Genomic DNA, 132,351 nt, shown 5'->3' on the forward strand with positions numbered 1-132,351 from the left:
GTCAAAACTACCTAAAAAAATGTGTTGAAATATTTGCAGGTTACATATTTTAACGAAGTTAATATATGCTTAATTTGTTTCAAATAATACAGTTCAGAATCAACTTCTTTTTTTTATTGAAGAAAAAACTAATTAAAACATTTCCGCATGATAAACATTGTTAAAAAAAATAGTGTATTCGTTTGTTCAAAAATTTCACTAATGTATTATGTTTATGACCTGTGAAAAATGTCATGTTTCAACTATGATTTATGTTGTCGTCGTTTCGAAGCTTGTCTATTTGGACTTTTTTTAATACATAATTTGTGGTTTTTTTCGATTTCTTTCAATAGTTTGATTACTGCACAATTTACCCCCATAAGAAACTGTTCTGATGGCGCGGGAACATTTTTATATGAATTTTTCAAAAAAGTCATGTTTCTAAAAACCAAATGTATAGTATAATTTTTAGTTATTCAATTAAGCATTATCGTTTATAATTATTACCTACCTGATATGTGTACAACTGGTATCTTCTGGACTGGGAGGTCGTTCATATTGAACAGTAGAAGTAGACGCCGTACTGTAGTCATAATTAGCCACAAATGAAGAAGTTGGTTGCTGTTTTTTTGAGTTATTACATTTCATTTTTTTTTTATTTTGACATAGAGAACATTTGATATCATCGGACGATGACATGGTCAATACTAAATAGAAAATATACTCTAAATGATCGATGATTTTTATTTCGTTAATTCTTAATAATGCTCATAAGAATAAAAATTTGTAATAATCTGTAGCGACTATTACTAGTTACCTATTACAAATATTAATTGTATGATGTATAACATTCATATAATGTAACTATAGTGACTTGATTTTTGTTTTCATTATTTATCCATTTAAATTGTTAGTATGAACCTCCAGTATCAAACAATAATTAAATAAACACAGATTACAAATACTTTAATATAAAAAAATCATTATTAACTTCCAAGATCTCATAGATCCATTTCTTTCCCTTTTTATTACAGTTCTAGCCAAATTTGAAACATTAAATGACAAAAGATACGCCAACCTCTAAATCACTATAACTTATAAACTTACGTTGAAATGTCATAACTGGATGATTCATCATCCACGTCTCAACAAACCATTGTATATAAATAAAATATATCCTTTTGCTTATTGTACTATGTGTAGTTTATATTAAAATTATCTAAAAAAAAATTTAATATTTATTATTTATAAATAGTGTTTGCAATTTATACGATAGTTGACAAAAATAGAATATCAAGGATTTGCTACAGAAGTACAGAAGAGCTTCAAATGTATACATCTGAAGTTGAAAATAGGAAAGAAAATTGGGCAATTGTAATCATTAAATTAATGATGGTTTGTAATGATGAACAGTCTAATAATAATTTAATTGTATCATGAATATCGTTTAATTATAATATTAACAATAAATATTGGTTATATGTCACTGAGTAGTGAGTATATAATATTCAAATGTTTCGTGATTTTATAATAAACAACATTGGTTGTAAATAGACACTAAATTGGAAATGTTATACATTGTACATAATACATATACGTAATGTACGTAAATATAATATTTGAAAATCCACTTATGGTTCAAATAGAGAGTTTAAAGGAAAACACTTTTTTTTCTCAATTTTTTTTATTAAAGAGACAAACAAATTATTGCAAAATATGAAATGTACATTATTAAAAAATATCCGTAGGTAGGCAATATTATCCGACAATTTTCGTACCGCCAAAGAGGGAAGGACATGCCGGTGCGAAAAACGTCGCATACATATTTTGTTTACATTATTCAGCGTTGTCCTTGTCTCAGATACAGCAGATAACAATATAATTAAATTAATTTGGTTATTAATTTGTTTAGTATAAATTTACCCCGAAACAATAATAATAACGTCTCTTAAAAAGTATGCGTAAAAACAATAATTTTGTTAACCCTTTAAGCAAAAATTATAGGTAAGAGGGTGTTTACACAATACTTATCATCCATCAATTAACAATTTTTTACAATATTTTCTAAATCTTAAAACTTTCAACAATATTCAAAAGTGTAACAAAACGATTTTTCAATATTTTTTCAGTAGTACAAATTTTGAATCTAAAAATAACAGTGCGTTTAGGACGAGTTTAATTGGTTGTTTTCCAATAAAAATGCATCGTTACAAAATTTGTGCGTTTTTCGAGTGATTGAGTCAAGCGTTTTTTTTTTTGTTCTTTTGTTCTTTAAGAAAAAAAGGTCATATTATTAAGTATTTACGCTTCATTTTTTTTAAATATTATTTTCTCTCCAAAAACTGATATTTATTTAATGCTTTTAAAGCGAAAGCGACGTCATTTTGGTAACTCTAATCTACCTAACACATTTAATCTTGAACTAAAAACTTAACAGATTATAACAAATTTAACTAAAAACTATGTTAAAATCTATTCATTATTTATAAATTAAATTTATCTAAAGCGCTTGATGTTATTTCTTTCTTTTCATTTTGGTGTTATCGCTTGTTCAATGTTAAATCCCATATTTTAAACACGTATGTATATATAAATAAATAAATTAAATATATATATATATATATATATATTTATATATATAGGACCAAATAAAGCAATACAAGGTCAAGCCAAAACGAAAATGAATAGTCTCTACATAGTAGATTATTTTATTATAAATCATTAATACAAGTTTAATTATTTTTATTATTATTATCAATAAACATTTTTACAAATAAATTCGTTTGTTATGTACATTATTTTACTTTCTCTTGAAAAAGTGTTCGTCCGTAGACAAAAAAACAAAATACAAACAAAACAAAAACGGGCGAAAATAAAATAAAAATTCAATCACAGATACGACGTATATAGAAATATCACAGATCATTTTATTTTAAACTGCGTATTTATTTATTATTATTATTCATATTATATATATATATATATATATATATTTATATGTATATGTAGATAATATTTTTTTTTTTGTTAAAGGTCTGTCAAATAAAGCCTGGTTTGCTGAATTGTTTTTATGTGTTTAGATAATTGTTTTTGATTGTATTATACTTTACAATCTATTAGCCAAAACTGTTTTACCGGTAAAACTGTATAGTGTTACAATATTGAAAAGCGTGTCGAGCTTAAATACTAATAAGTTGTTTTTATCGTTTAGGTTACCAAAATGACGTTCAGTATAATGTATACAATAAGTTAAGTGTGAATATACTTTAGCGAGTATAACTTAAGCTCTTCAGTGTCATTTTCACAGACCTACCTAAAACAACACCACAGGCTTTTGTAAGTGCATGTGCAATGGAAATATTCAAACATGCGTAAAAAAATCACATCTGGCACGGTAGGGATCGAAACGTTAGATTATCGAATCATTTTTTTTGATTGTGTTTTCAATTTATTAAACGCTTACAGACATATAAATTATTCACGTTAAATGCAAAGAAAAAAATAACCACTGAAATTCACACGAAAAAAATGTAATAATTCGATCCCTAGTAGTCATGGTGAAAAACATCGTTATTTTTCATCCAATAACAGTGCACGTGTAATTCATTTATGGCATTTCTTACAGAACAAATGTAGTAATTTAAATTCTCAGTGCTTTGTTTCGGTTCTCTTTTATCTGTTCATTATTTTCATAAGAAATAAAGAGAGAAAGTGAGCTGTTTCCCTAAACAGCGTGGTGTGTAGCCGGCTGAAGCGGTTCTAACAGCCGAGTTAATTATATGCTAGCATCTGAAATGTAAAAAATAAGCAATAAATATTATTTATTTCTCAGTTAAGTGTTTTAATTTTCAGAACTGTTTTAGAAATAAAACTCATAGTTATTATTATTTTTTTTTTTTTTAGATTTTGAGTGGAGTGATGAATGTATTAATTTTACAATAATTTGTATGTGCTTTATTTATGTCATCGCTTTTTGAGCAGTAAAAACGCTTCGATTTTCAAATTTGAGAATGATTTCTGATAGAAAATTGAATCTTATTGCTATAGTAGTTTATAAGATTAACACATCTTTTAAAGTTATCTACTCGATTTCACTCAATACCTATACAGCAGAGCGAGTTCCCGATTTTTAATTGCACTGTATTGAACAAATTAATATATGTTCTCTTGTAATTGTATTAATAACTAATAATTTAAATAAAAATTTCATTTTTAAAACAGCAGAACTATTAAATTTTATAAATGCACGATTTATTATTACTTTAAACTATCCAGGTCGAAACTTTCCTTTTTGTAATCGTTTCCAACTTTGTTCCCTTGATGATTACCAATCGAATTCCCAACTTGATTCTTTTTTATTTTTTGTTTTACATCACCTAAATACACATAATAAAAATATTTAAATAATATAGGCTTACTGATTATTATATTAATATATATTTTAATGAAACATCTTCTAACTAAATGATAATAAATCAAGGAATATAGGTACTATATTTTAAATTATATGAAATTACCAGGAATCGTGAATTCCATCCCGTCACCAATTGTCATCTCCACTGGCTCCTTGGTGTCTTTAAATGGCGCAATAACGTCTACAATTGTTTCATCAACAGGCAAGTCTATATCTCTGTCACGACCTATAAGCGATCAATTCACACGTAACAAATAAGTAATCACTTTTATTTTTATTGATAACACTACTATACTGACATTACAGTGCTACATTACGTGTTATGTGTAGGTAATAGAATCCTGTATACGGTATAAACATTATGCTATAGGTTACAAGAAACCACGTTTAAATCTATTTTGTTAGTACCTATTACTTATGCGTTTATTCGTTAATTTGTTATTAAATAGTAGATACACATGTTATTATAATTATTATTTTGTTGACTTTAGAACTGTCGTTCCGTATTTTCATAATTATTAATTTAACAAAAAATATTAAGTACTATTTTCAGAGTAAAAATAAGATGTATGTGGTTCTGCTGTTTCGATAAGAAAATTAAAATAATTATGATTTTGCGACTCAATTGCAATTGAAAGTTGACCTTAGGCTAGGATTTAGTTTAAGCACTTCTCACCTGACGCTTGAACCGATATCTGATTGGTGATTTTCGCCCGGAGTGCTTTGAGGAAGTTCATTATATGCGTTTTCATCCATTTATTGAATCGGCCAATACGTTCAAATGCTTCTGTGATCTTGTTTGTGTCACTGTCAGCCGTAGGCACCGATAAATTAGACGAACCAAAATTACTCAACAACAACGCCAAGAAGAGATTGAGTACCTGAAATTAATCATTTATTTAAACAATGGACATTTATATTTTGAAATATTCTACCAAATATTTCAGATACAGATATTTGTTTTCTTTATGATACTGTAGTAGGTATTTTAGTTAATGTTATAGTCATAGTATTACTAATATTAGAAATATAATTTGAGTTTTTGCACCCTAATTAAAATCCCTATAATCTCCATTTAAAAAAAAAATTGTTACTGACAATTATTTGGATACCAAAATTTTTTAAGAAATTATAAATTCTCAAAATAATTGTTTCATTTAAGAATATTATAAATGTTATAACAATAAGTGCATTTTTCAATCTTTTATAGCTAATTTTTTTAAATCTGCACCACATATAGTTTTTTTATTTTACTAATCATTTTAATATACTGATGTTTTCAAAAAATTATCAAGCTTAAGTCTAAAAGTGACCAAAATAATGAATATAAAAATTAATAGCTATATTTATAAAGTATATGATTGAAATTTAAAATAACTAAGTAATAGCTATAGTATAGAATATTAGATTAATTACAATTAATTATGCTTTTTTTTTTAAATTTTTAAACGGTAATATTAACCATATTAAATATTCTTCATATATATATATATATATATATATATATATATATAACAATTTTATAGTATCGGTATATTAGCTATCTATACTAGTAATATATTAATATACCTATAATATCTATAATATTTTGCAAAGCATAATGGCAAAAATTAAATTATGAATATTTTATAAATTGTCTTACAAATATAATTTATTACATTTTTATAACGATCAAAAATGATTTTCAATTTTACATATGATTGAGAGGTGATGAAAATGTGCACATAAGAGACATTAACACTATTGACTATTGAGAATGGATGATGGTTGAGACTCTAGAGAGTACCCTTAAAATCCTAAAAAAATTACTACCCACCTCGCTATTTGTATCTTGATGTCTCTTTAAATACTTCCCCTTACTAATAAATATTTATATATTTTAAGTAATTATACATACCACAAGGTTACCGATGACAACGGTAGCCAAGAAGAATGGTATACAAGTTGGTTCTCCGACGTGTAAGCAGTCCCACATAGATTCGATCCATTCACCACATAACACGCGAAATACTATCATAAACGAGTGCAAAAAGTCGGTGAAGTTCCACCGGGGAAGCTCGTGGTCTTTGAATAGATACATTTTTTCTGTAAAAAAATATAATTTTATTCGTATTTTTTTTTTATTTGTGTGTTTGATAACACTATAGATTACCTGTGTAGTTTTTTCCAAATAACTGCATACCCATAACGGCAAATATAAATATGATTATGCACAACACAAACGTAAGGTTACCCAAAGCACCAATGGTTCGACCCATAATTGATATTAAAAGATTCAGTGTGGGCCAAGATTTCGCCAACTTAAATACTCGAAGCTATAGTTAAATATTTCAAATAATTAGTTAAATGCGACTTTATTTTATCACATATAGTGAATATTAGGAATTAACAAATAATCACCAAACGAAATGAACGTAATACGGATAATCCTTGGTAACCCGCGGAGAGCAGTTCTACTACGGAAAGAATTACGATGATGAAGTCGAAAATGTTCCAGCCCATTTGGAAGTAATATTTAGGACTCATGGCCATCAGTTTCAGTGCTGCTTCGACTCCGAATGTCGCGCTAAAAAACTGTAAGCGCATTCGATTAAAGTAAGAAATTCAATATAAAATTAGGTAAATACAACATATTTTTCGGCCGTTTGATGTTAATTTTCAACCGTAGGTAGATATTGTATTATTAATGTCATGTTGTCATACTTACAACGTTAGCCTTGTTGAGGATGAAATCCAATTTTGGATCCATTTCATGATGATCGAGCGCCATGAATAACGTGTTCACTACAATACACAGGGTGATGTAGAGTTCGACGAATGGATCGAACACTATGAACGCGAGTCCTTGTTGAAACTTGAGCCACGGCCATCCACAGTCCCACACACAGAATGTGTCGATGAATTTCAATAACCATACTTGGAACTTTTCACGAAAAGTGGGTTCCTCGTCTTCTTCCTCTTCATCTTCTCCATCTACCGCATCTTCATCTGTTGGAAACACGTACACCGTGGACACTGTACCCCATGCACCCACGAGAGTACCCCCCGTATTACTATTAATATAACATACATTTACTATCTCAGCACTTTTTTGTTTTAAATGTTTATAAAATATTAATCCATCATAATTCAAAGTATAATAATTTATTTTACCATTTTCATATTTACATATTTTATTCAAGAGTCTGTAAAAAAAAAAATGTATTAAATCCACACTATCTTTTAAAATTATAAAAGTTACCAAATTCAAATTTTATTTGAAAACCTCCGAAAACAACTATGATTGTGTATTATTTGAACTCTAATCTAAAGGCTTTATAACATGATAATTTATACATAATTTTTCATTTAAGAATATAAAATAATAAGTAATCAGAAAAAGTGATATAAATTCAAAAAAATTCTATTATAATTTTTATAATATTATAATTATAATAAAAATGCATCTATGTTACGTTCATAGACAATATGACTAGGCTTCTTTCGCAGAGGCAGCATTTAATGTCCACTGCCATTAAAATGTTCACTGTCTTAATTTTTAAAATCAGTAGGTGCAGAAGATGTGAGAGAGAATCATTTATCCTCAAGCTAAGTAACAAGAATTTTTTTATAAATATGTATTTTTTTTTTGCATAAGGCTTGGTGTAATAATTGTTAGTGAAAAAAATTTCGAGTGTATTACTTAATCAGTAGTACCACCCAATTTATATTAAAATTTTTAATACCAAAACAGATAGTGAAAATGTAGAACATATTATATTACCTAATAGTTATTGAAAAATATGCAAATATTTTCGTGACTGTCGATCACGTGGCAACGCTTTTAGAAAACGGCAGAGGAGGCACATGCAGCCTCTGCTTCACCGTAGTCACGCCTATGGTTACGCTTATAAAATACTTTAAATTTAGAAGACCCATTGTCAGAATAAGATATTGTGAAATCAATGTAGCAGTTTTTTTGTATATCAAAACTTTTCTTATTCTTAAAAGGTATTCTAAAAATGTGAGACAAATTTTATTTTTAAAATCGTTTATATACAAGCGAATTATTATAATAACATTAAATACAATTTGAAAGATTAATTTTCCATCTAGTGATAAATATTGGTCAAACATACGTGTAAAGTATAAAAAAAAAGTATTTAATTAATATTGAATTAAGTCCGCTTGATAAACATATTTAATCTACAAGATTATTATTGTAATTTAAAAAATATAAGCTAATAAAATGTTAATAAATTGACATTAGTGCAATATAAAAAATATATAATATTATAACCTCCAAGCGAATTTATATTTACTTAGGAAGTAAACATGTTTGGTTGCATAACCGTGTGTATTAAAATATAATTATATATTTAATAATAAAATTATTTAGTATTTTATTATGGAATTATGAAATAAAAGTTACATTTTGTCGTAGGATTGTCGGTTCGTATTTCTATTAGTAAAATTACATAAACTCATGTAGTATTTTGTATTTATAAATAGTATTTTTAATAAAATTATCTTTAGAGGAACCATAATATATATTTTACAAAAGTTTTAAAATGTAGTATTAGTATATAAAAAAAAAGAAAAAACTATTGATTCTTTCAATTTGTTTAAGTGCAAAGTATTTTATTAAACATTTAGGTTACAACTATAGGAAATTAAAATTAAGGTATTCATAATGTAATTATCTGTAAATATGTTTGTGCTCTGGTTTAAATTTTGAGTGTATGATAAACAAATTAATATGAATTCATTTATTCATTTTAAAACACTAACCTTTTATAAAAAGTTGTCAGTTTATAATGAGAATGTGTTCGTCAATCACTCAGTTGAATTTATTCAAAATATCAATAAAACTTAAATTACCTATAATAAATTACGATATATGTGTATGAACAATTATATTATGAAAATTAATTCATAATATTCATCATGCTTAATATATATTGAAGATTTTATGACCTATATTCAAATTCACGAATACATATATGGGTATTGCATATAATTATTTTGTATACGTTTTATTACGTCATAAAATAAAAAGGTAAATGTGGATTTAATTATTAAACATTTGAAAATGTTCAGTGATTTACTGCTTCGTATTGATATTAAATATATTAAAAGTAAAAGTTTTGGATAGCTGAACTTGGCTTTTAAAATCATTTGTAAAAATATAATAATTTATACGTTGCTTATGTTATTTATCCTAATTGTATATATAATTATTTCTAACTACAATACAAATATCTAAGTATACGTTTAACAACAATTCAATTTTTCTAGTGATAACTATTGTTATTTGCAATCTACATATAAAATGTGATTAATAATATATTATAATACATAAAATAAGTAAAATAAAATATATTACGAAGCTTGATAAGTAGCTAAATTAGTAAGCTAGATGTACCCAAATAAAATTAAAATGTACAAACTATAAGTACTACCAAAATGATATTTATATTTAAAAAAAAAATATCAATCCACGCCATATAATACTCCTTGATAATTAAAACAAATCGAACGTAATAATACGTTAAATATTAAAAATATGGCGGTTATTATATTTATCGTTTACGATATAAACTAACAATAACAATTTCACGTTCACATAAATATTATTATGGTCGCAGACTCTTGGATCTTTATGTTTCATTTCAAGAAGGAGAAGAATTAAACGCCATATTATACTGTCATGCATAGACAAAAGTACTGATTAGCAATTATAGTTATATTAAGAGTAATAAATAGTAGAAACACATTTTGTCTAATAATAATAATAATAACGATTATAATATTGTACTGCACACATGTTCGTGTTTTTTTCCTATTGTGGGCACGAAAATGATACATAAATGTTCAGGGGCGGTTAGGCGCTGTATCATCTTAGGTATCTAATTGTATCCATGATACGTATCTTGGATATTATGTTTTTTTCCTGTAACTTGTATTTTAGATATTTTTTAACGGTATTAGGTATCTTAAACTAGATATTTTTATCGTGCCAAATTACTTGATTTAAATGAAACTAGTTTTTTTTGTTGAATTAAGCAAAAATATGAATGTTTAATAAAAAATAAGTTTTTCATTTGTTGCATGTTATTTCATTGCAGATTATAAAACAAGTTTATAAACATTGGAACTTTGAAGTGTAAAATACTTATTATGTAGAAAAAAAAATTAATATTATTGAACGTAGATATATTGTTTATCTGTAGGCCATTTACGTATTGGTAATTGGTTTCACTATCTAGATTTTTTACAAAGATATTAAAATATTTAAAATATTATACATAATCACTTGTAATATTAATATAAGTAAGTATAAATAACTAAAAACTAAACTAAGAGAAATTCTATTGAAACATTTTAGATTTTAGAAATTTTACTTACTAAAAAAAAAAAATTTAAAAAAAATGTATTTTGTATCTTAGATGCAGTATATAATATTACCTATCTATCTTATTATAGTAAATATTGTTGTAAGTATTTAATATATTGTATATTTTATTAAAGTAACATGTCCATTTCTAAGACAAGAAGAACCAATACAGAATGAAGTGTACTACGTCTAGTGAAAGACAATTAATCGTGTCAACAGAGATATTATGGTGTATGAGACTATATGAGCACATTTAACATGCAAATCTATACAGGGTGATAGCAATGTATTGTTTATACAGCGTTTTTTTTTTTTTTTTTTTTTTTATTGTCTTGAGAGATGTATTACGTTATCACAAATATGACGCGTAGGACATAAACATAAGACATAAGTAATTACATTATTATTATTATTACACACATTCAACAACGACAACAAAAACAACAAGAAGTATGTATAGATACGAATTTATTAGTTAAGCACATACCTGCTTTTTCACTACCCCTACTTTGACGTCCGGCTGCCTGTTCGATGATATCGTTCAACACCATCACGTCTGAAACAATATTGCATATAATATAATAGCATATTATTTTAATTATTGCACCGCTATCATCTCCGTGCAGCGGTGGGTCTTGGAATGAATGAAAAGAGAGCTAAACTTTAAATATTATTTTAATTTATACGTCGTAGAAGTATTAATCAAATATAGTTTAAAAAAAAGATAAACATTTAAAATATAATATTTACGGTTTGATAATAAACTATAACACAACAGGTTATGACACACATTATCTAACGATTTAAGGGCTTTGTGTTCAAATTGATCGTCATTAGATGAATAATTTAATATCCACGTAATACTAATAAACAGCATACAGATATTTGGACGCAATCGGTTTACCTCTCATGTCGACAACTGTGTGTTTTTGCGAATCGTTGTAACCGCACTCGTCCACTTTTTGTTTCGATTTGGACATGGAACTCGAGTCGTAATCATCCTGAAACCCCAGTTCGATCAGTTAGTATTTAAGTAATAGTGGGTGTGGGACATGGATACGTATGTCTGCGTATCACTATTACTACTGTCTGGATGCCTTACGTCTCGGTGGTATCTCTGATCAGATGGATTGAAATAGTTTCTGGCTGACCTCGACCTCAGCTGTCTCTCTTTGGTCATGGGTGGTTTGAACAGATCCGCATGCGACGTATACGTAATTCGGGACGTGTGTGACGTGTAACTGCTGTGCCTCGAACCGAAGTTCGCGTATGACACGGGTACGATGATGGCTCCGTTCTCCTCGCTCATGGGCGTCACTGCGTTTGAGTCGTCAGCATACGGTAAATGTTCCTGAAAGTTTCAAGCACGTAATCAGAATTTTTGTTCGGGGTAGCGAAGGGGGGGGGGGAAGCTTACAAATTTCCTTATTGTTCCTTACACACTAATACGCAATTACCACTAATTCAACTTTCACGACATCGATAGTTGACAATTATATAGATATTACCGATCAAAGGAGACGGTTTACGACCATCCGACCTAATTACCTAACCGCTAGTTTATAAATCTAAAAATAATGTTTAACGAAATAATCGATCGGCGATTGCCACAATCATTTACAATTTATAATCCGTATAAAATCGAGTAACACGATTAGGAGAATAAAAACATTATTCTTGTAATATATTTGTGACAATAAGTTTAAGGGGACTTTATCCGTCCAGGTGTATCATGGGGCTTAATTCGTTTTTTATGTGTGTGTTCAGACAACGCAGGTTCGAGACGACGTGCTAGAGTTTGAGACTATCTTTTGCACTTACCTCCGCGTCGAGTAACGTGTTTAAGACCAACGGCTTGGTATCCGCTCCGGTGAACCTTGGTCTACCGTTCCGGTGTGACAGTTGGTGACTGCCACGCGACGCCCGTCGGATGTTGAACGGCGATCCCGGCAGGCTGAGACTTGCCTGGAATCAAAACGAAACGTGACAGATGTTCCGGAAAAAAATTGCGACCTTATATAACTGTAGTGTTGGGAAAAAACTCTATTGTTAAAAGATGAACAAAGTTTATGAAGATTAGATGTACATATTATTTAAAATTAATGGATTTCAACAAATAATATGTCGGTTGTATATATTATTAATATTAAACATTTATTTCTTGTGTCGTTACTTAAGGATTATAACTTATAATTTATAAGACTATACCTACCTGTACTTATATTATTTTTGTTAAATTAAATAATATTGGACATTTAGACATTCAAGAAAAAATACTTGTAAGTAATAGTGATTCAAAATTCGTAATCGAGTTTTTTCCCAACACGACCCCGAGTCGTGCAGGGGGCGTACTTTTCTTGTTTTGCCACTCTGCCTGTCCACACTCCCGGTGTCCGAATTTTTGTCGTGGCTCGTGATCGACACCGACCGCAGACTCATTTTCTCTCTATGATGATCGTTGCCAATCCCTCGGTCTTGGCCATCGGCAAACATATTGTCGTAGCTTTGGCACGAAAAGTCCGAAGGCGATTTCGGATGTTGGGTGACGTGCCGCGCTCTCTCCGCACGTTCCGCCACTCTTTCCTCGTGAGCTTGCCTCCGGACCTCCCTGTCTTTAGCCGCTTGTTCCGCTTCCTGCACGTTATACAAAACTCGTTAATTATTACACGTTAGGGCGTTCAGTTCGATCGTGGACAACTCACCCTGATCGCTTCTTCTTCGGCTGCCTCTTCTTCTTCAGCTTTTTTCTGCAACTCGTCGTATGACATTGCTACGATGGCTAATATCAAATTGACAAGATAAAACGAGCCGAGAAATATAATCACAATGAAGAAGAACATATGCCATGGCCCGGCTGCTCTTAACACCTAGATATGAACATTATACAACTTTTTAGACATAAAAAACCAAGTATGATATAATAATAATAAAAATATAAAAAAATATTAATTTTAATTTTTAAATTATTATACGAGTCATATATGAACAAATATATAGTCTGCCAACATCAAGTACCTGTTGGTATAATGCTTCCCAGTTGTCTTGAGTCATTAATCTAAAAGCCGATAGTAAAGCCCATGCAAATGTATCAAAACTTGTGTATCCATAATTAGGATTTATTCCAAAGCCTTGGATACACATATAACCTTCCTTGCATTGTCTAAAACAGAAATACAAATAAATAATAATTGTAATCAAAACATATATATCTATTATAACGTATCATACTCACCCAGCGCCTGTACCGTTCCCGCATAATGGATACTCATCTGGTTCTTCTTCACCAGGTTGCCAATTTGCTGTATCACACGAATACAATTATAGTTATTACATTATATTTATATAAATAACGAAAATATGTTTACATACATGAATTCGACATGAACGCAAACCAATTTTCATTGGTTAAATTTCCGGCTGAGCCGTCAGTAGGAAAATATTTTATACATTTTTGTGTTAACACGCCCATATAAATTTGTAATCCCAGTAATGCGAACACAGATAGTGAAAATATTGTTAATATTATGACATCCCTGAGGTTTTTCACGGATTCTATCACAGCTCCAACGATAGTCTTTAATCCTAAATAGATAAATCATTCAAATTTTAAATCTTTATCTCTTAATAAAAATCAATGTTCACAATATCAATATAAGGCCAAAAAAACATATTAGTATATCGTTTTATATTTACCAGGCACAATGGCTACAGTTTTGAGCGCTCGCAGTACTCGAAATGTTCGAAGAACCGCTAAATTTCCAAGTTCTATACCCATAGTAACGTAACTGAAAATTATAATATTTAACTACACATGCTATAATTAAGTTATTATATTGTACTAGTTAATATTTGGATACCGATAGTCCACAAAATATTTAAACCTACCTTCTAAAACAAAGGGCTATACACTAAGTATACTAGTTAAATAATAATATATACTATATGTATTTAAATATAATATATATATAAACATATATATTTTAATATGGCTATGTTTAATTTAAAACCCGATTCTAAATAGTATCAGCTATAGGACTAAATTCCGAGTAAAAACGATTACACTAAACTATAAACAAAATATATATATATATTTTGAAATTCGATACAAAAACAATAATAATGTACCGATAAATACGTCTATTAACATCAATAACATAGGTAGGTACGTAAAATAAAACAAAAAAGTAATTTCCCATTTGCGATAATTGTATTGTTATTTTTTTTTTGAAAGTGAATAAACCCAAATTTGATTTTATAGCACCCTGCTAACCTTAACCCTTTCCCTCTTCCACCATCAAAACAAAATACATTATGTCTTCAATTGTGGTTATATCGCCCTAGTAACGGTAGGTATCTACAAATCTACTTCTACTACTCACGCTAATGCAATAACAATGAAGTCTAGCCAATTCCATGCATCTCTAAGATAGGTGAAGTGTTCTAATATGAAACCTCGGGCCATTACTTTCACAGCCGATTCGAATGTGTAGATGCCGGTAAATATTACTCTGGAAACGATTAGATTACAATATAAAACATAAATTATAAAAATCAATAATCATCCTAACTCTACATACACATAATAACACTATCCTCAACAATTTACCAAGTTCGCTAGCGATCTAGTATGTATAAGCTAAGACTCACTAACGTATAATAATAATAATAATAATAATAATAATAATAATAATCATTAGTTATATAAATTTTGGTAAGTTCTAATAAAATATAATATAAACCTAAGGTTGAATAAGAATATAAATTGGAACATAATATAATGTGTGAACGTTATAGATATTATTATAGGATATAATAACAATAACAATAATAGTAATAATAACAATAATAATAATAATAATAATAATAATAATAATAATGACAATAACAATAACAGTAATAATACAAATAAAATAAAAACAAAAACAAAATTTTAACAAATAGACAGTAAAATTTACAAAAAAAAAAAAAGTTTTATTATTATTGATCGACTTACTCAGACGCTTCAATAGTCGGAGTTGGGGGCATTATCATGAACACACAGTTTGTAAGTATAGTAGTGATGATTGTTACAGAAAATATCGGGTGGACTAATATGTAAATAGCCACCCGGCGGATAGGGTTGAAGGGGTCGAGAGCCCAGAGGCCATCGGTGGCGCTGAACCTGAAGATATCTTTTCCTTTGCTAATTACTACAAAAGTCTGCGAAAACAAAAACAACAAAATGATGGACGGTTGTTTTTGCCATGTCACGGGCAACACCATAATAGTATTATTAAATGTTCATGACATTATTTATAATATGTTTATTATGTAAGGATGAGCGTCCGCTCTGCCACTGTCGTCACCACCGCTGCCCGAGACCCACGAATGGACTTCCGCAGCGGTGAAGACCATGATGGTGGCGTAAACCCGGGCCGTGCTTACTTTTTGATTGTGATAGTAAGGGTCGATATCCTCGAGCGGTACGGACGCTAATTCCGGTGGGAACGTGCCGACCAAACGGACCGGCAGTGGAGCTCCTTGTTCCAGAGTCGCGTCCGGCTGGGGACCTTCATCTTCGTCCTCGTCCTCATACCGAACCTGTTAAAAATAGAGTTGTACCGACTAACCGAGTTTACGCGAAATCATCGGCGAGTTTCGTCAGTGAAACTCGATCAAACGGTGTTCGCATACACGACTATATCGATATTATAATAGTATGATACTATTTATGATGAAAACAAAATCATACTATAAGATTACAAATTATACGATGATGCAGCAGCTATTATATACTAATTGTTATTTTAGCGTGTAATATTATAATATTTAATGATATGTATTGTGGACACTTATGTTACAGATCAAAGGCTGAAAAACTGGGGATGGGGTTTCCAGGGTTCGTCTGGGTGGTCCCATGCCACTGAATTTAATTTTTGTAACCACCCAAAAATAGTTATAATTATGTATACTATATACACTTGACGATGTCAAAATTCTAGACACCACCTACTCTCCTGCCTTAATACACGTAATATTATAATGTCTGTTATCTACAACAACCATTGATATCGACTATGATGCGTTTTAACGTATAATGTTTCTTAGACGATGTATTATCCAACTAATTAACTGTAAATTTTTTTTAAATATAATTTTGCACGAGTATTATAATCGATAATTACTCTATAGTATATAATATTATGTCAACAATTTGTTAATAGTATTATCTACGCAAACGTCTCTACCAAACGACAAATGCTTGTGTATGGCATAGTTCATAGGTACACGGGGTTTTTTTTTATAGAATATTTTGTAACGTTCAACATTTAAAAATGATATAAATAACTTGGTAGGTATGGTATTAATTATATTTTCTAAGCACGCGCGTATATGTGAATATGGACAGTCCAACAATCGCAATTCACAATGCATTTTGACGTTATAATTACGTGCATCGTGTTGGTGGCATATATTTCAAATGATTTTACCGATTCGATACGACAAAGTTTTGTCATGTTAAGTTGCACTACATTGTGTTCGACCACAATGTGAACGCAAATTGTTCACGTCATCACCTGGTACACCATAGTACACCGGATCGGCATACAATACAATGCGTTTCTATTATTACGGCACAGACCACAATCGTAGCCCGCGCATTTAAGTTATTAAAGGTCGTGAACATTTTTTCCATCGTAGACTAGTCAATCGATTTAATGTAACTATTAATTAAACGTGTTTTTATATTCGCTGTATTTAATTAAAATTTTCCAGAAAGGTTAGCATTATTTTGTAATACAGAAAATTAAAAAAAAAACCAACATTTTTCCTAGAACGAATGATAAGTAACAAAATGTTTTGTTTTCATACAAAAAACAAACATCAAGAAGTTTGTTTAACCGTCAAATTATTTGCATAAATCTTTACATTAAGTTGTATTATGAAAGTTAATGAAAGTAATTTAAACAAAAGTCATATTATTCATGTACATTGTACAGTAAACTTATGTTGTTATTATAGTTTTTCTTATGTATTAGTTAGCTATAAAAACTCTTTAAATGTATCTTAGGATGAATTTAATTGCAACAGTAACACGAGTATGGAGATAGAATCAATCATGCATTCATTTCATGTGAGTTATATTTATTATCAAAGTATGTAACTCTGTTCAATGTTTATTAATTGGAATTTATTTCACAGAGAAAATAAATTAAATACCTATAATTTTATGGTTATCGTTAAAATATGTTAGTCGATATTATTTAGCAAACGAAAATAAAACCTATTGATATGTGTGCGAATAAAACATAATGTTATATGTTTTATGCAATTCAATTGATTATGACTGTAATATGGTTTTGAAATGGCAGGGAATTTTGACATTTGTTCAAAGACCTTAAAAAGTAAATTAAATTAGTAGGTATCTAATATAAAGTTTATAGGTAGTTACTATTTGCTTTTAAATGTTTTGATACTTTTCATAGTCAGATGATTAGGTATTCCGATAATAAACATTTAATATGGTCCAACCAAAACGCATTTATGGTTATTCCTTGATCATTTTATTAATCAAGTTTAATTAATCAGCTGAATTAATGATAATTATTACGGCGTTTTAGTGTAATGTTACTATATAATAATACAGCTCATTCCTTTTATTTCGAAAGTGCTAACTTGCGTTTAGTCTAGCGAAAACTATTCTAGAAACTACTATAACTATATATATATATATATATGCGCACCTTAATAAATTACAATAACTACTTTAATATTATAATACAGACCTAACTAAATGTACATTACAGTATAATATAGGCATGTATCAATATATTTAAATGTATAAAACTTTTATAAAAAAACTTTTTGTTTGTTAAGCTCATGGTCATGACTCATGATACTATGTATAATTATGTATATAATATTACTTTGACATTATACGGTATGTGATACTAAGAATTCGTGTGATAACATGCTTTTGTACATTTGCTAAAAATATTAAGTAGGTAGCGAGTAAATTTGTACGTATTATGTACATGGTAATAATATAATAATAATATGTATAATGTATATAATATGTACATATTATATATCATAAGATATGAATAATGTATGAATTCTAGCCTAGTTTGTGGCCTAATTATAAATATATTTCCTCTATTTTTTTTTCTACTTGCTTACGTCTTTATTTTTATTTCTCTTCCATGGCAAGGGCTGTTGTCAAATAATAAAACAAACAACATTAATATTAGATCGTTTCCAGAACTTGGCACAGATAAACACTAGTTCCGTCTTAAATTCCACATTTAAATCACATTTAAAGCTAATTGTAGTTTTATTTTGGACGTCAAAAAGTGTTCGGCTATAAATTACGCTTCCAAAAATATGGTAGTAGGGTTAAAATTTAACGACGAGAACGTGGGACGGACTCCGGCCGATTTGGCCAGAGTTCAACCAAACTCACCTCCCCTTCAGCTCTTTTTTCCTCAAGTTCTTTCTGTTTAGCATGATCTTCAGCTATGCGCTGTTCGATGGCCCTCAGTGATTCGCGGGTGAACGGACGGAATAGGCTTTTTTCTTCACTGGAGAATGAAGAATCGGTGTCAGCAATGGACATGGTCGAGTGCACCTCTTATACCCTCGTCGGCCTGCCCCCTCCGGACTGCTGGAGAGGGCTCAAGCACGTTAACCCTCTAAAATTATAATACAAAGTGATTAAATCAATACTTAACTGACAATGTTTTAATTGTATAGTAAAATATTATATACTTTACGACCCAAATACAAACTAGTTTTCTGTCATTAACTATGAAAATAGTTTTTAATCGATACATAAGTTATATTATTTTTAATTTTCCATTTTTCATTGTTATTATAGGATATTATAATATTTACCTCTCGTCCATCCGGAAAATGGCACCTGTGGCGCTCTATTTTGGATACATCCCTTAAACAAGACAGTTTGAGCAGGGTTTGTACACTTAATAATCTGAAAATACCAACAAATTTAAATTAAATCATAATATAATATATTATATGTTTTACAAGGATTTAACTGAAATTATTATTTAAAAGTTAAGTATAATATTGGGGGTTTAATGTTTTACTATAAATTATATAATGTACTAGTACTATATATATTATTGATATGTTATTTGTAACTAATCATAGTAACATTTAAACTTTGTAAAAGTATACCATAGATTTTGGTTTAATAATGGTTATTAAACACAAACATTTAAATTAAATCCGTTAAAATGCTTTTACTTAATGTTATATATTTCAAAAATAACAAAGTATAGTATGACAAATATAGGAGTGGGTTGTGTTCAATTGCATAAATTCTGGCAAAACGTAGCAAATAACATCGATTTCTATTCGGCTGAACCCTGCAGTATCGTAACAGTAACAGGAGGAATGTAAAACGACGATAGTATACCGAGTAAAAAAAAGGAAACCGTGAAAGAAAAAGTAGAGAGAATTTTAAGGGAAGCCATAGAGGAAGAGAGAAGTGTTGGTGGCGGAAAAGGAGAGATATACAGTCAAATTTAAAAAGAAAGAGAGAGAAAGAGGCTGTTGACCTGAAACTCTCCAAGGTCTCGCCTAAACCAAGTACTTTATCCGCATACGTAATTATTGTGTTATGTACAAAAAACGTCACTACACCCAATTTTAAATTTTATGACATGATGTCGTTCGAAAGTCTTGAGAATAATGTCTTGTCTGTTGAAGTGAACGAGTAAAAAATGATCACTAGCTGTTTAGCATATCTTTGAAATATCTATAGGTTAAAGTTAATATATACGTATATACTTTATAACTAATATATATATATATAGGTAATTATATTGAGTATGAGTAATTATTTGCAATAACAATAATTTTTTTTGCAAAATCTAATACAATAGAAACAAAAAAATAAAATATAATTTCACAAACGGAGAATTTTCTCAAATTATTATTATTACTGAGTAGGTTTTAAAATGATCTAGTATTATTGTAATAATATAGTAGAGAAATGTATATTATTATCGTAGTTTTTATAGACGCACATTACCGTATATGCTTTTAGTACGAATATTATATAACAAAAGACAAAATCAATTATCATACTAATAATAATCATAATTATTATATTATATTCCATTGGTCTCGTAGCAAACTTATAGCTCCATAATATTTGTCGGTCTAAATGTACCCATAGGAATCGTTGTCACTTTCATGAAAACAACTCTGTATACCCTATAGGTACAATAAACGAACCAATAACAATAAAGTACTTCTCCTAGCTCAAGAATTGTACGAATAAAATATACTCTCGTATGTACATCATAACAATACATTTAGAGGTACGTTATTTATAAATGTATATAGAAAACAACACGGGAAGTACTATCGTGTATATATATATATGTATGTATTATAATACATGTATGCATCTACTCTGGAGCGAATTTAATATTATGTATTTTCTAAAATGTTTATTGATTATTTCTTACAGTTTTATTACATTTCTAAGGTTAGTTGAAGAGGGCGTGAGTACTTGCGGGTATAAACAATTGGCTTTGTCCCTGCGCACTCGAATTATGCGTTACAAAAGTGTTATGCTAAGTGAATATTTCATTGCGAGCTTTATCATTTGTTTTGAGAGGATATATAACACATGGATACGGGACGACTACACATGTGTTTTTTTTTATTTTTACCTTTTTTGTACAATCCATTCAATATCGAATGTGTTCATGCTAAATACACAACATATGCGATGCCCTTAATAAATCCAAACCATTATAATTTGATAGTATATTGATATAATATTTCTGTAAGAAGTACGGTTGGAGATATGTTTAAAACTTATAAATTATATTATTGATTGAACACAAAAATAATGTAAAAACTATTGCATAAATGCATTAGTATAAATATCAACTATGGGATATAATATAAACATAAAACTAAAAAAAACTAAAAAAAAAAAAATAGCAATAATAATAGTTTTAGGGCAAATATACAATATAACGAAGTGTGTTCTTATTATTTTTCTATTGTAAAGTTGTTCACGAGCAAAAGAAAAATCGTTAATACAACAGATGAATTATTACATAAACTACAGAGGAAAATGAGTACAATATATATGTATATTATATATCGTATTTCCACAGGCTACTAAATTCAAAACTAAAAGCACATTATGGCAATATATTTTCAATAAAATTTATGATCTAATGACGAGTTTTATTTCATACAGTACAACAAGATGATTTTTATAAGAAAATATTAATTTTTTTTTATATTCATTGTTAAATTATTCCAGAACATTTTAGAGTAGAGCGAAGAATGTATTCATTTTACGATGATTTGTGTTTTTTCTATGTCTGTCATCACCTTATGTAACGGTGAAAATAACTCAATCTTCAACTCGATATATTTTCTAATAAGAAAGGGAATACGTATAATTGGTACTTGTGAGGAGATGTTAAAATTACTAAGTTTTCCAATACTTTTTATAACAATTGGAAAAACATTATTCTACACACAGTATTATATTAAAAACGTTGAATTTTTTGGAGCTATTTATAATATGTTGCTAAAAATATATAAACTTATTAAAATAACTTGAAAAGATACTAAAAAATCTTAAATAAGTTGTTTTTTTATTGCTATATTTAAATATACATAATATGAATGACTTTTTTTACAACTGTATGTAATTCAAATGCTGACAAAATTCATCAAAATCACAATTATTATGTACCTAGTTAAAAAATAACATTTTCAATATTCATATAGTTAAGTCTAAAAAATGAATAGTTACGTAGTTATTATTGAAACCAAAAATAATTTTTTATAGATATTAAATATAAATTTTGTTAAAATTGGATATTTAAATAAAGAATAATTATACAGATTTAATTTTATTTTTTCGTTCAAAAAAATTATTTGTCGCATTCAAATATTTATTGTACGCAAAAGCATTTTTAAATATTTAGTTTAATTTGTATTTCCTGTTTATACCGAATAACGCTTGCCATATTATTAATAGTAAAATAAATTTAAGTTATAATAGCAATATCTTCTTTCTCTTCGTCGTTCTTGACTTTAAGGGGTCGGTTACACTGGTCCTACACCTCTATAGGGCTTTGTCCTCACTTCTACTTTACTCACACTAGTTATTTTCGTGTCATTTTCTATTCTGTCTATCCATCTTTTCTTTGGTCCTCCTCTCAATCTCTATAATAGCAATATGAATATATTATAATAAAATATACATAGTAATATTGGCTGACAGACCATCTCCGCTCAAAATCGATTTTCATATGCAATGATTTATCATTGGATTCAAATTTAACACATCCATTACAGTAACCTATTTAATGATGAGCTACACTTGACACTTTTTGCTCAAAAAAGCATATATTATCTACTAGTCCATTTTTTTTATTATTATTTTTATTAATAAATAATAATTTAAATATTAGTGTATTATAATATAAAATTATAGGTGATGTTTAGAACAAGATATTTTTAATTTTGTTGGAATTTAATGTAACATCATTTACAAGCATTATAAAAATTGTATTAGGTATTGTTCGTGCTGTTGAAATACAATTGTTTTAAAAATTAAATTAACTTCAAGATAAACTCATATAGTGAGAACAAAACATGTTTCTACCATATTATTGACCCTGTAACGGCGTTTGTATTTTAATTATTTTAATTTCGAGGAAATCATACCCACATAAAATGTTGTCTTCACTTTACTAAATTGCAAGATTGTATAACATAAATATTTAATTTATTATTTTTATATTAAATTAATTAATATATTATCAAATTTTAAGATAAGAATATAATTTAGGGTCTCACGTATGGTGTTTTTGATATTTAAATTTTTAGGTAAGTTTTGAGTGTTTTAAAAAGTTTAAATAATTATTACTATTTTAATGAACATTTCTGACTCGGTATTATATCTTAACCACACCCGGATTAGAGTAAAAAAAAACAACGTTCAATCGACATTATAATAGTATACTATTGATCGTGGGTGGTGAAAAAAAAAGTTCCGTGTCAAATATGAATTCAGCTACACATTATCGAAAGCGTCTATTCTAATGTACGTTTTACATACGGTCAAGGTAGACAGAGAACCTTAAAACTTTTTGAACTCATGTATTTTGACGATTTTCAGAAATTATTTCAATTTTTTACATTTTATTATTGCTTGTCCTTTTCCCTCACTAATTGCTATCTAAGTGATATAAATGCTTACGTATCTATGTAATATATAGTATATAAATTATTGTGTACACGTAAATTAAACTATTCAAAATAATAGTGCTTATGAATGACAAGTTTTCAGGATGTTTGAGAAATTTGGATATACGTGAATCACCTTCGAATCATAATCTATTGTCAAAATTCCAGTGTATGATTAAAATAATGTATGGTATGGTGAACGATATTTCAGCAAAAAATATTTCAATTACCTATTCCCGAAGTTACTTATACACTTTACACTAAATCGATTGTCCAATTTTCCTGCGTATAAAAATTAATGAAAAACATGACTTTTCAAACTAAAATTACAATGGTATATAACTGGATTTATAAAATGCGACTTTTGTCGGTATTATAATGTATCAATAGCACGCACCCTGTAGGTACGGTATACATCGACAGCCTACGACGGAATTAAATTAAAAATCTATTATTATTTTTTACGTCGCAGTCATAGTAATATTTACGAAAAATGTTTACAGTAGAAATCTGATTCTCATTGTTTAATTAAAATATATAAACCGAACAGGGTTGCCATTCGTCTTGGAATCGTTCCTTTCACCACAGCGAAGACTTATTAGTTTTGATATTATATAGTTATCCCGGACGCACCTTGGTGGTGTATCCATTGTATCCAAAATAATATAGTGTCATATAATATGTCGAGTTTTCTGATAAAATATTATGTCGTTGTAAAAATTCTACGACACGTCGATGGAGTCGTTTGAAAATATAAAGAATTAATAGCGGTGAAGTTACTGCGTATACCTAGCAGCTTTATTACACACAAGGCAACGTGGTTCTAACGAAAACCTCATGAACCCCAATTGTATTGTAGTAACATTATATGGTACAGGTCACGCAAACCACTATGGTCGTCGCATTGCAGCTTCTCCCAACTTTCCAAATGAGGCATGCACGATTTGACGATTTTTTCTTTGTTTTTAACGAAAATAAAAACGCACCAAGAAAGTTATTTTTACCATGCGATTAAATTATATAGATGGGGTGTAACATTTAAATACACTATTTCTCTTCCCCTCTGGATATATATATATATATATATATATATATGTTATAAAGGTATGTGTATGTACATAATATACACATATATATTTAGCATATAATATACTATTCTATGTACTATGGCACCACGAATTATTTTTATACCATCGTCGTATTTAACTTCAATAACGCGCCGAATATATTTCATTACACGTGCATCGCGTGCTCGTGTATCTAAACTGGCGAAATTGCATAAAAGTTCATCACTACGACGACAATAATAATGGGGTACCATTCAGCTGACGTATGTGTATTTTGTGTGTAGAGCAAAAAGGTAAGAAAAAAAATATCACAATAATGACGTAAAAAATACATAATACATTTTACGTATGTATGTATGTATGTATGGTGTTAATAACAAAGTTCTTGTATATGAGCATGGGTTCTGAACAAATGTAAAGCTTTTAGTGAATTTGATATGTAGGTAGGTATTTTGTGCCGCTAAATGTAGGAATAGCGTAGAAGTTTGTCCGTGTATGTAAATTTAATTTTATCAACTCTTATGAAAAATAAAACCAAAAATAAAAAAGACTACCAAAATCTATGTATACCGTGTACAGTAGTACACATTTTGTTTTTACATTGTTTCATTCGATGACCTCATTTTGTTTTTTGAAAAATGGATAGGTATAAAATAGTCTGTTGCTGGATCATTACATTCTGTCAACGTTATTTATGAAATGTATTCACCTCACCCTACACGGAAAAAAACTTATTTACCTCAACTACGTATTGCTGTTGCGCGCACGTACGAAAAAAATATATTATAATAAAATAAAAAGAACAACTCACCCAATGGAAAATTAGTTTACTGTAATTAAGTTTTATGTTTTATATTTTATTATTATTATTTTTCGTTAATATTTGCAAAATAAATTGAAAATTCTTAGTAATTTTGTTTTTTATAATATGATACAATTTCTATAAGAGCAATAAAAGTAGCATTAATACAGTCTTAAATAAGTCAAAAAAAGCTGCGTTTTAAGAAGTAGCTTTTGTTATTATTATAATTTTTTTTTTTGAAGTTATGCGTATAAGAATTATAATGATACAAAAAAAAAATCAGAATATGTTAAAAAAGATCAAAGTTCAAAAGATTTTTTATGTTTTTTTCCTTGGTATTATTTAAATATTCCACGATTTTAACTTCTATGAATAAACTTAAAAAGTATATAAATAGCACGAGTAAAATTAATCATCAAGAATTAAATTTTGATGTTGATACTTCTTTAGTCAATTTAATAAACAGAAAAAAATATTTTTGCAAATTTGTAAGCTAAGAACAACATTTATTTTTATAGAAAAATAAGAAGTTCATAATTATTTTAGTAGGTATACTTATCTATTGATATGTAATAAATTATTTTTAAATAAAAATGTACTATTTATAACTAAACCATATTATTAAAATTGTTTAATTTAATATATAAATTATAAACATAAGCTACATTTACATAAATATACTAATTTAATATTAAAAAAAAAAATTGATATGGTTACAAATGCAATTCAAACAAATTTTAAATATATATATATATTTATGTTTATCAACTATTGTTAATACTTTGACTTTGAATTTGTTACACATTATGGTTTCTAAAAACGAATACAATATTATATATTGTACAGTCAAAAACTGTAAGTAATTATATATTTTTAAATTTTGCATTTTTATTTTAATTTATATAATACACGTTGTTCTCTGGTCATAAATATTCATAATACTTATACGTAACTGAACTAGCTAACACGATATCTACACAAAAGCAGTCACAAAATAAGTAAAATCGACAAAATAAAAAAGTAATATACACGAAAATATATTATACATTATTATTATACTCAGTAAAATTTAACATATTTATGTAATTTAAAAGTTTTGTTATGTATTATAGTTAAATTTTAACTAACTAAAATAAATTATTTACAAAGTATATTACTTATATTTTATGATTCCAATGCGTATTGATGATTTTACAATACGTCATATTGGTTCAGGATTTTAATAATTTTAGTCCATTTATGTATTATACAGTTTATATTTACTATGTTTTATATCCCACAACCTTTAAATATTTTATTCGCATAAGTTTACTAATTTGTTTATGGTGTATTTTTTTAAAAAACTATTGGTTTATTAATGAAATATACTACCCACTTTTTATTCCTTGTCGACAACGTGATCGATAACCATAATATATATTGTATATTGCTTTAAAGGACTATATTAATGTGAAAAATCTATATACTTATCTTAGCAATAAAATATAATAAACACATATCTACAGTGCTATCTTTTTTTCATCGTTTATTTTTAGATTTTTACTTCTTAAAATGGGTTATTGTATTTTTAACTTAGTATTCTAGCTGAATATTTTTCTGAAAATACGAATGTGCAGTTTATAGATTCTAAGCAGAATGAATAAGTATTTATTTTACAATGTGTATGTAATTTTATTTTTATTATTTTTTGTCTCTTTTCACGTTTTAAAACAAAAAATGTTAATTTAAGATCAATACATCTGTTACAGTTATTTGTTCGTGAGATACATTTAAAATCTACTATGCAGTAGAAATTAATTACCGGCTTGTTTTTCTTATAAACTATTCATTTATCAGTTCAATATAAAGGTGTGTAAAATTAAGTTTGATCTCTAATTGAAATATCAATCAAATAACCAAATCTTAGGAAATGAACTTAATATTTTATAGATTATAGGGTAACTATTTGCTTCTTCAATAATGTATTTATTCAGAATAACTCAATATTTTAAGCTTTTTGACTAAGTCTAAATTTTTTTATCAATCCTTTTTAGAAAAAAAATTACTATAAAAAGTTATACAATTTAAAATGAGAAAAAAATTAAATTAATTTGGCTTAAATTTAATTTGAATATTTTAAAAATGTTGTTGACAGCGGAATGTCTTAAGATTTTACGATTAATGCTTATTGAATTATATAAAAAAAAAACTTTCGTTTTTTACACCAAATATCTAAGTTTATTGAAAATCTTAAGTTTTACATAAAAAATATTTATGGAGTTACACTCAATTTTTTTTTTAACTCTTGTAAACAAGACTTATATAAAAACTTACATTATATTGTCAATCTTAGGTATGAATATTTTAAAAATTGTATGCATATTCAACTATAATGAAAATTAGTAAATTTTTGTGATTATGAACTGAAATTCTAATTGTATGATCTCATAAAAAAATACTATAGGTTTACGATATCCAATTTTATATTTTAATAATTTTAGTTTTTTTTTTCATTAGTTTAATTGTTTCAACAATTTATTTTTTGTTTTTACGGTGATTTTAACAAATACAAGTTATAAGTTACAGGTGTAGTTTACATTGGAAATATAAGGTATATTAATATGAAATAACTGAAATAACCGCTCGAATAACTTTATATAGTTTATTCAGTAATTAATGAGTGTTTACTAAAGTTCATATTCAAATGATGATCTAGATGTTGGATGTGAAAATAGAAAGACATGCCATGGAAGACGTGGTTTCAATCTGCAGATTTTTATTCTTTTAGCGATTTAATAGTTAAAGATAATTCTAGTTTAATTAAGTTTAAGGAATTGCGTATTATCTTATTGATTGTTATACAAAAAAAAAACCCAAAAATATAATATTTTAAGTGTATAGAAATAGTTCAACAACCGGGTTTTCCTTATTTACTTTTTTTCCCAAATTATTAAGAAAAGTTATTGGGTACCTACTAAAAAAGTAAATTGATATTAAAAATGTTAACCACTTCAAAAGGTAGTGACGGGTTCAACAACCAAAAAATAAAAAAAAATAATGTAAAACCAATACATTTAATCGCTTCACTATTATATTATGTATGTTAATAATTTAGTTATTCATCGAATTCATTATTTTAAACTCTACTTTTTTATAAGTAGTTAATATACATTGCTATAAGATTATAAATTGTATACCTAAATATTTAAATCTATTTTCTGGTGAATTAAATAAATAACAGTTTTTAAATTAATTAATAACTTACCAATATTTTAAATTAATTGAAACGTATCTTTTCATTAAATAACATTAAAAAAAATACATATTATATTTATTTTATAAAATAAATTGGAAACAATAGAGCGTTGGGTTTTTGACTATTTGCATAAGGTTTAAAGTTACTTTCATCGTGGAAAAATATAAAACTAAAGTTCTACAGACTATGAATAATGGACCTTAAAATAATTATTATTGTGAGCAGTGGGCTATTCTTATCCTATCGTTCAATCTCTTCTTAATTCAACGAGTAATTTAAAAGTACCGTACTTTTAGTGTCAACACTGTAATGGCTCCTAAAGCACTTTGACTTAAATAAATTGACACATCCGCCACTTTTGCTCTCTTAACTCAGATGAGTGGTACGTGAGTACCAATGATTTTAAAGCTCATTATATATTTTTACGTTGTTGTGAATTATGATAAAAAAAAACCCTTTACTTTGTAAAGTGTAACATATTGTGTGTATATGCATATATACAATACTTTCCTTCTCAAATAATGCATATCATACGATTATATTAATGCGAGGACATTTTATTTTATCGTTTGTATCGAAATAATGTATTGATTCGGTATACAATTAAACAGTCAGATAATGCGTAGACGGAGTTGGTCGCGGTGATTAATTACTATTACAAGTATACAATTTAATAAACCATAGACTAGTTCACTGCCTGATATATATATATATCAAGTATATAACTAAGGTTAGCTTAATGGATTCGAATAAGGTTTGTGTGTGTGTGTGTGTTGTAGGGTGTTGGCGCTCGTTGGCCATGTCGTCGGAAAAGGGTGAAAAAAAGAGCACACAGTCAAGGTCCACCGTGAAAATCTTTAATCATTGTTGTTTGCCGGTGATGGGGTTGGCAGTCAGGGTGGGACCGCGTAAGTCGCGACAGCGGTGGCGAAGTAAAGAAACCTGAAGAAAGCGCATTTGTCAAAGTTTAATTAAAACGAAATAAAAGTAAGTGTACACAGTGTCGGCCACCACCGTTCGGAAAACAATAAATTTTAATGGATATCCGACAGATGGGTGTATAATGATATAGAGGTATTGTTTGTGGTAGTGAGGTGGTTAGGGGAGGGGGGATGGACAGGCGTATAAAATGAATGTCTAACGTCATGGTAGTATTATTAAAGTAGTTGTAACGGAAGTCGATCGTTATGAAGTCATCGTTTTCGTCATCGAAAATAACGAATAATATTATAATATTCTGTATATTATACATAAATAAGGGATGTAGTGGCTGCTTAATTTTATTCGGCAATCATTTATTTGTGGTCAAATATTCTGTTGACCAAATTGACAATAAATTGACTTGGGCCCCATTCTTTATCCGTCTCAGCACATTAGTCAACTTTTCAACTGAAGCCACACATTACAGCGCTTATTAGTTATTACGTGTATTACTTATGTGTCAGTACCTACCTAAACCTCCTAACTTTCAGAAGTTTTAACAGGATTCCAATACGTATTATTATAATTCTACCATAGCATACAAAAAATGGTATTGGAAAATAGAGTCTGAAGCAAATGTGTTCCAAAAACGTTATTCAATGTTTATTTAAAAAAGAATATAATTTTTTTTTTAAACTGAACAGATTGTATTGTACTTAAGAACAAAATAACCAAATCGAAATTTTAGAAAAAGCAGTACAATTTGTATATTACGTAATTTATTTGAGCTAATTATATTTATATATTATTGATTCATTGAATACAAAAATTAAAAATACAATTTACTGACAATTGAAAACTGTATACGACAATATTGCTTCTATATAGTTTATTCAATAGGAGTTTTAATTATTTTATTTTATTTAAAACATTAAAATGCGTAACCTGGGATAGTATATAATTGTATTTTTTAGACTGATCCAATAAACTACAATTTCCAATTCCTTTAAAACAATAATAATTGGCTCAATTATTAAGTGTTATTTATAATAATTAATGCAAGCTTTACGAGTACAAAAACAGATTATTTAAATTTTTTAATTACCTATAAGTTTAAAATAAAAATACAGTACTTGAAAAATCAATTTTTTTTAATTATGTACGTATAATTAATTTATAAACCCTAGAAGTATTAGGTCACAATATGAAAAAATCTACTAGGTACTGTACTTGTTATAGATTTATAAAACGTTGTTCATTATTGGTATAACACTTAATTAAATGCAAACGATGATAAAATTTAATTTTACTAGGGTGAATATTATGATATTATTCTATATTTAGTAGTAAATTGTAAATAAATGGGGAAATTTATTCTGCTTAAAATAATGATGACATTTATTATAAATAAACAAATAAGAAAAGGTGAGAAATTATAATTTACTTTTTAACTGAAATATACTGTGCCAAATAATTATAAGATATACTTTTATATACTGTTCATATATCTGTAGATCACTTATCGGCCAAATCAAGTTATTCCTTTATACAAAATTGTGTTTGAAATTATTTATAGTATTTTAATCGTATATTGACTATCGACTAATTAGTGTTTACATTAATAGACTATACAATTCAATAACTAGTGACTTATGTGATGTTGTTTTAAGTAAAAGAATATTTCTTTAAAAGGTTAACAGTCTAAATTCTAATATTTTATGCAAAACAAACCAAATCCCATTCATATGGACTAAAACTGTTACGAATTCGTTTTGAATAGTTATATTGTCAAAGTTCAAATTTGTTTATTTTATTTGTGAGTACATTAATTTTATAAAAAAACACGTCTGTACAACGCCTTTAATAAATTTGGTTTATGATAATAGAGTATCTATATTCAATACCTACCGTAATTCGTTTTAGTAGATTTGGTATAAAATCATTAGTATTGACAATTACAATTTAAAATAAGCTATTATGGAGACATATTTTTCGATGAAATAAAATTCAACAAATCAAAATCATTCAGTAAATGTGCTAACGACTATATTTGGTGTAATACAATTTTAGTATTTTACACTGCATTCGTCCATACAGAAATCTTCTACGATGATAAATGTTATAAAGAGTTATGTAGTGTCAATATAAACTATGACACATTGCATAATAATATGTATAATACAGATGCATGTTTCAAAAGTTTACATTAAAAAAGTTTGCTAGGTAAAATGTTTTGATTGCAAGTGTGTAATGTAACACGTGTGAACTTCAAGAAGTTGAAACGACTCAGAAAACGCGGTTTGGCCCTTTAAACGACCCCAAGACAGACAGATAGTAATAATGTATAATATAATGTATAGTTAGATTTATTGATTTATTACTATTTCAAAAATCGTAAGGTCATTTAAAAATCATTTTCCCGAGTACTTGGGACTCTACGTGTGGTACCTATACAAAAATGGCATTTCAGGGTATATAGATACACACAAAACACTCACTCTCGTTTTGTATTTTCTTTGTAGTGGTCCATTGGCATGTGCACATGACACATGTTTCTTAAGAATATGAGATGAGCGAAACGTATAAACCCAATTTTCTCGTTTTACAGAGCGATTCACCAAGCATGCTTACTCTCGTTTTTTTTCTTTCATAATGAATCTATTAAAATCATTATTTTTTGAATTACTTTACTTATTATTTTACAATTTTTAAAAATCGTAAAATATTCAAATAGATCCTAGCCCGTGTATCTTCCTAATCCATTAATATGTGAGTATATTATTCTTAAATAACTCAAAAACTACCTGTCTAACTAGCAATTTAGGTACATAAAGATTAAAAAATCATCTGATTAATAATTTATAAAAAAAATTAATGATTTTTGATTGCGAAAAAAGCAGTAAAGTGGGTACAGTAGGTGTTTAACCGGCCGCTGTTATTAGTCGTCTTGAGTTTAAATTAAATTATATATTATTTTATACAAATATATTATTATATTACATTACTATTATTAACTTTTAAGTCAATACAACTTTGTATCTTACCGTAAGACAGTGTATATAGGTTAATGGTATAAAATAATAGATAATATCTTAAAATTAATCTTCATATTTTAAAAATGTTATTGTGTATTATAAATGTCATGATATACGTAAAAGTTAAAAGTACCCATAATAGTTTTGAATCTCAGTAGAATAATTAAAATCGTTATTCATTGTTAAGATATGTATATAATTTCGTTCAAATTTAAACATTAAATGTCTATAAAAAATAATTGTTATTTTGAAAAGTACTAAGAATTTTTTACTTTTAACTCCTAAAGTACTAAATAAATTTACTTTTCTACCAGGTACTACCTCTAGAGCTTAAAATCGAAACATTTTTAATGCCCCATATATTATAAGATGACGAGAGACAGAAAAAAATAAACATTATTTTAAAATGAATACATTCATTGATCAGATCAGAATCTAAAAGAAGTTGGTATCGCCAATACACGTTTCTCAAATGCTATACAAAATCTAAATATTTAAAGTACTTTTAAGCATATTTAAAAATTACAAACATCAGAATTGTAATAAATTCATTATTGGAGGTAAGATTAGGCGTGAGAATCGCAACGTATACATATTCATATACAATACCTGTCGAACCTACGTTGGCAGCGGTGTTGATAAAATATTGACGTGAGGGTTTCTGCCACCACCGTATCATGAAAGTTTTATAAAGCTGAATTTATGTCCGCGCGATACACCGAAACGTGATTGCCGTTGAACATACAGTGTATACATGTATGTGTGTATATGGAAAGTATAAAAGCGTTTTTATAACGTTTTCGACCTTTTTTGGCTTTTTATGGCTGACGTATATTTCATATCACTTTTCCCCTACATTCTCCCTGTAATTACATTACATTATATAGGGGCTGTATACAGTACGACGACATTCTATCCTTTTACTTAATTTTTTCAGTTATTCTCACGAATACATTTTGACATGCCGCTGTCACCACCATCGTATAGTGTAAGTACACATATAATAAACGCATACGCCTGTCTAGTTTTCTTATAAACGCACGTGGTCATTGAGTTTAACATAAGTTTAACTGTTTACGGGTTATAATAGAATTCACTTATGGTAGTTTGCACGATAAGAAACCATTATTGCACATTATATATTAACAGCATGAACGTATGATTCGTATGTACGATTTATAATGTGGCTGATAATTATTTCGAATATTAGTGTACACTGTAGACCAAACTGAATTTAGTCCCGAAACTGTTTTCATTTTTGTCCGTCTTTTAAAAAATAAAAATTAATCTAACTAATGGAGCATGGAGCTCAACTAAACCGAGGAAAATAAATATAAATCGACAATGTCGAAACTCGCCGCGTAAAATATAATAGAAATATCCACTACAGACGTTGAGATCAGTGCTGCGCATTTGCGTATTCCGAAAAGAAAAATAATCGTCTATTGAATCGTAATAATTTTATCGAAAAACTCGTTACTTATAATGCGTTTCAATGTTTCATTAATATATACATGCGTTCAGTACCATCGAATTTATAACCATCACTTTCTTTCATCAATTTAGCCTTATTTTCATGGTGCATATTATCAATCCTAAGTAACTCGTACAACTATAACGATAAGCAATAAACATATTTGGAAAAAGTTAATCAATAAATGACAACCGTTTGAGTGTTAAAATGTTTCAAATACATTTTTTCAATTGCTTTCAATTATTAATATTAAATTAACAATAAAAATATAATATTTAAAATGTTGTAGGTTGATTTGGATATTATAATTATCGTATAATAAACCTCTAAATAACCTAATTTTAAATAAAATATGCAACAAAATAGTAAAATTAAATAGGTATATTATTTTGTGCACGATTATAATAATAAAAAAAAAACTGAAAGACAAGATAGGTTAATCAATACTCCAGTGCCACTACTTTAACTTGATTAGGGCTATAATTTATTTTATATATGTATTTTTAATTATTTAAGATAACACGTGGCCAATTAATAAAAAAAGTATTAGGTATAAGGTGATTTGGATGATCTATAGTGTTAAAGTGGACTTTTGTATTGTGAACGATAATTAATAGAAGGGAGAAACGTTGAGGAATGTCACTGTGAAGAGTATGTTGCTAAAGTAATCTAAAACTATAGTTAATAAACGTTGACCAATTTATTAGAAAGATAATGTAAAATAAGAAATGACTTTTTTGGATAACAGGGAAATAGGTTTATATTTTTTAAGTTAGTCAATGACATATCTGATGAGACAAATTGTATATTTTTAGTTTAAATTTTTTTCACTAGCTTTTCAGAGTGGTTTGTCTGAATTTTTAAATTATTTTATATTATATTATATTATTATTATTATATTAGTAATTTTTATATTATATTTATGAAGAAAATTTTTCAAAGAACAACCAATTATGTAGTATTATGTTTTATTAGTTGTATTGTACTGTTCGTCAATGAAAAGATTATTTCGCACACCAAAAATGTTATCTGATATTAATATTATTCTGTCACGATAACAATAATGATAAAAGAGATACGTACGAGGAAAATTTTGTAACGTTCTACATATTATTAAACCAAAATAGTAAGAATGCCGCAATTAAAACTTCTTGATTTAATACGAATTTATGAATTCAATGATACCGCTGGTATCATAATATTATGATGCCAACTATGACACTATTGACACTATGTATTTGATGACAAAAAACCTTTTATAACAGAGATATTTTTTGTTTATTTATTGACGTGAATCTCTTCGCTTTTGATTTTTGTGTTGTGAAAAAAAAAATGATTAAAATCCTATCTAATTATGTTGTTAAGGGCAAGCTATCAATAAACAAAAACTTTCAACTTTGATTGTTAATCGGAGAACATTTGTTATATTTTTGGAGATGTGACTATTTAAGAGCTATTCATTCGATTTCTCTATCGGGGCAGTGTGTTAAGAATTCAAAGTACCACACGATATGATCTGTCATTTTTATTGATAAGTGTGAAAGGCAGCTTTCCTAAATTGAATGCAATGTATAAGTAATAATTAAGCATTAAAACTTTGCTGAACTTTGCTGAACTGGTAAAGATTTTAACCAAACGATAAATGTTCACTTTTAGTTATGTTTGATCTGAAGTCATTTTTGATAGAATTAAAGATATAAATGATATAATTTAAGTCAATGACTACGTGAATGAAGATTGGAGAAGTGATTTTTATGCGAAAATATTTCCACTTCGTTTGGACTCTATTCTATGTTGTCAGTTCAGTAAACAGGATTTTCTGGAGCGTTGAGATAATTTAAAAACAATGATACGTGATTTTTTGAGACATAAGTATTTTCTTTGTTGTTATGAACAGCTGTGTTTCAGTGTTGGGTGATTGGATGCGCAAAATGAAACGTTCAAAACTCATAATATATAAAATGGAAGTGTGCTTTGACAAACTCTGTAGACGAGACTTTTGTATTATTAACGTGGGGACGGTTTTAGAATGTTTATCCGCCATACTGTGTCATGGTTTGACTTTATAGTTTATTGCCAAATAACGGAGATAAGTGAGCCGTGCAATGAAGTATAACGAGTGACATTAATTATTAAGTACCTTTCGATATTATACAATTTAGTTGCGGTGATATATTTTTTTTCTGATCAATAAATTATAACTAGTTGAATGACTTATTATATATTGATTCAGTTAGGTTTTTTCAAGAAAACGGACAAAACTTTAAAAAAATAATTAATGTAAAGAAACAATAAAAATTACGTAATATACGTTTTATTATCAATAGTCACAACACTCACAATCTAACTGGAGTCTAATTAAAATGAAATACATTGTACTAATGTGTAAGTTTTTTATATTCAATAATACTGTAAACATTGTATTATCAATATTATTTTTGACATTAGTAAAACATGTTTACATTAAAATTATAATAGTTACGATGTCATATTTATGATAATTAATGATGAAAACACTTACGACAGTTATATTTTACCAATTCAATATTCTTATTACCTTTTTGATTATTATTTCGACGAATTCGTTAATAAAACGATCGTTATAATATTCTTATGTTTTCTAAAGTATTCGATACGTTTAAAAGTTTCATCATTTTATATAAGAAAACAGTAATTTTAAGTTTACGTGGAGATGACATTTTTTTGGAAAAAAATTACAATATTCAATGATGAGCGGGACCAAGGATCGTACAGAACAATTACACCACACAAAAAGCGTAAATAAATCTCAGTCGTAAAGTATTGTTGATTCAACGATATCGTTGGTATCACAAGAAGATATTTATAATATTATCATTCTTGGAACAATTATAATTTCAGTAGTTCACCAAATCTATGCATATAATATAACGCTTTATATCAATATAATGAGCATGAGATGAAGTAAAAACTCATCATATTGTGTTTTTTTTAAATTTTAGATATTCATCCGATTGACGACAATCATAAAAACATTAATCACGGTTTTCGTTATGTGCAACGAAAGTCTAATTTCGTGATTGAAATACTTCTTACGTCGACAATTACAATTTCCTTAGACTATTTAGTATTTAGGTAGTATATCAGTTGTGACTCGTTTCGAGTAGTATTTTTTTTTCAATGAGGTAAAATATTTATCCTTGTCTTTCTGAACATAAGCATATACATAGAAATAAATAATTTAAAATGAATTAAATAAGCCTTTACTTGGTTTTCACTGTTTGAATAAAATAATAAAATAGGAATTGAAATACTTATAAAAATACATATATTTTGGTATTTGCTGCACTGTTTTACAAGTATTTAATAACCCTCAGTATTAAAAAAAGAAATTACTTCATGTATGCTTGATTTCTAAAGTTCTCACTATTAACTGGAAAAGATTAAAAAAATAACTATTGATTTTTAAGCTTTACACAATAGTTCACTCTGATGCATAGATCTGAACTATTGAAAATTCTTCCTATTTTTTTCTTTTTTATTGAAGTGGTGATACAAAATACGTATTATTTACATCATAATATATTCATTAAAACTATTGACCGCAAATTCTAGACAAGGTGCTACATGCGCTCCACTTGCCTTATCCCTAATGTCACCACTGATATATATTCCTAAATCATTATATTTCTTAATGCTGAACGAAATGAAGTCGATGGGTTAAGAAATATTAGTCAAAAATAACAATAAAAAATAAACTTTTATCTTGGGAAATTTTTTCTCTAATTATCCCTATTAATTTTATTATAACGGCTCGGGAGAATGGTGGTTTTTTTTAATTTGTCTTCATATATTTTTTTTATTTATATATTTATATATTTATATAATTTTCTTTCTATGTACTCATTTGGTATGTATAGTATATACATTAATACATAAATACACGTACATATTGTTCAATAACAGTGACCTGGAGGATCAATACCTGTGGTTATATTTGTGTTTATGTGTACCTAGCTAATTCTAGTTGCTCACGAACTCGGAAAGCGAACGTCACGCCAGTAGAATAGTCAGTCAAAAAATATTAATTTACACTAAGCATTGTGTGACCTGCAGGGTTCCCTTACATTATAAAATAAATATGTAATATACAACAATATGTAAAATATATGCACATAATTATGCGGTTTTATTTGTTAATTACTATAATGTACGAGCTATTATATATTCGTTATACATATATTCATAAATAATAAATATAAATTTATATTTATAATTTATATTTAGTGGATTAGAAGTGGATTGGTTAAGCACATTGGACTAAAAAAATAAGGTTACAAAAGGCCATACAAATCCATTAGTTACTGATATTACTTTTGCTTAATGCTATGTAGGCCATAGGTTTTACATTATTATCGCTATATATTAATATTTATATAATTATATGTTAATGCAGTAAGTAAAATGATTGATTTTATTCGTTTGAATATTTTATACTGTATCTCATATAATTTTTTATTCACATTCATCTGGAAAAGAAACGGATTTATCATGTATATTTAATTGTGTGTAACTTAAATATCAGCACAATATATTGTCCTGTTCTAATATAACGTGAGATTATTTTAGTGAAGTAAAAAAACCATCAATGTATCGACTGTATCTAGTGTTTTCCCAATATTACCCACATATTATAATATGTAGATTTAAGTATTATCTGTACTAACTGCATCTGATCTAGTGGAATATAAAGTGATAAAAAAACAAATAGTTTTTAAATAAACATTTGTATTATTATTATTATTTTTTAATGAAATGAAAAGATTTAAGTAGAAGTTGAAAGTAAATTATTATATAATTTTAAAATATCTAACAATCTAGAACCTAGAAGCTCAGTTTTTAAATAAATCCAGTGCCTAATTCTATATTTATTTTTATTTTCTTACAATAATAATCTAAATATTATTTTAATTGTACTGGATACCAAACTATTTAAAATACCGATAATTTGAAGTCAATATTTTTAGTTTTTCTGTTGTTTTTTACCATAGTTATAATTATTTAGTTAATAATTTTAATTTTAAAAATGCTTATCGCTTATGGTTACTTTAAACTTAAAGGTAAAAAAGTATGTTTCACTTGGAGCTTATAATATTCACTTTAAAACTTAGTTAAAACAATAAAAAAATAATAATTTTTGGTAATATAAATAATTTGAATTACCTAATTTAATAACTTTAAAATATTTTTTAATGAAACATTCAATACAAATAAGTTTTATGTTTAGAATATTTTAAATGGAGAACTTTAGTAGCTTCACAGTATATTTCATATTGGAACTTTTTAATATAACTGAATAAAATTATCATTTCATAAAATAAAACTTTGTATTAAAGATTTTATTGGATAAAATTCTAAGTTACAAATATTACGTTTTTATACAATGTTTTCATTAGTGAACCATTGTTTTAATTACACAAATATAAAACAAAATACTTGACCTTTGCTTTAACTGACATTTATACGTTTAAACCTCGACATAATAATAATATTGTCATTACGTTACGATCCATGACATTTTGTCAGTGAATTTGATGTAATATTTTGCCTTAATAACGATATATTAGACAAATTATTATTTTATTGTGAATTGTTATGTTCATAAATAAACTTGCTAAACTTGGTTTACAATACATTTATTCATGGATGATTTTTTAAGTGTTTAAAAGTAAAATGTATAGGTACAACTTCAGAATAGATTAAATCAGAATAAAAACTGATAACGGAATGCACAGCTATTACAGCCACCAAAATTATAGTCAGCCATATTAAAAATGCTTATCAGTTCGTTGGTATTGACCAGTATTTTTATAAGAAATATTTAAATAACCATAAAAACCACAAATTTGCCAAAAACGTATTTTGTGGTCGAATGATGGGAACAATAAACACACATTAGAGATGGTTAGTTCGAGAGGGGGTTGATTCTAAGAGCTGAAACTGTTTAATTTTTTTAATTCTTTTACAGAACGGGTTAGAATACGTTCAGTTATAGGCAATTTCAATCTGGTGGACTAAAATGTCGGTGGCCAGAGATTTCATTCTGACTTAATCTATTATGTAGTACAACTCTATAAATCTTTAGTTTTTGTTATATATTACAAAAATACATAATGATAATATTATAATAATTGTATGTTATTACATATTCTTATACATACATAATGGAATATTTTCCCCAATGCCCGGGTGTAGTATAAATAACCAACCTCTGTATGATGTAATTGGTTATAAACATTGAAACTATATAAATAACATATAAAACTTGATTTTTGATTCAATTTAAATTTTACTTAAGACAAAACATTTTAATAGATTTTAAAGCACGTAATAATATTTTACGCAACATTTATTAAAGTCTAAGGTTTATTGTGAGAATAATTTTTATTTTTGAGGCTGATTATAGAAAATTGAATGTTTTAAAATATAACTAATATATAAATGGAAAAAAACTATTTGTCCTACGAGTCACGTATTATGGAGTCTTTAGCCCCGCAGGCCTTAACACGTTTTGTATTTGGCACAGAATAAGGTGAACATTTTAGGCCTAACAAAAAAAATAAATTATCTATTTTTACTTGGTTTCTTTTTTCTATGTTTAATCATACATTCTAGCGTGTAATAAATTTTATTTTAGGAGGATTATGGATAATAACGCATAATTTAATTAAATAACAAGATTACCATAAGTGCAATTATGTCATGGTGTTAATCAAATTAACCAGTATTAAAGTAGTTGACGGTCTCTCTACATTGAAACTATATAATAGTAGAATGAATAATATAATCCTAACTATTTATGATAGTTAAATGTTTATGCTTTAGAAGTGCGGTAAAGCATTCAAGCACTTATTTATAAATCGATTAATCTTAAGACGTCAATATATTCATATAAGCGTTAATCAGTCATATACAAGATGATTGAACTTTAAAGTTAATTTATTTGAGTTCAAATATGGTGGAAAATTAAAATAATTCTTGTTTAAGAAAATATTAAGTAAATTATAAAACAACACGTAGAACTTCGTGAACTTTGCTGTTTCGTATTTATATCGATGACAACAGATACATGGTTTTCGTTGCATGACGTATTTGGAAACGGTGAATACACTTATTTTTCCTTGATTTATCGTCTACGTGCAATAAAATAATATAATGCAATATTGTCGTTTAAAAAGGATTTGGCGTAATATCAATTAACCTTGTACGAATATAACACATACAGACTGAAGCGAAATGTCTACTCGCATTTCTCATTTTGTGTTATAGGCACCTATACAATTACAACATCTACTGAAGAGTTAATAATTTATAACTATTGCGATTTTCAGTATTACATTTTTTTTTCAATAACATTATTTTTTAATTATAAAAACAATCAATTAAAGTTACTGAAAAAAATTGAATTAATATTGCTACTTTCATTAACAATTTAAGTACCTATTAATATCTCATACATAACTAAACTAGTGAATTATTAAAACGTTAAAAGTAAGTTTTGTAATTTTATAATATAATTACGCTTAATTACGTAATTAAAGTCATTTGTCTATTAATTGAGAAAAATTAATATTTGTTTTGCTATAGTGATGATCCCGTAACAGATTATATAGCGACAATAAAATATGTTACGTCAATGTCATATTATAAATTACAACGAACTGCTTGTGTGTAATATGTTTAGCTAACTCGTGACGGTGGAAAAAAGAAAACAGTGGTATTATTATTTGATAGAAATAGCGTATGTGGAATTTAATAATAATTTCTACTATTTACTATACATTCTTTGGTGGAAAAATTCTTTGGAGAAATGGTTCAACAAACTTATTTTTCATCGGTTTAAAAGGAAAACACCAGATAATTCGCATCTGATGTATATAGTTGGTTTCAAGTATAAATTTAAATTCAATGATTAGTCATTGTATATGAAAATACTATCTTGAACAAATAAAACTGATAGAAAATGTTTTTTTCAATTGTTTTATTCATTTAATTTTTTTCAAAAACATTGCTTATTATACTCGTATTGTACATTAATTTAATGCCAAAATACTATAATAAATCTTACGGTGTGAATAGGTAGGCAAATACTATCTATAAAAAGTTGAACATTTGAACTATCTGTATAAATATAAAATAGCTCGAAAAGACACAGTTTATATTTTAAATGTTTCTTTCTGAATATTACAATATAATATAAAAAAAATATACACAATATTGTCATTCCTCCAGTGTTTTTCCAATTTATTAAGAGCATTTCTTAGAAATTAATATTTTCACCTAGTATCTAGCCTTATTTCTAAAGTATCAATTAAATCAAATTTTCCATAATAAACCATTCTTAAAATTTAAGATTAATCCAATTCTAAATTGTGAAAGTAGACACAAAATTAATTGGCTCAAAATTAAAAATACTATTAGTCCACATTACGAGTAAATAACTCCGCATTAATATAGTAATAATATAGAATATACCTTATATACGGTGATGGAAACATCATAACATTATTATTATTTTATTAATAAAAATAACGAATACTGATTTTATTGACTACTCTTGTTTTTCACGTTTTTGTCACGTCCGGTATTATATTTCTGTAGTTATAAATTATAGTATCGTTGACAGACGTCGTCCAATAAGAGAGTGTTTTATTAATAATAGATATTTACAGAACTAACGAACAGAATACTATATCAGGCACTTACATGCGAGCGATTTATTTGTATTTGACCAGTCGGTTTTTGCCAATAATAACCCCGCTCGCTGACGACGTACCTCGTTATTAAATAATATCGTATCTCATATAATACTCGGTGAAGATATTACGTTATTTTCGAGGCATATATATTCTCCCGAGTTGATCTAACTTACCAACTATTCTTGGTAAAATTCGTGCAAGAAGAGTAATAGGTGTTCAAAACACCCTACCGTACATTTACTCTCGAAAATTTCAAAAAGAAAATATTGGTTCGTTAGAAGCTATCGAGATATTTTAAGCTGTGAAATCGATTTTGAAGATTGTTTTAATGGCGCGATGATCAATACGTCGTGTTCTAAACAAATCTCAATTTTGCTCTCTGTACGTGCATATAGAACCCTATCTGTCGAAAAATCGATCTTTACGTGCCGGGGGGGGGGGAATGGGGGTGGCTGAAAAACGACGATGTGGTTGTAGAAACGATTTATGCGCTTCACACATAGATTCTGCGGACGTTGGGGAAAAATAAAAATCAGACGCCTCTTTCCAGCGACATGCTAGTTTATGCGTGGTGATGGTATAAACGGCCAGCCGACGGTAGATTTGTATTCTGATACCGTGTAGCCATATATATATATATATATACACACAACGTGTTTGCACGCACAAAAACACACATTTTCATAGGTACGTTTTATAGTCTCAGGTAGGTAGGTTATACGACGCGATGTGCGTGTGCGTTCTATTCCCAAATGGTGGTAGTGTAGACGGTACCCGAAAATACGAAAAAAATATATAATAAAATAAATAAATAAAAAAGAAATAAGAAGACGACAAAAGGTACAAAAGGACAAACCGTATTCATGAAAGAAGTGAAGAAGACGAGGTATAGTCGAAGTGGCGGCGGCGGCGGTGGAGGTTATAGTAGTAGTACGCGAATACTAGTACACCAGTAGTAGTATTAGTAGTAGTTTTAGTAGTAGTGATAGTACAGTTGTAGTAGTAGTGGTGTAGTAGTGGTAGAGGTGGTGATGTCGGCAGCTGGAAGTCTGAGGGGAGGGTACACGGTTACGAACGGTGTGCAACGGTCGGGGGTCGGCGGGAGGGGGGGATGCAAGGGTGGCACGCGGGGAAACAAGCCCGGACGACGCCCTTGCCACGCGAATGTATGAGCGCGTGCGCGAGTGTGTGTGTGTGTATATATATGTATGTATGAGTTGGTCTGCGAATGTGTGTGTGCATTCGTTTGTGTACGTGTGTGTGTGTGTGTGTATATTCGTTTGTGTATATGTGTGTAGTCGTGATCGATACGGCGGCGTCGAGGCGCCTGGCCCATACCACTACTACCATAAAACGTCAGGTCAATATAAGAGTTTTAAATGGGATGTATATGTATGTATGTGTGTGTATATGTGTATATGTGTGTGTGTGTGTATGTGTATATGTGTGTGTGTGTGTATGTATGTGTATATGCGTGTGTGTATGTGTGCGTGTAGGTGTGTTTGTGTGCGTGTGTGTGTGTATGTGTTCGTGTAGGTGTGTTTGTGTGAAAGAGAGTGATTTTTGATAATTTTACGTTGAATTAGGTTTTCACGGCGACACTGTGTTCTATAAGGCGGCGCACTTGCGGTGTATAATATAGTAATAATAATAATAATAATAATATATAAATTTATTCGCGACGTGGGTGCCACATAGTATATAATATGCCGTGTGTGACATTGTGCGCGCCGAAGCTGTGTGAGGGACACTTTTATCGCGAATATATTATACGACACTCTGGAAATAGGGCATAACATCGAAAGTATAATATCCACGTGTATTTATGCTATCAAAACAATAGACTGACCCGCGGTGCGCGGACACGGGAAATAAAAATATTGTTTAAACCCGCTGCGGGAGTGTACATAATATAATAGGACCTATCGCCACCGCCAAACAATGGTGTGCAGCTTCAATAGATACGATATATTATAATGTATACGATCAGCGTAACAATATATTATACAATATTATATTATAAAGTATTAATAATAAAATTGTATATATTTTTGTCTCCTCCCCCTACGCGCGTTTTTTTTTTTGTCACACGTGCAAATAGACGACACGAATTTAGCTCAACCACCCGACCACCGGGTATACCGCCACCACCAACGATTAGATGACATTTTCACATTCGCGAGTCACAATGATAACGTGGATTTTTACAAACGGGCCTTTTTACGACCATAATATCGTCCACTCACCCTTTATTAAAATCACATCATCATTCGTTTTTCAATCACCGCGGTTTTATATAAACGAACCCTTTTTACGTCTATATAGGTATTTTGTTTGTTTTTCGACAAAACTCTGTATTATACTTATCTTTGTGAAATTCCATCGAACCGGTAAAGTCAAAACTATATTTCAGAATATTATTTCTTACCCGCCTGACAACTATAACAATTAGCTACAGGAGAAAAACTCGATAAGGGAAATTGTTTTTATTTTTATCTTTAATTCTTCTTCGAATACGCATTGTGGCAACTAGCACAATAATATTGTAATGATTAAAATATGTAAAATACTAAATAGGAAAACTTATCGGGTTTACATTACGTGTCAGTGACTATAAATCATTAATAACTTTTTCACGTCCAGTGTTTACCAAACAGTGTTTGAAATAAAACGTTCGATAATAGGTGTTAATTTAATTCCGTAATAATTTAACAATACGAATCAATATTCATTCTAACATCGTTCATTTTTATTTTGAAAAAGATCTTTCAAAAAGATCCGTAAAATTATTCGTAAATATACGAGTGTATATTATATTGTGTAAAGAAAATTAACTATAATAATTTTCATTTTATTTCATTTAATTTGAAATCGTCTAAGATTTTTTAAATGTTATGCTTAATTTTCAATACGGGTCTAAACTCTAAATGTATTGAAAATTAAGTGTACAATCAAGTATTAACTAAATAATTATTGTAATAGTAACTGAATAATTGTATGATAATTATAATATGAATCCCAAATAATTAAAAATAATAATAATAAGACATATGATTTTTTTACGATTATATGTATATAATAATTTATTATAGCTTAGATTTCTTGTTTTAATTATATTATATATTATATGGCTATCATATCTGTATAACTTAAGTATAAACCAGAGGACGGAGTAGACTTAAAAATTAATTATAGTATGAATCTCATATTATGGCAAACAATATGCTGTGACTAATTGTAAAAATATATTATACTACTTATACTCAACCAATAGAAATTTCAATTTACAAGCAGTTTGGATTTTTTAAGCTTCAGGGTATGCATATGGATAAATCTATGACATGAGCTACTCGGCGGCCAAATTCGCAGGGGCCAACCGGAGCAGATCAATATTTTTGAGAGTCATAAACTTCAACGGGCGAGTCCATGTACTACTACGTTGAAAATAGAGTACGGAATTCCAAATGTTCACTATAGTTCTTGAATAGTTAAAAGCAGCAACAAAAAAATTATTTATTTTTATTTTCTATGTTTATAGCTGACGAGGAACATTTAATATTTATCTTCAATATCAACAAAGTGAATATTTTTTATTAAAAAATTAAAGTATTCTTCGTCGAATTAAAACTATTTATCTTATCATAGATAATAATATGGTGTAACAGAAAATTCTCGGTATGGAAATTTTTATTGTAATATTTTGTTGATATTCCTCAATATTTTTTTATAAATCTATAATTAGTAGATAGTTATCTCATACTTATTAACTACAACCCAACTTCTTGCATTGAAATTTCTCATGATAATAATATTAGTTTTATAATTAAAAATGTCAAACTTACATAATACAAATTTGCAATTAAATTATTTATATTGATAACTATTTAAATTAATATAACCTTGATTAACTATGTCTTCGATAACGATGACTTTAAACCGTTAAATGAAACTTATGACTGAAATCCCCGAACAAAAATACTGTCCAAAAAACAAAAAAAATACTTGAATAAAAATTAATTTAATTTGTTTTACAAGATTTGTTGGTAAATAGATTCTATCATTACTACATTATAATTAAGATACTAAATTAAAGGCAAATACCGCAGGATGGTAGTACCGTAAAAAATAAATCGTTATTTATTTAAATAAAAAAATCTATTGCCTCTATATCATTTATATTAGGATTTTCATATAATTTAATATTATGTACCTACTTATATAAAATATACTAATATGATAATCGTGAATATATGTATTTAAGGGAATTTGTATGATACATTGAAAATATAGTTATGATGGAATAAAACAGAATAAAACATTTACACTCCAAAGATAGTAGGTAACCCATGTTTGGTGCGATAAACAATCAAAATTGATCGTTTCCTGTATACGTGCACGTTTCCGGACATGCAAAACACTAAATTTATTTTAGTAGTTTTTAATCAGACGAACGGGGTTTTTTTAAATTAAAATAATAAATATAGTATATGAACATGATATTATAATCAAAAAAATGTTTAACTTGTAAGAGATATGTACAAAAAAAACTCTATATTGCACGTTGATAAAACAATGCTGTAAAAAAAAAATAAAAATAATAAGGATTATGTAAATTCAGTTGTATACATTTATGTTGGCTAGTGCAGGTAATGTTCAGTAAAATGTTCAGAAGTTTCTATTTATATCTTATGGATACTCAAAATAATGATAATTTATTTGGAAATGTTTTAAAAAGTGTAACAATTCGAGTTCATATCGATATTGTATCTTTATGTGAGTACTGTAAATGGTTTTTTTATGGGATTGTTTTATTATTTGTTTAAATTCATCGTTTTGTTTTAATAATAATTTAAGCATTACAATATAAACAATATTAATAATGATAGTTTCTTATTTATAATACAACAATACAAAATAAAATATTATAGTTGTAGATTACTCACGGAAATTCCATTATTTAAATTTATATTTCAATATTTTTATGAAACAACTATTATACATAGATAATATTCATAATATATTATTCTTATATCATAGATAGTACATTGTATTACTTTAATAATATTAAGTGATTAATAAATGCTTATCACTTGGTATGAATTATTGTTAATTTTAAATTAACTGAATTATAATTAGGATATGTATTTCACTGTAATCCGTATACAAGAAGTTGAAAAAAATGTATTCATTCTTAGAGTTCTAGTTAAAAATATTTTTTTATTCGTGCAATATATCCAACATCAAAATTATATGTTACAAATATAATATAGCGATGATTATACATACGAATCATATGTGTACTCAGTAATTTTTACGTTTGAAATATATAATTTACTATTGGTATATATTTATACTATACAGTCTTACAAAAATATTTTCCTAAATTATTTACTTAGTCAAATTTTAAACAGCATTACAACAGGTTAGTGCATATTGTAATAATAGATAGATAATATTTTATTAAAATAAAAAAATTGTAGATGAACATTTTTTTTTTGTACTTAACATGGCACTAATTCTGAACAATGATTGTTAAGATTTACTATTATACTATAAATATTAAATACATTATGTTTGACATAGAAATATGCACACTACAAAATAGTGAATAAAAATAAATATAATTTTAAATAATTTCTAATTTAAAATTAATTACACACAATAAATTTTATATTAGAAATTTATTTTGTTGCATTTTCAATAATACTCTTCAGTACAGAAGATAGTACGTACAAATTACAATTAACAAAAAGCGTATACGCCAGTCATACTGTTTTTTATTTGGGCGTTTCCTTGTAATCAAACTTGCGTGCCATATAAATATGTGTGATAGTATGTATGTATATACTAATGCCTTAATTATTATTATTTTTTTAATGAATCGAGATACTCCATTAAATTAATGTCAAAGGTTAGCTACCTTTAGTTATTGAAGTTCTGTTTGTCAAAATTCAAAACTAGTAAAATAATTTAAGGTAATTAAATATGCCATAATTTAGTTAAGGAAAATATATTATATTAACTCCTACCATAAAAAGTTTTAGTTAATTAAGTAAAATCAATAATTAGATAAAAAAATAATAATAAATTGTAACTACAGAGAATTAGTATACCACAATGATCAATTTAACGCCGTTTACTAATTTCAATTTTACATTTATAATATTAAAAATAAATAAATAACAATAATAGAAAAACTATATAAATAAGAATAATTTTCTCTTTTGAATTGATCCATGATCGTGTTAAATTTACAATAATGTGTGTGTCCTTTTTTTCTGTATAAAAAATTATAATTTAAATAAGTCGGGGTATTGCCAGTGAGCAGCTTTTCCACCCAAGTTGTCTATCTTATAAATCGAATACTGTATCATAACTTAGGTATTCTCATTATACTAAAATTGTATATATTGTATAAATCCAATGAAAAAAAAAAATTTAATTAAATTTTAATCTTCAATTTTTGGAGTAGGATTCAGTGCTTTTTGATAGAAAATGATGTATATTTCGGATTTTTTGAGGTCAAAACTGAAAAATGCACTGTATTTTTTTTTAATAATCGAGCAAAACTAAAAATAAAATTAAAAAAAAACTATTGAGTATTTATGATATACTATAACTTTTGATAATGTCAATTTCGTTATTATGTTGTAATTCAAAAACAAATAACTGTAAATATGTACTTACTATTTTCACAAAATATTATCAATTGAAAAGTTCTAAAATTGAACGGTTTTAAAAATATTTTGGTATTTTTTTGGGTAGACATTTGAAAATTTAAATTAAATTTTTATATTTTTTATTTTTACATAAAAATTACATAGAAAAGTAAAAATTATTAAAAATATATATTATTATGTACATATTCTTGTTTATCAACATTTTAAGTTATTTTTTTACGATATTTAAATATATTTTAGTTGTTTTGTTGCTTGTCAAAACAAAAAAATAAAAATAATATCTTTCTCAGGGATTTAAAACTTTTTAATATTTTGTTTATTATTATTTACTGTACACAACGAAAATATTTCAAAGTATTTAGATTAATTTTACGTCACGAACCTTTTCACACTGCTGACCTAGCTGTACATCACTATTGACTTATACATTATAATAACAACCGGTATTATTATATTAAATAATATATTTGTTATTATTATATAAAATTTCATGCGATTTATATTTGCAAAAATAGCAAGTTAAGCAACCATATTATTGATTTAAAAAAAACTATCAATAAATATACAATAAAGTATTATTGTAATAAATATAGGCTGACAGACTCTCCTTAAAATTGTTTGTCATTTATTGAATTAAGATTTAACATAATTGTCATCCATTACATCCTATAGGTACTCAATGACGAGGAATACTCGACAACTACCTATTATATACAAAAAAGCGATTACACAGTTTTTTCCAAACTATAAGCTATCAAGTTTATATGATTAATTAATTATTTTGTAGTTAACTATTTAGTAGGTGTATTTACTTTAAACACACTATATTATCCCTTTAAATTGCATTAATAAATTATTTAATTCCAACCAATAACCTAACGAAAATATATTTAAATATATTACGAAACATTTGACTTGATAATAGTATACAATATTATATGCAACAATTTACTTTAGTATAACCATCAGAAAGATTAATAAGTAATCAAATACATAATAATACATAAATATTATAATATTTTAATCTTTTATACATTAATGATCGAAGTAAGATTGATTCACTAAAATAAGCTCAAGAATGAGTTATGGTAATTATTTAACGTTGTCGCATTATATCTTTAAATTACACTTTTTACGTTTTAATAGTAGTCTTAAATAGTAGGTGATATTTTATACTTACTACTTAAAAGGTGTGTTAACATTACCTTACAATAAAAGTATTATAACAAAAACAATTCCAATCGTTCAAAGTCATAATAATACATCGAATAACTACAAGTACTTTGTAATAATATTCATGATAATAATTTATTTGAGACGTACAGCTATATAGTTTTGATCATTGTATGTTTGCAGCCGTTTCTTCAGACTATTATACAATGTGGATTACATTAGTATTATTTAGTCTATGTTTACCTGACCTAAATGTTGTATAATGTCATTTGTTTTTATATTTAAAACAATCGAATACAGTTTTTCTGTAGAAAAATATCATCCATTGTAAGACTAATGTAACGTTGACGATTGAAGAAAATTATTAATTAGTTTTTATTTAATTGTTACCTATAGCTGAAGTTGATTATTTTTTTTATATACAACAAAGTAATTTATTGCGTTATCGTATTTCGAATTATTGAATTTTTTAGAATTTCGAGTATGTGAAGTGTTTTTAATTATGTCGGTACCAATCAAAAGCTTTCACCGCCATCTGTTGTGAAAAAAAAGATAATCGGTCAGACAACACAATACATGCAGACGATACGTTATATTCGTATCAGTGTCGATTACGCGTTGACAGCACTCTCTTCTTACCCTTCTTATAGCAGTTACCAAAGTCTGTTTGTGCCGCACAAACACATAACCAATAATATTTTTCAAACACTTAAATATAGAATTACATCGATTTTAACACCTCCCATTTCACGGAATCATATCTTGTCGGAAAACACTATCAAATTGCAAACACTTGTATAAATAATTGTATTGTCATTTCGTATTTAATACTCAAATTATAAAATAATATTGATCAACAATATTATTTAGTCATTGTTATGAAATGTAAATGTATTCACAAAATAAATAATATGTAACAATGCGATATTAGAATTTCATATTGTAATTATTATTATTTTTATTGTAATATGAAAGTATAATTGAATAATTTCGTAAGAAAATGTATCTTTATTATTATCACCATGCAATCAACTTATTGAGATTGAACGATACTCTAAGTTATATAATTTCATCTCTTGAATTTAATTAACAGCAGGTATGATATAATATGTATTAAAATTAATTTCAACTTTACTATACATTGTACTTAATTTATTATAGAACCGTTCATGGAAAATATTTGTTCACGTACATGGTAAATTTTGAAAAGTGAAAAGTGTTCGATTTATTATATAATATACATAATATAATAATGTTTCGAAAGTTCTAAAATAGTGTAAAATATAAAAATATAATATAAATTTTAGTGTGGAAATATATTTTATTAGTATTGGATATAAAAATAGTTCATGCAAAATAAATGTTACGTTCTAATTAAAATCAAAGAAATCTATTATGTTATCAAATTAAAAATCAACGAAAAAATGAAGTCTCAAACTAGCCTACTGGAAGTCACAGTATGGTTAAATAACTAATTGCAATAAATAAAAAAGTTTATTAATATTAATAATTTAAACAAATTTGTACTACTATTAAACGTTTTGAAAATTTAAAAAAATATATAACCTTGTATCAAATTAAGATAAAATAAAATAAAAACAATAAGATATTGATTTTTGTGACCAAGTAGGAACCATTTAGATTAAGATAAACTTTTATTAGTTTGTATTATATGTGCTTTTTTTATCTGAGTTTATCTCAGATTTTCCTAACTTTGATATTTTAAAATATCGATACAATATATTTTAAATTCTAAATAACGGGCGTAGAGGTGTATGAGAATGTCTATACTTATAAGGAATCTATAAATAATATAGGTGGATTTGTGCGTCCTACATCGAACCATTTCCTTGTATATAATCAACAAGAAATTGTTGCAATGGTTCCTTTGGGCTAAACCTGATTAAAAGTTGTTTTACCAATGCGCAAAACTATGCAGAATGATTCATTAACCACGTTCACCACTATTTGATTAAATATTGATTTTTTTAATTTAAAGTAATATACCTATTAATTATTTTTAAAATACTTTTTAATTATACGATTTGAGGAGTCCTATCGCAACACAATCTTCATTTTTTTCAAATGAGAATCATTATTTTATCCAGTTAATTGTTGTTACTTAGATGAATATTTTAGATTCTATAAGTGGAGCGATAAATTCACTGATTTTACAATGATGTACCTATGATTCGTTTTTGCGTGTCTCTAAACATTTTTGGGGTAAAAATACTTGGATTTTCGAAAGTGGGGATGGTATCTAGATCTATAACTATATAACTCTTTTTGAGATATTTATAGACATGACAAATATTCAACATTTTGAAGTTTTTTCCATAATTAATGATAAAAAATTATTTACTGTGTCAAAATTCTTGGAAATGAAATACAAGATCACACATAATTTTTTCTTAAATTTTTAAATAAATATTATAAATACATGGGCCAATTTTTTGTATGCATTTAAAGTTAGAATTTTGATGAAATTGCGAAAAATCACAAAACATTGCTAAGAACTTACCTAGTATAGTTCATATTGAAAAAATGTATTAAGTTAATTGTATTTATTAACATTTTAAGTTCAAATTTTATTGAGATTACTAATTTATAGATAAAAAACGATCGTAATTATTTTATTATAATTCAAAAACATTCGTAGGAACTTAAAACTTTTACGTTTACTATAGTATTATAAAATGTACTTTACACAATGACATTTTTGATTTCTTTTAAGATGTTATTATTTATTTACACTATGATCTATTTTTACTTTTTTATGGTATTACCACAAAAAGACGTTATTAAATTTTGAGCTATATAATATGGCGTATAATATTGCTTATATATTATAATAGTTGAATACTAATAATATAATACATAATTGCAATATTTTAACAACAAATTGTATCAACCTTACTAATAGTAAAATAAATTACTTTAATAACTTTATCTAAAAACTATGACGAAATAAACTTAGTGATATGGGCTGGCAGTTCCATCTCCACTAAGAATTGTTTTTCGTATACAATATTTTATCATTGAATTCAATTTTAACACACCCATAACAGTGAGTAACTTGATACCGAATGTATAGCAGAGCCGTACTACTGTCTACTATTTTTAAAAATGTTTTTATACTTATCTAAATCGAAATTTAAACTAGTCATTTTTTATTTATTTAAATTCATATACAAATGATAATAGGTTTGAAAGATATCTAAGCTATAATAGTTATAACATTTTATTAATTATATTACATTTTATAATGTGTAAATAATGTACAAGTACAATAAAAACTAAGCATCTAGACCTAATTTAACATACATTTAATGTTTGTTTCAAAACCATTTTAAGGACTTTTATTCTGGTTTTGATACTTTTTTAATAACATAGAAAAATACTCAATCAAATTTTGTTTTAGATGCATCATAAGTATTTAAAAAAAACATGTACCGACAGTTTACAATAAAAAATGAGGTTCTTATTTAAAAAATAGAAGTTTGCATCATATATGTTTGACTTTATTTATATAATACAAAAATCTATACAACTTAAAAGATGTTCTAAGTTTGCATACAAATTTTAAAATTCAAAATTTGAATACATTTATCATATGGAAAAATAGGAGGGAGCATGCTTAATGAATTTCCTTGTATAATATTATGCACCCACTTTCTACATATTAAAACGACACAAAAACTGTTTGGTCCATATTAAGATTTTTATAATTTCGTCGCTTTGCATAGCAGAATAAAATGTCGTCGATACGGTGTGATCAAAAATTGAACGGCCGAGATGGTCGAGAAAAAAACGGCTGCAACCATCCTTACTTAAAACCGACCAGTGGAAAATATCACGGATACTTGTTTGCCACGAGTGCCGTAAACAACATGATCAGCGGTCGCCTCGATCATGTTTATCGCAGTCGGAACGTTCACGTTTAGATCCTCACCGGGTTTCAGTGGTTTCAACAATAAATGTTTTGGTAACAACTTTTAGAACTCATTCGCCCACAGATTCCATAGTGAGATTTTATCAGCTCGAGTCTTCCAAACGTCAGAAAGTTAACCGCTTCGACGAAAACTAACCAAATCTACGGTATATTTATGACGAGCAGGTAACAGAATTTTTATTCGAGGATTATCTTTCGTAGCCATCAGTTTTCTCCGTGTCAGTCTCAACATCAATCGGTTTACGATGATTTTCGATCAAACCGTTTTAGCAACACCATTTACGAACGTATATAGATAGTACCTATCATGTGACGGAATTCCGGAGAGTCTCCATATCACCTCCGGCACGATGAAACGCCACCACCCGTTTTCTGAGCATATCGTAAAGTATAATCATTTACCTATATTAAGTTATATTATGTCGTATACTAGCTGATCCTGCATGACGTTGCCCATGAAAAATTAAATAACACCAGCGGATTACTATGTCTAAAAATGCGTTAAATGTAAACACATAGTTTTTTAATATAGTAATTTAGGTGTTTTTGACCAAATATAAAATACAAGTCTAAAATTATATACGGTTATAATAACTATTTTATTTTATGTAACCAATGGCAACCCTATACAAACAAAAAAATATTCGTTTTTCGTGAGTCAACAAACCCCTCTATGAGCCGCTCTTCGTGGGTAACCGCTCTGCTGTACACTAAGTGTCGAATGTACCTAGTCATTTAGAACGACAAGTCACTATAATATATGTGTTAAATTTGAATTCAATGAATCATTATGTACGAAAATCGAATTTGAGCGAAAGTCGTCTGTCAGCCTATATTACTATTTATTTTTATGATATTATATTAATATTTCTATTAAAGTAAATTATTTTACTAACAGTAATACAGCCATATAGACAGGTTGAATAAATGTTTCTGAAAGCACTGCATCGAAAAATATCATTGTGTGTATAAAATATAAGTTACAATTCGTGAAAAATATAAATAATTGTACTGTTTTGGTTGGTAGATGTTTGACGTTTAACGCAACTGTGCAAGCCTTTGCAAAATCAACCGAAAAACCGATAACTAACGGCAAAACGATATTTAAAATATAATATACGAACTTATTAATGTAGTTATACTACTGTGATATTATAAACGACTGAATCAAAATGAGTATTAAAAAAAAATCAAAATCACCAATATCTATTAAGTCTCGCCGAGTCGACTTATACACGCGCCACAAGTAAACAAGCGCGAGTGCAAACCATAGGTAACTAGGTACATGTGCGTATCGCAAATTCGCAAAAATCAGTGTTGATAATATGGAATATAGTGAAAGGGAAAAGGAAATAGTTTGTTTAAGATGGATGTTGGGAATCGGTAGGATTATATTTTTTCCAGTATACTCTCTTTCTTTTTTAAATGTAAAGTGATTGGTTGTCGACCAAACCTATTATAGGCTATAATCGGTATTAGTGAACAATATTAGAATTGAAATATATATATTTGTGTGATGGTCCGTGCGTGCTTTAAAATTCATATGACACTGAGTTTAATTCCTTTTGGGACCACCACAAAAGGCCACAAACAAACACGAATATAATATATACTCGGTCACACGCACGGTATGTCCGACGGGAATTCCACATGCTTAGTGGACACATTTCCACTGTGTAAGTGTATGACTACAAAGTTGCATTGTAGGTGTAACAATTTCAAAGGATACTACCGTGCACGCTTTCACGTTTATTATCATCTAACACTGTCATAAAAATAACAGTGCCAATATTGATCTGTCCGCGTCAGTTGCGTTCGCGCTTTCCTATTGCATAAAAAATAAAACCAACTATTATTGCCAGCCCGCAGCTATTATAACGACGCCACGCATCCCAGATTCGACTATATAATGTTAATATTATATTACTATTTTGTGAACAAACGGAAATATATAAAAATAAAAAAATAACGCGTGATGAAAATTTGCTTAATCTGATATTAGATAACATTTTATATTGAAGCATACTCGTCTAAGCATGTTACTATTATACTCTTCGGTCAAGTCTTATAAGTTGTGAGCCCATTTCAACAACGTTCGCTGCGCTTTTATATTTATTATTGTATACCTATACATGATAGTTGTGTGTGTATATATTATAATTGTCAAGTGAAAATTGCCTTCCGAGCATTTTGTGTTCAATAATAACGTGTTTATATGTTTTAAATAAAACAATTTTATTATTATGTAGGTATTGATCGACTATATATTATACTTTACTATTTCTAAATCTTTTTATTATGTACATTGTACATATATATTTGATGTTTATAAACCATATAAACATTTAAATTAAATTTATATTAATACGCAAACATAATAATTTAATTTTATACAAATGTTTTCAAATTAGTATTATTGAATAACAAGTACATTTTTGCAAATTAATTATCCTGAAATTTGCCACAATTTATTATTTTTTTTTTTAATATGTTAAAAATGTCTATTAGTAATTAAAATGTTATTATAATAGTAGCTTAATATAGCTGTAATGGATTTTAAATGATGAAGATCAAGTTAATGGTTCTGGACATTAACACTTTTATTTAATAATAATGCAAAGTAAATTAGAAAAGTATTATTGTTTAATTTTGTCGTATTCACAAATAATAAAAACAATACTTATTAACTGTTAATTACCAATAACACTGCTGATACAATGCCTCGAGATTACTTAAGTAACATATTATAATAAACAACTTTAAGTTCAAGTAATTATAAATATAAACTATATAATTATTATTGATACGAGACGGCTATTTTAAATTTTAATTTATTTTACGAAATTATTTAAAGATAACGTTTTTAAAAATAGATGTTTTGTTTGAAACGCATTGCAATCTAAAGCATAATAGTAAAATAAGTTCACAATATATACAAATATATCCTGAAATAGATTTTTACCGCTATGATTTTCCACAACAGTGTAGTTTTCGTAATAATTATTACTGCTCGATTCACTCATTTAATTTTAGAAGCTTCATGTAATTCCTGGCCACCTGCTTTAATATAGACCGTTGATGGTTTTTTTAATCTCTTGAATAGATATATCTTTGAATTAAAATAGTATCTCTTACAATCTTTTTAAACCTTTTTCCTTTGCGTTTTTTTTATTAATTTTACTTGGCAGCACAGTGGTTGCCGGTTGGTGCCTGTGTGAGAGGATGAGGTGGTGAAACGATTTCTTATATTACACAACTTCTACCGAAAAATAAATATACAAATAAAATAACGTTCAAGTACATTATTTTCAATTATTCTATAATATATTACATCTCGTGTTCTCTTGTGAAATATAAATCCAGCAGATCGAGTCAAAAAATACTACGTAAGAGTACTACCTAACATCAAACACCGTTGTGCTATGCCGTCTCATATTTACACACGGAATAAATGCTATCTCATTTTACGAAATAACAGGGTTTGGCAAATTATTTACCGGAAAACAGACTAATAACAGAGTTACCTGCAAGGAGATGGAAAAAAATACTTATTCATTTACACATATAATTTGCTATCGTCGTCATTGTTCGAACATGTCAATCAATTAACCTATAAATCTTAGATTTTGAATATTACAAACTAATTGTCCAGGAACGAGTAAATTTCCTGCGGTAATTTGAAGGTATATGTTTTAAATTATAAGAATCTCATTAAGAGAAAATAAATTTTCAATTTTATAAATTATTTCATGGTTTATTTATTTATCAATTTTGTTTAAAAATATATTACACTTTTTCTTTAACATAAATATTATATTTTAATATTTAATCAATAAATAAATATATTATTATAAAATTAAAGTATATTCTAATAAATTATTAATAATTTAAATAAATGAAAAAATATCTATTTGAAAAGTTTATTGCTAAATATTTTTTTTTAACGCTAATTGACTGTTATTTTTATTATATATTATATTATTGAATTTATATTTTATACCAAATATAAATCGTAGTATAAATTAAAAATAATAATAATAATATTTTTTTTTGATGTCCGCCATTTGTGTTTTAATAATTTTTAGTTTATTATATAAAATACAATAATTCAATTTCGCATTATTTTATTATTTTGAATAAGTTATTACGCAATTCAATTTATTTTATTACTATTGCTAAAATATTAAATTTTATTATGTTAATTAAATAAAAAGGTATCTTTCATTTCAAATAATTTACCACACGAAAATTTATTTTAAATAAATAATAATTGATTGGTTTACTACAACTTAAAATAATACTGTATCAATTTCAATATTTTAATATTAATATAATTATGCCATATGTATAATTAAAAAAAATAATAATAATTAAAAATTAAGCCAAAATTACAAATTAGATAATCATAATAGTAAAAACAACTAAACCTACCTATTTACATTATTTTATTAGATACATAAATATTACAAATAAAGAAATTATTTTTTATAGACATTATCTATAATACAAACTTAAAATGTTAAAACATGCAATATTGAAAAATGTATGCAAAGACACGGATAATATCTTTTATATTTGCATTACTATTATTATAATCAGTAATTAATACATAATGTCTAAACCTTTCATCATCTCATTACATTACATATTTACATTATATAAATTGTTAATCATAGATTAACAACTATAAGATAGTGAAAGATGGCAACTAATAAAATTCAGATAAAATATAATTGGGGATTTAGGATCAATAATTGTATGATATTATATTGATTATTGCTGTCAATTGTCTTTTGGTAAAATGTTGACGATTGATTTTTGTGCGGTGAATTATTTACGATTTATTGAACTATGTCTAAATAAATATTAGAATTCAATAAAATCCGAGCCCAAACAATGGAATTAAATTTATATGATTCGTAGGACTATAAAATAATAGATAATAAATCATAAATAGGTAGGTTTTTATATTCAATAATCGTTGAATACAATAATATTATATAACTATACGTATACTGAAACAGTGAAACCAGACCAGTGTAAAGCTTTCCACGTCGAATATCTAATTACCCACTGTTACCATCATGCAGACATTAAAAAAAACCACGGACACAAAATATTTTTTAAATTATCTAATTTAATCTAATTATTCTTCGTATAATATATGTTACCTCTAGTAATGTAGCTATACGCCAAAAAACTATTAATAACTTCAATAATAATAAAAATAAATAATAAAATTATAATTTTTTTTTTTTTAAATTTTTATAATGATTGATTGTTTTTGTAAATTAAATAACATGATATAATTTTGTAATAATTTACCTACGTTTATAAAAACATCTGGTTGAGACATCGCTACCAAGTAATTCATTATCCCAGCATCTTATATTAATGGATGCACCTATTATAATTCGTATCATGTTGTGATGTACATTTTTCAATTTATTATATTATTATGATCACACGGCGTTTTAGATAGGCGATTTAACTACAAAACAGGTATGTCGTGTCTATCACAACTTACAAGTAACATCTCATAACTCATAAGACATATGATATTATATGGATCCATTCCATTACATTGGTTTGTTTAAATACATACAATTACAGCATTGATGAAAAATACAGAGTGAAGTGGAATAATTATAATATTAAATATTATATTATATCTTTAACAATAATAATTAAGCTCAATATTATACAACTGAAAATTAAATATTTTGTCATAAATTATTATTATTTATAAAACTATTTTATTTAAATGTATGTAGGTAGTTCCCAATAATTTATTATATAGAAAATAATTCACATATCTTTTACTTTACCTAAAATTATAATGTTGATTATAATTAGCCGATAATTATATATATCGTATATATATTGTATCGAAATAATAAAGTATATCTAAAATAAAAATATATGCTATAATTAATATCAAAATAAATATTTATTATACATTACTTTTCGATTAAAATAGGTTTGATAAAATAGATATAGGTACATATTATAATTTAATCATTAATTTTTACAAATAAATGAAAAATATTCATAAAGTAGACATGATTTTACGTTAAAATTCATGGAAAACGCGAGGATGCTTATGTAGTAAGATTGAGAAATATTATATAATAATATCATACACCTTAAAATACCTACCTACCTCAAAACGCTGAACCGCATACGTCAGTAAACGAATAAATTATTATATCTGTTAAACTTAGTAGATACAACTTTGTTTGTAATATTTTTATTTAATGTTAAATTATAGTGTACGTTTTCGTTAAAGAAACATGCAATGAATTTTTTTTTTTAAACAGTTCGTGAAATGTAGTAATATCTGTTCTCATAAGGAACACGATACACAATTTGTAATATGTATATACGAATATATAACAATAGGACACGTCATGATGGTTAGTTGGTTTGAAGAGGCCATTACTTAAGATAGATAGCGTCACAAACTTAATAATTGCCAAAACGTGGTGAACAATAATATATTGTTAGTAGTTACATCATAAACTCCATATCCTCCAAAGAGAATATATGGGTGTATATCATTCTATTCGTATGCGTTTTAACTACAACACTAAGAAGTAAAAAAAAAAATAATGCTTTATGGACATAATTCCATGACCAGGTTATTGTTCGTATTATATGAATTAGTCCAATGTGGTTGTAACTTGATTATTATTATTTTTCTTTTTAGAAAAAGGCGGTTGTCAGAGAAATGGTACAAAGGTAAACGAACGTTGGTCGACTAAAAAACGCAATGTTTGCGAATACCTAAAGTATAAGGTTGAAAAATATTTTGTACTACCTGCCGTTCGTGTTTACTCACATTTAGAACATTAAATTTGAAATTATTTATGTATATAAATACATAAACAAAAAAAATTAGTATTAAGACTTTCATAATAGGTCAAGAAGGTATGACTTGCTAAATGTAAATAATTACGCTTCCATGACGTACAGCTTATTATATAATATAAATTCATGCCTTCGTTCAAAAAAATACAATGACGTCATTAATGAGGTGAAAATATAGTAACATGGTATTTTTTTTACCTAGTTGTATGGTAATATAATTATTTAAATTGCCCAATATTATAGTCTCTGACCACTGTTGTGCGTGCTAAAATATTTTGCGTCGTCGTTGAATTATATTTTGTTCAACGACACACGTGTTATTTCAGTATTAGTTAAAAACAGCAAAAACGATACACTCAGATATTCAATTCTTACTTTGACTAGTTAAATTACATTAGATCACATAAATTCTACAAATATAATGGTTAAAAAATAGTTCAATTTTTATCCAAAGGGTGCTTGGAAAATATATTATTAAAATATTATACATATAATATACCATGTCAAACACTTGAACAACATCTTAGTATATTACTATGGTTACAAAAATATTCAAAGTAATATAATACATGTACCTATACATAATATCATTTATCAAATACTTAAACAATTATAATTTCAAATATTTTTATATTCTTAGTGATTAGTTGCATAAAACGAACATGTGCGTACGTACACTGATAATGTAAATTATAATATATACCAGTGCTATAAACAGAAAGAACCTTTTTCCAATTGCAAGATGGATTTATATGGATTATAGTTTATAATTTAAATTAGATAATAGAGGAATAATTATACTTATAAGACAATTCTGTGGTAATCAGTTACACAATATATTTACGAATATTATGACAATTGCTTTGGAAAAAATACATAAATTAAGATAATCAATCTTAACCCAATAAATTAATATAGTAGCTTAATATAAATGTTATTCCATTTGTATGCGCCAACACAAGCTACAACATAATAATTAAATTCGTAGTTTTTAATATGTTTAACTATAATTTCACATGGCGTTGAAATAATAACCGAAATTCAATCAATTATCTATACAAAAATAGGTACTTAGGTCCCAAATAACATTTTTAATGTTTTTAGTACATGCATTGGTGCATAACATTGAACGTGTACAAAACCGATCGGATAATAATAGCATCAAAAAACCTATACGCAGGTACTACAATGCTATTATTTTATAACACAATAAATTATACGTGTAAAACGAAAAATTAATCACGTTTCAATAATATATCAAACTGCGATCAGCTATAAAAAAATATCCAAATTAATAAGGCATGCTCACCACCAATTCTATAAAAGTAATGATGACTAAAATCTACCCAATAAAAAGGTGTTGAACTAATAATACCTACTTATAATAAAACATGACAAAACTCCCAGATAACTATTTAAAACACCTTATTGTTATTGTTTTTAGATATAATTATATTAATATAATATAACATATTAACTACCTACGTTTTATTATTATGACATTATTATGATACTTTAATATCGTCATTCTGACAAATTAATTAAATCGTAAATTTAATTATTTAAAAGAAAAAAAGCAAAAATAGGTATTCCTATTGTAATTATTTTCGTGTAGGGTCCACTTTAAGGGTACAATTTTACACACACACGCGCACGGGCGCCATAAAATTTTAAATATTTAATAGAGTACGGCGTATCATAACACAAGATATAACGGTATCCGAGTGTATATACAATATACATTATTATATTATTGTTGAATACCTTTAATTGCGTCCAAATAGACCACGACACGCTGTACAGTGTTCACTAAAATTACAACAGCGTAGTCAACGAACTCTAAGTGCACCCAGTAGTGCATTATTTATGATAAATTATATCGTTCAGAGGTTAATAAAGTGACCACTGACCCGGGTACATTGTCACGAGCGTCGGATTTGTACCGCGGGTGTCCCCAAGGCCGGTAGTGTGTGAACCCCGTGACCTCAAATCCACAAACTTAAATCTCTCGCCGGTCGCGAGACAACAAATTCGCGAGCGCCGGACACTGTCGGAGTATCATTCGGTCCCACCGTCCATCGCTCATAGCACGACTTCCACACCGCTTCCGAGCATCCCATTCCCTCGTCCAGCAACCGTTAACGATATCGCTCGACCGAAGACTCGCATCGCGACCTGTCCCGCGTGATTACGGTATACGCACTGGATAAATATCCCGGGGACACGGAAATGTCACTCCCCCCCTAACGTTTTATAATTTGTAATAGGTACATAGGTACGACACCGTAATGACTGCAGTAACGTTACAAGATCGTATACGCGTTGACCACACAAGCAAATCGTATTTCATGCAATCAATTATATCGTCACATGTGCTGTTTTTAGTTACCTGCGATGCGCGTGTCAGTGGTGACGAGAAGCCGCCACTGTCGAGCCGGATCGTCGTCGATCAGGTTCGGTGCTTTCCATTTGCGGTCGGTCCGATTGTGTGATATGGTGTCCGAGGAGTGTTGCAAAAATGATGTTTGAGGGAAAAAATCAAAAGAAAAAAAAGGCGAAAAGAATTTTTGAAAAAAAAAATCAGTTGGCGACTCGCATTCGGACAGAGAACTCGATAATCGATTCGTGTGATATTATACACGGATTCGTAAGTGAGTGACACCGACACCACACGATACAGACGAACTAGAAGACAGAGTAGGAGACACGCGAAGTAACAAACAGCGACGGCAGCGGATGGGTATATAATACAAATGTGTAGGTGTGTGTAGGTGTGTGTGTGTTTGTTTGTGTGTGTGTGTGAGTGTGTGTTTATGTGTGTTTGTGTAGGTGTGTGCGTGTGTGTGTAGGTGTGTGTTTAGGTGAGTGTGTGTGTGTGTGTGTGATAGAAAAAAAAACAGTTTTTACAAATATTATTGCAAAACCCTCCAAAATTAGCCGCGTATCGGTCGTCCGGCTCGCCTAGTAAACGTCATCCCACTGCGGAGCGGGGTTTTCGTCGTCGTCGTAGCCACCGTAATCGTAGTCACCGCCGTAGTCGTCGTCGTCGTCGTAGTCGTAGTCGTCGTCGGCGTCGGCGTCGGTGGCGGCGGCCGTCGGTCGGCGTCGTCGGTGGCTCGTGTGGCGGTGCGTTCCAGCGCCGAGCCGAGCGTCGCCGTCGAGTTGCTCCGGAACTACACTCACACACGCACGCCAACACACTACCGCACACACTGACACACAGTCGCTGCGCGCCCCCGTCCCGAGCAATCGATAGCCGATAGCCGCCGCCGCCGCCGCCGCCGCCAAAACCCTGGGACCGCGCCCTCTCTGACCCTTCCTCGCCGCGAACGCGAAAGGGGACGACGACGGCGACGAAGACGACCTATGGACGGCGGCGATTCGCGGAGGGTACTGTGCGTAATAAGGGGAGGGGGGGATGCGTGGGGGGGAGCGATGGGCCCATGGTTTACGATATAGTGGCGTGCGGGGGAGGTGTTACAGTGTATAATATATTACATAGGTACGTACCGCGCGGCGGTGTGCGGGTGACACAGGTGCCTTTTAGGTTCACTCAACCCTTCCCCGCCGCCGGCTCTAACGAGCTACTTTTCGGCCGGGCGGCATGTATAACATTATTATAGGTATGTATAGAGGTATAGGTGGCCCTGGGGAATACATCATCGGCGGCGGCGGCGAGGTTTAGAGAGTTTTATACTTACGTATACATATATATATATATATATATGCGAACGCGCGTGGTCTCCCCCCCCGAAGATTTTTTTCGCGGCGAGGAAAAACCAAAATAATCGCGAACATGATTTTTTTTATTGCGCCACGCCGTGCATTATGTTACACCGCCGTTGACGAAATTCTCCGATAATTTATCGGATTTGAACCGACTCGAATAACCGTCGTCCATCAATTTTTGGAACATCGCTGTATAATGTTATCACAACAATATTGCCACCGTCACGCGCGGTGTAATACGTCTCGTGTGTATATTATTATATTATGCGGGTAAAACGATCATTTAGAAGGTATATTATAAAATATTAGTATTATTATTGTTATTGTTTTTTATGAAAGATTTATTGGATAAAGCGGTCGTCGTATACAGCAGTGTACATAGATAGTTCGAAACTTCTACGAAAACTTTTCACGAAACATTTTTTTCCGTCATATATATAATATACAGGGTGAATCTCTCCGTCTCTCCATCTCCTTTCATCCTCTAATAAAGCATTTATTAAACTTTTGATTTTTAAAATGTTTTAAGTGAACTTATTACTTATAGAGACCATATTCTAAAATTATTGAAATGTATCACTGTATTGTAGAGATAAAAAACTTCTTATTTTCAAATAACAATCACTATTAAGGTAAATTATTAAGAAGTTTAAATTTATTATTCTTTTTGGAAATTTGGGTGTATCATTACAAATCTGAACGAATAGTTTCTGAGTTAGGTATTAAAATGAATGTACAAAGCATACATGTTCTTATAATGGTTTTAAACCTATTATATAAAATGAGAAATCCTGAATGACTAACTCATAGTCAAAATAAAGCCAAAACTATTTCTAGTCTCTAGATATCGACTTGACATTTTCATATTACCATCATCGTGTCACTATATAGAAGTGAACCGAGAAAGGATTTTTTGAATTTTTTTTTTAAGTACAGAGATTTATTGGATCACGAAAAACAAATATATTTTTTTATATAAATATATAGGATCAACAGAGGGTATATACAAAAAATAAAACAGTGATTATGATTGAATATAATTCTAGACCTATATTTTATATTTGGTCAAAACCATCCAAATGATCATATTCAAAAACCCGCGTCATTTACATTTAACGTAATTTAAGACAGGGTAAATCCGTGAGCATTAAATTTGTCACAGGCAACACAATGCAGAATAAGCTAATAAAATATAAAATGTATGCAATGATAACTCTACTCGTATAGTACCTTTTATATTCAAACCATTTTTTCAAATTATAAAAGATCTATAGATTAATATAAATTACCACAATATGCAAACTATTAGCATGGCCCCAATCAGAATTTGAATAAATTTATCATTTGAAAAAAAAAGGTGAGCATACTGTATATATTTTATTATTTCCAAAAAAGTTTTTCTTGTCTATTAAAATGTTTTATTTTTTTATTCCATCAATTTTATTTGTCAATTACAATAATTGTATTACATTTGAATTATTTCGAAAACTAACCTACAAATTATACGCTAATAATTCGATCAATACACCTAATTAATGCACAATATAAATCGTAACCATGTTAAAATGTTAACTCAATAATGATATTGACCTCTACTGTAGCTCTTGTATACACAAACACTATATTATATTTACCATTGATATTTTATCTATTTATCCGAAAAGTTGATGATCATACAATATATTTACTCCTTCTTTGAAGTTTCACAAACACGCTTGATATAGTTCTCCAATTACATTAAAGGTCTCTTTTCACTTTATTATCTTATCGGCCTTTCATGTTGTCATTCTAAAACAATCATTTGAACAATAAAATAGATAAAGTTATAGTATCAAGAGATTTAATTTGAACTTTCAAAAATATGCTTTTTACCTACTAATTTTGTTCTGCTATATTTATTTTAACTAAAAAAATGCTGGTCAATTAGTGATATGCAAAGTTAAATTATAAATCAATAAATATATTGAAACTATGTATATTGTAGCGTATATTTTAAACGTTATTCCCAACAGTAACTAACCTAAGTTATAAAATAATTTTGAAAATTGTGGGAAATTAGTGATAAAAACCATTTGTTTGATAACTCTATTATGTATTTTTTAAAACATAATAAATTAATCAAATAATATATTTTATTATGGTTTTCACTTTTATCTATATCTAGACCTATAGTAATAGAAATAAAATATAATATAATAATATTTTATTAAAGGTTGAATATTCTCTTGAATTTTGTCTTAGAAGTTTTCTTATGTATTGTTTGTATCAGAATGAAATTATTACTTAACAAAGTGCCAATATAGCACCGGTGCAGAAATCTGAAAATGGGACATCAAACAACTGACATAAAGGAACGGAAAAACTTTGCACTTGACACGTGTTTTTTTAGATATTTACAATTTGTTTCTTTATAAAACGATAAAACGTTTAAGGTATAAAATTACAATCCATTGGTACGACAATGAATTTTTCTTTCGGTACCTCTTTTCCATAAAATTTCAAATAAAAAGTAATTGATATTTGAATAAAAAATGTTGAAACCTTAAAATTATTAGACATATATGGATAGGAAAAAAATGTAATAACAAAAACGATAGTCCTTTAATACATATTGTAACTATGGCACTATGCTTTTAGTTTTTAGTAATTAAGTAATATTATATTCTATCTAAATATTGTAAATATGATTAAAAGTGAATTAAAAATTAATTATAATTTATCAGAATATTTACATCTATGATTTTTTAATATCAATGGTAATATAGTATATAGGTACACATATAATAATATTATGGTTTGTACTTATTTTTAAAAACCCGCAGCGTTAGTGCGTTACTGACTGATTTAAATTATGGGTATTTTAATTGACCGTCTAGTAAACTTTTACACTTTGTTCATTGGACTTTTGTCCCGGTAACCTTTTGGACTGTGATAAATAGAACAAGCAATAACGACTGGTTAAAATAAAAAGCAAGACGAGATTTTAAAGTGATTGTGGCGATGACTACAGTGTTATAAAGGTGTTTTTAAAGAGCAAGTGTTGTTAAGTTGGTAATATTATATTAACTTACATAAACCTAGGAATAGTGTTTTGGTGCTTTCGTAAATTTCCGTAGACGGATGGCGTTCACGCGGCCGGACGGATGAATATAATATTATCAACGCCGTTATAACGTCTACACGATCTACGGAAGAGAAAAAAATGGCAGTATAATCTCCCTATAGACGCGCCCGGAAGAGGGTAGAGTAGACGAGGGGTTAAAGCCCGAATTCTGCAATAACAACGCCAGAAAATAGTCAGTTCTTCGCACGGCTACGACTATACATATATGTATAAGCAGCCAACAGTACATATAAGAATTCGCGAGACCTTTATGTGAAAGAGGACGAGAACAAAAAAAAAACAACAACAAATGTATGTAAAAAAATTATTTTTTCCGCTGCCGTTTTCGCTGCCCGTTGGACTGCCAGAGTTATAACCAAAAAAATACACAGTATTGTCAGCACTATATATAATATAATATATATATATTATGTTATATATTTATAATAACATAGACTACTATAATACTGCTCTGTAATAACATAGTTGTAAGTCGGTTTGTCAATTTGTTCGTCTGTGTCGTCCGAGACTTCGTTTTTTAACTGTGTACACTGTACATAATATATATTATTTATATATATATAAATATCATTGCCTGCAGCATTACCACCACCACCACCACCGCCGCCGCCGTTGCTGTTGTGATGGTCTTGAGCGAGGAATTTCATTACTGGTGGCGACACACGAAGTCGTCTTTTTTCCGGAATATTACTCTACACCTGTCCCTACCAAAGATTTCATGGTGACCAATTTTGCCGTTTTGCTAAACTATTTTTTCCTTTTTATTTATATTATAAATTAATACGATGTACACACTTTCTCTCTATCTCTCTCTCTCTCATATAGACGCGCGTGCGCACGTTAGCAAAAATTAACAGGATTCATTGTCATTTGTCTCATCATGGTTTGCGGAAGAATAAATAACAGTTGGATTATAACAATATTTTGAAGAGATACAACATGATAAAATAAAAAATCTTAAACCGTAGTTTTACCTATAATAGTATGATACAAAATTTCGATGTAAAAATTTATCAGTAAAAATATAATCTATAAAAAAAAATGATTTAGTGGTAAAATCCATATCTATACGTATTTTAAATACACACACACACAAAAAAGAAAACAATTTAATACTTAGTAACTTTTTGATATATTTCAGATTACATATTAATATTGAACAACATTCCTCCTTTTCATGATAAACTCACATTATATTATATAATGTACTTACGCTTTGAGAAAAGAAAAAAAAATATTAACGATACTCCATCAAACCCTTACGGCAACCGATAACCTTTTCTTGTAGTTTAATAATCAGTATATAACTAGGATACCTATATGATCCAATAATGTGCATAGGAAATTACCAATACATTGTATATGAAAACCGTATTCAATTTTTCAGACGTTAAGTAAATTATTTAGCCATCCAATAAAAATGATTTATGTTTGGTTCATAAGAAAACTGTAACAAAACCCAATGTGCAAATAATCTATATTTATAATTAAATTAACCCATGACCCTGTATAATAATATTTTAAATTGTAATATATAAAATATATTAATATATACAGATAATTACATAAGGTAAAAAATAAAAACCCGTACATTCCGTGTATGATATTATAAATTCATAACATACTATATAGTATATAGTAGGTACTTTGAATATCTTATTACTTATTATTATTATTATTATTATTATTATTATTATTCATACAAATGGGTGAATAGAAATAAATTAATCTCATCGTGTATATGATACAAAACTCGTTAAAAGTTGCAAAATTATATAACGCGAAAAAGGCTGTATTAAAATAAGCAGTGGTATTGTATAATTTAATGGACATATTATGCGGTAAAACGTACACTACACGCGCAATAGTACATTTTATTGTTATGTTGGTTTATTGAAAAAAATAAATTATCGTTTGTTACGATACGCTTGCGAGTTACGTATGCGATAAGTAGAATATCGATTTACGGCGTTTGTTTTTATCACGATATATCCCAATGTGCTATTTACTAATATTTTGCGCACATCAACCATAAAAAAAAAGATATAAAAAATAAAAACCTTTCTATGGATAATCAATAAAAACATCGGTTCTAACAGCGATACGATAGAGTATTTCTAGTCTCCAGAAATTGAAAAAAAAATGCATAATACTGTATACATGGGTGGTGAAATTTTTCTTTATTTTTATCTTTACCTACTCCAACAATTACGAAATACAAGATAGTACGTTTGATCCACCAATCAGTGTACAACAATGGCGTAAGTTTATTATAGTGTATATACCTATAATTATAATATCAACTATCAACTTCCACGGGTTTATTGAATAAAACATTTAAGTTTCAGCTGGATTCAACGAAACCGAGTATGCGCCATGGATTTGTGGTGCGATTAAAATGTTACCTTATTGCATGCGACGAAATCGATATTATTTCTAAATAATAAGAGGGGTAGGCACTTTCCTATTTATATTAACCGAAACATTCATTCGAAAACAATTAATTTAAAAATCGACATTTTTTTGTCTATACTCATGTACATTGTGCATATTATAGTGAATAATATTCAGTAGGAGTTATTAAGTAGGAAAAAATACACGAACACAATATTGGATCATAACTTGATAAATATTAATTAAAAATTATAATATATTATGTATTTTGGTGTTTAGTACATTAACAATTGTCAAAAAAAATGAAAAAAACACTAATTATTAGTGACTAATACAGTAATACAACATTTAAAATATGATATGACATAAGTAATTTTATATAAATAAATGTTACAGAATATTATGAAATGTTGCTGAAACATTTGTTAACTAAAATTCATAATAAATATCATAGAATTCTTATTTTTAATAAAATTGATTTTAATTATAAATAAAATAACTTAAAATAAATCATAACTTATTATTATTTATTTATTTTTATAAAATATAATTTAATGTTTTTAAAATAACTATTTTATTTTAGATTTTGAGTGAAGCCATGAATTTATTAATTTTATATAATGTACATCATACGGGTTTTTTAAATTTTTTTTTTTCATTTTTATGTCCACATATATTTTTTCTACTAGAAAAAATACTCTGATCACCAACTTCGATGGAGGGCGAAGGTTTCTAACAGAAAATAGATAATTGTCAGTATTTTTAAAATAAACAGAGAAAAAAATTTAAATATCTTTAAAAATGTTAATACATTTAATATTATTATTATTTCATCTATATCGTCTTTGATTTGTAGTGTTTGCTATAGTATGAGCTATAAACTAAAGAAAAGTAGCGTATTTCGAAGAAAATAAAAGTACGCGATTCACTGGTTAGGTTAGATCAGATATTATTAACTCAATTAAAATACCAGGCATAAAACATTTTTACAAACTATTATTTACGATTATTGTGTAAAATAATTTTAAGTAGGGTTTTCTTATCATAATCAATAATTGATTTTAAATAAACGTTATTATTAGCTGATTAATTAATTATAATCTACAATAACTCCACTAAAAAATTAAAGGAAACGTAGAATAAATATATTTGTTTTCGTATAAAATGGATTTTTATAATGTACATAAAAAAATAATTAGTTGAAAATAAATAAATGTGTGTTCAATTAATTTGATATATTTTAGAAAGATTTTTTTCTCACAAATAATCGACAATTATAAAAGTTATCAATTATCATAATAAAATTATACTCGTATAGTGATGAGTGATGTTGATACTATGACAGTTTTCACGACTCATTGATACCTCTCCTCCCTTTTAACCATATTATAAGCTCCTATAAAATAAACATGAACAGACACATTTGATGGTTTATTATACTCTTTAGGAACCTTATGAAAACATCTCTGCAATTATATTAAATTTATCTGGATACTGATTGTTTAGGTGTACACAGTGCTTGACTAGTAGCGATGCGGACATTTTCAGTTATTTTGTCGTACCCCTATTTTTTTCGAATTATAACGCATAATATAACGATACCTTGTTTGTTTTGTAAAAAACAGTATTATTTAAAAAAAAAAATTGCTTACAAAATATTTTAAATTATTAATATCTCATACATCGGTGTATGATAATAATTTATTATGAATGTCGTGTATTTGGATATAATAAGTTGATAAGTTATCACGAGACAGTTACAGAAAAGAAAACGAGAAGACAATAATTAAAATTGATAAATATTCTCATGTTTGTAGCTTATCAAATTAAACTTAAAGGACGAAGTGGGAACAAAGCACCTTATGGTTAAATTAAATATATTAATTAATTAAGGATATTTTTTTTAAACAATTAATTTTTCATGTGAAAACTAATATTATTATATGGTAAAATGTATATTATAACTAATATGTAATGTGTTAATAATCAACATAAATGCATAATAAAACATAGGTAGGTATGATGTTATATCTCATTTCTGAGCAGCTATAGGTATAGCTTTAATATAAGACGAATTACGCATATGACTTGAAATCCAATAAAATATTTAATATTTATAAAATACTAAGTTTATAATCAAGTTATAATTAATAATTCTTAATGCATACAAGTTTCTATTAAGATCTTTGCGTTACATAGTTTTTGAAGTTATACACGGTCAATTTTCTTTTATACTTGCAAGTAATAAATTATCATTAGAGTTTGCCATAATTCACATCTATAAAATAAATTGCTGTATAATAAGAAGATTACAAGAAGGTTGACAAATTTTCATTCCATGGGCAAGATGCCTAGATCGATCCTGATTTGTTAACATAATATGTTATACGGATATGTCATAAAATATTCTAAATGCGTATAGATATAATATGTTATTTTTTAAAGCCAAAATGCAATATCAATTTATTTATGAGCAAAAAGCAGTTACACAGGCCTGACAACAATTTAAAAAATAATAAATATTATAGTTATTCAGTTTTATGTGCATAAAATAAATTTAATTTACTCAAAAAGTTTATCTAAAATTAATTCAAATCATTTTTCATTCTTATTTTGATTTCAAACTATTTTTTTTCTCCGTGAAACAAAAAACTGATTCCATCAGTACAACGTAAAATTTAGCATATTATAATTATTGATTATATAGAATAGACTATTCTATAATCAATGATGTAACTAAATGAAATATTACAGTTTCCTAAGCTTCTAGGCTTCCCCTTGAACCTTCAGATATTTCTACGTTGTATAATGTTATACTTATACACACGGTTTTTTATTACATTATAATTATTGAAATAATTAAAGCACGTATTTAATTATTAAAATAATGTTAAATAGTAAAACAATCCATATTCAAATACAAAATTAAATTCTTTAAGTCTGAATATAAAATGTATATCAAAATGAAGGGCCTTATGCATTTTTAATTGTGAATAGAGTGAGGAATAAATTAGATTTACATTAAATTATATGTTTTTTTTTACCGTTGAAACTTTTTCGAATCAAAAATCAATCTTTAATATTCCTGGCATCAAATTTAGTATAGAGTATACCAACTATACTAAATTTCCTAAGGGTTAAAAAATAAGTGATTAGGTATAGTAAATTGGCAGGTATTTTTTTAATAATTAAAAAAAATATTGGATAAACAGAATTATGTTTTTTTATGTAATACCAGTTTTTAACAAAATTTTTCTTGTTTTTTATTGTAATACTGTAGAAATTTTCACCAAATATATTATAATTTTATGAATATAATATAATTTAAAAAATTGTTTGAATCCTTTATTTTTTTTTTTTATATCTTTCAACTTTTTAAGTTTAAATTTTGACGAAATATTTGATTGAAAATAACGATTTTTATTTCATTATTGTAACTTAAATTTTGGAAATTATCAGTACAACCTACCATTTAACTAATAAAAAAAAAATAATATACGGTAATTATCAACATCATTTTAAAATATTCCCAGAAACAGCGACTGACTTTCTCCACTCTGGATCGCATGAAAATAAATATAGAAACAAACTGGAAAATTATGGTTATAAATATCTCGAACATTATATTTGTAGATTGTGTAATACGATATTAATATTATAGTTCATGTACAATATACATAGGTAAGGTACGTAGCTCACGGCACCGGTGCACCACAGTCCACAGTTATCACAGTAATAATCGATACATTATACTATTAAAGCAATGTACCTATGCGTAGTATTTATATAAATAAATATAAGTATTTGGTTTCAAAATATTATGTACTATAATAGTGTTATTATAGGTTTCTGCATCTGAATATAAAAATTTGTACAGGTACACATGATAATAAAAATATGAACAGATTGAAAATTTAAAAAAAAATATTTGAGACTACTTTTTAAACGGAATCCACTCAAATCAAGTTACTTTAAAAATAGCCGTTTTTACGTTGACTCTCTTCCTTAGAAACGATTATTAAATGATTATAAAATATTCGAGCATAGTACCTAAATATTCTAAACAATAATTAGTATCAAATATTTTTTAATGACTAGACATTGAACAAACGAGTACATAAGGACAAATTGTATACATTTGCATGGACGAATTAAAGTTATATTGAATCATCGTAAAAGACAATTTTTATAAAACTTTTATTAAATATTTTAATTCAACATAAAATTTAAAATGTACATATTTTGACCTAGTAAGTAGTAACCTTCTTTTTCACCCTTTTTATCTGACACATACACACGTAAATATGGTTCTTGACTTAAGTACTAAAAAGAGTTTACATAAGTAATTATTTTGATTTTTGAAGAGGAATTTTCTATATTTTACAAACAAATGACAAGTCCTTCAATCTGTAATTCTACAGAAAATATGTTTTGTCACGATTTTTTTTTTTAAGTTTCTACAATTTTTTTGACACATTCTATAATATATACCTATTATATATATACATATTTTAAATGGAAATATATTAATCGATTGATGTATTATTTATTTATTTAAATAAATACGTCTAACCAAAAAGTATTATACCTTTTTTAAACATGCACAAACCTTACTAATAGACAACAGTAGTTCCATTGATTATAAATACTTGTATTCAGAATATAATATTAAGTTATTTTAGTTATATTAATATATTGAGGAGGCCAACAAAAGAATGGCACTTATATAGTAATTTATTTTTATAACATTAAGTATGAAAAATAATCTTGTTCGAGAAAAGTTTGTAGATAACTGGTGTAACAATAATTAATATCATAACATCTTCAATGTTTTGAAGAAATTTGGTTTTTCTTCAAAAATAGTTATTTTGTCAATTAAAAAAAAAAAAAAAAAAATTGTTTTGATAATTATTTATTTATTGTAATATTATTATTACTTATTTCATTTTACACAGCATGTATAAACATCTATTACCTAAATATTGTTTTAGTTTCAATTTATTTAACGTATTTTGAAAAAATTCTGTAACACCTACCTGCGTTTGTTTATCATCTGCTTCTTCGGTGGTTAAGGCCATAGGAGGTGTCATATACCTGTTTTCATTGCATTTGTTTATACATTAAATATGATTGATCCTTATTCATTATAGTCACAGAATATAGGTGAATTTAATTTTAAATAAAATCATCTAAAGGGGTTTATTAAAAAAATACATTAAATATTATAATGTAATCATATTGTATTACTTAGCTGTTGGTTATTTGTTTTTATATTACAATTATATAATTCTAAATAGGACTCTTGTATCAACACATTTTCGATGCATAGTTCTTTAGAACGGATCTATTGCTTGAACACAACGACAACAGATGGCGTTAGTTATTCATTTCAATATAAACCGTACGTCCTTTTTTTTTTTTTTTTTTTGGGTAGACATTTTCGATTTAATTTTAGTTAATAAATATTAAATTATATTATGTTTTTTAAACGTATTTTGTATGGCTTTTTTATTTTCCATTAGGGCTTATGTTATTTGTATTACATACATTTTAGTCATCGGTTACATAGTTATATTAAATTAAACATAAGTATTAAATTAGTACGGAGATAACAATTTTAATAAAGATAATATTATTTATTACTTTATTATTGATTCTTCTTCTTCTGGCCTACAATACTTTACAAGAGTTTCTGCCACTTTCCCGGCATTGAATTATAATATAGATTCTAGTTGAAAAATAAAACCAAAAAAAGAAAAAAAAATTATGATTAAATATTAGACAATATAATATGTTACTGTATTAGTGTAATATATTATATTACAATATTACAGTGTTTAAAAAGAAAATGTTATCTTTAATAATACATTTATACTAATGCACTTTCATCGTGGTCTATAACATACACTATGTATGAATTGTGTAATCGAACACAGATAGTTTTTTTTTAAAAGTCCAATTTGTGATAAAAAATGAAATATTAAAAATAACTGTTAGTTTGAGACTATTTTAATACAACCACGATTTATATAATTAATTAATTTAAGTTCTTTACAATAAAATATTACAAAATCTGATTTTTCTTTATAATAAACACAACACTGTTCATCGCCGATCATATTCATCCAAATGCGATTTTAAAGAAAGCCGAAAGGTACAATGTTTTTTTTTTTATTTGTAACCTAACACATGATTTATATTATATAATTATCGTTATTATGTTGTTAGTTTAATAATTTTGTTTTACAAGCTAAAACCGATCAAAAGGGTTAAGGGTTTTTAGTGGTATTACGGAACAATAGGTAAAATATAAGTGTTGAAGATGCCGCAACCGTCGTCAACAGGTGTGGCCCTTGGAATACCTTTTAATCGATAATTGAGATCGATGGGTTTCGGTGAAAAGGAGATATTGAGTATTAATGGAAGTGTATTGTAAAAAAAAAAAAATAAATAAAAAAAAAAGTGAGAAAACTGGTCTTAGACTAGGTACTCGATATCAAAAGTTGCATTCTATTGTCCAAAACAACGGGACAATACTCAATGTTAACTTCAGTCGAGTATTTTTCGAGTGCTCGCGTAACAATCCCCAAGAGTGTTTTTAATCATATTATTTTTTTCTTTTTTGAAAGGGACGACGGGCTAGTACAATATCATATTGTGTACTGCCGTTGAAGCAGTATTTTATATTCAAATATTATATATACGTTGAGGATTTATGGACTCGCCGTGGATTGTCAACCCCCAAGTTACGTATTACGTGTTCAAAGTTTTCGGGCTTCTGCCATTCGCCGGAAGCAGGAGAGTTATCATAGCATCGTTGTACTCTTTCCTATTGTGGACATGTCTGGCCATGTCAGGGATTTACGTGAACATGTACCATTACAAAAAAAACCAAAACGTATTGCCACGGTTCAATATGCTAACGAAGGTATGTTGATCGTTGTTCTAAATAGTAAATAACAAAGTGAGTAGTGAGTAGTGACTCTCTACTACGACTTTAAACGTGAATGAGCTGATTTCTCTGGAAATATGAATATTTATTACTTATTAGTAATATTTTGTTTTGTATTTTTTGAATACTTATTAAAACTGAAAATAAACAATATTTTTGCTTTATTTAAAAACACTTTCATAGCCACAATTTTCGCAAATCACAAAAATCGATCTATATTCTCTACAGTCAATCCCTTTTAATCCTTATCATATTACTTATAATAGTTATACTATTATATGACAGCGACACCATAACCTAGCTCTATATACTGACTAAGAACTATTTTTTATCTGGTGAAATTCACTAATAAAACCACTAAAGACATAAATTATAAATATTATTAATTTTAATACTTGTACACTTGTACAGTTGTATCTTCATTATAACATGTTTACTTTTTTATTTAGTATTAAATTCTAGTGATATTCATATATTACAACACTATAGACAAGAAATGTTTTTTAATTTAGTTTCATTTTATAAAATATACGCCTACCTAATATAGTACAAAACATATTATAATTATAATTTTCTATTTTCGTTTCATCAGGTATATTAATGTATATTATAAACTTGCAACAACTTGCAAATATTTGTTAACTTATAAAGTTATAACTTGAAATTTGAATTTTCAAAGAATACTATTTTTAAATAACTTTAATATTTAAAACAGAGCCATTTATAAATTAATATAGCCATTTATATATTCTAATATATATATTAGAATAGATTAAGTATCAATACATTTCAAAAGTCTTTTATTTTTTTTTTATAATGATCTACAGCTAAAACGCAGTTATCAGAATATTTGCGAGTTGTTCTTTGAGTAATATTTTCGGAATTATATCTATAATAAATATTTCACTTAAAACAATTATATTTCGTTTGAATCATTAAAATTGTCTTTAACATGTGTATTTCATTGGTTAAGTTAAGTAACATTGTTAAGGTTTGAAACATTTTGTTGACAAGATAACTGCAAACACGGTTTCAGGTGATTTTTATTGAGGTGATTACCAAGCTCATCGTGACCATTTTCAGCATCTCGATTTCAGTACATAGGAGCCAACGCTATTTCCGGCTGCTAGAAAAATTCTACAAATTCGACAATTCGGTATCGAGGATTCCATGCCCGCCGGATGTGCATATTCAAACATTTTACTTGTTGTACGCTTTATTCATCGGTGTCCACAATTTCGTTTGTAGTCTTAATTACACGAGCATGCCTATGTACGTACTGTTGGCGTGGAATCTGTTTTGTTCATCGACAACACTGGTAATCGTTCAGTTCATGATATATATCCGGATGTTAAGGGAGAGGTACAAGTTGGCCAACAGAATTTTCAAAAAAAGTAAAGTCATATTTAATTGTTTGAAAACAACTATAATATAATAATATACAAATTAATAGTTTATACATCCATTGTCCTCGAGTTCTGGTTAGCTCAATATAGGCATAGTTGGTATGTACATGCTAAATCAGAATTTGATATCGCTTAATTTTATAGTATATACTGTAAGATGACTTCAAAACACCCACAGATAATAATATATAATTATTTGGTGGCTATATAGTTACTATATACTAATTTCCTGCTAAAATTATAAAAACGTTCATCAATCTATTTAAAAATTATTTATTGAAAATTCAATTTAAAAAATATTTTTATCAATATTTCTATTTATTATACTGAGTGATTCGCCAAAGATGCTCACCCTTGTTATTTATTTATTTAACAAAATCTTTTTGGAATTTCTAAATATTACTATAGATTATCATACTATTTTAATTTGTTGTTTTACTTAAGAAATGTTCTGTGATTATTTATTCTTCAAAACCAACCTACACATTTTTCAATAAAAAGTTTTTTCCTCAATGTCAACTCAAAGCGTTATAGAAAAATCAACTGATCTTCTTAGATATTATTATAGTCCAACGTCCAAAATAATAGATAATAGTATAATAGAATAATATGTGTATAGTCAATAAATTATAAAGCTTTTTTTTATGATTATAATATAAATATATTTATAATGTATTTACAAGTGTACACTAATTGATATTAATTGTACAGGTATGTTAAATAATTCTTTTTCTGATACAAAATACATTTACCCCAAAGAAATGAACAATATGTTTACTGAACTTCGTGAACTGACGGAGGAAGTAAAAACCTATTACGCTTATCACGCAATAATTATCATCATCGAAACGGTTATAATACTTGTATCGAGTGTAACGTCATTGACAGTCAACTACCTTAACGAGTTGGATACCGAGTTCATCCATAACGGATATTTCATTGGGCACTGTTCCTTGAGATTTTTGCTTTTGTTTTATTTAGTTCGAGAAACCCATTATACTATCCTCGAAGTAAGTACATTACATTTTGTACCTAGTTTATATAAAATAAATTACAGTTTTACACTATATTAGTATACTAAAATAATAATTTACATTTATCGATAGATTATTTTAAATTAAACAATACTATCTATGATTCAGTGGATTTATGGGCTTTTTTTATATTATAATTAATTCAGTACTTTTACAGATTTTATCATATTTTAATATCATTAGCTGGATATCTTAAATAATTATTATTAATATTTCTATAAAAAAACAAATATTTATTGAATTAAAAAACGTATAAAACAATTGCAATTCCAACTATACAGTATACAATTTACATAATACATATAGTGTGTGTGCAATGTGTATGCTAAAAAAAATTATTTCACACAGACAAAAAATACTGTTTTAATTGGTCACGAAGCATTGAATATCACATCAGACATCACAATTGTGAAACATGTAAATTATTAATTCAAATACTTACATACTAAAATATTTAACTGTTTTAAAATTTAAAATATTTATATTTTTTTTAGTTTGAAATAATTATACTAAACTGTTGGAATCATCCGGTTATATTTGATGTACTCGATTTTTTCGATTTGGATTACAAACTTCTTCAATCGGTATGTATTCATTTTTAAAAATACATCTGTTACTTTAACTATTGCTGTTAAATAAATAAGTATAAGTTAAAATATTTAAAAAAAAAAAATTTTAACTCTTTAATTAAAGATTTAATAATTAAATATAGCATACAACGATTAAATTGGCCAGTGCTATATTATAATAATTAATAATCAAATACATAAGAGGGAGCGTCGGAGCTAGTTATGATTGAAAAATAATTCAATGGAACTAAAAATATGAGCTGTTATTACTAGGTGTATTAGTATTACGTTATAGTTTTGTGCCCTACGACATATCTATTTTTTATAAACTATTTTATATTTTATTTATAGTAAAAATAAGTAAAAGACAATAATAATAATTATACAACACTTTACATCACCACTATCATAATTCACAATATCACGCCTATCCTCATAAGAGTTAATTTTACTTATTCATACAGATATGCATTGCCTAATTGATAATTAATTTTGTATTATTCATAACGTACTAGATTATGCCTTGTGGACTCGGATGGTAGTATTTAACCTCTTACAAGAAGTTTTAAATAAATATTTTTTCCAAATAAGTATACGATGTGATTACGCACATGTGGCTTTTGTTAGACCTAACGCGACGTATCATATTAAGTCTGTGCGATTGGTAAGCTTATAACTATTGAGGGTTGCGAATTATACACCATACTAATATAGTTACATGATATGATTATTTTTGTGCAGAATTATAATAATAATTATCAACTATCGTGTTTTCAGATAATAGCATCCGTAGTGACATACGTAGTCGTTTTGGTTCAAATACAGTTGGTGATCATGGACATAACGCCTTAAGAGTTTTTATTCTTACACAGAATATACTGTCGTAAATATACGTATTAGGTATAATAAAATATTAGAATAATAATTATATTAATGCATTATACGATAATGTTACCATTTATTAATATTGCGGGTGATAAAAAATTTAATTTAATTCGCATTTAAAATAAAAAAAAGTTAGGAATACCGCACTATTATCTGGTATTTTCGTAAAATGAATTTATAATCATCACGAACATCTAAACAAATAAAATATTTATAAATATTAATGATAAATATAATAATGATTTAGTATTACAGTATTAAATATTTTAATTGAACCTGACATTTCAGGGTGGGTCGTTGTCCAGATGGTCACCCTACCCATTACGCCACTGATGCATGTATAGGTACACTATAAATTACGTATTGTACATACATATATTGTATCATTATATATTATTGGCGCTTAAGTTAAAATAAGTTTATAGCTTGAATAATTTATTTTTCATCAAAATTATTCAAAACGAAATAACAGGATTGTTAAAATAAGTATTCAGAGTTTATATTTGTTGGCTTTTTATAATTGTATGTATTTGTTTTGCATTACAAAATACATTTTAGTGTTTTAATTTTTATAATATTTTTATTGTGTAAATGTTATTTGAAGATTATATTTATGTGTTGATAGTTTTACTGTACTAACTAGTATTATACTGTTATAATATCGTAGATTTTGCGGTATGCCATTTAACTTAATTATTTTAAAAAATATGATTTTTATAAATTTTATTTCAATTTTAAATTATGCTTTAATAAGGGACCGCCACGCCAAAATTTGTTTTTTTTTGTATATCTCACACATAATATACGAACAAATATATTCCGTAATTCCACGATTACAACTGTTTGGTTCAATTTAGAACAAAGGTGCCTATTAAATATTTTATATTTTATAAAGAAGAATATTTCCTGTGCATTGACCGGGTAGATTTTTAATATTTTCATCTTTGAATAAGTTATTAATAGTTAAAAATAATCAAAAAGTATTAATTTAAATTAAAACTTGCTTATATTTATAAAAAAATTAAAATATCAAAAATTATCTAGTCATTGCACAAGAAAATATATTCTTCATTATAAAATAAGTGCCTTTGCCCTAACCAGAGAGTCGTAATCGTGGAAATATATTTTGTTCCAATAATATATGCACATGATAGAAAGAGAAAATAAATGTTGATGTGACGGCCCTTAATGCTAATAAAATAATAATCTAAAAGCTATTGAATTTGAAATATTTGAGTTTGTTTAATATTATTATATAAGATGTTTTTAAATTTGTTTATTTAACAATACACATTGTCGGTGTATGTAGACAATACTATTTATTAATTATTTTTCATAATTTTAATTTATAAATAGTAAAATTATATTTATTATAATGATTAATGTTAGAATTTAAAATATAAAATAATTTTAGCAAAATTGTATACAACTATAAGAGTTTTTAAATAATTTTCCTTTCAAATTAGATTAAAAATTTTTGTGTACATTTTAAAACTAACATAAATTTAATGAAAAACTTACAATACTTTTAAATGTATCACTGTATGTTTATTTTGTCTACAATAACCTATAGTTATTATTATAACAAAAATATTTATAAATTTAAAATTAATGAATACTATAAAGTATGATAAGTAATAACATAATAATAATATCATCATCAAACACAGTAAAGAAGAGAAAAAATAGTAAGTACTTAGGTACTAAGATTTATTAACATGAAAAACAAAATTATCACTAACTCTTGCTGTTACTATACCATTTTTTTTTTTTTTTTGAAATTTATTTACAATATTCAGTAATTGATTTGAAGGGAAATGCAAGAGGAGAAGTTTCTTTTCATTTAAAAAAAATATTTATCTGTACTCCTTTTAGACATATCTTAATCAATAAGATATTTAAATATTCAGATACGCACATTTTTTTTAAGACTCTTGCATCTCTTTTCTAATTTTATCCCAATTTAAACACTGATAATACTCCGCGAACCATTAACCTGGCAATTCCTCAGAGTGTGGAAATATCTTTGCCCTATTTATCACGGAATGGCTACGCAGGATTTACTTAAGCGTATTAAATAATTAATCTTAATATTTTTATCAAACTGCAGTTATTATAATCGTATGATAATCAAATTTCACGGCCGTTATGGACGTAATTTCCGCGGCTGCAGCTGTTTGAAAAGTGATCCTCTCGGTCCGATAATAGTGCAATATTATAGCCACGTAAAGGCTATAATATGGTCCCGAAGTAAAAGTTGTTACGGACGAGATTAATTGTTTTTTATACACTCGTCTTCTTTTTGATCTGTTCGACGGCGACGATTTAATAACGCGGGTATGTATAAATATATTTAATACGGCGTCTAATACGCTTGGGATGCTGCGCACACCTGCCACTACCGCGCGCGTGTAGTAAAACGCCATTTTCTTTAGAAGATTTTTTTTTCTTTAATCAGCCGACAATCTGTTTTTTTTTTTTCGTTATCATCGTTGTCTATTATGTATCAATGACACTCCAATCGTGAGCCGTGGATTTTATTTTCCGGTCCATCGGTCAGCGTCGTCGTCATCGTCGTGTACGCGCGCGCCGCGCGCCAAGCCCATCACGGTCCAGCGGGAGGAAAACAGTGCGGCGGACGAATTCGATTAACTGGCGTTTCACGTGTCCGTCTATATTATACACACCCTACTCAGCGCCAGACTAGCATCCCTCTATGGTCGGACACTTATTACTACTTACATAATATTATGTTACACAGACGAAATCACGGGCGGTTTGAGCGCTATTACCTGCCGCATTGACTTATCGGTATCGTAGTCCTTTGCGTACTATAGCGTGGACGAGTGTTATATGGTGCCCGCAGATAATAATATTGTACGTAAGTACTCTGCGTACATCGGGTCCGTCTGCCGGGACGCGCACTGTAATATTCACCTGTCGGCGCCTCTTGTACGCATGCCTGATGACCGCGACGGTATAGAACGAGAATAATAAGAATACCTAATAAGAATTCATATTATACATAAGGTAATAATAAAAACCAGCCAGAACGTGCTCGGCGACGGGCTAATATTTGTAAACCGCACGCGCACACGCATGGAACGCCCACATGTGTGCCGTACGATATGATATAATTTTATTCTCATTAACCCTTTACGATATAGTATATATATATATATATATATATTGGTTACCCTTTCGCTCCTGATAATAATAATAATAATAATAATATGCAGGTGTCGACGGCAGCGAATTGGAAACGGATTTAATCGGCCGTTTAGTTCACATGACCGTGTCCGAACGCGGGGGTTGTCTCTTCTATTATAACATATCGAACATTATCAATATTACGGCAGTCGTCGACAGGTACCTATTATTACGCAGATGATATATGTATTGTAACCAAGTTATATCGAAATATGGGAGGTAAAGCAGGTAGCTAGAGATGCGCATAGTTGCGCGGTAGCTGCTCGTTTACTCGTCGCAAGATATTATGTGACGTAAAAAAATGTTTAAAGATAAATATAAAGCATAACGACAGAACACCTATTATTGTGTGTGTCCTCACGAGGAACATCGAACAATTATGTATGGTACACAGGGTGATTCGCTATTTATGATCATTGATAATTTACCATTTGCCATTACCTTTTTATGCTTTAACTGTCTAATAGTGCAGTTACTCGAGTTCTAATTTTATCGGAATTCTTTGGTATATTTTTTGTTATTTAAAGCTCATATTTTCAAATAATATTAGATATTTTATATCATTTTAAAGAGTGTTCTGTAACGTCGCATGTTTGTTTTATCAAAACTATATAACCGCCCTCTTTTATTGTAAATATTGTTTGCATGCGGTTTGTTAAGTTTTTATACATTTAAATCAAAAATATAAAAGTATAGTTGTAACTTATTAAAGACTGTGTATCAACGAAAATATCCCTTAATTATATGGCTTAATATAAAATTTAAAAATAGGGTAATATTTAGTCTAGTAATTACTACAATTATGTCGAGTTGCAAAAAAATAAAATTGTACTATTTTATGGTTCACTAAAATTTAATGAACCAATGACTTATCATGGGCCACTAAATCCTGTTTAATTGACCATTAGCTCACTATATCAATATTTATCAAATGTTTAGTGATTGTCTATGCATTTCAGCATTAGGCGCATTATATAAAATGTATAATGTTAATAGATTAATATCAATTAATAATTACTATAATATTTTCAAATTATCAAAGTCTCCATAATATTTTAAATCTAATATTATGGATTATCATTTATCTATATTATCTATAAAACAAAGTTTTTTTATTTTTTTTTTATTGATCATATAAAACACGGAAACTATGGCCATTAGCTACAATTTAAATTAGTTTAAAGATATTTACATTTTTTATAAGTTTAAAAAAAAATAAAAACCAAAGTTTAATAATTTAGAATCTATAATCTTTCGAATTTTGATTTATATATATAAACATTTGTAAAAATTCATTACCTTAACCAAATATAATTTTAAAAATATCTTTATAATTTTAAGTATAAAATAAGCAATAATAGTAGAAACTATATTGTGTTTTAACTATTCCTTAAATACCAACAATTAGTATTTTAATGTATGAATAATTTGATTAAAAAACAAAGGAACTCGGAATACCGTGATCTCAATTTTAAATGAACCACGTTATTTAGTAGGCCACTTTATTTAAAGTAAATAAATACATTTATTATTATTATAATTAAAGTTATTTGGAAGTCAATACGTATACATTTAAAAAATTGAAAACATCAAGTATCTAGGCACACTTATAATTCAGAACAATGAATTACAATAGGAAACAAAAATTAGGATGATTAGGATGATTAAATATAGGAGGATTGAATAAGATATTTAAATCAAAATTGCTGTCCAAGAGCTTAAATGTACAATTTATATATTTATATAGATCCCTTTATTCGATCAGTGGTGATGTATAGATGCAAAATATGGACGCTCCATAAGGTACCTACAATAGAACCATTTTTTAATATTTGAAAGAAAAATTCTTAGATCAATCTTTGTATTATACGTCGACACAAATACAAGAGAGTAAAAGATCAGAAATAATGTGGAGTTTAAGGAGCTTCATCAAAAACCTAATATTGTGGAGGAAATGAGGAAGAGGCGGTTCCTCTGAGCTAGACATTCATAGCGAAAAGATGACTTATTAGTCATTCATTTATACACATGGTACAAAGTGGTTTTCCAAAAGGTAGAAGACCAATAGGGTTACCTAGCTTAAGTTGGGGAGATTAAGTTATAAAAGATATGAAGCAAACAGTGCTGAATACAAAATATTGAGTCTTAAAAATGGATATAGGAAGATGGCAGAACCTATATTATGTTTGTCATTATGATCTTAAAGGCCGAAGAAACGAATAACAAATAAATATTTAATGAACATTTCTAACCTTTAGGATATTTTTTTTTCAATAATTACATCAAAATAACAAAAACTTTTTTCAATTATTTTAAAAAGTACTGAAAAATACCTATTCCTAATCCTTCAAATTTCCAATAAGATCAAATTGTTTAGGTACCAGAAAACACCTTATGTTGAAGATTGAAGCATGTAAAGTTGCCATATTATACATTTAATGAAATCTAAAATGAAATGATTCCAATCAATTTGAAATATATTATGGGCGTGCCGGGTCCTCTATCTTCGTGACACATCTCATTATTGACTGTTTTATAATGACACATTTCGTTTATACCAATATAGGTCATCATTATTGGATCGATAAATATTTTTATAATAACTATAATAAATATTTTGTGAAATAATAATATTAACTATTTTTATACTCATATTATTATCAGTCATCAAACTATAAATTTAATACTCTAAATATATTGGATTAAAACTATCATAGGTATATTTTTAAATATTTTAGGAGACAACAAAAGCAACGAACCTTAAAAACAACTACATTTTATAACAATTTTTAACACTTAAATTTATAAGTTAGTTATAAATAGACACTGAGACAGTTTGTAGCCATTATATATTTTTTATAATATTATAATTGAAACGTCCATGGTTGTCGTTGCTTACTGTTAATACTCCTTAATAGTTGTTATTAATAATTGACCACCATTATTTGTACTAAAAATATTTGGATGTTTAGTATTTTTTGTATATACCTACATACTTTAAATGTATATACATTTTAATCTAAATTGATTACGCTGTATAATAATAATACATAGAAGAAAGAGAGAGATTAAATTTAAAATAAACTTTAAAGGCTCTAATTTTCACATTTTTTCTCTATTTTGTATAACATAAACACATTCTAAAAAATTTGTGAATTTATTACCAGCCCGGCAACATTTTTTGCGACATTAACGAGAAAATTCATCACTGCCATCGCATATAAATACATAATATATTTATCAAAAAAGTTTATGGAATACACTATTCAATTCACTCAGTGAGATGGTTTGTAGTTATAATAATTATTTTCCATATGAACTATATACCACATACTATTATGATTATCAAATTATAATGTATATTTATGCAAATTATTTAATATTATAATATATTAATAATACGAAATTATATGATTTTTATTACACATAATTTTATAATAAGCCTTCGCAAATAATATTTTAATATGCACAATTGATTATTGATATATAATCAATGATTAATGTTAAAATGTAAAATAAATAATAATTATTAATTATATATTATATTTATACTAGGCATATAGCTTATGATACAACTATACTGTTTTAATCATATTTATTAAAGTTAATTAATTTTATTATTAGTAATACGGTAGGTTGAATTAATTTTTGCTGTTGACATTCTATTTATTATAATATTCTTAATATATAATTATTATACAATATATTTATAACATTTATTATTGTTACTAACTTTTGTTTAATACTAACATACAGTATTTTATTTTTATTTTATAAATGTTGTACTAAAAATGTACGAATGTTTCTGTTTCTGACAAATTTTACCAACAGCTAACTTTGAATACTCTTAATAAAATTGTGCCTTATTTTGTTTTCTATTTTTTTTAAAGAAAAACTTATAATATGGTATCTTATATTAAATTTATTTTGAAATTCTTTTAATTTATTTTTTTTCCGGATAATTTAAAAAAAACGAATAGGTTTTTTTTAGTACTTTAACTATAAGATAATTTTATTATTATTAATATTCTCTAATTAAATACTCTAATTTCTGTTTTTAAGATTTTTACCTTAGTTATTTTATTTGAATTATTTTAATACAAAAATATTTTATCTTATTACTGTCGTCTGGGTTTTGCTGAGAGATTAAGAGATTTGAATGATTTACAAGTCAGGTGCGAAAACGTTGGTATGAAATTAGAGGTAGCTCAAAGGGGGGGTCTTTAAATGTAAGTACACGTATAAAGTGTTGTAAAAATGTTGGATTCATAAATTTCGTAATCAAACGAAGAGTTGTGGTCTTGTAGATTATGGAACGTATGTGTTTTTAAATATTGTATTGTTTAGCTGCATCAGTTGGGTTTATTTACTATACATAAAAAATGTAAAAAGAATTTTATGCATAATATTATTTACGAGTTTTCTAATTAATACGTTTTATACATACTTACACTATTTACTCAAACTCAATATTTGTATACACATTATTTATTTATAACTATTATAAACAATGGATTTAAATATTTTAAATAATATATCATAATATAAATAAATACTATTTTAAAAATGTTATAAAAGCTAGTACTTATTAGTTTTCATAAAAGTAATCTATCAATCTAAGTAAAACACGTATATATGCAACAATGCTGATAGAAGTATAACAACGTAATACATTATATTCGTGTGACAAATGTGTCATTATATATATTAAATATATTTATGTTTCACGTTCTAAGGACACAGCTATTTACCGAGGGTTTTAATATTCTGTCTAAGTTTTTTTTTTTCAGAAAAAATCAGTGCGTACTAGTGTTTTAATGTACAATCAACTGCCTATCTACTACACTCGAGCTGTCACAGTGCGTGAACTCGAAGTCTGTATTGTATATGTGTCGTTGTGAAAGAATTAAACGAACCACCGTGCCATTGATAATAACACAGTCATCTACCCACATCAGATTCGACCACGTCGCCGTTAGTTAGTCATCGCTCAAAATTATTATCAACGTATTACAGTGTATACAAGCTGCAGTATTATACACTACCTACTAATACGCATGGCCATTATAATACACGACTTGTTACATTATAATAATAATAATAATAATAATAAAAATGAATAAAAAATAATAATAGTAGCATAGTAAGTACCGTCGAAGGGTTTGCGCGCATGCTCCGGAAATCCTATACTAATGTCCAAAGTACAATATCCGGTCGAAAATTGACAGACCGTGTCAGCATCCCCATCACACACATACACGCATACACACAGATACATGAACAAACGTATACCACATCACATAAATCACTAAATTTAAATAATATGTTTTCACCCAAACAAAATAACACACGGAATACACGTAGGTACATGCCTATACAGAATTAAAATACAATATGTCCACGACCCAAACTGGTAGTTTGTACTGTGCCGCGGTGCACACAATTTCATAATTATTTGTCTATTACAAAGATTTACTTCACTCAAACCTGTACGTCGTCGGCGTCTATCGGGCAATACGGTTATAATACCAAAATGTAAACAAATAAAGAGAAAATAACCATTAACATGAATGATATACAATAACATTGAAATATTTTAACTAAATGCAATTTTCCGATGCTCCAGGCTGAAAGCGGCTCGCGTTTGAGTCGAATATCACGTCTCCGCCGGAGGATGTTTTTAAATCTCATACCGATAAACAAGGACCTAACACATAAAATAAAATAAATATAAAATAGAATCGTGTGTCGATGTATACCAAAATAGTTCAGATGTGCCGCTTCTCTACCGCAGTCAACTGCGCACGTAACGTGATTTAAGTTTGTATACGCTACGATTTTTGGATTGTTTTTGTTTTCTAAATTCGACGTCGATGATTGCCTGTGCTCGAATTTTGTCCGAATAATTAATAACAGTAATTTATTGACTGTAAGAGATCATCAGCTATGTCGCGAGTCTGAGAAGTTTTGCTACACACTGTACTACCGAGTGTATACTTAAATAAATATTAATAAATATGGAGTAATCTTGAATCTATAAATTACAACTTACAAGTAATAATACAATTAAAATTTTTGCAAAGTACAAAATGTAATTATAAAAGTGAATATTTTTTTTTACCGTTATCAGATGATATCATTATTGAATTGTTTTAGAATGAATTATATTTAATATAATAGTATTTACTCTCATACGTGGCAACACATTAAATTGAAGTTTAAAATTAAATTATTAAATAATATTTTTTATTGAATCCATATATAACCTCAGTATTTTTTAAATGAATTCTGCCGAACGATCAACACACCTAAATATATCTGTAACTGAATCCTAGTATGATAAGTTATATATACTATCAACGCTGAACCACCATAGCAAGTGACAATTTTCAGAATCTCTTTGACCTCATGTCAGCCTGGTACGCAAAGTGGAGAATTAAAGTCAACAACGATAAATCATCCCATATCACGTTTACTTTAGGCTATAAGGTTTCTTTCTTCCTGTTTTTCTCAACGACAATTTAATACTTTTGTCTTACCCTGGACAAAATACTAATTTGGTATCAATACACAAATACCAAACTTATTTGATTTCACCAATATATCTGCCAGTACAGAAGTCTAAAATCAGTACATATAGTACATCAGTACTATAACTGAAACAGCCTATCTGTAAGAGGTTTCGCTCATAATATTATCTTCCATCCCATTTCAATCCATTTATTTCCATCTAATTTCAGCATTTTACCTAACAAAGTAATAAGTTTTACCTAGACACTCGACCAGGAGACTTGAACGCAGATAATGTAGTAGAGATCAAATAAATTTACACACAAAAAAAAATATAATAATAATAATAATTCCGTTCTTAAAGTTGGTTTCTCTCAAATTGTCTCTTAAGTACAAATAGGTGACCATTTTTCACTCAAATTTCCCCCAAGCCTAGTATCCCTAGTATTTCTAGTATAACCAAACAATCTACTTGAATTGCCTCCATAATATATCTAGATTATTAATTAATATATCGATAGTATATATTTTAGTAATTATTATTATAACAATTTCCATTACGTACAAAAATATAATTTTTAAAACAAAAAGTATTTCCTAGACAGGATAAAATAATAATAACGAAAACCAAAAAAATTTAGGTCAGCCACGAAACTAAAATTTAATTTTATTGATAAATTAAACAATAATTAAATTTTAAAATTTCAATATTTAAAAGTATTTACAAATAAATTTAAACCTCGGGTACATTAAGACACGACATTTTATTAATAGGTGTTATATATTAATTATTATTTGTTAACCGACATTTTTATTAAGATAGATTAATTATTTATTCATTTTTATGTGTATAATAATATTACGCATTATTTTTATTTATTAAATGTGATAATAATTTAAAAAATGAATGTTTGTGATTTGAACTAGAAGTTGATTAATTATAACTATCGAAGGCGATTCCAGACTCTAATATATTGTGAAAGTCACTACCTAAAATATGAAGCAATTTAAATAAACCATATTTCTGAAATTAGGGGATAATTCAAGTAATTTTTTTAAAAAAAAATTCACGGGAGGAAATCTTCCGTTCTTTAAAAATTACAATATGGTAGCTTCTTTATCTCATCGCCTTTCGTGTATTTGCTACAAATTGTTATCTTAAAACTCTCTCATTGTTAAAAAAAAAAAAAATACAAACTGATTGTGATTAATTTAAATAAGTGTTATGAAAAAATTGAAAAATATACTTTATAAGTAATGGATTAGACTTGTGTATCATGAATTTTTTAGAGTTATTTTATTAAATTAAAATGTAAGGTTTTTTTTTCTACCGCATATTACATCAGTTGAATAAGTTGCTACCAAATACGCGTATAAAATTTTAAAGGATATATTATGATAAAAATAGTTTTAAAATATAATTAACGGTATGTTATTATATTTTTTTATTTCTATGGTTGGTAGTATAAATACAGAAATAATAAATATTTATTTTTTTCCATAATAACTGTCAACATTCCTAATATATAATAATGCATTATACATAGGTACTTTATTATTTTATGTTATATTTAAATTGTTAATTAAATCCATACATGTCGGTGTTTATTATGACCTTTATAGAAATTTTTTTAACTAGCTTTGCGTGTAAAGTATTGTGAGAGTAAAGTCGTACTTAAGTTTGAAATATACAGGTACACATATTTAAAATAATATCTCATAGAATATATAAACATAAATCGTGTTTATATATTGCAGTTGCAGTTTATTTTTTATTTATTAGTAATCGTTATCTAAATGTTTTTTTAATGTAGTAATGTCATGATAATTTTTATTTTCACCTGATTGGTTTTATATATAATATATAATATCAATACCTAATGATCGTGTAAATAATACGAGAAATCACAGAATAGCAGTAGATTTGTACCTTCCTCGTATACGAGTATTTTCCCTCTTTCATAGGAGGTATGAATTATCTAAAATATTATTATTGGAGGTACAATTATTATCATAGGATTATTTTACAACCACTGAACAATTTATGCACACAAGATATCTCGTGAATTTTTTATTTTTTATTGGGGGTAATGGAAATATTTGTTCTGCAGTTGCGTAATTACCAGTGAATTGACCCCACTTACCACACAAATATTGATATGTTGGTTATTATGTAATGATATACACAATTAACCTAATTACGACTACAATAATTTAAAACTAAAAAGTACATTTTATATTTAAATATTTTTGCAAAATTAACATTTTTCGTATAATAATGTATAGTAATTTATGTGTCAACTACATGCAGTACGTATAAAAAATAAAAATAAACTTCAGCCATTGAGAAATCTGTCTATCAGAACTTTAGTTTGATTAACAAAATTAATCATCATAAACTTACGAAATGAAACGATATTATAATCTATAACCGTATTTATTATATTCGTATACAGTATTAACTGTTCAGCTGTTTGCGCCCTAAAAGACTATACACTATTATTTTATTTTGCAGCACCTCCGCAGCAACTGTAATTATTGTTTTTATAATAATAAATTGACACGTATAAACGAACACACAGTAAGAATAGATCGTTTAATTATAATAATAATAGTTTATTGTATCGCTTTCGTCTATCAACATTGAATTAAGTCGTATTGTAATATAATCTGTTAAATATTAAAATGTTATGTACACAATAATAATATGGTAATGCCTATTATATACCTATATTATTGTTAACCACGCACCATCACATAAACGAATGGACCGATCCGATTTTAATATAAGCGCACACAAACTGTATATGCCTATCTACTTAAGATCGATAAATGTGAATAGGTATACGCATTATGCGTATAATAATAACATCATACAATATCAACTGTACATTTTATCGTACACTTAATAATAACGTTATGGGTTTTATAGACAACGGTAAAAATATATAACGGTTCGGTATTTGAACGTAAATTATTACTGTTTGCGCTCGCTTGAATTGTATGATTGTATGAAGGAGAGAAAAGTATTGAAAAAGAACGCACGTAGATTCAAAAAATGTTATATTAAATAATAATATATTTTTTTATTTCATATCGGGACGTATATATGTACTTGCTTCTTTCACGGTACAGTGCATATTATGGTACTATTTGCGTATAGGCGATTTAATTTATAATACTCCAATAGCTTTTTGGACTCGAAAGTCTACCAAACATAAAAAACTACTGAAATATGCATCCCTTTTAAGTAACTAAAGTGTATACTGTACTACTGTGTAAGAAAATGTATATATTTTTTAATTTTGTCAACGTACTTAATTTTTTTACTATTTTACATTAAAAGCATTACAAATATTACATAGAGAAATATCATCTTCGTTGGTGGTTTAGTATAGCTGATAATTAATCATGGATATATGCAGGGGTTATTCTCAATTTTTTTTTTTGGATACCTAGCTTGTATCAAAAAAAAATTGAATTTATTATATACACATTATATTTAATTTTTATTAACTTTTACTTTTTGATTTCTTAGCTTTTACCTTGGGTGGAAGTATTCTGTATTATTTCTATGAATTTGTGTTAATCTAGTATAATTAATCACAAATTAGTTCTTTTTTTACAAAAATCATAAAAATGTAGGAGGTGAAATTCAAGAGTTGACTATATCAAGTTGATAATATTTGTATTATAACATCGAATTTGAAAGTAATTGTTCATCACAGCAAATATCATTGAAAATTAAAAAATTAAAAGTATAACAAAAAATTTAGAAGGAATTTCTTAATATATTACTACCTTGAATAATATATGATGCCTGAAAAAGTCAATAATCTATTTGCACTGAGATCCTACAAAAATATTTCAATTTCTGAGCTCTATAAGTTATAACCATTATATTATCGATAATAAATTATAATATATACCCATAAGTACACGTATACGAGATATTAGTGACGAAACGCGTTTAATGATACCTAAGAGAAATTTACCGATTTCGTCATGTAACAAACTGTATGTAGGTTATAGTCTGTTCGATAAATTATACGCTTTCCTAATGACATATTTATACAAAATATTTTGAACGATTACAATGACATGTGTATAACACGAACACATTAATAATTATCTAAATATATATTAACAGTCATACAGATTTAAAACGGTTACACGTCAACTGAGATGAAAATGTTGAACTTTATATCGATACACGACGTTGTGCACATCATGTTATGGTTAGTATATTGAAGCGAAAATAGGTACCTAATACCATATGTTAATGTACGTTGTAAATAAACTCAATTTATGTGAGAAATAATATTAAATTTAGCTAAAACGACCGTGTGATATATTTGAATGGCGTATGGGTAATAAGTATTTTATGTTACCTATGCGTGTTACGATGTATTAATAAATTATTTTTTAATAATTAATTTCACTCGAACGTAAACGTCACACTGACAGTGGAATTAATTTGAGAAATAACGATTGAATATCAGATTAGGCCGTGTATGACTATGTAAAAATATTACACTTAAATAGTAATGAATACAGATACTGTATGCGGTACCCATATATCGTTTTTCGTGTTTTTTTTTTCATTCATCGAAACAGCCACCTGTTATTAGCATTGTTAATTATTCAAAATGCATTGCCTCTCCGTCGCAGGGTGTCCGTTCCATAATCTGCGTCTGAATAAATTCCAGTCCCTAATTTCCGTGAATACGTAATTTATCCAAACTAAGTCCGAATTACTCTTTTTTTTTTCTATAATAATTACCGGAAACAACCGACGGTAATATCCTTTTTATGTGTACCCCGGTACAAACTGTATCTATAGTATACGTATACACGTTGAACAATGGACCTGTTAAAAGCAGTCAAATTTCTCCATGGTCACTGAATCAAGGGTTAAATTAAATACATATATATAAATAATACGTATTATTATAATTCACTATTAACTCGAACCAAATAATGTTTACCAAATAATGAATAAAAGAATCAGGTGGATTTGTGATGAATGATGATTATTTATTTATTTTAAATGTATAATTTAATATAATATTAATAATATTATATATCTGTAAGCATAGTAAAGTTTACGATGGTTATTATTTTTAAGTGATTGTTTCCAACTATAACTATTTAGATTATTTGAGAAAATGATACGTTTCCTTTTGTTATTCTTCGTAAACTCAAGCAAAAATGTTTAACATAATCTATAATCACATGAGTAATAGAGTTGTGGTTTTGCTTTACCTATTATATAATTTGAACTAGGAATATGATAATTAATGAATATTTAGGTGTGTATTATAATTTATAGTATTATTTTTGATTATTTTACTGCGACTGGTATTAACTGTTCGTCTAAGATAATTGACGGGACAGAGATTTAAAAGTTATAAATAAAAATTATTATTATTATATATAATATAAATGCATAACATACTATGTATAGCAAGCACAATATTGTACAATTTTCATACATTTTATATTATGTACAATGTACATAACCACAAGATTGGAAATGAAATATGAGTAATTACAATATTATATAAATATATCATTAGGTAGGTATTAATTTATTATATTTTTACACCGTCTAACGATCCAACGATCCACTATCACTAGTAATACAACAACAAAAACCGCTATGAGACCTAATTAACGTTTGTGTAATAGTCATAAAACGAGTCTCTGAGGAATATAATTTATATATATATATGTACACATAGCAAACACGTGACTTCACTGGTTAGCCACCAAAATTAATTTCCTATTATTTAACATAAAGAACAGAGTTTTCCCTGGTGGAATACCATCAATATATTATAAGCCCATCAGCTATATTATTCAATTTAATTTACATGACTAAATGCTACATCGAATTTGTTGAATTAAATTCTGTCATCAATTGACATTGCAACTTGGTTCATATAATCGTATTTCCTATTTACATTATTGCGTTTACCTATATACTATGCTCTTTATTTAACATTGTAGGTGCATTGAAAAATTAGGACACTAATTTGCATATATCTAACAAACACATATTCGTGAACATTTTGTTGTAGTAATAATTGTAATTAAAATAATCTATAATAATACAAAACTAACTTTATTTTTTTTTAACTCGTTTCGATAGAATAGTGGACTTATAGTATATAATATCAAATAAATCATATTATTTAAATATATTTATTAAAAATCCAATAATCTTAGTTTGGTTTTATAACTAATATATAGTTAAATATAAACAACCACTTACTAATTTATTGTAATTAATTGTATGATGCTCAATACTATTTTATACAAGATGTAAAATAATATTATGTTTTGTAAGTGGAACGCTACATTTCAAATTATAATACATATTAATGTGTATCATTTAAAATACACAACTAATAAAAAGTTATACAATAATGATTCGAAATATTGATAAAAGTAAATTTCATACTTATAGGTTTATTTATTTAACTTAAGTCATATTTTGTATTTAATATAATATAATATATTTATTACTTATATAAAGTAGCTACTTAACTATGTACGCATAAAGAATTTATTTTTCGAAAGATATGATTATTTTTGTATATTTATCCGTGCACATGATAATATGAATAAAAACTGAAAAAAATAAATAATAAATAATCTTGATGTGGAACAGATCAAAATAAGCTGAATTTAAAGCAGCTAATAAAGCTATGTATTTTTATCAAATGCGTATACATCAATAATCGAGCGGAAGGTTTCGTTCCAATATAGAACATTTGAAGACACTTTGATAAAAAAATTTAAAAAAACATTTTTATGTCTTATTTTTGTTGATTGTTCATACATTTTTAAACATATTATACATATATTTTTAATCAAAAAACCGAATATCTATACAACGAACAAAACCAATTAAAATGCTTTTATTTTACTTTATACTTTTAATTCAATTTTCTATATTTTAATAAAATCAAATAGTACTTATATATTTTTAAAAATATTGAAAACAGAAATAAATATATTATAATTGACAAAATACTTTACAATTTATATCATAGAGAAACAGGCTAAAAGCATGTTATAATACAATACATAATAAAAATGATACTTAGATAATAAATCGCCATTTAAGGTGGGTATGGATTAAATTTAATATTCCAGATTATTCGTCAATAATTCCGACTTCCGACGTATTATATTATAATTATCTATACTACAGCTCTAGTGCAATATATAACATTAATAATAATTACAATATTACACGAGTTCTATGAACTAACTCAGTTTCTTTTTCTTTTTGTCAGAATTTTAACGATAAGAAACAGGTTCAGCTGTGTTGATGGATCAGATGGAAAGATCACGTTAAACCATTCGGTTAATCTCTTGTCTATACTTCGTAAATAATAAATAAACACACGTCAAACTGTTCGTGTGTTCAATGGCCTGTGGATTATTCACCTGAATAATTCGGTTATCCATTTATTTAAACATAATTATGTTAAGGTATAGGTACACAATATTAATTAGTGTAAAAATAACTTCTAACAATTTTTCGGACTTTTAAGCTTAAATAATGAACAAAAATGATACTTGAGTATCTCAAAGTCCTAAATTAATATTATATTAATATGATTGCGTTTTTAATTTTTCTATATTATTGTTTATTGACAATACTTTTTTTTTATTAGAAAAATAGAAGAAATTACAATTTGTATTCAATATGATACAAAAAGTAAAAATTGATAATGGTATATACAAGACGTGATGACTATATAGAAGGAAGCATCCATCATTGACACTACTTCAATAATCAATATGACAATACTTATAAATTATTATATATAACTAACTTTTATATTGGTAAAATATTAAAAATATCAGATACACCTTATAATTTCTACAATTTATTAAATCAATATATTTTCTATTTGGTATAATTATAATACTATGTTTTAATGTTTCTATAGAATTTATAAAATTATCATGAAAATATAAAACACATTATTAATATTTTAAATATATTTTTATTTACTGTGTTTATTTGATTGAGAATCATAAATATTGTATTAATACTATACGCAACAATATAGAAATAAATATCATCTCATTAAAACCTTATATCAATGATTTATATATTTTGTTGAAATATTTAAACGTAATAAGTACACAATATACATTAATAGGTATACATTACAAACGTTATTATTAAGGAAAAAAAAAGAAAAAATTAAATCTTCTAATAATAGTAAAGGTATTCATTAGACTCATTAGAGACTTTATCGTTTCAGATAATTATTACCTAAATATAAACGAACACATTGGTTAAAGGAGCCTATTGTACGATCTTTAACCACAAATTGCAAAATAAAGATATGTAATAATAAGTTAAATTATAAATGCATAATATGATGTACGAAGAAAACAAGATTGAATTAAACTGTACACTGTAATAATTATATATTATACGCTTTTTTTTTTATAGCGGTACTATGCATTAACATCTACAAGTATAATATATTATATTGTTCATTAAAATAATCAAAGTTTAATTGTGTTTTAAGAAAGCGGTAGTAAATTTCTTTTTTGTTGAATGTTGTATAAATTACTAATTATATTATAACTAAATAATATGTATACGTATGCAAATTAATTAATTCCATGTATTTGCATGATGTATTTAATAGCTAGTTGGCACGAGCCTATTTTTGCCTAGTATTATTTTTATCTTCTTTTACGTCTTAATAATGTTTAGTGTTTATTAACTGAGTTTTCCAGGGTTTACTCAGGATAAATCGTATTATAATACATTTAAATTTAAAAGTTAAAACAAATTTTAAACCTGAAGTAATTAAAAAATTAATTCAATTTTGTTTGTATAGAAATAATTAATATCAATACCTATTTCTAATGTAGTAATAATTTCGTTTCCAGACAAGTAATAGTATATAAGCCACATACCTACTTATACAGCTTTGCCCAGGAAACTTTTTTTGCGATATTTCAATTGTTCTGTAATTTATGAGTATTTTTAAACTTTAATACTTTACATAGTTGTAACTTGATTACTCTATTTCATATAACTATACAGAACCATATAATTTTCGAAAAAATAATGTAGGCAATTTAAAATTGAATTATATACATATACATCTAAATTTTGCCATATTATAAGTATATAGAATTATAAAGATTTTAAAACTTTAAGTCATTTAACAACCATTTTATTTATTGACAACCTGCAAGTACCACTGTATTAATAAAGTTGAGAATAACACATAAGTAAATGTATTTTTCAAAAATGTATAACAGCTAGAGTGAAAAATTTGGATTTGGGAGAAAATGAGAAATATATGATAACCCGGGGTGGTTTAAATAAATCTAGTGTTTCAATTTAATATCTGAAAATTGTCTATGCCTGCAAACTGGGGATGAGTAACTTAAAAAAAACAAATAAACGATAGTTAGATGGTTCGTTTAATTTTAATGTATTTAATATAAATTACTGTTATAATTATAGTTTACTATTTTCAAATAAACAGTTAGTATAGAGTATAAACTATAGTCTGCGAACAAATTAAAATCGCAATGGCCATGATATAATATAATATTTTTATAACAATTTAAATTATTTGAAGTATCTACCTACCTTCAAATTATATTTTCAATCAATAATTCGAGTAAACAGTATTGTAAACACAGGTGTCCAACCGTTGTGGCATTTTTTACTATATACATAAAACCATAAAATTGTTTCTAATAAAATATGTGTATATAAATATATATGTATATCTATATATATAGCCTCTCTCCGCCAACCCATCAAGTTTGGAAATTCCTGTATACGTCCCTGTGAGTGAAGAGCATAGTTTATAATACGTGGATATAGTATAGATATAAATCCTTATAAAATAATATATTTTTTTTTATTTTAACAAATTTAATGATTTCAACGTGTGTTATATACTTCAATTCTTAGACTTTTATTGAATATCTTTAAGAATATATTATAATATCATCTACTCTCAAAGTTCTATAAAATGAACACTGATCAGTTAACAAGTGTATAAATGCAAAATACTGTTTTAGATTAATATAATATATTATGTTTTATATTATATACTATATCAATTTATTAACAATAATAGTAGTTAATATTGTTAATAATTTCACTAAAAACCATTAAAACAATACAGTTTTTAAAACCTAATATAGGCATTTACGTATAGACATTATTTGAAAATGTATCATAAATATAGTTGCATTCATAAAACGTAAAAAATATTATTGATATAGGTGAAGAAATAAATGAAAACTGTTTAAATTTAAAATCTCATAATATATTGTATTATGTAATATTAATATAGGTACCATTTTTTTTTTTTAGTGTATGGATATTACTATAAATAGTAATGTAAGTAATAGAATTAAAAATAATGCCATTTCCAAGGTGATACTCAAAAAGTACAACCGTTATCCTATATTATATTTAAAAGTGATCGATATATTATTATAACTGATGCAACTACATGTCATTTTTTGAATAATTTATTTTATTCGGCAAAGTTTTCACGAGTTCAAACAAAACAACTCACACATAATTTAGATATTATACATTTCTTCTAAGACTGGTACTTTTTTTCTGGATACCTATTTGTAAGTGCCATTTAGATTACAAAAAATTAAAAAGACCAAAATATCGTATTTTTAATCCCATATGTCATACTATTTACAACTATTTACCATATAACCACTATGTACAAATTATTATAGTATGCTTAAACTTAATATTACAGTTACCAAATAATTATATACAAATAAAATGCCATTAATGTCATTTTTACTTCGTTTTGGTTGGAAATAAATGTATTATATATTAATATATTTGTAGATAATATTATCTTTTGAAGTAGGTACGTACTTAATTTAGATTAACTTTCTAATTCAGTAGATACAAAATATGATGTTAAACTTTTTAGTATTCCTCTCTAATTAAATATTTTAATGACAAATAAAACAAGATGGTCTCATAATTGTATTTACTACGTATAATAATTAAAGCGGATTAAAACGGAATTTAGACCTTCATTACATAGTACGCTATATTATCATTTAATTTTTTAGTGCATAAAATGTTATTTTATAATCTGTGGTATTAAGTAATTATTTTTAAACAATTTTATTGTTGTATTTATAGTTTAATATCCTTACATATTGTGAGTGCTGAGCGTTTTTCAGGTTTTATGTTCGGGATAAAATGTACGGCAGGTGTTTTACTGCATTACATCAACGAATTAGTCAAAATCTTCAATATGAAAAATGTTGACAAACCCCCAAACGAATTTGGTATATATTCGATAAATTGCTGCCGATACAAAAAATAAGGAAGCCACTCGCATTACGTTTATAATATAATGTTAATATTCTACACAATCCAATTATCGCGCCCAGACAACGCTCCATTAGAGGTAAACTGCGGTACATCTGTAATAACAACTGCAGTTGACAAATCCGACGTGGATGCGCGTAACGCGGTAGCCACATAATGTCTTGATTTGTTATTATTTTTTTTTATATTATAATGGCGCTGGTCTAGCGATAGTAACGATAAGAGCTAAAAAAAAACCTGAATCAAAATACCATTTTAGTGAGTGTGATGGAGAGAGAGTGAGAGAGTGCGGCGTTCGGTTAGAATCGTCTTTAGGTCCATCCGTCGGTAATCTATCGGTCGACCGTTGATTGGTTTTCGGGGTACAGTCACCGGACGAAACGTCGTAATAACAATAAACCGATTTAATGCAACAGGTTTCGTATTTATTTTTTTCCAGAATCAAATGTATACATACCTATATATTTATATACAAATATTCGGATACTATTGTATGTTACGATCCCAGTGTTATTATTATGTTGCTGTCATGGATTGTTTGTGATGTTAAGTGTGCGCGCCTATTTTAGGCAGGTAATACACTAACACCAGTAGTTTATCTGTAATCTGTTGAATTTTTTTTCATGCCCACTATACTCTTCAGTGTTCCCCAATCGATCGGTCCTTTTTTTTTCCATGTACCCAACGTCAATTATACAACAACAACTAAATAAGTATTATTATTTGAAACAATGCCAACAGAAATAAATCGTCCAATTGCATCGACGCCCCGATAGATGCTGTCAAACTCTAACCATCATTCTGAACGATACATTTAAGTCTATACGCGTCATACAAAACACCGGTAACTTGACTAATTTAAATGTACTTTTGGTGAACAATTTGTAATCACTCTTTATACTATTATTATACTGTATATTGGACTTTATCCGTAATAATTAAATAAATAAATGTATCATTTATTAAGGTATATATGGTTACCTACTTATGTACAATAAGTGTTAATACGTCGCCCGTTCAAATATTCACTAAACAAGTGTAACAAACAAAATCCAACCGTGGCCGGTTGTTATATCAACTGTCAGTACTCAGCACCTACTATTAAACATATTAAACATATTAATATGGTATGTAATTTATTTATGTTATTTGCTATTATATTATTAAAATAGGTACTTCATTTTATAACTGAAGCAATCGAATAACTGACACTGTCATGTCACTGCAGCATGCGTTTTAAAAACATTTAATAAACCAATACAGTTATGTACGTCTTTTTTTTTTTTACAACAATTTTATATAATAATACATAAAAAAAATGCTACGATATGATATAAAATATATAATATGATAAATACTTTAAATTTTAATATATTTTTTAATAAAATGTACTTAAAATAATAATTGTCATAAAAATCATTGCATAGTCTTACTTATGTAGTTATTTATATCTATAATATAATATATATTATGAAAAAAAAATATTATCTACAATAACATTTATATGATGATTACCTACGTATTTTATGTGTTTACTGTTAAGTAATTAAGTAATAAATATATCACACAGGGACAGATTGTAAGTGACTTATTGTACGCTGTAGGTATATACAGTATACATAGTTTCGATGACCACATGTTAAACATTTAAGTATTTTAATTAGTAGCTAATAATAATAATTATTATTATTAAATGATTTACGGGCATTAAGCCCAATTACAGCATGTATTTATAAGATTAAATAATACACAAATCTCTGTCTTAGACTTTTGGTAAATAAATTATTCAAATATTTTTAAATTAAGTATATTGTTTGATACGCAAGCTTAAATATTCCTTATATTTAAATGCAAATTATGATAACAGAAATTATGCCATGTAAATGGTTGAAAGTAAAAACTATATTGTAATTATATATTTTGATTATTGAATTGTATGCTGTGCCCATCAAAAGTCATTCATTGCGAGTTCCAGTTTAACAACTAACGTGTTTCAACACTCAGAGAAAATCCGTAAATAATGTGTAAAAATTTGTTTTGTGAAAACAATTATTTGGCAACACTACACATAAAGATTCATTCACGTGGAAACCCTTATTTATGGTGTGTAAATAATATATAAAATATAAAGAGACTATTGTAAATAATAGTTTGATAATGCATACGAGATGGTTCACTCAAATCGATATTGAATGGTTTTCTTGTTCGGTAGCTGTGGAATGTGGACAAAAAAAATATGTAAAGAGTATAATTACTTAGTTACCTATATACAACAAACTAAAGATCATAACAACCATTCGCTCGTTGGTCTGCCTACGTCTTATGAGTTATGGTCGGTAAAATAAATGATTTATAATAGAAAAAAATATAGGAATTGTACAGAGTACCTACCGATAAGCACATACAGGAAAAGTACTATGCAAAATATTGTAAATGTTTACTTAAAATTATTACGATTTAAGGAAGTATACACAATAATATTATAATGTCCATACTCAAATTAAGTTTATCCGTAAACATTAATATATATATGCTATTGCATAAAAGTACGTTATATTATAATACGTGTTATTGAAAAGTCACTCTAGTTTTCAAATAATGTTCAGCTTATATTTTTATATTTATATAATAGACATCTATAATCTATGGTATAGGTATATAGACGTAAAAACTATGAAATAATTTCTTATAACCTGTATTGAGAAAAATAGAAAAAATTTCGATTGAAAAACATGGCAGACTATATGATTTATTACAAGAATTATAAATTACGATTCGACGAATGATGAAAATTGTAATAAAATGTTATTTTTGCATTTATTTTATAGAAAAACGAAATATCGAGGTAATAATATTACGAATAAAATGGGTATTTATAAGTAAACACAATTCATAAGCATCATAATCGTCATAACTCATAGTAATTCAATATTGCAATTCATCCGTATCGAACGGTGAAAACATCATAACCGCGTAATGGTAATGCTCCATCCGAAAGGATGTTTGCGAATCGTCCAATTCCAATACGCCGCGCGGACGACTTGCTGCCTATGCCCTATACGGATGAATAATTATTAGCGTACCGCGTTTCCTAGTATTTGCCGTTAACGGAACTCATCCATACAATAAATAATAATAATATCATATTGGTGCAGTGTCGATGACTGATGGGGTAGTAAACTACCTGTCCTACCTATGTATATTTTTTTTTAAAAACTAGCTATCGTTAAACGGACGGAGGAACCGAATATTCCTTACATAAAAGTTGCATTTAATATATAAATACTATAATCAATGAAATTGTCATCAAAGTTCTTGAGGGTACCTATACTCAGCACGATTTTAATAATTTCAATCGAACACTTTATAGGGTGTTAAAAAAATGTGTTTTCATATACCATATGACGTGATTTGCAAAATAATAATAATTTTGTGGTAAAAATAGATTTGGTCTTTTCAGTTCAACATCGATAACCAAAACATTGAGTATGCATTTTTATAATTATTATTATCGGTATTGCCAATTAATAATAATATATTATCATGATATCGTAGATGTCATTCGACGAAGAACCACAAACGCTATCGTAGTAATGACACGTACTCCGAAAATATATTTTATTTGGTTTTCACTGAAGAATTAAATCACTCCCTACAAAAACAATAATTATATTTTTCGCAAATTCATTGAGACTTGATAGTATACACTATACTGCACATATGGAGCATGCTCTACGACAGAAGTGGTGAATCTTTTTTGGATCCGGTACCAAACTGTTCACGTGCCCAAAAGAAATTATAATTTCTATAAGGATAAAAATAAAGTTATTCACTATATATTATAATTTTATTAAGTAGGTTGCACATATTTTTTTTGTAATTATAATTTTTTAAATGTATATATACAGTGTATAATGTGGGCACCGGTTAATATGGGTATCCGCTTAGTACGGGCAAATGTGCAAAATGGTCCCAATACAAATAATTAATACAACTAATTTCGAGGTTTTTATGGACAACCATGTGACAATATGACGTGCCCATATTAAGTGGAATCCATCGTAATTTGTTTCTTTGAATTTTTATTGTATAGCTAAAATGTTATAAATACCTAACATAATTTAAATTTTTTGCGTGCCATTTAAATTTGTCCAACGTGCTACCTTTGACACGCGTGCAGTGGATTCACCACCCCTGCGCTGTGGGCAGAGCCGTCGCTACCTTTTTCAAGGCCCCGGACAAGACTTATTTAACCAATAACCATATAGTCGCCTATAGTCCGTGGCACATTTCAATGTAAATTTTAAGCGCGAGGCCCTGGACAAATTCCCCGCTTTGCCTACCCCTAACGCCGGCACTGTCTATGGGAACGCCACCAACTATAATATTATTATAAATTATGATGGACAATTACATTGCTTTTCGGACGATGCCGCGCCCCCCCGTTGCAGCCGGACCACGGACAAACTTCATAGACGTCCGCCGGACACGCGTTATTTGCGGACAGATGGCGTTCGCGAGGAGATTCGTCTCGGAGACTCGGAAGTGGAGGGCTATAATATTATACTTACGCGCTGGCACATTGTATTGTGTACAGCACACACAACATCGAAGTGGTATATATTATACTCATTATATTACTTATATATATATTATTATTATATGGTCGGCGGTACTTAGGCCGGCACGAGGGCACTGTCAAGACGGCGACGACGAGCCGGCGCGGCGTGGCGGTGCCGGCGTCACAGAGGCTGACCAGAAAGATTGTTATCGGCGACGAATACGCGCGCGCGCGTGTGTGTGGAAGAGCAGCAACAAGCGGCGGCGGCGGCTATAGTGCCGGTCCGCGGAGCACGGGTTTTTCCTCGGTCGCGCGCCTCCACTAATTAGTACTGCAGTGCCTGCAACGCGATACCATCCTCTTCTCCGTCTTTCCGTTCGTCTTCCAAGTGTATAGGTACTGCGCGCGGTATCGGAACAAGTACCTCTCGCACACACCGGTGTACTACACGCAGCACAAGACGGACGCGTGCCCCCCGACACACACACACGCGCGCGCGCTCGCACACACATATGCCGCTCCAATAAACTTACGCGTCCACAGACCGAAACCGATTGTTTTTTTCTTCTTCTTCTTCTTCTTCTTCTTCTTCGTGTTCTTCTCCACCGCCACCACCACCACTTATTATGTTGCCCGTCCCGCTCTTCACCCCGCCCTCTCCGTATAATTTTCGTTTTATTTTTTTTTTTTGACTTAATTGTAAAAACACGAGTTCATATTATAATGTATTGCGTACGGTCTCGTTTATTAGTGGCTCGCCTGTACGTACGATAATATAATAATAATATATAACGACGGCGGCGGCGGAGACGGCAACACGAGAGAAACGACCGAACCGGCCGGTGATTATATAGTCATCGCGGCACACGACATGCGTACGTTATAATATATATATGTATATATATATACACGTACACAATAACAATAATGACGACGGTGATGATAATAACAATAATAGTATATATAAAGAAAGTTTTTTCGGCCAACGCACCGGAACCGTACGCCGCGGCGCGTGTCCCGCCGCCTTCCGCGCGCGGAGATCGTCTCGGACGGCGGACGAGAAGCGCGTGCGCCGTCCGTACAACGACATAACATAATACCGTCCAGGTGAAAATCAACGTACTTATAATATATTATGTGGGCACAGTCCACGTACGTTATATTATATGTCTCGGTTAATTGTACGAAAAAGACACGACTTACTCGGACGTTGTGCCCGGCTGTAATTAAATTACAAAAATCCGGCGGGTTCGCATTGGCACACACACACACACAACGTCGTCGGTACAGATCTGGTGACGCGAGCGCCGTAGCGCAATAAGACGAGAATCGGTTACAAACGAATTGTTTGAAAATGTACTGCTTACAATCGGAATAGTCAAATCGAGCCGAATATATCATCCGCGGGCCATTCGTCGGTTCTTATTGGAAAATTGTTTTAGATAGGTATCCTGCGATGTAACTGTGTAGTTATTACTACCCCGATTGACGGTTTGCTAAAAATATGATTCTGCAAAATGTGTGTGGTGACTCCTAATTGTAAATGTTTTTACAAGAGTGTTTTTACTGTTGCCAATGAGGTGCTGGTGAATGTAGCCTTTGTCATATTACATAACAAACAATATTATTATTACGTGTTATTCGTTAGGTACCTATTTCTACTCTTTGAATTTTAAAATATACTTTTCTAATTCCCATATAACTTACTTTTATACATTTAAATGTTTTAATAAATGTTATTTCTTCGGTTTTTTTTTTATTTTGTAAATCAATCTGTTTTTTTTTTTTCAATTTGTTTCAAAAATAGCTAATTTAGTTATTATTAAACTATTCTATAACTATAGATGCGTTTAACTTCTTACAAAATCTAAAACATTTAAGTTCTTGCATATAGTTTAAAATATTCATAATTATTTAATGATTTATTTTATAAATAAAATCTATGAATTCAATGAGCTCAGATACAGTTTTTACTAATTATATATTGTAATTGTACTGTAGTGCCTACTGTGTTTCTTTAATAGTTGACAAAACATTTTCGAATTTTTTTTATGAAAAGGGTTCTATACTTTATATAATGTAATAGTATAAACAATAATAATATGTGGTTTTGTTTTAGGAAAAAAATAAATAATAAATATACTTTGAGTTATTTAGTTGATGAATGATGATGTCCTCATACAAGGCCAACAAACTGTTAGACAAACTTGAAACTTCTTTATTCCTGATGATGATGAAGTTGTATACCTACTTACACAAGCATAAGCTCTTAAGTAAAGAACAAACCTATTAAATAACCATAAAAAAAATAAATTGGTCTGTCTAAAATAATATTTTGTCAAAAACAAAAATATGAATTCTGAGATTTAAAAAAGGATACAAATTCTACACAATCTTCTATGGTAACTTAAAAAACAAAAACAACTAATAATAAATATATCCAAATAATCTAACACTTAAAATAAAGGTAGAGAAAAGGCATCGTTGTAAGTATAATAGTTATGCATAACTTTACAGCGGACTGTATTGAATATTAATAAGTAAAGTGAAAGGCAAAAAAATGTACAATTTGCATGGGAAATGAGCATAAAATTTATTCAAATAATTGTATTATATATTTTAAAGTAGGTATCAAATCTAATATAATAAAATTATTTTTTTCACTTATTAGTTTAACAATCTGATTTCTATTTGTTCCACTTTTACCAAATACTCGTGAATACTGTTGCAAGTCATGGAAAAATTAAATCAAAGGAAATTTTGAAAAAAAAAACATTCTGGTAATAATTATAAAAGTAACAACAATTCAAATCATTTAAATACATTTTTAAATTCTAAGCATAGCGATGTTAAATGTGAATGTATTGATTTTACAATAAACTGTAAATTGCATTATTTTTCTTTTAATTGTTAATATAGGTAGGTCATCACTCGCATCACATTCTGGATTAGTAAAAATGCCACAATTTTCAACTTTGAGAATGATTTCTATTTCGATATGATGAATGATAAATATGTTCAAGTTCTAACCTCGAAAAAATTGGATATTTTATAAACAATTATATCACCATACCTAATTATTTTTTTTTAATATATATATTATTTTGTTGTAATTTAAAAAACATTACTCAGAACTTTGTAAGGACTTGAAACGTTTTGTCATTAGTCAATACATATATTATTAATTTTTATACACTATGCATTTTTCAGATTAGTTTTATTTTGTATTTATATCATGATCCTATTTACACTGTTCTACTATACATCAGTATTGACTAGAGTCTAATATAATTTATAACAGTTAGTTATATAATATAAAATAATATTATAATATAATAATTACTATTCAACATAATATTATGCAATTATTTTTGTAAAAAATAAATTTAGCCTACCTTAGTAAAGAAAGAAGAAATAATAAAAATAGAACATAAAAATAAAACACTAACAATAGAGAAAATAATATTTATATTAATTGAAAGAGTTGTTAAGATTGTATTCTGAATTAATATTAGCAAAATAATTGGCTTAATTTCCTTTAACAATTATATTATATGGTGTTTTAATTGTTTAATTTACATTCAGCTTACATTATACAAGTTATCATATACGAACAATAAGCAAGTATAAGATAACAATCCTGAATCACATTAAAACTACGATCTGATCGTGTTAATCAAGTTCCTGGTCGACATGATATGTCATGATTCCAAAATAAAAGATGTATCATAGGTAAAGGTAATTGTTTTTTTTATTAAAAACACACTACATTATGTACTCATATTTTTCAAAAAAAATTATACATATGTATATATATAATTTATATTAATACAAACTAATTAAGTTATATCGTACATTTTACAGAATATTATAAATTAATATGAAGATATGTAGTGCGTACGTACGAATTTTATAATATTATTGTTAAAAAAATTATTAACATTAAAAACATAATAATATACCGATTCCGTCTTAAAATTCGATGTCAATTTTGGTAAAAAAAAAAAAAAATATTAAACATCACATACAATATCATAATATATTCAGTGTTAGAATATCACCTCAATATTATTGTATATAATATTATTATCTATGCGCGTGGAAACGAGTTATGGTCGCTATATAAATTCAAGAAATGTATACAACATTGTGATAGCCGTTTCGAGCAGCGTTACAGCGTCTCGTACAGTGTGTGTTCATAGAGAAATAAAGCGGATTAGAGAACTTTGTAATGATTTTTCGGCAACGCTTTTTATTTACGTAAATCGGTTATAGTTTTACGTTTCAACAGTCGTACACCGGAATCCGCTCTCCTCGCGGACGGGCTGCAACCACCACCACCACAGCCACCGCGATCTGTGTCCGTTACGGTCGTTCGGAAAAATAACAGTGACGTTAATTATGGCTATTGACACAAACCAACCGTCGTCCAACCCCGCAGGTGAACAACGACAACGAACACCGTCATGTTCTATATTATATCACTCTATGCGCGTCTGCCGTCTTTGACCATATTATAACATAATAATATAAATAATATAATATATTATGCGATAGGTACACAAATATGACGATGATCCATTGTGACGGATATACAATAATATAATGTTTTATGGTTGTCATTATTATGCATCAATTACGGTACTATTTATTCAATTTATTATGCACATCGTCGTACGCGAAGGTGTACCAACAGTTCAAAACAATAAACACGTACTCACACGCGTCCCCATACCGACGACCATAATAACAGTAATGTACCCAATATAATATATTATATTATATTATAATACAACAACAGTTGATATATTATTGTCGTGTATATGTATTAGAAAAATGTTTTTGTTTCGGCGGAACAGCACGTTGCAGCGGACGGGCTAAAGGCAATAATTTTGTCGTTTGCGCTCCGGGCCGCGATGAGCAGCAGCTGCAGCTGTCGTCGTCGTCCGCCGGCCACGCGACTCGACCGGAAACCTTTCGTGGCCACCGGACCGCGGCGACGACGATGACGACGACGACGATGGCGTTTATTACGACTCGTTCTTCCGCCGACCTTTACGTGCCGCCGAGACGTTCGCCGCCTACGCCTCTACCACTTCCACCGTCGTTTTCCCGTCCGCCACGCGTGCACCGCGCACACATACACACACACATACAATAATAACACATTATATTATTATACAATAGATTATCAGATGACAGTCTATAGACGAAGACTGGTTCCGCTCCGGGCATTTCCGACGGAAGTAGTTTTTATGTTACACATAGTAATACCCACCTATAATACCGTATATAAATAATATTGTATATAATAGGCATGTACGCGAAAACAGCACCTCCTCAATAACCCTTTTACGGCGCTACTGAAATTAAAACGTGAGTTTTTGCTGTCGGTTTTCGAATTAACTTTTTTCGAATATATAATATACTCCGGGGCCATGACCAATGCGCAAGCATATTCCCAAATTCGCACGACAGTCCTTCCCCTTTAAAATTATGTTAAAATTAAATTACATATATGGAAATGGTCAGCAACATGCGTTGCATCTCTTTAGACCTCATTATAAATCTTTTTTCATTTTTACATCGATTCTAAATTTTTAAACACACAATACGCATATTATATACTATCTATATAATAAACGATGATACGTATAAAGATCAAATTGGTTAATTTTTTGAGCAAATCGATCGGCTCTGTGAATAATTAAGTTTATAAATTATAATAGTATACATAATAGCCGTAATTTTTATGGATCCGGTCATTATTTCGCCTTAAAAAAACCCGCATATAAACAACGCCACTGCATCAGGGCATCCATCATTATGTGTGCGGTAATCGGTGTCGCGCTGAGCTCGTCGTCCAATAATAATAATGTTATTATTATTTGGTCGACGACGACGACGATACGGTGCAGTTAATATCGATCTTCCACCGCCGCGATGATAATAATGCAATTTTCTCAAGTCCGGCCGCAAAAAATCGTACGTCGCCCGTGACGACCATCGGTTTGGCGTATATTATTATATCGTACAGACGTCGTAGGCCAACTGCATTTACAGCGCAACGACTTTGAATAACAGCGAGAAAATAACAAAAAAAAAAACCGCTCTCGAACCACCGACGCAACGCACACGACTCGCGGACAACACGTCGTTTTTTATAATAATCAATTAGCCGTCGCCCGTAACTCCGATCGACACGCGACCGCCGAGCGAAAATCGCGATGACCGACGGCAAGTCTAAACGCGCCGCGCCGTTGGAGGACCCGCAGCTCAACACCAACTTTACGTACAACTTGGACTCGTGCGTGGTGCAGGCGTCGCGGGACGACAGGGACACGACGCCCAGCGGACAGGGCGTGGTGGAACGCGTGTGGATCACGAGCCGGCCGCCGAGAATGGGCCACGGCGTCGAGCCGACGGTCAGCGCGCGGCGTGCGTACGTGATGCTCACCCACGTGCAGGGCCAGATGATCGACACCGGCGAGATGGTCTGCAAAAAGGTGTGCACGATGGGCGGCGGCAAGGACGACGCGGTCAACACGGCCGCCGCCGCCAACCCCAACAAACAGGCTTCGCAGTGTCCCCGCGGTCAGCCGTGCGACTGACGGGACCGTCCGATGACCGGCCCCCCCACCGCAATACCCTAAACGGTATATATGATAACGGATACATTTATAGGGTGTGCGAGTGCTTAAATTAGAAGCTGTTGTGCAATGCAGTCGAGATTTTAATAAACGAGAAATAAAACTTTAAACGACCCATATCTTATTATAGTAATATAATAAAGTAAACGATAATATACCAACGATTGACATTGCTCAAAGCTGGATGTGTAAAAACATTGTTTATGTTCAAACAATTGAGGTTTAGTCGAAAGGGTCCAATCTACTATATTGTTTTTGCTTCGAACCCAAAATAGTGAAAAAAAATATCGGTGTATACAAACATAATAAATAGGCATGTTCGAAGTATTTATCGTAATTTAAAATAATACCTATTCAATATTTAACCGACTTGTAATTATACGTTTTCAATTACCAAATTTAGTAAATTAATTTTCTATAACTTAAAGGTTTTTAATCATCTTGGGTTTGAACGACGGTGATATAAATACGATCAATGCTTTAAATATTCAAAAACTCAACTGTGCAAAACACTTTAAATAACAAATAAATACAATTTAATTACGTATATTAAATATTCAAAAAATAATGATGGTAAATAATAAATATAAAAAATAAAATCTTTATAATTTATAATCTCTAACCACCTGGTTATTGTAATATATATTATGAAGATTACAATATATTTTATATCATACCATACGATATGTAAATAGTCTATAGCCGTGATTATCATAACGAATGTTCCAGCATAGCGCACAGTGGTTGTTGTGCATTATAGTGGTTTTGCGAATATTTTGGTTTTCATAAACATCGATGACATTATTTATGGTTTAGTGAGAGGTTTTGTTTTAAGTTTTTTTAAATTAAATCTATAAGAACAAGCCGTTAATCGTATTGGATTTTATTTACAGCACACATATTATAATATACGACTGTACGATTAAATAAAATAAAAAGATAATTGACCTATGATTTGACTCGTTTGACGTATGCGCGTGGTATATAATATCAAATATTATTTAATAATATAATTTGCCCACAAACTCGTTTCTCATAGTGACGAATAAAATATACCTGCATTTACGAGTGATTTTGGCACGCATATCAACGTGCGTTTAGCAGACATGAGCACATTTTTAGATCCGTTCACGGAGTTCCCGGCGGAGTGCACTTTTGCACTGTTCGCACTATATTGTTTCTAGATCGCCCGCCAAAACGTGAAAAGCGCGACAAAGACACACACGGTCGTCATAATATTATACAACACAATATATTATAAATACTCATCATGTGCGCGTCGCCGGACTGTGGTCGTCAGCCCGTGACAGCGTGTGTGTGTGTGTGTGTACGCATAATGCTATACAACAATATATAATATAATATTGTAATATTGTTTTCTTATGCGAACGAATTATTACGTGGATAACACACCCCCACAATAATAAAGGCGCCATATGTCCCGCAGAAGGGGGTATTAGCACCTTGTGCTTTTTCCCATAGAAGAAAACCGTATCACACACACACACATACGATAATAGCATTGCAACCTTTGGTCGTCGTCGCGCCATGTGTCTTATACGCGGCCGATAATGACCAAAAATAAAAACGTAAAGAACACATCGCGCGCACACACACACACACACACACACACACACACTCGCGATACACCGGAATTTGCCGGGCCAATGATTCGCCGGCAGGTGCCAAAGGGTCTTCCACTTCTGCTATATACACATATATACATATTTATATATATATATATGTTCGTCGCGTATATCATACTATTAGCGGTAGTTATACTACTACCACGGTATACGCGCGGTCCGCAGTGCGCCGACGGCACAAGAGTTCCGCACAGTTGACTTCTGGAAGGAACTACGGTGAGTGGCCGTGCCGAAAACACCCGGCCGCCGTGGCAAAAGCTCTATGTGCGTTGCATCGACGATGACGACGGCTGCGTCTTCCGACTGTGTATTACAATTCCTACACCACCTACGTACTTAGAGTATATGTATATATAAACATTTTATATTGCATACACATCGTTTTTTTTTTTATATTATTGTATTGTAGTTATTTTGCCGGGTGGAAGTTTATTAGTTACGTATTACAATATATTATACAATATAAATTACGCTCACATGTCTTGTATTTTCTGCGTTTTTACTCTTTTTTTTTTTTTACATTAAAATAATAATATACGTGTGTATACCGTGATCGCATTCCGTTTTTTTGTTTTTTTTTTTTAAGTTCTGACTTAGGAATATATTCATAGAAAAGTAGCGCATGGTATACTACATGGCTACACCAAATTTCAATTTTATTTCTATACATTACCTATATTATCAGTTATGAGTTTATGACACACAACGAGTATTGGAACTGCATGCAGGCATTGTAGTTTTCAATAAAATTATTAAAAAATTACTCGCTCTCACACATATGGATATAGTGATTAGGATATAGCGTCATTTTTATTATTAAATAACTGAATAGTTTATTCCCTAAAATAATTAATTTAATAATTTTTTTTTTTATTTAATGCATGACTCAATGCAACATGAAATACAGTTAATAAAAACATATTAGTTCTACTAATTTACTAATTTACATTTTTTTTACACGTGAAAATTATAAATAAAAAAATACATTTTATTATCGTACAACATATTGTATACAATTATACAAAATATATTATATACAAATCGTAGTAATATATATAAACATAAAACAATGTATATAGTTATGCAATTATATAGTACTTAATATATTATATTATAATATAAAAAAAACCATATATTATGTTTGACTAATATAATTGTATAATAATAGTATGAGATAACATAGACTCAATATTCAAATATTATGCCTATACCTACTTTTTTAAAACTAAATGATTGAAACTTGAAAACAAAAAGGTGAGCAAGTTGGTACCGCTCTGCTATATGCTACAATTATAAATGTCGTGAAAGAGATACAAATTAATGTGTTAAATTTGATTAAAATTATGAACAATATTGTAATACAGTAGAATCCGCTTATTTGGGACACTACATAAAGGGGACAACCGCTTAATAGGGACAGATATTTGCATAGTTCGGAAAGAATGTATCGGTTTATTATTTATATTCGGTTAATTGGGACAGTCGGATAATGGGGACAAATAGGTCACCACCCAACGTGTCCCAATTAAGCGGATTCTACTATATGTATACGAAATCCAATTCTGAGCAGTGAGCAGAGATGTCAGCCTATATCACTAAGTAGATTTCATGAAAAGTTTTTTTTTTATATTGCTATTAAAGTAATTTATTTTATTATTAATATTCCGGGAAGTTAATATAATTTTTTTGAAAACATTGCATTTACTATACTTATTATTAATATTAAATTATCATAATGATATATGTTTGTATATTATTTTTTATTATATTGTTATTGCATTTTAATTATAGGAATAGCATAATTGTATTCACGAAAAAAAAAATTCGAAAAAGTTAATTTTTTACTATATAAGTATTTTGATGACACCTGTTGATAGACATTAATTATTTCATGCATTTTATATTTTACATAATTTTACGGAGTAAGAAGTTTTGTGTGTATTATATAACTAAGCTTATTACATGTTCATGGGTGTGCTATGTATTACATTCATAAAAATAAAATTTCAAAAATGTTAATTTTTTCTTGGAAGATGCTAAATGTAATTTTGATCAGGCAAAGAAAGAAGTTGCATACAAATTTTAAAAATGGGTTTAAATGTTCACTGCAATAGTACGGTTTATCCTTGAAAAAAACAAGTTTAAAAAGTTAATTTTTACTATTGAAGTATGCTGGACAGACCTGTTGATGATTATTGTTTCCGTGTATTATTTATATATCGTGTGTAGTGAAAATTTGAACTTCAAACGCTTATGAAAATATATTATCACTATGTATAATTGACATGATATTTCTATTATGTAAATGGAAATTTTATAGGGAATCTTGTTTTTAATTTTTAATCACTTTGATCCAGGGATTGAATATTCTATATTTAGGAAACACTAACAAAAATGCAACGTACTGGTCATCTGTTATGGTCAAAAACTGGTTTTGTGAAAAAATCTTTATATTTTTCTTAATTTTTTTTATTTATTTTTCGTAACTACTTTAATCCTGCCCATTTCAAATAGCAAGTATCTACGTTTGTCTTTTGTCTATGAAACATTGGATAGATAAAACTACAAATATTATATGTATAATAAAAATTATAATTTTACGCAAATTAAGTATGTGGAGCTCTAGAGTATATATTAAATTATTGAATAAAATAACAATAAATGTGTTACGATTATTTGCGTTTTATTAAAATTCAATAAGACAAACCGTTGTTAAATAATTTCTCTAATACTTTTAGTAAATTCCACTAAAAACATGATGAATGCGATATAGTTTAAAATACATCTATATTGTATTGAATTGTTCAAAGACATTTTTAAAACATTTCTTAAAAAAATCAATAAATGTGTTTAAAATAAATTTATATATTATCATATTTTCATATAAAATCAAATACGTGAGTTACACGACTGACACCAACGTGTTAAATCAATTTTTCTCTCAAAAATATTTTGGTACAAATTCTGAACTTGGTGGTACAAATGTGTAAAAATTAAATTAGGCAGAATTAATGATATGAAAAAATTAAAAATTTAGATACTGTGGTGGCAGTGTATCTCACCTAAATTAAATGATGTAGATGTTTGGAATAAAAAGGAGTAAAATGACGTAAAGAAAAATTATACTAATGCAATAATACTGACGTAAACAACATATACGATCGACACAAACAACTTTCGACGTATAGTGATTTTAAGGTACATCGATAAAAATGTATCATTAAGAGGTATATCATATAGCTTCTATTTAATTATGTGTTTTAGATAATCGGCTATCGCAGGTTAACCGGCTGCGCTGAACTATGAGCGATTATAATATTACTTCGAAGCGTGACTTAAAATCAAGCAAAAATATAACATAATTTTAACGGGATATCTACGCATTATTTACAGTAATGCACATAGTCTTATTGCCTTATTGGTGATGGCGAATACTATATATATATATATGACATATATGTGCTAAAGTAGACTTAATATAATACGGAATACACGGGACTGGGACAGTGTAAGACGTAGGTACTAGGTAGATATTAGTATAACATCAATATTCAATATACGCATCAAACACAAAAACAACAAGTGTATAATTACAATGGTGGGATAACTTCATAATATTAAAATTTTATTATTTGCGTAATTTAGCCGATTAAAACGGATAATTCACCGATGTATGTACATTATAATGTATATTGTACGAGTACATACGTGTGAGTGCATAATCGATTCACCAGAATTAATTGTACCTACTTGTTCCACCTGTAGGTAGTAGGTACACGAGAACTATACCATAATATATTCAACTCTATGCATATGATACCTGTTGTACAATAACGACCTGTTATACGCTGGGCCGCCTTTTCATTAGCGAGGTGCAGTTGTCGTTATTGACCGAGATCATATTTTGAACTTTTTTTAAAATGTTTCTTTTTATTTATTATGGGAATTATTCATCTGTAGCTAATATTATTATGAATGATTAATTGTATTATGACATTACTATATATATTCTATTTGTATTCCTTGATCCTTATACACTAAATCACGGAGTAGTGTGACCAGCCTGGACATCCCAAGAGAGTATATAATTACTATAATTCACTACTTATTTGTACTATTAATTGTATACATAGATAGTATATGATTGATATTTTTCATGGATCTCAACAATAAAAACACGACAATCTTAAAAATAAATATACTGAAAATGAAATAAAAATGAATTAACATTATTTACTTCCAGTTTTTATCAAACAATTCATTTATTAATAAATAAGGAAATACATACTTATACACGTCATTTGTTTTCCTCTGGGGTAGTTCAAAAATCTAACCGGTGTAGCATTACACTTTAATATATAAGTGTTCAAACAAGTGGTACTGCTGGAGGGGTGAGTGGGTTTAATCGTCTCCCATCGTATTGAGTTGAGTTAAAATTACGTTTATACATTTTTTTAAATAAATTATCTACCAAACTCCACCTACAGCACTACACCTATTCTCTTTACCCCGTCAACTAATACTTTAAGTGACTAAGATCCGTTGTATATATAGTAATAACATATATACTTATAATAATTCTATAAAATGGGTATTATACAGACGGCCGTGGTCTCACCACCACCACCGCCGCCGCCAACGGTGTGTAACGGATACGGGTAGTAGGGGACGACGGGCTCGACCGGTGCTGTGGCTGTGGCTGGAGCAATTAGACGGGATGACGTTACCATTTCGCCGCCGCCAGTGTGACGTTTCGCCGGTTGCAGGCGACGGCGTGTAAAGTTCCCAAGCTACGACCTTAAATAATAAATATAGGTGCGTAATGATATACGTAATATCGTTTAAGAACGTACCGACACCGGAAGCGGCGCTACGACCATACAATATCATACCTACTGTAATACACGCATATAATACGTATATATATATATACATGTAATACTGGGATCGATGAAGGATGACAGCCGCGGCCGAACGGTATGGGAGAGACAACGGGCGCGCGCGCCTTATGCGTACATAAAATATTATATATTTATATCATACGCGTATATACTGAATATATATGAGTATTTCTACGACGGCGGTAGAGGATCGTCTACGTCTTCCCCCCCACGACCATCCAGAAAATGCGGCACGCACGCGGAACCGTGAGTTTCCCACGGGCGCCGACTCGAATCGCTAACCGCACCGCCACCGCGACCGGATATTGAAAAACGTTTCTCTCCGCGAGCGAGCAAACATCGGAACAGTTTAACCGGGCTGACGCGCCGCCGCCACCGACCAATGCCGTGTGTTTCGGGTGTCCGCCGACCCCGATGCCGGAGGTGAGAAACGGAACTGCCGGAAGTGGATGGGGACCGTGAGGATTTCGTGTCCGCGCGCGTGCACTATTATATATAGACACGATACTATAACATTGCTTTGATTATAATAATATACAATATATACCTACTATAATTATATGTTTCTATATTATCGATTGTCAGTGTACCGTGACGTCGTAAATACTATGTATTTGTAATGTTTCAAATATTGATGTGTACTAACTATTAACTCAGGTCGAGGTGGACCGTCTCTATCTTCATTAAATACACCACTAAGTATATTATAATTAATCATAGTGTATTACAGTGCACTTAGACTAGTTCCTCGATTCTGAGTATATAACCCGAATTTTTCCTAGCAACCATTTTACAAAATTTAGTTAGATCTTTAAATGTACTTGTGTGATTTTACTTGATATGCATAGCAACTAGTTACTTTAAGTATTCATTAAATTATACTATGGTATGTGTAGACACTTTAGACAGGTACCTAATAATTTTCAATACTTACTAGATTGATAACTATTGAAAAAAGTATTTAATTTAAATTAAAGGCCAAGCTATAACATATATGTCTACAGTTTTATGACTGTAATTAATGTAAAATATGAAAAATAATTTAAATTTTCAAACGAATAATGTTTTATTTTGTTACAACAGTTATTTAAGTGATATTAATATTATAGTCAATAAAAGTTGGTAAAATAATATATAATTCTTAGTTGGTTTTTGTTTTTATGTGTTGTTATTTTTAAAATTAAAACCATAAGTAGGTTATATAGGTTGTATTCTGTAAAGTTAAACATTTATTATTATTATTTTATTTTGTTTGAATCCGCAAAAAGTGAATACATTTTACTTGTTTTAGTTTACACTGCCCATATAACGACGATTCTTAAGTAGAAGCAATGTTGGCGACAGAAGACCCGTGGCTGTTATATATTTTGGAGCGCAAAGTCTTCGAAATAATCACGTAATTTTAGTTTAAAAACAGATAAAAGTAATGTTTACCGAAAATAAATGTCTATAATTGAGAGATTAATAGTAGTTCCACGACAATTAAGTGTTAAGAAGGTAATATAAAATTACATGTACCTACAGCTTTTGCCGTTACTTAATCATAAACTGTATATGTATGAATAATTTAGTTACTCTTTTATTTATAATAAATTCATCAGGTTAAATTTGGATTTTACTCGTATTAATTACAATGTGTAACTTATTAAAAAAAAAAAAACAAAAATATTTTTTCTTTATTATTACAATGTAAATACTGTTATCCACTGTCCTATATGTATTTATACCATATAAATATTATATTAATCGATGACTTCTACAAATATATACTATTTAAATATTATGTTGCAAATTTTACATATATTTTTATTAACACTTGCGTTGACAAATTTTAACTAGATATATATTATTTTCATTTGTGTCTTAAATAATAATTGAACAATATACAAAATTATTTTAATTTAGTTGTCACTGTATTTTGGAGATAAAATCAAATGTTAGTATATAATTATAATTGTTTTGTTAGTAATTTCTACAACAACAAAACCATGGAAAACGATCGCAGTTGAGAAATTAATTACAGTTACAAACAAGAAGTCGGATAATATAATATTTAATATGTATTTTTTGTATTTTTGTAATTTAATTTCATATGTACTTGTACCTATTTGTATTGTTGTCATTCAAATTAACACGCACTACTAACCTTCTTCAAAAAATTACTTTAATACAAAAATACGGAGACGTAAAAATTATATTTTGCTTCTAAATTTTGTTAAATTATGTTCTGTATACAATTATAATATACATGTCACTCGATTTCAACAAATAATATATTATTTGGACAATTTGCTATTTGTACGAAAAGTGCATCTTGCTGTATTACAGTAAAAGTTTACTGAAATGCAAATCGATAGAGCACACAAATATTTACATTATTATTCTATAACTCGGAATTAGATTACAAATATTGTTGGGACAATCTATTTTTCATTACTGTTTTATTTTTCATTGTTGTGTTATTGGAAACGGAAAGCGTGTATATAGGTAGATAAATAGGTGTACATTGTATACGATCGATATAAAAAAAAATAATAATAATAACGAGTACACACTATTGATCAGAAAAAAAATCATCGTAATACGTATAGTATTATATGACTTATCCGATACAGACACACACGCACACACACATGTCTGAGAATGGACGTGATATACGTATATATACCTACTATACGTAACGTTTCAAGTACATTTTTTCGACTTTCATTCAACGCGCGCTTCTCAACACACACCATAATATATTACGCAGGTTTATAGTTTTATGCCCGATTAAGGGTGTCGGCGAAGGGTTATTAAGCCCTATGGGAACCAGGCCGAGTTAAGCGCGGTAGCTACATCATTTAGCGCCCTCATTATAACATAATCAACCGGAACCCCATACTACGGATGCCCGTAGTCTTATTTTTTTTCTATAGGCATATGTAGGCAGTGGGTACATCACATATAATATACGAATCTTTTATATTATATGAACGTGTATGTGTGTTATATTTCACATTTGTCGGACAGCACAAAAAACGATCCGAAAAAATCCTTTTTCTCAAAAGAAACCGAATGAAATAAAAAAAAAAAAAATGAAACGTAATTATTTTACTCTATACCGACTGACGGCGGTTCTCCGTGCTACGTGCTCGTTTTGTTTAGACGGGTAGAATTCACGGTGGCGGCGTGTTTGGTTTGCCCGTAGTCGCACACATTATTATTTCACACACACACACACATTACGTCATATATGGAATATAATAGGTACACACAAAATGTATAATAATTACATGATAAATTACATTCCACCCTGTCGAAATCAGCTTTATACACCGCGCGACGACGTGCCCGTGTAACATACACCTATAAGGTATATAATATTATAGCTGGTATACCTATATATGCACCACCGTCCGATCGTCGAACGGTAAATATTATAATGTTAATATAAGTTAATAATTTTCTCGCAGGGTAGGTAGATACGTATTGTAAACACGCTCTGCGGCCGAATATATAGTGCACACCCAGATTTTGGAAGATTTCGAAATAAATATTATTAAAATATAAACACTCAAAATAATAATCGTAATTTATTATTCATCATTATAATAATAACAATAGTAACAGTACATGAATGTTTGTTTTTATTATTATTATATTTAATTTTTTTGTAAGGATATTTGTCCCACTTTTCAAATTCTAATCGGAGCGGAGCAAGATTTAATCTTTTTCTCTTTTATAGTTTGTTCATTTTCTCATTTTCTCTTATTCTTAATGAACAAAAATTACATAAATCAAAACACGGAGAAATGTTAAAAATTATTATTTTTTATAATTATATATATGTACATAAACGCAAAGAGAAGCCTATATATTATAATATACATTTTATATAAAAAGTTCAAGTCATTATTAAAATTCAAAATAAATGCATTCTCTGGAAATAAAATTAAAAATATATTATTAATATTTTATGTTTTATACATTTTATTATTTTATTTCATATCTTACTAAAAATAATTAATCCAAATTTTAACCTACGTATTAACAAAACAATTATGGCTAAACATTTTATTCGTTTTTATTTTCATTTTGTAAATTCTATATATAATATTTATATATAACCTGAGTACAAGTATTTCTTTTTAGGCTATCAAAAAAGTACAATATCTATAATCCCCTGTAAATAAATAATATAAAATAGCAACCATATAATTATTTTATTTTATTTTAAGATATAAAATGAAAAAACAGATTAACCATATTATAGTATTATCTACAAATATATATTATCATTTTCTTCTATAAGGAAACTGTAATAGACAAGCAAATTTACTCCGACTTACATATCATATAAAAAATATAAAATAAAAAGTTATTTAATTTAATGTAATATTATATTTATTTTTGCTCCTACAATTTGTTCATCTGTAAATATTGTAATTTAATTCATAAATAAATTATATCTTATGTATAAATATGTTTTGAAAAATATTATCATATATTAATATTACACTAGTATTGTATAATTACAATTTTTTTACAAATCTCATCACCTATTTTTGTATGTAATATACTGAATACTGATATATGTAATAATTTGAAAGAAAATGTGTATATAATAATTAGTATACAACATTTAATACAATATAATTTATAGCCTAAAAACACTGTATAATATATTATATTGTTACACAATATATTTTTGCCATACATTTTATATTTATATAACATGCATAATATATAATATATATATATATATATATATACTATTATTTTATTATACGTATATATTATGTTTATATATGTTTGTCTACTTACTTAACTTTTAATTACTTGTATCATAAACATTTAGGTTATATAATATAGTAATATATAACTATGCAACATGTGTATACATTTTGAAATTCGAATTCGGTATAAAAAAAATTCATACCAAACTATCAAGTAAGTATCTGGTACTATTCGAAAAATAAACTTGAAAAAATTTGTTAAGCTAGATTTACCTACAAGTCACAATAGTTTAAAGTCAAAATATTTAATTTGAAAAAAAAGATTTTTAGAATTTTTTTTTTTTAGAAGTTATGTTGAAAATTGTTATGATATTAATTTTGTAGTATAGGTTCTAATTAGAGACCATGGGCTGCATAAATTGTGCCTAATTTTGTTTTTGCCATTTGCCATATATTTATTGAGATGAAAAAGTTTATTTTGAATGAAACCCATTGTAATAATCTGTGGTTATGGCTGTTTTGTCGATAAAAATATGATAATATATTGTGATGTATTATAAATTGTTATAATGCACTGATTGTACAAAATAAACATTTAATATTCAGTTAAGTTCGGTTAATTCTCACACTACAGTCTACAGACTACTTATAGTTTGAGTTAAAATTAGACTAAAAATGCTTCTATATAAGGTCGGTTCGATTTGGTAAAAACGTTGATAGTGAAATTCGATCTTGGTTCGACAAATAATATTTAAGTTCAGTTTGATGTCAAAAATCAGGGTTCAAAGGGTTCGAACCATCACTATATTTGACATATGCATAATAATATACAATTAAGAAAAATAGATTCAATTACCTAAATCGAATAATATGTTCACAATTTATTACTATAATATTATGTATTATAATTTTTAATAAAAACATTAGTTGATAAACAAAACTAACAATAATTTGTATTATACTCGATAAAAGGTTATAAAATGTTAAATAAATAAAATATAATAGGTAATATCTTACCTTTATCTAATATTTATAAACAAATAATAGTAATTACAAAGTTTTATATTATTTTTAAAAGTTCATAATATTGAATGATTAATAATTAATTATTAGATCTAAATATTTATTAAAAAAATTATTCAGTTATGTTTAAACATCGAATACTTGCAGGGCAGGGGCGTTACGGTTGTAGCTGTAACAATAAATTTAATAAGTAGAATAATATAATTATATTGAATAATAATTTATACAGTACAATAACAAATTATTAGCAACATATTATAAACAAATTATACATATAATAAACGTATATTGTAAGATAAACTTGTATATATATGTCGTTACAGATATAAACTAATAAACTTTTTAATACATTTAAAAAAAGTAAGTACTGAACTGATGTTCAATTGGTGTCGAGTAGGTTACTATTATAGGTCAGTTAAATTTGAATTCAATAATATATCATTTTATATTTGTAAACAAAAAACGGTCACTATCACCAAGTGATGATTTTTGATATGGTGATTAAAGTAATTTATTTTACTTTTAATTTAATAGTAGGTTGATATATTTTTTCAGAAAATATTACATTTATTATATTATAAGTATTTAATAATTGTTAAGGTAATATATATTTATACCACGTTATATCAACTTTAAAACTAAAAATATAATTGTAAATTGTAATTTTTTTTGTAAAAACCGTACACGGTAAAAATAGATTCAAAAATATCTATAAATAGACAATATTTTAAAACAAATAAAATGATACTGCGTATAGTAAAATTCGTAATAGTAAAATACGTACGAATAAAGTTTTTAAATTATAACAAAATAACAAACATATTATTATGTATCGTTTAAATAAGTAATTTCGTCCAAATTGGAACTTAAAATGTCCATAAAAAATAATTATCTTTATACGTTTTTTAGATTTTATAATTTCAGTTTGATCTCCTTCTGAATACTCTTGTATTAAATTGTAAAAACGTAAATTCAAACAGTTTGAATTTCGCCAAAATTTAATTTTAAATGTATATAAACAATATTGTGACTATGTATTTTTAATATTTTTATATAGCTAAAAGATTAAATTTTGTATGATTTTATATTAAGTTTTTAAACATTTTGTTCAAGTGAATAAATTTTATCGATATTTGTAAAAAAAAAATTGAAATTCCTCATGCATATTAATAATAACTCAAAGATTTAAAAAAAATTTGAAAATTTGATTGTATAAAAATCATAATATACATAAATATTTGGTAAAAATTGCAAGTATCTCTATTGTTGTGTGTTTTTGAAATATATTAAGAAATAATTATTTTACGGGTGAATATCGATCGTCGTAAAGATTAGAACTTGAAATGTCCATAAAAAATTAATTTGACTTTACGGTCTAATTTGTTTTCAAATATAGTTTAAACAACTAAATAAAAAAAAACCTCGTGTTAAATTATTAAATCTTAGGTATAAAAACAAAACAGTTTAAGAATATCAGACTACAGATTAACTTATGAATTTTTACGATTTTTATGAATTTTATCAACATAATGCTTTAAACGTTCATACAAAAATATCGTGACTATACATTTTTTAATTGAGTTATAAACAATGTATGAGGAGTTGTATATTACATACATTTTAAAACATTTCTACTTCATAAATAATATTAAATTGATGATTGCAAATAAAATGTCTTATGCCTATAAATAGTTTATAAAGAATCGAAATATTCTGAAAATGTTATTGTAAATAAAAAAATAATAATTAAATAATAAACCTTCGGTAAAAAATTCAAGAAACTACGATTATTCATTTTCAAAAATCAAAAAACAAAATCGATTTTGTCAAAAATTGGACAAAAATTCTAATTTTCCCTTAATTTGTTTGTTTTTTACGATTATAAAATTAAGTACTGAGAATTTTGACCTGTGTAAATTATAAACTAGTTCCAATTTTATATCTAAAACTAAATTTATTTTTGGAAAACAAAGCATTTGATTGATAACTTATTGTGTAGGTATTCAAAAAAAGAAGAAAAAATACAATATAATAAAATCAATACATGTATAGTTTCGCTTAAAATCTATAATGCGTGTTTATAGTAGGTACCTACAAAATACTATTGAGTTATATAAAGTTTTCAATAGTTTGATACTTTAATACAACGTATCTAATTTATTTTACCCAATTCGGTCCAAAGTTATCTTCATTAAAAATAATTAATTATTGTCTTAAGCGTACATTTTAAAATAATGTATAGTTATATATTTGTACGACACCGGACACAGGTTATATAATAATCATTTTCGTATAAATATATTATTTTAAGTATTATAAATATGATATATCCAACGACCACATAAACTATAACGGAAATAAAGTATAAATATTTTTATGTCAAAGAAACACGCACACATTATGTGTATATATAATATATTATATAAGTCATAAAATATTAGGTACATACGCATATATTATGGCATATGCACTCGAGGAACTTTCAATGTTATATTTTATTTGTAGTCACAATTTTGAAACAGTTGTAGTAATTTTAATGTTGCGTAAAAAAGTATAAAAATAATAATGATTCACAAAATTACATTTGAAAAATATCTTAGAACGTAGTAAAATGATGTATTTCCCATAATAATATCTGGATGCCATAATATTAGAATAAGTGCACATCAAAGTAATAAAATATTACATAAACCACACGCCAAACTAATAACAATTTAAAAATACTAAAATGTAAAAAAAAAAAAAAACTTTTTATTGATATATTTTTTTAACAATTCACAATTAAGTACATTTTTTTCGAAACAACGAAAATTTGAAAATTATTTAGTAATAAAAAATGATAAAATTTCAATTTCAAAATATTATAAAATAATAATATAATTACCCAAAAGAAGATTTTAAACCATTTTAAAAATAATAAAGATACATACTATTACATAGGTATAATCGCTTTTGATTAGCGGTTTTTTTTTCGTATTTGCTTTGGAGAACTTTTAAAATAATAATCATTTGATATTAAAATTGCCGGTCTTTATCGTACACTTAACTATTTTTTATGGACATAATGGCTATTTAATTGAATTAAGATAAAAACACGTCATTATATATTGACTTACACAATGAGGAGATACACTCTATGTAATGTATGCAACAGAAGTAAGTTCCCAGTGTTTTTTTACTACAAAAATAAATAAAAAAATACTTTGATAATTAAACGTATGATTTATTGTTTACTTCATAGTTCACAAGTATGTGCAATATAACTTTTGATGTTCATTAACATATTGTATATTACATTATTTATAAACAAGATTTTTGAACAATCATGAAATATTTTTATTGTAATAGTTAGTTTTTTTTAATTCTTAGTTTTTTAAAAGACATTAGACGTAGGTTAGGTTTTTAATTTTATATTCCTAATTAGAATATTTTTCAGAACATTTTTTTTTTTTAATTAACTCTAAACTTTAAATATTTACCCCTGTGTAATAAATATATTATGTTCCATTCGAATACGGTTCGTGTACAAGTAAATATAATCTACAGATAGAAAATATATACTGTAAAAAATAGACAATAAAAATTTTGCAAAACATTCCTCCCAGGCGTTTTTTTTTTTTAATTAATATAATTATTTTTTCGAGAGGCACACTGCACACGTTCATCAATTGCAGGAATCAAATATTATATTATAATGATTATCACGAATCGAGGAACCTATTTCTTAGATATCTCCAACCACCTGGGTAATATACTATATTTTTATATTGTGAGTTTTAAAATTTCATAAATTATATTTTTTCGAAATATTACTTAAATAAAAATACTAAAAAAAATGTTTGTATCTAGTTAGTTTCCATACCTATATAGAGCGAGAAAAAAAATTGAATACCTAAAATGATTATTGTATAAAAATGAAACAAAGATAACCGTTAATTTAATGCTTTATTCATCTGTATTAAATAATTTAAATATAACTAGATAACGTTGTAAACATTACTCATAAACTTTCATAACATTATAAGACATTTTAAATCTAAAATAAATAAAAAAAAGTCTGGCGTATTATATTTGTTATTTAAAATAGTTTGGAAGTTGTTTAAAATTATAATATTATATTTATAAAATTATATATAGTAGGTACCTAATTCCCATAGTTTTATTTTGTATTGTTAATGGTTGTTTGTAGTTACGTACAAGTAACAATAACAAATTTAAAAATAAATTTTTAATATTGTAATAAATAAGGTACACACAATAATAATCATATCAATGCTATTATTTAGTCCCAAAAATCATAACGAATAAAATGTATAGATCGTATTGTAATAACAATAATTAATAAACTATAATAATAACTGATAATTAATCTAAACTATGGCTATCTACATAAATAAATCATTAATTAACAATGTTTGGTATGTTTAATGAGTAATCAATGCTAAGTAAAAAAATTCTTAATATCATGAAAAGAGAAATATTTATCAAATTCAGAACACTAATATATATAGCATTAATCATTATACTATAATTTTTTAATATAATATGATATAATATATTTTAAATACGCAACTGTTCTCGCGTAATAGCTGATGGTATGTGGTATAACACATAAACCACACTGTTGCTTAATAATCTATCACCCGACCGTTTGTCGTTCACCGACAAAACGCCGATAATGTACACTCGCGCTTAAATAAACTAATTTTAATCATTTCTATATGAGAACCAGTGAGGTGGAACCGAACATTTCACCGTGAAAACAATTTTTTAATAATACACTATGATATTATAATATATATACAATACACACTTTTCCCGTGTCGTGTAATTATAACGCGGCACTACGATAAAACAAATAAAATTTGATTTGCTTTTACCGTGAAACTGCAGCAGTAGCAGTATAGGTTCTTATAACTACACGCCGCAGTTTAATTAACCACCGTCGCTGACGACGCTTTCACAATGATTACGAATGATTTCCGTTTGACTGTATTATTTCAACGGAGCCATTGCATAAAAAAGGGGAAAAATTCATATTGCACTGAGAAGATAAATTAATAAAGTACGGGTTCTATATTATATATTTTCTATATTAAAGTACAAAAAAAATATACTCAACAATACAGATGGAGGAGGGGGAGTACAAGACTATCAATAGTTTTTTTTCATTATTATTATTAGCCTTACATAACATCGGCATCTAAAGGCGAATCGTTTTAATTATATTTACATACTGTTTATAGTATAAGGGTAGCTTCGATCATGTTATATAATTATTAATTATTAAGTTTCCTTTAGGAAGTTATAATTATATTAATATTTGATTGGTTGGTTATTTGACAGGTTGTGAATACTTCTCCTATAACTGTTGTGGTAATATTATTTCTCGAGTCTGAATTTTTGGCATTCGGTTATGATTTGCTTGACTGTATAATCCACTCCACATGATTTACACGTGAACGGTTCGTTATTCTGCCAATGTAATGGTTTTATTATTTAAGTGAATGGGCATTCACTTAAGTATAATATTATAGCAAATAGCTATATATACCTCATAATATATAATATATACGCACCATTGCATGCACAACCCTCAGACGAGAAAAGGCGTTGAATTTTTTCGGTCGTTTTCCCAAGTAATATTGATTTCATTTCGTCGGCTCTATGATGAAACGTAAATCGTAATAAATCTCTA

General features: G+C 27.8%; 3 protein-coding genes across 8 annotated transcripts; 1 reads left to right on the forward strand and 2 right to left on the reverse strand.

The window, feature by feature from the left end:
* Positions 1-242: 242 nt before the first annotated feature.
* Positions 243-768, reverse strand: LOC132917761 (uncharacterized). Its single transcript, XM_060978684.1, has 2 exons — positions 491-768; positions 243-420 (listed from the first exon to the last, which is right to left on the reverse strand). Exons 1-2 carry the CDS (start codon positions 676-678, stop codon positions 243-245), a joined length of 366 nt encoding a protein of 121 aa, XP_060834667.1. The 5' UTR covers positions 679-768.
* An 876-nt stretch (positions 769-1,644) lies between these two features.
* Positions 1,645-65,090, reverse strand: LOC132917410 (sodium channel protein para-like). 6 transcript variants are annotated; one of them, XM_060978253.1, is made up of 25 exons: positions 64,342-65,090; positions 19,644-19,737; positions 19,213-19,441; positions 18,930-18,962; positions 16,194-16,349; positions 15,763-15,968; positions 15,149-15,277; positions 14,463-14,554; positions 14,139-14,351; positions 14,002-14,068; positions 13,785-13,929; positions 13,472-13,636; positions 13,122-13,403; positions 12,591-12,734; positions 11,872-12,120; positions 11,674-11,770; positions 11,257-11,325; positions 7,101-7,381; positions 6,794-6,967; positions 6,546-6,708; positions 6,291-6,478; positions 5,070-5,274; positions 4,497-4,619; positions 4,241-4,355; positions 1,645-3,768 (listed from the first exon to the last, which is right to left on the reverse strand). In XM_060978253.1, exons 3-25 carry the CDS (start codon positions 19,363-19,365, stop codon positions 3,762-3,764), a joined length of 3,456 nt encoding a protein of 1,151 aa, XP_060834236.1. In that variant the 5' UTR covers positions 19,366-19,441; positions 19,644-19,737; positions 64,342-65,090; the 3' UTR covers positions 1,645-3,761. The 6 variants fall into 6 exon arrangements, with proteins under 6 accessions (XP_060834236.1, XP_060834157.1, XP_060834551.1 ...); XM_060978174.1 differs by having other exon boundaries at positions 7,101-7,408; positions 64,342-65,089; XM_060978568.1 differs by lacking the exon at positions 15,149-15,277 and having other exon boundaries at positions 7,101-7,408.
* A 48,852-nt stretch (positions 65,091-113,942) lies between these two features.
* On the forward strand, positions 113,943-114,326 carry LOC132931734 (uncharacterized). Its single transcript, XM_060997696.1, has one exon. The coding sequence runs from the start codon at positions 113,943-113,945 to the stop codon at positions 114,324-114,326; it is 384 nt and encodes a 127-aa protein (XP_060853679.1).
* Positions 114,327-132,351: the final 18,025 nt, after the last annotated feature.

This window comes from Rhopalosiphum padi, chromosome 1, assembly GCF_020882245.1.
Source record: "Rhopalosiphum padi isolate XX-2018 chromosome 1, ASM2088224v1, whole genome shotgun sequence".
In the NCBI taxonomy this organism is placed as follows: Eukaryota; Metazoa; Arthropoda; class Insecta; order Hemiptera; family Aphididae; genus Rhopalosiphum; species Rhopalosiphum padi.

What these genes read in the sequence shown, in the direction of transcription:
- LOC132917761 (XM_060978684.1), bottom strand. Translation starts at nt 678, where the DNA reads ATGTCATCGTCCGATGATATCAAATGTTCTCTATGTCAAAATAAAAAA. An exon ending in ACCAGTTGTACACATATCAG is followed by an intron (nt 421 to 490) that starts GTAGGTAATAAT and finishes TTTGGTTTTTAG; the next exon opens with AAACATGACTTTTTTGAAAA.
- LOC132917410 (XM_060978174.1), bottom strand. Translation starts at nt 19,365, where the DNA reads ATGTCCATTGCTGACACCGATTCTTCATTCTCCAGTGAAGAAAAAAGC. An exon ending in TTCATTGTTATTGCATTAGC is followed by an intron (nt 14,555 to 15,148) that starts GTGAGTAGTAGA and finishes TATAATTTTCAG; the next exon opens with TTACGTTACTATGGGTATAG. An exon ending in ATCAGAGATACCACCGAGAC is followed by an intron (nt 11,771 to 11,871) that starts GTAAGGCATCCA and finishes CTGGGGTTTCAG; the next exon opens with GATGATTACGACTCGAGTTC.
- LOC132931734 (XM_060997696.1), top strand. Translation starts at nt 113,943, where the DNA reads ATGACCGACGGCAAGTCTAAACGCGCCGCGCCGTTGGAGGACCCGCAG.